The following is a 141,580-nucleotide window of genomic DNA, read 5'->3' as shown; positions in this document are numbered from 1 at the left end:
TTTGATGTGTATTTCTCAAGTGATTAGTGATGTTGAGCACCTTTCATGTGTTTGTTGGCAATCTGTATATCTTCTTTGGAGAAATGTCTATTTAGGTCTTCTGCCCATTTTTGGGTTGGGTTGTTTGTTTTTTTGATATTGAGCTGCGTGAGCTGCTTGTACATTTTGGAGATTAATCCTTTGTCCGTTGCTTCATTTGTAAATAGTTTCTCCTATTCTGAGGGTTGTCTTTTCATCTTGTTTATGGTTTCCTTTGCTGTGTAAAAGCTTTTAAGTTTTATTAGGTCCCATTTGTATGTTTTTGTTTTTATTTCCGTTTCTCTAGGAGGGGGGTCAAAAAGGATCTTGCTCTGATTTATGTCATAGAGTGTTCTGCCTATGTTTTCCTCTAAGAGTTTTATAGTGTTTGGCTTTAAGTCTTTAATCTATTTTGAGTTTGTTTTTGTGTACCGTGTTAGGGAGTGTTCTAATTTCATTCTTTCACATGTAGCTGTCCAGTTTTCCCAGCACCACTTATTGAAGAGGCTGTCTTTTAAGCATTGTATATTCTTGCCTCCTTTATCAAAGATAAGGTGACCAAATGTGCGTGGGTTTATCTCTGGGCTTTCTGTCCTTTTCCATTGACCTATATTTCTGTTTTTGTGCCAGTACCATACTGTCTTGATTACTGTAGCTATGTAGTATAGTCTGAAGTCCAGGAGCCTGATTCCTCCAGCTCTGTTTTTCTTTCACAAGATTGCTTTGGCTGTTCGGGCTCTTTTGTGCTTCCATACAAATTGTGCAATTTTTTGTTCTCATTCTGTGAATAATGCCATTGGTAGTTTGCTAGGGATTGCATTGAATCTGTAGATTGCTTTGGGTAGTATAGTCATTTTCACAATATTGATTCTTCCAATCCAAGAACATGGTATATCTCTCCATCTGTTTGTGTCATCCGTAATTTTTGTCATAAGGTCTTTTGTCTCCTTACGTAGGTTTATTCCTAGGTATTTTATTCTTTTTTGTTGCAGTGATAAATGAAAGGGTTTCCTTAATTTCTCTGTCAGATATTTCATCATTAGTTTATAGGAGTGCAAGAGATTTCTGTGCATTAATTTTGTATCCTGCTACTTTACCAAATTCATTGATTAGCTCTAGTAGTTTTCTGGTAGCATCTGTAGGATCTCTATCTGTAGTATCATGTCATCTGCAGACACTGACAGTTTTACTTCTTTTCCGATTTGGGTTCCATTTATTTCTTTTTCTTCTCTTGATTGTTGTGGCTAAAACTTCCAAAACTATGTTCAGTAATGGTGAGAGTGGACAACCTTGTCTTGTTCCTGATCTTAGAGGAAATGGTTTCAGTTTTTCACCATTGAGAACGATGTTGGCTGTGAGTGTGTCATATATGGCCCTTATTATGTTGAGGTAAGTTCCCTCTGTGCCTACTTTCTGGAGAGTTTTTATCATAAATGGGTGTTGAATTTTGTCAAAAGCTTTTACTGCATCTTTTTCTGATCATATGGTTTTTATCCTTCAATTTGTTAATATGGTGTATCCCACTGATTGATTTGCATATACTGAAGAATCCTTGCATTCCTGGGATAAACCCCACTTGATCATAGTGTATGATCCTTTTAATGTGCTGTTGGATTCTGTTTGCTGGTATTTTGTTGAGGACTTTTGCATCTATGTTCATCAGAGATTCTGGCCTGTAGTTTTCTTTTTTTGTGACATCTTTGTCTGGTTTTGGTATCAGGGTGATGGTGGCCTCATAGAATGAGTTTGGGAGTGTTCCTCCGTCTGCTGTATTTAGGAAGAGTTTGATAAGGATAGGTGTTAGCTCTTCTCTGAATGTTTGATAGAATTCACCTGTGAAGCCACCTGGTCCTGGGCTTTTCTTTGATGGAAGATTTTTAATCACAGTTTCAATTTCAGTGCTTGTGATTGGTCTGTTTTATATTTTCTGTTTCTTCCTGGTTCAGTCTCGGAAGGTTGTGCTTTTCTAAGAATTTGTCCATTCTTCCAGGTTGTCCAGTTTATTGGCATATAGTTACTTGCAGTAATCTCTCATGATCCTTTGTATTTCTGCAGTGACAGTTGTTATTTCTCCTTTTTCATTTCTAATTCTACTGATTTGAGCCTTCTCCCTTTTTTCTTGATGAGTCTGGCTAATGGTTTATCAATTTTGTTTATCTTCTCAAAAAATGAGCTTTTAGTTGTATTTATCTTTGCTATCGTTTCCTTCATTTCTTTTTTATTTATTTCTGATCTGATTTTTATGATTTCTTTCCTTCTGCTAACTTTGAGGATTTTTTTGTTCTTTTTTCTCTGATTGCTTTAGGTGTAAGGTTAGGTTGTTTATTTGAGATTTTACTTGTTTCTTGAGGTAGGATTGTATTGCTATAAACTTCCCTCTTAGAACTGCTTTTGCTGCATCCCATAGGTTTTGGGTCGTCGTGTTTTCATTGTCATTTGTTTGTGTTTGTTTTTTCTTTTCTTTTTGCGGTACGCGGGCCTCTCACTGTTGTGGCCTCTCCCGTCGCGGAGCACAGGATCCAGACGCGCAGGCTCAGTGGCCATGGCTCACGGGCCCAGCCGCTCCGCTGCATGCGGGATCCTCCCGGACCGGGACACAAACCCGCGTCCCCTGCGTCGGCAGGCGGACTCTCGACCACTGCGCCACCAGGGAAGCCCTGTTTCTGGGTATCTTTTGATTTTCTCTTTGATTTCTTCATTGATCTCTTGGTTATCTAGTAGCATATTGTTTAGCCTCCGTTTGTTTGTGTTTGTATATTTTACAGGCTTTTTCCTGTAATTGATATCTAGTCTCATAGCGTTGTGGTCGGAAAAGATGCTTGATACGATTTCAGTTTTCTTAAACTTAGGCTTGATTTGTGTCCGAAGATATGATCTGTCCTGGAGAATGTTCCATGAGCACTTGAGAAGAAAGTGTATTCTGTTGTTTTTGGATGGAGTGTCCTATAAATAGCAATTAAGTTCATCTTGTTTAATGTGTCATTTAAAGCTTGTGTTTCCTTATTTATTTTCATTTTGGATGGTCTGTCCATTGGTGAAAGTGGGGTGTTAAAGTCCCCTACTATGATTGTGTTACTGTCAGTTTCCCCTTTTATGGCTGTTAGCATTTGCCTTATGTAATGAGGTGCTCCTATGTTGGGTGCATAAAATTTACAATTGTTATATCTTCTTCTTGGATCGATCCCTTGATCATTATGTAGTGTCCTTCTTTGTCTCTTCTAATAGTCTTTGTTTTAAAGTCTCTTTTGTCTGATAAGAGGATTGCTACTCCAGCTTTCGTTTGATTTCCATCTGCATGGAATATCTTTTTCCATCCCCTCACTTTCAGTCTGTATGTGTCTCTAGGTCTGAAGTGGGTCTCTTGTAGACGGCTTATACACGGGTCTTGTTTTTGTATCCATTCAGCCAGTCTGTGTCTTTTGGTTGGAGCATTTAATCCATTTACATTTAAGGTAATTATTAATATGTATGTTCCTATTACCATTTTTTAAAATTGTTTTGGGTTTGTTATTGTAGGTCTTTTCCTTCTCTTATGTTTCTTGCCTAGAGAAGTTCCTTTAGCATTTGTTATAAAGCTGGTTTGGTGGTGCTGAATCCTCTTAGCTTTTACTTGTCTCCAAAGGTTTTAATTTCTCCGTCGAATCTGAATGAGATCCTTGCTGGGTATAGTAATCTTGGTTGTAGGTTTTTCCCTTTCATCCCTTTAAATGTGCCTTTCCACTCCCTTCTGGCTTTCAGACTTTCTGCTGAAAGATCAGCTGTTAACCTTATGAGGATTCCCTTGTATGTTATTTGTTGATTTTCCCTTACTGCTGTCAGTATTTTTCTTTGTATTTAATTTTTGATAGTTTGATTAATATGTGTCTTGGCGTGTTTCTCCTTGGATTTATCCTGTATGGGACTCTCTGCGCTTCCTGGACTTGATTGACTATTTCCTTTCCCATATTAGGGAAGTTTTGCGTTTAATGTTGTCCCAGAGGTCTCTGAGACTGTCCTCACTGAGACTGTCCTCAATTCGTTTCATTCTTTTTTTCTTTATTCTGCTCTTTGGTAGTTATTTCCACTATTTTATCTTCCAGGTCACTTATGCATTCTTCTGCCTCAGTTATTCTGCTATTGATTCCTTCTAGAGAATTTTTAATTTCATTTATTGTGGTGTTCATCATTTGTTTGCTCTTTAGTTCTTCTAGGTCCTTGTTAAACGTTTCTTGTATTTTCTCCAATCTATTTCCAATATTTTGTATCATCTTTACGCTCATTACTCTGAATTCTTTTTCAGGTAGACTGCCTATTTCCTCTTCATTTGTTTGGTCTGGTGGGTTTTTACTTTGCTCCTTCATCTGCTGTGTGTTTCTCTGTCTTCTCATTTTGCTTAAGTTACTGTGTTTTGGGTCTCCTTTTCACAGGCTGAAGGTTCGTAGTTCCTGTTGTTTTTGGTGTCTGCTCCCAGTGGGTAAGGTTGGTTCGGTGGGTTGTGTAGGCTTCCTCGTGGAGGGGACTGGTGCCTGTGTTCTGGTGGTTGAGGGTGGATCTTGTTTTCTGGTGGGCAGGACTGCATCCGGTGGTGTGTTTTGGGGTGTCTGTGACCTTATTATGATTTTAGGCAACCTCTCTGCTAATGGGTGGGGTTGTGTTCCTGTCTTGCTAGTTGTTTGGCATAGTGTGTCCAGCACTGGAGCTATCTGTTCATTGAGTGGAGCTGGGTCTTAGTGTTGAGATGGAGATCTCTGGGAGAGCTCTCGCCGGTGGATACTACTTGGGGCCTGGAGGTCTGGTGGTCCAGTGTCCGGAACCTGGCTCTCCCACCTCAGAGGCTCAGGCCTGACAGCTGGCCAGAGCACGAAGACCCTGTCGGCCACACGGCTTTTGGGAAGTCTGACGTCTTCTGCCAGCATTCAGTAATTTTGCACAAGTTGTTCCACATGTGGATGTATTTTTTGATATATTTGTGGAGAGGAAGGTGAGCTCCATGTCTTACTCCCCTGCCATCTTGAAGGTCCTCTCTCTTCACACCTGCTGTTGCTAGAGAGGGTCCCCATTTCCTCTGGAAAGGACATGAATCTGGCCATCTCACTTCACGCCTGGCCCATCCACCTTTTCCCCTTTGTGCTTATTAGTCTGATTCACTTGCTCATAGCGGGCCCCATGCAGAGGCCTTGCCACCGGCCCTTCAGACCAGAGTTCCTCGTGAAATGGCTGAGCCGACACTTCAGCTCAGGACGTGCGCTGAAGCTCCGCACAGGACACTCAGCTCAAGATGACTCACCTTTTAACACAGACTGTTGTACAAAATGTAGACTGGCCTCCAGCCTCTTTTTCTTAAGTTACGCTGGGTTGAGCCAGTCCTGGTCAGAAGGATTTTTGTGATGACCATCGCTGCACAGGGGCAGTGCTTACAGTACCAGGCACTCTTTTTGAGACTTCTACCCATACTGACCCTCTGAATTCTCAGAGCAAGCCTTTGAGGGAGGTTTTCTTATCATCGTCGTTTTTATAGATAGAAATTCTAAGGCACAAAGATGGTTATTTGCCTTCATCTAGTGCTGGGGACAGGGGTGGTTGGGTGGGTCCTGGGGTTTGAAGCAGACGCACCAGGTCCAGCGTTTGTGTCCTCAACCCCTGCATTATCCAGCCCCACTTAAAAATTGCTGTCCTGAAAGTTACCCATGGGAAATACATTTCCAGTGTTTTACTTCACGTCCAGTCCTCTCCATTCTGCTCTCCTCGGGTGCGTATCTGTGCTGCTGGGAATGAAGAGTAGTTAGTGAGAGCAGCCAGTCTTGAAGGGGTTTCTCAGAAATGCCATTTAAGCGAGTAAACGTAAAAGTGCAGGAGAAAGGTGACAGGACTGCTCTGTGTGCTTAATGCTTGTTTCTGGGATAGACATCTAGCCTGTGTTGCATGTGAGAGAGTGGGGGACACCTGGACTTGTGCAAAATATGGTGACGATTCCATGTAAAGTTGGGGGTGGACCTAGAACTCAAACTTCCGTTTAGTGTTTCTTTGGAGGAAAGCCCCGTTCCGTGAATACCAGCTTTAGCAAAATTTTCCAGTAATGATTTCAGACATGTCTGGAATTCACAGCTTTGGAGGAAAAGTCCCAGGACCAAACCTTGGAGCAGTCTGTCTGTTAGTTGCCATGGATTTTTGTTTGTTTTGTTTGCATTTTATTATCTTAATGAAGTGTAGTTGATTTACAATGTTGTATTAATTTCTGCTATACAGCAGTGATTCAGTTACACAAATAAATACATTCTTTCCCATGATGGTTTATCACAGGATATAGAATATAGTTCTCTGTGCTATACAGTAGGACCTTGTTGTTCATCTGTCCTGTATGTAATAATTTGCATCTGCTAATCCCAAACTCCCAATCCATCTGTCCCCCACTTCCCCTCGCGCTTGGCAGCCACATCTGTTCTCTATGTCTGTGACTCTGTTTCATAGATAAGGTTATTTGTGTCATATTATAGGTTCCACATATAAGTGATATCATATGGTATTTGTCTTTCTCTGACTTCACTTAGTGTGACAATCTCTAGGTCCATCCATGTTGCTGCAAATGGCATTATTTCATTCTTTTTTACGGCTGAGTAGTATTCCATTGTGTACATATACCACATCTTCTTTAGTCATTCATCTGTCGATGGACATTTAGGTTGCTTCTGTGTCTTGGCTATTGTAAATAGTGCTACAGCGAACATTGGGGTGCATGTGTCTTTTCGAATTATGGTTGTCTCCAGATATATGCCCAGGAGTGGGATTGCAGGATCATACGTTAACTTTATTTTTAGTTTTTTAAGGAACCTTCATACCGTTCTCCATAGTGGCTGCATCAATTTACATTCCCACCATCAGTGTAGGAGGGTTCTCTTTTCCCCACATCCTGTCCAACATTTATTATTGGTAGACCTCTTCAATGATGGCCATTCGGACCAGTGTGAGGTGATACCTCTTTGTAGTTTGGATTTGCATTTCTCTAATAATTAGTGATGTTGAGCATCTTTTCAGGTGCCTCTTGACCATCTGTATGTCTTCTTTGGAGAAATGTCTATTTATGTCTTGTACCCATTTTTTGATTGGTTTGTTTTTATGTTGAGTTGTATGAGCTGTTTGTATATTTGGAAATTGAGCCCTTGTTGGTCGCATAATTTGCAAATATTTTCTCCCAATCCATAGGTTGTCTTTTCGTTTTGTTTATGGTTTCCTTTGCTGTACAAAAGTTTGTAAGTTTCATTAGGTCCTACTTGTTTATTGTTTATTTTTGTGTGTGGTGTGAGGTGTTGCCATGTTTTATGTTGACTGAATGATGAAAAGTGCACACTTTCATTATCATTGTATAGCTTGTACCTTTGATCTTTAAAGCCAGCATTAGTTTATCAGGAGCCTGTGATCCTAGTTGATCTTAAGTCATGAATTCTTGATCTTGTCCTTAAGGTCTCACCAGAATCGTATTGTGACCACCTCTGGGCACACTCTGCCCTACCTCAGAGATCATAATAATAAGACGTGTTTATGGCTAAACACAATAGCAAGGAAAAGAATTCTGAGTTTGTAATTAAGCATTTGAGTCTAGTAATTTAGTTTGGTTGTCTATTAAATTTCTGTAACATGCTGAAGATGCCTTTTGAGTGTTAACACTGTCGGCGTCCTGTTTTCAAGATGCCCAGACAAGACGTGTATTTTCATCCATTCAGCAAATACTGATTGAGCCCCGTTTTGTGTGAATGACTGAGTGTGTGGTGGGGAACAGAACCTGGTCCCTACTCCCTTGGGGCAGGTGTCCTGACGGCAGAGGTCGGGTTCCGGCATTCCTGGTGTCCTCATGCCAGGTCCCTCTTTCTCACTGTCAGGCCACAGCCTCCCAACCAGGCCTGCAGTTCCAGCGCCAGCGCACCCTCCGTCCATGTTTCACATGTCCTTGGAGTCAGGCACACGGATTGCACCCCCTTGCTAGTGCAGAAGGGATTGCGAGGCCTCTGGCAGATCTTGCAGGAGCTGCAGAGCCTTAGCCCTGGTCTGGGTTGGGGGAATCAGGGTGTCACCACCGGGGCCCCACGTCCACATTGTCTGACTGCCTATCATATGCTAAGGTTTCAGCTCCCGAGGTGCAACTTTGTCTCCGTTTTTCTTGCAGCAGATCCCTTGCCTGGGCTCGAGGAGAAACCAGCCGGTGTTGGTGCTTTGGAGGGGGCGTTCCTCAAGCAGCTACCTCACCCCGCGCCCCCACTGCAGGCCGACTGTGCCAGGCGGAGCTCGCCCCAGGGAAGGGATTCGGATGGCCCAGAGCTCAGGCACGAGTCCTCGGAGCCTGGAGACAGTTGCCCAGTGAGCGCGGGCAGGGGCGCCTGGCTCTCGGGGAGCGGCTTCGCAGGCCCAGCCGCCCAGGGGTGCGCCCTAGCTGACCCGGGGGCACTGCCTGAAAACGGACTGAGGGTGGAAGCCTCCCCGTGTGGGTCCGAGGGCAAGGGCAGAGTGCCACCAGAGGCCATGCCACCCGCCGAGCCCACGTGCACCCCCCTGTATGCGCCTGGCCTGGAGTACCCCAGCTCCACCGCACGGTACCATGTCGGCCCAGGCCTGCAGGCTGTGGGCCCCGTGATGGGGGGCAAGCCCTCAGCCCCGCACCCTCAGCCTTTTCCCCCTCGGGCGTTTCCGTCCCACGACCCTCATTCTGGAGTCTTCCCCCGGTACCGCCCCCACCAGGGAATGAGGTACCCCTACCAGCCGCCACCTCAGCCTTCCTACCATCACTACCCGCGGACTCCTTATTACTCGTGTCCACAGGGCTTTTCAGACTGGCAGAGACACCTCCCTGCCCCGGGAAGCCCGAGCGGCCCCCCGCCGGCTCAGCCTGCCCCTGCCAGGCCCCTCTTCGTCGATAAGAGCGTTGGGGCCGGGCTGCAGGGCTGCGAGGCACTGAGCACTGCCTTAAGTTCCCCCGCGCGGGTGGACGCCGTGGTCGCCAAGACAGCTGATGGGCAGAATCCCGGCCCAGAGGAGAAGCAGGATGAGTCTATGGAGAGGCCAGAGAGTCCCAAAGAATTTTTAGATCTGGACAACCACAATGCAGCTACCAAGCGGCAGAGTTCACTGTCAGCCAGCGAGTATCTCTACGGAACGCCCCCTGCACCGCTGAGCTCGGGGGTGGGCTTCGGTTCGTCTGCTTGCCCCCCGCACGGGGTGATGCTGCACGCGGGGCCTCCTTACCCGCCGCAGCGGCCGGCCGGGCATTTCCAGCCCAGGGCTTACTCCTCCCCCACGGCTGCTCACCCACCTCACCGCCCAGTGGTGGCCCAGCCCAATGGCCTGTCCCCCGAGTGCCCCCTCTACCGCTATCCAGAAGAGGGCCTGGGCCACTTCCAGGCTGTGATGATGGAACAGATGGGCCCTGGAAGTGGGGTGAGGGTGCCTTTCCAGGAGATGTACAGACCGTCCGGGTAAGGCTGCACAGAGGGCTGTTTTCTCGGGAAAAAAAGAGTAGATGGTAGTTTTAACAAAGAAAAATGGCCTTGGTAATGAAGGTGGTGTGCGTGGTGTGGGCGCGGGAAGAGCGTGTGGGTTGTGGGTGCTGGGGACTTACTGGGAAGGTGCTAGCTTTGGAGTCCAGTTTTGTCTGTGGTGGTTTTTTCCCTCGTGAAAGTGAATTGGCATTTAAGTGACCATTCAGTTAGATTTTGGACACCTGATGGCCAGCGTTTGGGAGCTGTAGGCAGAGGCTCTCACCTGGGTGAAGGGGTCTCAGACCTGGGGTGGGCGGTCACAGGTGGTGTCCCAGGCTTACTCCTTGCCTCTCATTTCTTCCTTTAACACTGAATGAAAAAACTAGGTTTATCCAGAACTAGGGCAAGTTACATTACTGTCCCCATGAGAATTCTGATAGACCCACCCGGGTAATCTGTCATCCAGGAAGTTTTCAAGTCAAATGTCTTGAAAAAGCCTCACCATAAAACCAGCACCATCCACCTTAAGAACCCGAGTGTCCCAGGGCCAGCCTCAGAAGACCTTTCCGCATTTGCTTTATGCCTCCCTGAATACCTGTTATGTTTCTTGTCTTATCTTTGTCTCTGTCCTCCTGGAGCACAGCCCCAGGCCATTACCCCAGCAAAGGAAGTAGCGTCAGCTGGTCTGATGGAGGCCTTATTGGATTTCTTCAGTTGTCCGCAGAGTGTCCTTGTAGCTCTGCTTCTTTTTGATTTTTTTCCCCATTCAGGATTCATTCAAGGTTCATGGGTCTACGTTCGGTTGCTGTGCCTGTGTAGTCTCTTAATTTACAACGTTGGCTTTGCTTTCTTTGTTTTTCAAAGTCCGGAGGCCACTTCTGCTGTCAGAGTGCCCCAGACCCTGGATTCTTCTCGTTGTTTTCTCATGTTCAGAGTCACATTGCACACCTTTGTCAGGAGTCCTGCACAGGTGGTGTCAGGCATCTCTCACCCGCCACACTTGGAAGCACCTGTGTCAGTGTGCAGTGTTGATCTCCTGGGTAGTCAAGGCAGAGTCTGTGTGAGACTTTTCACAATTAAAGGTTTTTTCCTTTGCACTGAGTCTGTCTTCGCTCATTCTTAACCGTTCCTTACTTACGTCTCTAGACTGCAGATGCACCCGGCCCAGTCCCGGCCCTCGTTCCCAAAGACGCCGGCACCAGCAGCGCCACAGGAGGGGCTGCCACCACATAAGCCCCCAACACTTCCTCTCGATCAGGTCAGAATGATGAAATATCAGAGGTCTTCTCATTCTTCCAGGTGGCAGGAAGTAAGGACTTGAGTTTGTTGCTGTCGATGCAGGGACTGTCCCCAGAAAGGGCTTTGTGTCCTGTGGGCAGCCGGGGAGGGCCCGGCCCAAGCACTCCAGCTGACGGGGCCTCGGAAGCAGCTTCCCTCCCGTACTGGCGAGTCCCTTATTCCTGTTCTTACGGCACCAGCTGTTTGGGGATTATTTAAACTCCCTTTTCCCAGGCTGGCTGCCAGCATTTCTTGGATACGATCCCTTGTCTGTTTTACCCTCCCCACCTACTTCATCTGGGAGAGGCTGGTCCACAGTGCTGCGCGCCATGCCTTGAGCTGCCCGTGCCGGCTCTCTCTCCCCTGCCCCGACCCGGCCTCCCTGGAGGCAGGAGTCCTTGGCCGCTACAGGGCTGAGCTGTGAGTCGGGCGGTCCAGGATTCAGAGCCCTCACTCCAGCAGAACTGGCTGACAAAGCCAGATCAGGCTGTTTCCCCAGATGGAGAGGAGTGCTTGAGCTTAATTGTTTTTAACAGTTAACACGTTAATTTTGTTTAAATTGTCTTTATTTTGCTTCCCTCAGAGCTAGTCCAAGGAGGAAACAAGCCCCAGGGAAACAGAAAGCTGCATATGACGAGGGTGGAGAATGGGGAGGAGGGGGGCGCAGCCCCACCCACCTCTCCCGTCACTGGCATCACTTCGTGCGTCCCAGAGCCTGGACGCCCCTCCTCACCATCGCACCTGCTCGCAAGGTCCTGGGCGAGAGTGGAGACCAGATGGGCTGGACTCTGGTGGCTTTTCCAGACCCTGAGACTCTTGTTCAGGGAAGATCATCCTGACCTGGGGGGGCGGTGCTGGTGGGCTGTCATGGCAGCTGCACTCAGGTATACGTTTGGGGAAGGGACTACTCGTGTTGGATGTGTTTGGAGCTGGGTCCAGTTTACAGAGTTTTCATGTTGCCTTTAAGATGATTTCTGTCGTTGGTGGTGAATGTATTGTACATAAAGCCTGCAGGGCGGGTGGTGGGGATGGAGTCTGGCTGGTGGGCCTGCAGCCCTGCTGACCCTCCTCTGTTTACAGCCCTGACCCACTCACATTTGGGAGCTGGAGGAGAGAGCAGGCAAGGCTGCCCTGTTTCCTCTAACGGGCTCTTCCTGTCAGCCTGAGGGGCAGCCCCCTGGCTTGGCGCCCAGGTCCTGATCCAACACAGTGGCGCCCCTCCTGGTTGGCCAGCTGCCCCGCCAGGTAGTTGTGAACCAGTATCAGGAGCATTTGCTCGTTAGAAAGTGAGGTGACCTGTCCCCATCACAGGCCTGCCGGGACTGTGGTCTAGAAGACGCCACAAGCTTCCTGGCACGAATCCCAGTTTGTGGCAGTGACTACTCAGGTTTGTATATGTTTAGTATCAATAAAGAAGCTGCACAGTTTTTAATAGGAAAATGTATTCTATAGATTTACAGCTTGAATTTAGGAATATTTCAGTATATATAGTTTTTATTCATTTTATGTGAATCATAGTAAAATAAGTCATGGTGATTTAAAATAGCTATCAAGAGCAAGTTCTTGAAATCACTTGTTTGTCTGTGATAGAAAACTGTTTTACAGTATTAAGTTACTTTATTACAGTTTTAGAAGCCAACGACACTGGATTCTCCCTGTTTAGCATTCTTTGATTTTAGCTGAGATGCCACCAAAGTTAGGACTCATATGTTTTAAACTTTCGAATATCCCACAAAGGACAAAAGAAAAAAAAAACAACTAAGGACGATGCCCTCAAGTTAACAGGTTTCTGTAAAGAATAGTGTATTTTTCAAGCATGCCTTTGGGTTAGTAGAAAAGCTTCCATAAAACATTGGTTGGTTGATTTGCACTTGTTTCTTATAAATTCAGCTGTGTGAGAGGCCGGGAAAACCTTGCCTCCAGTCCTAGCGTCCTTGATGAAGCTGGAATAAACCTGCGCTTTCAGCAGGAAAAGAAACAAGTTGGAAACATCCCTGTTGTCCACGTGGAACCCAGGCACCAGCTCCAAACGCGTGGATGCTGACCTGCGGGGCGCACGAGGCTTGGGCAGGTTGAGCGCTGGGAATGCGGACGCCTCCCAGACACGCTGCACAGAAACACGAATTTTTCCTTACCAGACTAAAATGTGGCGTGCTTTTAGATGGAGTGAGTTTGGGGGCTGTGTTCTCATTGGATCCTGGTTCTTGTTAGAACGCTGTCACGGGCGTGATGTGGTTCGGGGTGGGGAGGTCAGCGTCGCCCCTTGGGAAGGATGGGGTAGGGTTGCGGGCAGGTCCAGGTTGGCCCCCGAGCTGTGAAGGACCGTGCCCAGGACACTGTGCTTCCCCGCGTGTCTGTGCGCCAGCTGGGAGGGGAGACCGCAGCTTTGTGTAGCTGGTCTAGGCCCAGAGCCTTCTCCCCGCTGGCCTTGAAGCTGCTTTGGATGCGAGGCTGTGGGCACCCCTACCTTGAGCCGAACCAGCCCAGGGCAGGACCAGGAGGGACCACAGCGATTCCACCCTCTCCTTCCGCCTGGGGGCCTCGGAGCCTTGGGTTGCTCTGCTCCCCCCGCCGCAGCCCCTCCCCCATCACCCGCTGCCCAAGGAGCTGTGGACAGGACAGGAGCCTCCCTTCTGGGTGAGTGGACACTGAGGGGGTGCGGAGGGAGTGGAGCCCCACGTGGTTACTGTGGTGAGCCGGCTGCGTCCCTTGGCCGGTAGGGCCGTCCCCGGCCGGGCCCTTGCGCTCCTCCCAGCTGGAACGTGGCTTGGGAGGAGGTCCCAGAGGGACCTTCCCCTGGGGCTACTGCCGCCTGTCAGGGGCCAGGAGGACTTCACGTCCACCGCTGACCTTGGTTAGAAACTGTCTTCCCAGGACCCAGGGAAATAAAAGATCCAGAGAGAAAAGCAGAGCCTTTTGGAAGGTGTCTGGCTTGGGGTTTTTTCCCCTCAGAGTCTGTCCATTTAAAATTAGCTCTTGGCTAAAATTTATTACAGTAAAAACATAAGAAGACTAAGTAAGGACAGACACACAGGATCCTGTTCATAACACTTTTCTCATGCCACCTTTTAAAAGTGAAACTAAAGCTGCTGCACCCTCTCCCTTGCAGGGGGTAGGGGTGGGGGACACACTGGCCTGTTATCAGCAGGACGCCCTACCTGGGGCCCCGGGTGCCTCTGAACAGGAAAACTTACATGTTGCTTGAAAGCCTTCGGCCCTCAGCCAGCCTGGCCCACGGAGCCTGGCAGCGTTCTCGTGACTGGGCGTACAGGTCTCTGTCGCGCGGGTTATCTGCTGGGTCATCACTTGTCTTAGTTTCTGCCGGGTCCGGGAGTGGGCTGCGTGCTGTCCAGGACAGCCAGCGTCACCTGGGCTGAGCTTTTTTCTCACTTTTTAAAGGAAGTTCCTATCTACCGCTACACACTGCTCTCAAGTCCTGGTTTGAAATTTCCCGTGAAACCCTAACCCAGTCGCCCCGAGGCAGGGACCGTCACAGAACGGCGGCATCCAGGGCGTTCAGAGTCCAGCGGAAGGACTGGGATGCCCACCTCAGAAATCGGGTCGTGTGGGAGTTGGGGCGTCGGGCCGCGGCTGCTGGGGTGCGGGGTCCCCAGCCAGGGGCTGAGCCCGTGACTGGACTCTGCTGGGACACGGGCCTCCCCTGCCCTGCGTCGTCTCGCTTGAGGCTGGCCGCTCTTCATCCCCACTGCTTTGCAGGCCCTTGCCGAGCAGTCTGTCCGCGGGCTGCCTGCCCACTGGTCTCTCCCTCATTCTGCCCTGGGGGCTGATGTAGAAACGCCTCAAACCAGCTAGCTGACCTGTGGTTTTGAAAAGGGTAGGTGGGTTCGGGAGTGAGTTACTGAACGCTGCCCCTCTCCCCAGCTGGGGCTCTTGCCTGGCTCCCCTGCTGCAGAAGCCCGTGGGCTTTCCTGGCCAGTACTGGAAAGGGGAATGCTATTTATTTTTATATTGTGTATATTTTGTCTGGTCTGCTGATTCCCTGTTTCACTGAGAGCCACACTTACCTCAATAGTTAGTTCTATACTGTGTGTTGGATAATTTTTTAAAAGAACGTTTTCAAAAGCTTTTTGATCCTTGGAGGTCTGTAGATTTATTTCCATATGAACTGGTTATTTTGTATAAAGTACATTCTTAAAATAGCAAGGTGATACGTGTGAGTTGTGTGTGTCCTGTGTCACTTTCATCATCGGGGCAAACTCCCATCAGGACAGAGGTTTGAATTAGGCCCCAGGGCCGTCACCTAAAAAGGCAGCCCCATCTCAGCCCACATGGTCCCCGCGGGCCACGCACGGGGCGGGGACGGGGTGGGGACGTGGGGACAGGGTGGGCCCCGCGCCGGTGACGGGGGCTCTGCAGAGAAGCTGAGCAGTAACGAAGCTGGCTGGTGGGTCCAGGCGGCGTCTGGGGATCACACACTCTTTCCCACCAGGCCTGTGGGCCCCACCTTCTGCACCCAGCCCGGGGCCACCCTCACCAGCCCAGGCGCTTGCACAAACAGCGCCTCACCCAAACCCAGACCACCCGGCCCGTGAGTGAAGTGTGCGCCTGCGCCGGGCTGGAGGCTTGGACACTGAGCGGTCCTCTCCTCCCTCCCAATTTAGTTTTCCTTCCCAGTTCCTGGGAGGGTGTTTGTTGTTGGGGGAGGGGGAGGAGAGATGAAGAGGAGCCGCCTATTATCAGTTAGCTGGAGCCTTAGGTTACAAACATTCCTGGCCTGTTTTATCCTTGTAAGTAATACCTTTCAGTAGAAATGCTACCACAGACAGTCCCAGTTTCCAGATCTGTTCCCCCTCAGGTTTATCACTTTCTGGGCCGTGACCTTCATGACCTTCAGTTGTTTGTTGTAACATTATCTCCATTGATATATTGGTATATATTTTTGAGACTTCAGCCCTTGTCCTTTTTAAGAACTGTGTTCACAGTGCAGTCAGTCCCCCATACAAAACACTTTTCCTATAAAACACTATGTCAATCACATTTTCTAGTTGAGTAGTTGCATTTCCATGTGTTTTTTGAAACCCCCCAAAAATGAACTTTAAAGTGGAAGTTGTTAGTAAACCCCGAACTTGATGTGATGCCAGTCGGAGTGTTTGACTTGCTTGACTCTCAGTCCCCTCAGCCTGGGCGGGGCTGGGGGCAGGTGGCCAGGACCCTGGCCTTGGCCCCCTTTGCATCCTGATGTGTGGACCTGTGTGTGCTCGTATGAATACGTGTGTGTAAAGTTTGATTTCTAACTTTTGGATTCCCAACTGGAACCCCTCCTACTATGACATGAATTCCTCACCAAATGAAGGCCAGAATGCTCTGACAGTTTTAGCCAGAGATTGACTTTTTAGTAGGAATTTAGCTCTTAGCTGAATGCCTTTAGGGTGTTTCCCAGATTTATCTCCTTGCGACCAAAACAAAGTGTCTTCCACTGGTCAACTCTGTTTCAAAACCTGGTCCATAAGATGGTGTTAATCTATCCCTGTTTACAGAATCATTGTTTGACATTTACACTTGTTAAGCCCCATGGGTACCATACCCGTGCTTACTTTAGATAGATGGGAGCGTGAAAAGAAAGCTGGTGGGGAAGATTTAGGGAAAAGGAAGGAAGCCAGCCATGAGTGATCAATGCGGGTTAGTCTCAAAATACTGACAGAACTTTCCTTTTTTTTTTTTTTTTTGCGGTACGTGGGCCTCTCACCGTTGCGGCCTCTCCCGCTGCGGAGCACAGGCTCTGGACGCGCAGGCTCAGCGGCCACGGCTCACGGGCCCAGCCGCTCCGCGGCATGTGGGATCCTCCCGGACCAGGGCACAAACCTGCGTCCCCTGCATTGGCAGGCAGACTCTCAACCACTGCGCCACCAGGGAAGCCCAGAACTTTCCATTTTGACATTTGGAAACATCCAGAGGTCTTGTTAGACAGTAATGGCTTTTGTCTCTAAACCTATTCCTGTCATTGGGAGGGAAGATGTCTTAATTTTATAAACAAGTGGCACCTCCAGGGTGAGATTAACCCAGGGTCAGGCCCTTGGAGGCGACCTTCACCCTGAAACTTTGTGGAGAGGACTTTGGGAGAAATGCCTCTGGGCCGAGTGTCCGGGCTGAGTGTCCGGGCTGCCGCAGCCCACCCTGTCCCCTCCCCCCAACTGCATCCTGGAGATCTGTTTCCTGGCCTCATGGTTTTCCTTTGGGTTTTTAAAAGGGGAACATATGTGCTCCTGTTTTTGTTCCCTTTCTGCTACCAGGGTTCACTCCTTTAGTTTCCTTAGGCAATTCTAGCAAAAATCTTGAGTGAAAGATGGACGGTGATATACTAGCCAAGGAGGCAGCTGGAAAGTCTCCCGATTTCGCTGTTGTGTTCTGAAGCCCCACCGCCTCTGCATCCCTGACGTGGGTACCAGTTCAGGTGCCTTTGAGATGTCTTCCGACTTGGAAAAGCACTGCCCGCTCCTAGCTGCTTGGGTCTGAACCTCATTCCGGACAGCAAGTGGCAGGATGGCGGAGCTGTTCTGGCCAGTTAAGGCTGGGTGTTATTTTTTAGAGCCTTGCAGTTGGTTCCTTGGAGCGTGTCCACAGCTTTTGCTTTGGGGAGGAATTGAGTCGGCAGGAGGAAGGCAAGGACGTGGCCCAGCCCCAGGAACTAAGATGAAAACAGGCTAACTCGCAGTCACCTTCTCAGTAAGTATTTATTAAATCCCTTCTGTGCGTCTGGTGCTCGCGTACTTACTAACAGGACAGGAGGAAAAATACGGCTTTGTCTGCAGACTTCACAGTAAAGGGAGAAAAGCAGGGCAGAAAGGCTGGACGAGAGCAACATATGAGCAGAACGCAGTGCTGAGTTGCCATGGTGGGTCGGGAGAGACGCCGGCGCAGGGCCAGACCCTGAGGGGCAGGGTCTCAGGCCCTCTGAGGCCTGTTCCGTTCTGTCTTCTCTGAGCCCTGTTCTGGCTTGAGTCCCTCTCTCCCCTTTCACCCCGGCTCTGCTCCCGGCCAGGCTGAACTGCAGTGAAGGTGACACAGTGCAGAAAACAGCCTCTGGAAGTGATCCCCAAGGCGCAGGGGTGGAGCTGGCCTTGGGAGGAGTCCTGTGTGTCCCTTGGCCCAGGGAGGGGGCTCCAGTGTGGCTCTGGGCTGCAGCACTGCCCGGGGCTTCGTTAGAAGTGCAGATTCCGGCTTCCTGTCCCTGACCTGAGAAATCACAGCGAGCTGGGCCTCAGCTAGCGCCTGTGGGCCTGAGGCAGGGTGCGGAGTGCGCGTGGCTTCAGGGCTGATGAGCCCTTTGCCGCCCCTGCATCCCCGGCCCCCCGCTCCTGACACCCACCCCTGTTCGCCTGTCTCTGCTTCGAGTCCCACCCTTGGACTGGTGGGTGCTTTGGGGTCTAAACCCAGCAGACCTGCTGTCCAGTCCTTTCTGCCGTCCATCCGTTTACTCCCCATGGCGTCTCCCGCCGCTGCTGTTGTGATTGATCCAACAAATTTTAGTGACCTTATGTTCGGCTTTGCAATGCCCTAGACCAGTGGTTGCCAATCTAGGCCACCCATTAGGGGTTTAAAAACCTGGACTTTAAAAAAATCAGATGCCTGGGCCCTCCCCACAGAGTTTTTCCCTGGTCTGGGGCGGAGCCTTGGCATCCTTGGCATTGGTTTTTCAGAGCTCTCCTGGTGACCTTTGTACCGTCAGCATTGCAAACCACTCCCCACAACTTGCAGCTTCGGTGCGCACAGGAATCCCGTGAGGGTTCATTAAGATCAGACCCTGGGCCCTGGGTTGCAGCGTCCCGAGGTCCATGGGGCCGGACTGTCCTCGCTCCACCCCCGCACCTCCCGCAAGTCCTCTGGCCGCACCCATCTCCTCCCCTGGGTCCCCTCCCCATAAGCGTTGCCCCAGTCTCCTGTCTTTACCTTCATCCCAACTCATCCCAGCTCTTCGCCTGGCATTTTTCTCCTGGCATCTGGCTCCTCCTTCCCTTCCTGGAGGTGGGGACTGAGCTGCTGCCTTGGCCACACCCACTTCACAGCCCTCCGCTCCTCCGTGGCCCCTGGCAGTGCATCGGCCCCTCCCGGAACGGCCCAGGCCTGTCCCACTGCCCCATCTCACCCCACTGCCACCCCTTCTCCTCTGGACGCCTCCTCCAGACGACCAGACTTTTTTACCTGTAACCTCAGTTGTCACTGCAGCCGACTGGCGCTTCCATCAATTCTGAGACGCTGATCCCCTTTCCAAATTCCTGTTGGACTTTGACACCCATGTGTCCTGCTGCTGTTTGGTAATTTTTCGTTTGCCAGTGTTTTAAATTCTTCAATTAGTAAACAATTTGCAATTTTATTTCCAGACTTTATTTCCTACACCTTGTATATTGTTTATAAAACCCTTTTTTAACCATTTTACTGTAATTCACATTAATGTGGACACCTTCCTCCGCTCCCCAGTGCCCCCCATTCACGTTTAAATGTAATTTAAGACCCTCATTACTCACCTCTTTGTTTTGCTCCTAATTGTAAAGTACGCCTAAATCTTACCGTTTTCACCACTGGTAAGTGTGTGCTGCATCTGCTTTGAGCATGCTCGCATCATCATGCAACCTCTGCACCATCCAGCCGAGAAGTTTATCCCAAACGGAGACTCTTCCCCATTAAACACTAAGCCCCCGCCCTTGGTAACCACGTTTACTCCTCTGTGTCTGTGATTTTGACTGATCCAGTTTCCTCGGATAAGTGGGATCATGCAGTATCTGTCCTTCTGTGACTGGCTTATTTCACTGAGCGCAGTGCCCTCACAGTGCATCTGTGTCATAGCAGGTGTCAGAAGCTCTGTCCTTTTCAGTCCGAGTGACACTCCATTGTGTGGATGGACGACATTGTGTTTATGCACCACCCGTCGATGGGTGTTTGGGTTGTTCCCCTTTCTGGCTACCGTGAATAATGCTGCAGTGAACATGGTGCACAGTTACATGTCCGAGACTCTGCTTTCAAATCTGGGTGCACACCCAGGGGTGAAATTGCTGGGTCATAAGGTAACTCAGGTTTTAACTTCGTGTGGGACTGCCATCCTGTTTCCCACGGATGCGGCACCACTTCACGTTCCCACCCACAGGGCGCCAGGCCCAGCCAGCAGCTCCAGCTCTGTCTGTAGCACCCTAGCTGGTGTGCGACGGTGTCTCTTCTGTGGCGATGCTTTAAGTTCATGCCAACAGCCAGGCTTTTCTCTCTGCTCCGTGTCCTCACCGCCGCAGCCCTCCTGATGCCCCTCCTGCTGGTTGGGGGTTCACACATGGCATCTGGCCGTGCTGCTGCTTCACAGAAAGCATTCGCATCCCTTCCCTCCCACTGCAGGTTCTCCTGCCTCTTCCTGGATTATCGTAATGTCCTTGGCCTGTGCCCTCTGGACCCAACTTCACACCCTGTGTCAGCATCCACTGCCACCAGGAAGGGGAGGGACAGTATCGTTAAGTGGACGCCTCGTATGTGCCAGGTGCTGTGCCAGGTTCTCTAGGTCGGAGTATGTCTCATAGTTGAGGAAACAGGCACAGAGAAGTTAAGTAACTTGCTTAAGGTCACACAGCTAGTGCGTGGTAAATGAGATCATGCAGCTCGTAAGCAGCCTGACTGCAAAGCCTACTCTGCCCCGCTGCCCTGCGTGGTCCTCAGCAAGGCTGTGACGTGGAGACGAAACGCGCTGAGTGAGATCACTTGGCTAAAGCGGGGGGTGCTGACTTGAGCAACAAGTCCCCTGTGTCCGGAGCCGCAGCCTGACCGCTCGGGAAGCTGGTCTTTAAGACCATCACATTCCTCCCTAAAGCTTTCCAGCCCCTGAGTTGGAAGAATCCTTAGGGCAGCACTGAGTTCCCAGCTCAGCTGTGATGTTCTTGAAAGTGCAGGGACCTTGCAAACCAGCCTGCAGCGCCCTCTTCCCCCTAAACGGACAGAAGGTATCCGTGCGGAGAGAGCACCGGAACAGGCCTGCAGGCCGGTGCTGTTCGTCCTCCTCCCTGAACTCCAGGCCTCTGGGGAGGTGGGGCTGCCCCCCCCCCCCGCCCCTGCCCCCTGCCCCCGAGTAATAGCCTCTGGGGCTTCGTTCAAGCTCGCCTGTTGGAGAAACAGGAGAGCAGATGGCTCGGGGTGAAGGGGCTGCTGTAGGCAAGTGGGGGCCTCGCAAAGCAGTCGTCCCACAGCGGGCGAGGATCTGGCCTCTGTCGAGGGGGTAGAGAGGCAGAAGCTCTGACTGAAGGTGGGTGACTGTCCGTGTCGAGCTTAGCGTGAGGAGGAGAGGAGCTGCTTCTGGCAGACGGGAGGCTGTGGCACGGCCTCGTCTCCTTTGTTGCACGGGCACCGTATGCACGTGGAAGTGCAGTGCCCTGGGGGCCTCCAGTAGGTGGTCAGGGCCTCGCATGCTTGGGGAGCCAAGGGCCGTGGGAGGGGGGCACAGGATGGGGCTCGGGGCACTCCCCAAGACCGAGCATCTGGATGGGATGCCAGCCGCGGACTGTGGCTGGAGCCCTGGGCTGGGCCTGTACCTGGGTGTCAGGTGGGCCCACAGAGGCCAAGGTTGGAGCGGCTGAAAGGGCCGATGCGGGGAGCAGAGGCCCAGAGGACCTCCGTCCCGTCGGGGACAGTGAGTGGGGGGCTCAAGGGTGGCACGGTGCGGGGGTGCCGTAAGGCGGACCCCCAGGCAGGGGCAGGGTCCTGTGAGCAGCAGGTTGGGTGCCGGGCGGAGGCTGGGAGCCGGCCTCTGGGCAGCATTTCTACCCATGAAGAGGGGTTTGTTTCCCCCCAGCCTACTGTGGACGAGTAATTTTGTGAGATACAGCAAAAATGGATTACTAGAAAAATAGAATTAAAAAAACAAAAGCGCACATCTTTATTGTTAGATTCTAAAACATGAAATTACTCAAGGTGCCATAAAGGTTTCTCAACACTGACCCAGTTTCTGTTTGAGTCCCCGCCCAGCATGTGCGTGGCCCTGTTTTTCAGAGGAAGCCTGAAGGCATAGACTGCTTGGCTTTGGGGACGGGAGGGAGAGGCCACTGGGGGCTGGGGGGTTGGGTGTTGAGTGGCGGGGAATGACCAGAAGGTGGGGAGGATGCTGACGGGGGAGCTGGGCAGCTCAGACAGGCGGTGTGCGGAGGGAGGGGTGTCCTAGGGCACTGGGTTCCAGCGACACAGGTCCCAGGAGGCTGGGGGGCCTTGCAAGTCAAAGGGGTGAAAGGTTCTCGTGAGGGAGGCGCCCGCACCCGGGCGGCCTTGTCCTTGCAGTGCACACTGAGCCCCTGGGTGCCTCAGGTCTGCTTTCTGGAAGAATTGACCTTGCCTGGGGCCAGGGAGGGGGGGGCTGCTTTTGTTCTCAGCTGAGTCCCCCGTGCACACGGCAGGCACCCAACAAGCTCTGGCAGAGCGGCAGGCACTCGGGCCTCGGTCGCCCTGGGCTGAGCATGTGTGGGACGTGACTCCAGGGCAGCCCTGGCTGCCGGTTTTCTTTCTGCTGACTGTTGACAATCCACTCACCACCCACAAACCTTGCCTTCACGGCTCGAGGGTGATGCCAGGCCATAGCGCCTGGCATGTGGCTGGGGACATGGGCCCGTCGTCTGGTGGAGGGGCACCTGCGGCTCCACTGGCCCTGGGATCTGGGTGCCCTTGGGTTTTCTGGCTTCTTCTAGGTACCTCTGTTCCAGTGGGCAGTGAACCACAATTTATAAACGAGTAATTTAGTTCCACAAACAGCAGGGGATACGGCTGCAAGATTCTCAATTATTTGAATGTCTGGATTCCGACAGAAAGGGTTTTCCGTGCAGCCCATTGTTTTCTTTAGCTGGAATTAAACACGTCCTCTGCACAGCTTAGCAAGTGTCTGGAAGGACAGCCAGGACAGTAATTTCCTGGCCTTAGGGCTCCTAAGGCTCCAGTCCTGGCGCCGGCCACCTCCTCTCCCCAACTCCAGGCCCGGGTCTGCGGTTGGCAGATGCTCGGTCCCTTTGCTGATGTCGGGGATGATTAAGGCTCTTGGGCCGGAGCACTGCAAACCAGTGCTAATAACCTCGTTTACTGAGGGATCCTGAGGGCAGGGATCGAGCATCCCCCCCACCAGTCTCCTCCAGCCCTGTTCCTCCCACAGACCCAGTTTCCCATGTTGCCAGCGCTCAGACCCGGTGCCTGCAGCCTCCCTGTCCCAGCTCCGACCCACGCACCCCGCCCACCTTCCCGTGCGGCCTGGATCCTCTCTGTCCGCCCTCACCTCTGACCTTCGCCATCTGCTCTCCACGCAGCGGCCGGTGGTCCCGTCACCTTGAGACTCAGCACTCTTCAGTGGACTCTTTCAGAAGAAAAGCCAAAGGCAAGAGGCCTCAGGAGGTCAGGCCTCGGCCCTGCCACCTCCGTGACTCGGTGTCCCTGCTCGCAGGGACGGCGCCTGCCCCACTGGATGCTCTTCCCGGACACCCGCAGCCCTCGCCCTTATGCCCTCTGGGGCCTCAGGTCGCCTTTTCCCCGTCCCGGAGTCTCCGCCTTCCCTGCTGCGTCTTTCTGGGCAGAGGCAGGTCACTGGCTGTCCCCCAGGATTTGCTTTGGCTACCGCCTGTCTCCTCCTTCACGTGTGGCTGCTGATAACCAGCGTTCTCACCCGGACCTGGGGCACCCAGCGCCTGGCACTCAGTCCATTTTTCCCGAGAGGGACAATATACACCAAGAGAGATGCTGATCTCTTTTCTTCCCTAAAACAAAATCGCTGGAGACGCTTGAGTCGTGTCGGCTGCCCGGGAACGAGGACGGGCCTTCCAGACGCCGGGACTCCCCTCCCAGCGCCAGCATCCTCACCCCCTTTCTTCTGACCTTTTGATCCCAAGGCCTAAGAGGTCCAGGAAGAGAGCGGACTGAGCACGTGGGCAGCTGGCACGGGTTCCCAGGCGACCGACCTCCCCCTGCACTGGAGCCACGGCCCTGGGAGCTTCCCGACGATCTCCGACCAGGATTTGAGGTGAACGGCTTCCCTTCCCGGTCCCAAGGGAGAGCATCTGTCCCCTGGGGCCCTGGACGCCATGGAACTGGTAATTGTTGGCCCTGCATCTTCTCAGGCTGCAAAACTTAAGTCACAGTCTGTCTGTTGCCTCAGTTTCTGGCTTGTTTATCAAGGTCCACTCCTGAGAAAAACGTCCTGTTATCCTCTCTCAGGTAATCTATCTCCAAGGATCTGCCTCTGCCTGAGACAGAGGGACTCTGTGCTAGGTTCCGAGGAGCCTTGTTTTCCATTTTTAGTCTCCCAAACTCAAGGACGAGGGACCTCACGATGTATATAGTGTGACTTTCTTTCCTTTTGGCCACAATCAGATCATCTCAAGCTCTAACCCTGGTTCTCTTCCTTTATCAGAAGCGTGTGTTCTTACTGTTGATTGTGGCTCTCATTTACCAAACACATAACCTCTTTATCCTCACAAACCCTGGAGTGAGGCCAGCCTCACCTGGGGGACTGGGGGTGAGAGATCAGAGGCAGGTGACTGCTTGAAGCAAACAGCACGGCCAGGATTCACACTCGGTCCTGACCTTAAGCTGGAAATAAAACTGCTTGAAAAATCATTTGAAACTTTTACACGTGGTTCCAGGGTGGGGACCGGCCAGAGAGCCCGGAGGCAGCCCTGAAGGAGCTGAACCCCCTGGGCGCGGAGCTGGCCTCCCTCCCAGAAGCCCCCGCCCGGCCTCCTGGCTCCCCGTGGGGCTGGGGGAGGTGCTTTCGCTCTGCAGGGTTGGTTGGGCTGAGGAGAGGGGCCTCTGAACACCTGTGGGGCAGGGGCCGAGGAGCCTCTCGTGCCTGTTCCCCACTCCATCCTGCCCTCCGTCCCCTGATCCCATCCTGGCTGTACGGCCAGCCTCCCCCACTGTGCCCACTCCCGACCCCGGGCCTAGTGTCACAGCAACGCTCATCAACGGAGGCGTGCCAGGGTTCCTGGGGGTGACCCTTGTGTTTCCCATCGACTTGGCCGAGGCTCGGCTACAGAACCAGCGTGGACAGGAAATCTACAAAGGAATGTATGTTGGGGGCCAGGGGTGCGTCAGGGTGCGGGGCCCAGCAGGCCTGGGCAGGGCGGGGCGGCTGCCTGCTCACCCTGACCTTGCTGGCCTCCGCCTCCACAGCAGTGGGCTGCTGGGGAAGACAGCTCGGGGGGAGGGCTTCCTGGGCGCGAACCAAAGCGGGCTCCTCAGGACCCGGGTTGGCACAAACTTGGGGGGCTTGACCTTCTGCGAGGGGAGCGGGAACACATTTGCACGTGGTGAGGCGCGGGGGCCCCGTCCTGGTACCACTGTGTGTGGCGGTGGAGGCCAGTGAGCCTCATCTTCTCTGCTCCCCCCACCCCAGAGCCGGGACAGCTGCAGAGGGAGGGGCTCCTCCCCGGCACCAGCCACTGCTGGTCCCGCCCCCGCAGTGTCCCCAGCCAGGGCCACACACCGTGGCTGTCGAGCCTTGCAAGATGGACACGAGGCTGGATTGAGAGGGGCTGATGCGCCAGTGGCCCCGAGCGTAAAGGCGAAGCCCTGGGACCCACACGGCTGCCAGCCCTGCCCCGCAGGACCTCGCGATCAGGCTGAATTTGGGGAACTGGTCACTTGTCGGGGGGTGGGTAGCACGAACAAGACGCAGGTGACTTGTGGGAAGTGCACGAAGGAGCCGTTGGGCACACGCAGTCCTAGCGGGGCGGCAGAAAAGAAAGGGCGTTTTTGGGAAATAGGCAGAGGAGCCCCCCGACTCCCAGGGGCCTCACTCATCCCGGAAGCTCACTGGCTGGGTCCCTATGGCTGCAGACGCCCCACCCTCGTAGTTTCCTTCCAGGAGCTGTGGTGAACCTGACCGCGGTCACCCCAGAGAAGGCCATCAAAGTGGCAGCCAGTGACTTCCGGCAGCAGCTCCTGGAGGACGGGTGCATCGCGCTCTTTTCTGGAAGGTGGCGGGAGCGGGTGGCAACCACGCGTTGGCTCACCTGTCAGCAAGTGTGTAAATGTGCATAGGTGGCTGAGCGCTGGTGTGGTTTGGCAGATGGAAAGTGATTTCTAACCTGGAAAGACAGGCCGTATAGGATCTGTATGCTCCGTAATCAACCAGCAGACGAATTTTTTTTTTTAATAAATTATTTATTTTTGGCTGCGTTGGGTCTTTGTTGTTGCACATGGGCTTTCTCTAGTTGCGGTGAGCAGGGGCTGCTCTTCGTCGCGGTGCGCGGGCTTCTCATTGCGGTGGCTTTGCAGACGAATTCTTTTTTCAGTTTTATTGAGGGCAACTGATGTTCAGCGCTGGGTACCTTTAAGGTGTTCAGCCTGACGACCTGACATCCATATACTGCAAAATGATGTTAGTTAACACCCATCCGCTCATGGAGTTAACAAAAATGTTTTTTTTTAAGAGTTCTTTTATTTTCTAAAATATTTATTTGCGCTGGGTCTTAGTTGTGGCTCGCCGGCTCCTTAGTTGTAGCTTGCACGTGGGCTCTAGTTCCCTGAGCAGGGCTCAAACCTGGGCCCCCTGCAGTGGCAGCGCGGAGTCTTAAGCACTGGACCGCCAGGGAAGTCCCCTTTTGTTTTTTACAAAGATGTGTTTCTTGTGATGAGAACTCCTGGGATCTGCTCTCTTAGCAAACCCTCACGTACACAGCCGTGTCGTTAACTCCAGTCACCATGCTGTGCATCATGTCCCTAGGACGCACTGACCTTGTAACTGCAGCTCTGCACCGTTTCACCCAGTTCACTCAGTCCCCATCTTCTGCCTCTGGGAACCGCAAATCCAAACTCTTCTTCTATGAGTTTGCATTTTTATAGATTCCACGCATGAGTGAGATCATATAGTAGTTGTCTCTTTCTGTGTGATTTATCTCACTTAGTGTAATGCCCTCAGGGTCCATCCAAGTTGTTGCACATGACAAGAATTCCTTCTTTTTTTTAAATGGCTGAGTAGTATTTCATTGTATGTAATAAATAAATAGATATACACCACGTCTTCTGTATTCATTCGTCCATCCATGGACACTTTGGTTGTTGTCACGTCTTGGCTACTGTAAATAATGCTGCTATGAACGCAGGGGTGCATAACTCTTTTTGAATTACTGTTTTTGTTTTCTTTGGGAAAATACCCAACTTAAACTCCCACCAGCAGTGCATGAGGGCTCCCTCTTCTCCATGTCCTCCCCAACTTTTGGTATTTGTTGTCTTTGGTGATGGCCAGTCTAATTGGTGTGAGGTGGCATAGCTTAGAGGTTTTGATTTGCATTTCCCTGATGATTAATTACACTGAGCATTTTTTCACGTATCTGTTGGCCATTTGAATATCTTCTTCAGAAAATGTCCATTCAGGTCCTTTGCCCATTTTTAAATTGGATTATTTGGGATTCTTTTTGCTATTGAGTTGTATGAGTTCTTTGTATGTTTTGGATATTAGCCCCTTATCAGGTATATTTTTGCAATTATTTTCCCCCCATTCAGTAGGCTACCTTTTCATTTTGTTGATGGTTTCCTTTGCTGTGAAGAAGCTTTTTAGTTTATTTTTGCTTTCCTTGCTTGTGCTTTAGGTGACCGATGTCAAGGAACTTCTCCCGCTGTTGGGAGTTTTATGATCTCAGGTCTCACATGTAAGTCCTTAATCCACTTTGATAGTTTTGTGAGTGGTATGAGATAGAGGTCTAGTTCCATTCTTTTCCATGTGAATATCCGGTTTTCCCAGCACCGTTCCTTGAAGAGGCTGCCATTTCTCCATCGAGTATCCCTGGCTTCCCTGGCAAACATTAGGTGACCGTCTATGCAGGAGTTTATTTTCCCAGCACCGTTCCTTGAAGAGGCTGTCACTTCTCCATCGAGTATCCCTGGCTTCCCTGGCAAACATTAGGTGACCGTCTATGCAGGAGTTCATTTCTGGGCTCTGGATTCTGGTCCATCTTTCTTTGTCTGTTTTTATGCTGATGAATTGAAACAGATCAACCGCAGACACTTTGTAGTTCTTTCTGTGCTTCCCGTTGCCCCAGCGACAGTTGTTGGGGGATCAGGAAGGAAGCAGTCCTGCAATGGGTTGTTTCATGGTCCTGGTCTCAGCCTCCCTGGCAGCCTGTTTTACATTTAGTCTCTTGTCATTAAGGAGACTGAGCTTGACTACTTACCCAGTGGGGTGAGTGGGAGCCAGCCCAGGGGGACTAAATACCTAGGGAGGGTAGACGGGCCAGGGTGGGGCAGCAGGGCTGGCCTGTGGCCGAGGGAGCCTGACGCCGGCCCACGGGGCGCAGCGGAATCTGAGGCTGGAGATGCTCGCCGGGTGTGGAGCTGGGCTGTGCCAGGCGGTGGTCACCTGTCCCCTGGAAATGCTCAAGATTCTGCTGCAGCGTGCTGGGCGCCTGGGTGAGGCCTCTCCCACCTTCGCGCAGGATCGATAAGGGGCTGTCAGAACAGATTTCCCCACGTTCGCACTCATCCGCCAGACTGTGACCCAGTCAGCGCTCCAGGTCAGTAGAAGTCTTTATTTTGTGGATTTCAACACCTCCAGCTGTAGGACAAACAGCAGGGATGAGACTCCGTTCAGGAGGGGGAGAGAATGTTTCCCTGTTACCTCTGTCCTGCTGCCTTAACATTTAGGCCCGATTTCCTAAAGATTTTAAGCAACGTCGGTGGCCTGCTCATGCACACTTCAGTGTTGCTATGGAAGCTGGCCTTCCGTGGGAAGGCAGTGAAAGGGAGAAGAGGGCCATTCCTATTCTTTAGCTTTTCTCTGGAAAAGGAGTTTGGCCCTTTCCTAAATCCGGGTCCTCTCAAAGACACAGTGGTCAGGTATCAAAGCATCTCTCAAGGACAGGGGTGTGTCCCATGAAAGGAGGCCAGCGGGGGGCACAGAGGGTGTCTCCCCAGGGCGAGGCGTGTCAGCCACGGGACTGACACAGCACCTGTGAGGCCTTGGGTGTGCGTCTCCCCTCCAACCAGCTGGCCACACATGCTGAGCTGGAATTTGGCCAGGTTTCCCGGCTGGATCAGACCAGCCTGAAGCAAACAACTGCAGAAAGAGTGAAGTCCAGACAACTGGAAGCCCCTGCTGTGTTTTGATCTGTAAAGGGTAAGGTTCTGTCACGTTTCGTTTTTCATCCTGGACGAGAAGTCTTAGTACTTCTCCAACACTCAAAAAGAAGTAAAACTCAGGATACGGATGGATGGGTAAATTATGCACGTCTGAGGCAGACAATGCGGAAAATAATGTTTACTGATTGACCACCTTCTTAAAGCTACTCGTTTGAGACCTGTGCCTAGATTTCTACCCTATGAAATACGGTAAAAGGGGCAGCAAGTACCTTCTTAGTATGCATTGTTGCTCTGCTGGATACCAGTCAAAATCGAGGCAAAAGAAGTAGCTTCCTTTTAGGGCTTAAAATCTAGGCCAAGTGTCTCAAACACTGAGAATTTAAAAAATTAATATTCACACAACTTCAGTGCATCTAATGCCGTGGTCATTAATGAGACTCGCCCACATTCAAAACGCTTGCATCAATAACCAATTTTCAGGGGGAAAACTCGGTTCTGTTTATTAGGTGCTTAACTCATCAGATCATGTGTTCTGAAATACTCCACTAAAAAGGGTTGACGTCTGAAGAATCTAATTCCATAAAATGGGACATGTTCGCCTAGTCTTGGAATTCTAGAGAAAGGAGGCACCCCTTAAGTCTGAAGGGCAGTTTTTGAACAAAGATAATTTGCTGGTCTACAAATCACGCAGAAGATATACGGGGACTCCTGTGTCCCAAAGTACAAGTCACGTGAAACTATGCAGATAAGTTTAGAGACGGTTGAGGAATGGAAGAAAGATCAAAAACACAGTTTTAACAGGAGGATAAGGAATCGGCGGAGGAGGGGGTCCTACCACAGTTTCCTATAAAAGCAAGCCGGGCAGGCAGTGGCCGTGCCCTTGGGAAGCAGCCTAAGCAGGAGGGACATCCTACTAGATAATACAGGCCCGAGAGCGAGCTCCCTGGAGCCGAGAACTGATGTCCTCACCTTAGGACAACCCTCAGCTCTAGGAAGGGCGGGGCCCGAGGGGCTGCCTTCCCTCCCCACAGCCCGCTGCCAGGGTTCCACTGCCAGCCCTGCCCCGCGGGGCCCCCTTTCCCCCCCGCAGGCGCCCGGCCGCAGCCCTCATCGCCAGGGAGCTGCTCCGCACCCAGGGCCTGGTGGGGCTCTACTGGGGGCTGGGAGCCGCCCTTCTCAGGTGAGGCCTCTCCCCAAGCCGGACACAGAAGGGCCCCAGGGAACAGGGAGAAGGAACCCAAGGCCAGAGGGACGGCTCCCCAAGGGGGCCTCTGTACTCTTCTAGGATGTTCAAACTCAGGACGGCAGAACCGGGCAGGGCTGCAGAGTCGGGCCTGGGAGACTGGTCTAGGCCCTTCTGCGGGGACCGGGCCCACATGACTGTCTGTCAGGTGCTCTGGGGCCCGGGAAGGAAGGGAACACCTGTGCGCGGACAGTCTTAAGGGGCTGGGAGGGCGCCTCTAGGTGAGGCTTTGGTAGAAAGGAGCAGATGCGCCTGAGGGACACAGAGAGGGTTCGTGGTTTCAACTGCTGATGGCTGTCAACCCGCAAATGCTCCAGGGGTTTGGAAAATGCTTCCTCTTTCCAGATTCCTGAGAACTTCACCCTCTCAAACCAAACCACAACCTGCAGGGAGCACCTTGTGTAATAAATCAGTGACATCCACGTACGTGTTATGTTTTAATAAATAAAGCATATTCACGGCTTAGATCTTAAATCACATTTATAGACATTTCTAGGCCCAAACAGGTTAACAGTGAAGCTGCTGCTGCTGGAAGAAATGAGGCCCCACATGCACTTGAAGCCCAAAGAGTGGAGACCTGACCCCAGAGCCCACCACTCCGCCCCCCCCGAGGCTGGACCCCAGGAGAGCAGGAGGCCTGGGGACACTCATGCACCCACCACCTGACCCCTCGCCTCTGTGCTGCAGAACAGCGGGAAGTTGTGTTACTTTGAGACAAGCTAGAGGAAGGTTTCCTGATCGTACTAAGTGAGACTCTCGCCCGTTGGTCCCCACCAGCCGGGGTGTTGTTAGCTACAGCAGGGCTTCCACCGACAGATGCAGGACAGGACAGGAGGACAGCAAGGAGGAAGCTACGCAGGCCATCTTGTCTCTTCAACTGTCAGAAACGTCCACGTCACGCAGTGGGTGGACGCCACCTCCCTCAGGCTTAGTCCAAAAACTTCCTGTTGGCATTTGCCCCAAACAAGGCTCCCCGCACTTCGGGCATCATCTGTGAAGAAAGAAGCTCCTGCGTGAGGCGGCGCCGTCCCCCGCGCCTCAACCCCGCCCCGAAGCCCAGTAGCTGGCCAAGCACCGCCCGAGTCCGACCAAGAGACTCAGCGATCGCAAACGTGGGCTTAAGGCCACTGCTTAAGGGGAGAGAGAACAAATGACGGGCACCATGGCCGTCTAAGGCTTCCGTCCCACTCCGGTATGGGGAGAAGAGTCGACGTTCTGGAGCATCTACACTCGTTCTTTCAACGGGTGCCGAGTGCACGCCGGGTGGAAAGCTGACAGCAGGTCTGTGCTGAGGCGCGCCGTGGCAACTGGAAAAGCCCAAGCACTCAACCTCAGGACGCAGCCACCAGCCACGTGCGGCCAGTGCAACTGAGGCGGCGAACCGCGCACCTTACCTAGCTTTAGTTAATTTAGCCACGTGTGGCTGGTGGGTAGCATGGCTCTGAGGTGTAAGTAACCAGAAGACGACGGTGAAGGTCGGGGCAGCAGACCACACCCCTGGAAGAGGCCCCGCACTCGGGACAACTCAAGTTTTCTGGCTGGTTTCCTGCAAACCCGGAAACACCTGAAGAGCCTGGCGCCCTGTGGCAATTCCTTTAAGAGCAGTTGCTTGACTTTCCGTCATTCCTGCTGCGGTTTGGGGTTCTGGGGCTTTGGGTCAGCATCTCCACATGCAGTAAAATAGATACATTAAAAGCCTAGGCACAGGGCTTCCCTGGTGGCGCAGTGGTGGAGAGCCCACCTGCCGATGCAGGGGACACGGGTTCGTGCCCCGGTCCCGGAAGATCCCACATGCCGCGGAGCGGCTGGGCCCGTGAGCCATGGCCGCTGAGCCTGTGCGTCCGGAGCCTGTGCTCCGCAACGGGAGAGGCCACAGCAGTGAGAGGCCCGCGTACCACAAAAAAAAAAAAAAAAAAAAAATCCTAGACACACAAAGCCCTCGTTGTGACCCCAAGGCCACCCTCATGTAAACATATCCTCCCAGCAAATGGCACTAAATGCCTGAATCCCCGCTCCTTTTAAGAAAATGTCAAAAAACGTAGAAAGAATCAACGAAGTCCAAATACGGCCGATTGACATGTTCTCCGCAGCACCTCCTCAAGGTAACGACAGGCCAACTAACTGATGAGATGTGTCCCCACACTCACCTGCTGGGCTATGAGGTCCAGCCGGCTTTCGAGGGTATTGGAGACCTTGATTTTGCGATCCCCGTTGTAGATCTCAACCCCGCCAGCTCTACAAAGAACACCGGAAACAACGTTCATAGATTTGAGGGAAACAGACACACGTTGTACAATTACCTTCTTCCCTTGGAGAATAGCTGTCTTGGTGTGTGGATGGTCTCAACACTCTTAGGGGCAATAAACATATGCAATAAGTTTGAAACTAATTCAGAAGCTTCTGAAGCTTCAAGGTAAAGAGGCTGGTAATAACTCATTACCAAGTGACTATGTGCCAATCTGATTTTACGTTACTCTAACAACCAGCCCTCCCCAACTGGACGAAAAGGGGGAAGACTGCGTCCCAGTTTGCAAATCAATACATACAGTCCTCATCTGAATGCTTCTTAAAGGCCAGTGCTGCAGGGACCAGGGGTGCTGACAGGCAATCCTCCTCAGTGCCTGTGTCTCAGATAAAAGGCTCCATCCCAGCAGGTGCCAAACCCAGTCCTCAGTGGTGCAGGGCCGATAGGTCACATCCTACTACAAGGAGCCTCAGGTATGAAATTCTTTTGCTGCATTACAATTCTGTTTTTTACAAAATATTTCTTGAAATAAGCAGGCTCTGAGGCAAAGGCTGGGAAAAATTTTGCAAATTTTCTCTAGAAAATTTCAAAGGGCTCTGACGTGAATATTATTTTCTTACTCCATCCTCCTCCCCCATTTCCTCTTTGTTTCTCTGAACAGCCCCTGTCCCCACGCGGGCAGCAGGGGAAGGGGGGTGTCTGCTGTGCACCAGGCACTCCTGAACGCCAAGTCCAGGCCCTTCCGTGTCTCCTATTCCCCAGGGACCTATAAACCAGGAAACAGGCTTAAGAGGTGGATAAAAGGACCGATTTACTGAATAAAACTCCAGTTTAAATCTGCAGAGTCCTTCACCTGCAATTCTGAATCTCAAAGGCTCTGAAAACAGAACCACCTAATTCAAGTGGCTCCAGAGCCTGAACTGGGCTCCAGTCACCTGTCAGCAAACGGCTGGTGTCCCTGCATAACTACTCCTCGGGTGTGAGCGCTCCTGCTTCCATTCAAACACGTAGGGCATGTACGGGATTGCTTCTCTAAGCACCCGAACACAAAGCACCAGGCACAGTGGTCCTGACTGGAACTGCTGAGTCCTGCATGGTCTCCACACGCTGACTACCCACCAGCAGAGTCACTGTACATCCTGAGCCCTGATGTCAGTGCTGCACAGACGTGACCCCACTTCAGCTTCCAAGAGCTCAGTGAGGCGGGTGCTGTTATCCCAGGTCAGAGATGAGGACGACTAAGTAACTAGTCCAACCCTACCTGGCCAACACCTGGCAGAGTGGAGAAGCAGACCTCGATCTGACAGTAATGCTCAATAATGCTTAGGCTCCCACAGGCCCTCAGCTTGAAAGCACTGTCACACACACACCCTATCTCTGATCCTCAGCTTATGAAGCAAGCAAGACTGATCCCTTTTACAGATGATGGGATTTCGGCTCGAGGTCCTGCAGCGAGCAACAGGCCAATCGGGACTCAGAACTAGGTCTTGCAATCCTAAATTCATGTGTCCCGAGGCCTCCGCAATGCTGGCCCATGGGGTGGACCGGCGGGCAGGCGCACAGGGAAAATGCCCCGGGCTCTCCCCGGCCAGGAGCTCCTACCACCCCTCCCAACCACGCCGAGTCTCCCCGCACTCAGCAGAAGCACCATGGTTGCTGGCGTTCCACACCAAGGGATCTGCCAGCCAGACATGGCTACTTCCTTGTCAGAGGGAGTGATCACCTTTCTCACTACCTAGGACCCACGTGGACCCACGTTCAAGTTCTGGGTACAGAATCCATGCTGCTTCTAGGCAAGCTGAGCCATAAGAAGCTGGTTAACGAGGGGGAGACCAACAGGCGCCAACACGAGGCAGCTCGAGGCACGCGTGGGATGGCCACACCGCCATCCTGCCCGGGGCGCCCAGAGGACACGCGCAAGGCCGGGCGGACGGCCGTTTGCGCGGCCAGAGCAGCTCAGGTGTTAAAAGCAGAAATGCTCCTTACATTTCCTCAGGCAGGTAGGCCTCCTGATCAATGTGGACATCAGCGTCTCTTTTGGTGGCGATTTTGTACACGGGGATTGCTTTTTGCACCGCAGCCTGGAAAAACACAAAAAAGAGAGGTTTTATCAGAAACTATGGAGCAGGTATCCATAAAACCAACAGTCTGTACAAACAAAGATATTCCTACATATTTTTCAAGTAAAAGAACAGACATGTTGCTGGTGGGAATGTAGAACGGTACAGCCGCTGTGGCAGATGGTATTGTAGTCCCTCGAAAATCAAACACAGAATCACCTCAGGATCCAGCAAGTCTACCTCTCGATACTTATCCAAGTGAAGTACAAGCACAGACCCAACAGATATTTGTACACCCGTGTTCACAGCAGCACTGCTCACAATACTCAAAAGGTAGAGACGACCCAGGTGTCTATTAACACATAAATGAATAAATAAAATGTGGTCTACAGATATAATTCAGCCTTAAAGAAAGAAATCCTGACACACGCTACAACGTGAATGAACCCTGAAGACATTACTGCCAAGTGAAATAAGCCCGTCACCCAAGCACAGATACTGTCTGAGCCCCAATGTATGTGTCAATCTGTTCAACTAGTAATCGTGTCAGAAAAAGACTAAAGTTCCTTCAAGAAAACATTCTCACGTGTCTCCTGGAGCCTACAGTGCTGTCCGAAGATGGGACTTCCACGCCACACTCAGTGCAGTGCAGCGTGAGGAACCCTCTTCCATCTGTCCTACACCTCCACTTCTCCCAGCTCACTGATTTTTAAAACTGCGGTAAAATGCACATGAAATTTACCATCGTGATCAGTTTTAAGTGTACAGTTCTGTGGCTTTAAGTACATTCGTTGTTGTGCAACTGTCCCCACCATCCCTCTCCAGAATGTTCCACCTTCTCAAGCTGAAACTCTGTCTCCGTTAAACACCGTCTCCACCTGCCCCTCCCCCCGCCTCTGTCTCTTTTATTTAGATGGTATTGCCTATCCTCTGCTCCAATCCAGTAGGTACTGTTTTCTCCAGAAAGGGAGGAGGGTACTAACTCAGATGGCAACTTGATTTGTTTAAGAAAATAAATAAGAGGCTCAGGTACACTTAAGTTAGTATCTATAACATGTTAAGACTCTTCTAGTCCCCATAGTTGAGCTGTCATTTATTACAGCATGCATTTCATCCCTAACATTTTGATCTTTAAAAAGAAAAAGGATTTCTTCAAGCTCTACCTTCACCAGAGGGAAATCCTGTTTCCTGCAACGAACGATCACTCGGGGCTCCAACAACTGGTACAAACCCTATTAACGCACAATCAGATACAATTAGTAAAAACTGCAAACTATAAAATAAAACAACAGTAAATAAAATGTCTTCATAACTCTTTCATCTAGTTTGGGAAAGCAGTCCTCTTGTTTAATTAAGTTCCCCCAAAGATGGCCTACATAGTATGAGAACATGGCAAGATCTTCATATCACAAACCAGATAAATATACCCAATGCTCTGGTGATGGGAACGAAATTCATACGGGAGTCTTACATCAACTAGGTTGAGGACAAGTATTGTACTTAACAGCTGAACAGCAAACAATTAAAATGTATACAGCCTGTGATCTGAACCTCAATATCTAAAGCAAGCATTTTAGTGGTAAAATTAAATCAGGAAAGTTTACAGCTGGAGGTTACAAAGGACAAGTGAGACAACATCAGTCTCATCCACCAGCCAGACACCACCATCCTCCCACACATCTCCCGACCAGACAAGGAAAAGAGCTAAAATGAGAACACAGGAGAAACAGCTGGCTTCTATCCCATCTTGTCGACTCTGCAGGGATGTGGCTCTCAGTGGTGCATCCGACCTACAAACTTACCTGGAGGACCAGTCCATCCAGCAGCACTTGGTACCTGGTCGTATCTTTTACCACTTTGCTGAGCCTCTGTTTGGCTTCATTTAGTAGGTCCTACAAAGAGTGGAAAAAGAAAAAGTTATCTACACACTTGGGTTGTCAGCTTGGAACCCACGTGGGGCTGGCCCAGCCCGCGTCCAATCACTTCTCACTTTACGGCCGTGTTTTCTCTCCACACGCGCTCTCTGAGGGGTACGATAAAGCAGGTGCTGCCCGAAGAACACAGATGCGAGCGAGAGCGCTCCGCGGCTCCCAGGGGACTCGCGCTCAGGCAGAAGCGCCCAGGTTACCGATCACGACTGAGCAACACAGAAAGAGCCACGTGACACAGCCGTGGAGAGCAAGCTACTGAGGCAGCTGGGCAAGATGCTTCCATTTTTTATTAGAAAAAGCAGCCTCTGCACAGAGAACAAAGTGTCATCAGTGTTTACCTGCGGGAGGCTGGACTATCAATGATTTCCATTTTCTTTATGTTAGTTTGTATTTTCCAGTGGTCTATAGTAAACGCTGGCTTCTATAACTAAAGCAGACATTGAAAGGGACTCCGGAGACAAATCTCACGTGGTTGAGAAGAGCGCGCTGGCATCTGCTCGTAAGTGGTAAGCACGCACAGGCTTACTGGTAAAAGAGGACCGAGGTCGTTTAAATGGCAGAGAGAGCGCCTCTCAATCCCACTGCTGGCCACCCAACGCCACTGAGAACAGTTCGTCCTAGTAAATCTTCCACATACATGTCTCCCTTATTGAATATGATCTCTGGAATGATTTGGGGGATTTAAAGAGGGAGAACATACATGCTCGCTCAGAAACCAATCAGAATTTGAGGAGTGAGGGTGGAGAGAAGGAAGTGGCCCTGTATTTGGTTCTGAGAGTCTCCCTTGGACCCGCACCCAGCCCGGAACCACTCCCGAGCAGTTGAAGCCTTTAGAATCTAGGACGCTACGGCACAAAGATTTGAAGCATTTATGATATAAGACATCTGGCTGAAAGAAACCTCAGCCCCTCCTCACCAAGAGACCCCTCAAGCACAGTTCTCTTTGTGCTGGAATTGACTGTCCACACTGGTCATGCCGGTAGGGGTGGACACGAACAGTACGGAGACAGGTTTAGTCTAAAAGAGTGAGCATCAAGTGGAGCTGTAACGAGTGATGCCAGCCACTTGTAAAAATAACCCACTGAGAAATCTGGAAATGGACAAATGAAGACTCTTAACACCACCCAGAACTCCAATCAAGGGAGTAGGAACTCGGAATAAACTGAACTCCAGCCAAGAAAGCTGGAACCTAATCGACATAAACTGCATTGTCCCTTGTCTAAATCATTCCTGTTCACTTAAGAGACATGCCCCACAGGTCAGGAAGGTAACTTAAGTAATACCCCAGTGACACTCTTTGATTCTAAACTCAGCTTTCTGGCTGTAGTCTGACTCCCCATGGGGAGGGGTGTAGGTTACTGCCGTTCACGTGTCAGCCTACAGATCAGTATTTTGAGAGTCTGGAAGGGCATTTTCATTATCTGTCCACCTGAACCTAACTGCCTCTAGGATCCTGAAAATATTAGATTCTGCTCCTGGAAAGCAAGAAACTAAAACCCGATTATGACGACATCAAAATCATGTCTCCTTGCTCGTGCCCGGTGTGAAGAGTCAGGGGGCGTCCTGCAGAGACATTTCTGTTTCGTCTCTTTAACCGCAGCACCAGAAATCTCTACTTCAGGACCAGCAAATCAGAATTTCTAAAGGTCGGTCTGTTCTTTACCTCCCTTAAATGACAACAACAACACCTTACACAGTGTGAGGTTTAGGAAGTGACGGTAAAGAGCTGTTACTTACCCCAGGCCTGTCCTGTGTGAGGCACTGCACGGTCACTTTTCCTATGTGGACCAACTTAATTCTAAAGAAGCTTCACGTATATGCTTTCCCCATTTTATAAAAGGAAGGTTCAAAAGGGTTAAAAAATTCACCCACCGGAACTTCCCTGGTGGTCCAGTGATAAAGAATAAGCCTTCCAATGCAGGGGACACGGGTTCGATCCCTGGTCTGGGAACTGAGATCCCACATGCCGCAGGGCAACTAAGCCCACGCTCTCTAGAGCCCATGCACCACAACTGGAGCGCCCACACGCTGCAACTAGAGAGCCCATGTGCTCCCCGGTCCGGGAGGATCCCACATGCCGCGGAGCGGCTGGGCCCGTGAGCCATGGCTGCTGAGCCTGCGCGTCCGGAGCCTGTGCTCCGCAGCGGGAGAGGCCACAGCAGTGAGAGGCCCGCGTACCGCAAAAAAAAAAAAGATCCGATGCAGCCAAATAAATAAATGAAGAAATACTAGGAAAAAAAATTCGCCCACCAAACAGCAGACAGTGGTGAAACAGAAACACACCTCACAGGGGTTCAAAAGCATGGGCTCTTACACCTGGAGAGCCTCAGGGCAGGCAGGGGAAAAGGGTAGACAGCAGAGAAAAGTAACTAAAGGACTATAGGCAACCGTGCACTTCTGGTAGCAGAACAGCTTGCCTGTTTGCTTTTCATTTTCATCCTGGTTCTGTATTTCCTCCTTCCTTCTATCTTCTGTCAACATCCTTTTCTAGCCAACTGCTTGACAAATCCCCTTCCTTTCATAGTTTCTTATTCTACGGATAAAGCTGGAGAAATAAACGTTTTAAAAGAGCCAAATCCACAGAAACATGCACATGTAGCCCTGTCCCCCATCATCTCACAGCCGGTTTCCTCACCCTCCGTGACGCTTCATTACTAGGGTTCACTAAACCGCAAATCACCTGATGGCAAGATGTTAGGCTGCAAAGGACTAAGGAAAGAAGCGCTTTAGAACAACTGAAATTATAGAAATGTTTATTTTAACAAATTTCTCATTATACATTAGCAAAACAAAAGCTCAGGCTGTGCTCTGAAACCGAGTTGCACGCTACAGAATAACTGGCTTTGCCATCTACCAAAACATGGACAGTTCAACAAAATGAGAAAAATAAAAGAAAAACAAGAAACCCCGACAGTTCACACGCCCGCTGCCTTCAGTCCCTCACCGCATGCTCGCCTGTCCAGCTTTCACCACCAGGCTTTGTCTCTACCAGCCCAACGACGCTGCTCTAGTACGAGTCAGAAGTGAAACCTCGATCCCCAACTCCAAAGACCACTGCGCTCTTCCCCCTTGGACTCGCTGAAGCATGAGACACTGTATTCGATTACCATTTTGTTCTTCAAGTTTTCTGTCCCTTTGGCTTCTCCTTCACGACTTCTCCTCCAACACGACTGCTTCCCCCCATGTTCCTTAGCAGTCTCTAATTTTCCTGCCGTAAGCTGAAGGCTTCTCAGTTTGCTCCCCTGGCCCTGTAGTTCCACATCCACAAGCTTGCGATCTCACCCATGCCACGCAGCTCCACATGGGACCTGTGTGCTCTCTGAGTGGAAGCCCCAGCCTCTCCTAAGTTCGCCTGGACTCCGAAGGCGATTCAAATGCCAAGATTCATCACCATTCCCCACCTGCTCCTCCCCCTGTATTTCTAACCCTCATCACCTATCCAAGTGCCTAGTGACCTGGTGAGAAAGCTTAGGTCTTTCTTGACGCCTCACAACCTGCAGTCACCGAGTCCCACAGACCACACCTTTCAGCATCTGTGGATGCCGTCGCTTCATGTCCTCTGCTGCCATGTGGTCTTGACCTGCAAGTCAAAGTTAAGCCATAACCTCATTTCCTCTCCCCAAGTCACCAGTTCTCTTTCTCCAAAACAAATCTAAGGCTAAAGCAGTAATTTCTCAGTGTGGTTCTCAGACCTCCTGCAACAAGATTACTCTTCCTGATGAGAATACAGAAAATCTCTGGCAATGGGGCCGGGAGTCTGAGTTTTAACAAGGCCCTCCAGGTGATCTCTGTGCCTATTAGAGTTAAGAGAGCTGGTCCAAGGATTTGTCCCACACTCTTCAGCAGGCGTTCAAGGCTCTTCCAACTGAGCCCTAGTGTCTCTCTCCAGCCTCAGTTCCTACACTCCCCGCTCTCCTGGACAATTCCATTTCCTGCCCGTGTTGTCAATTCCAGGCCTCTGTTTTTGTTTCAGGCTGCTCTCTCCATTCCGTCTCCAAGGTAATGACATTCTTTACAGTCACACTCAAAAGGCTGCCGTATAGATACAGTCTCTGGTCTAGTCCCAGTTAGACAGCAGACTCCTACAGCACTGAGCACCAATGAAGGACCAATACAGGCAAACCCTGCAGTCCAAACAGCTGACTGCCAAAGGAACCCAGCTAATTAGGAACCCAGCTAATTATGAAATGAAAATAGAAGAGTGAAAACTAAAAGATCAAGTTAGTATCGAAAGCAGAGAGACATTTAGTTGTGACAATTTTAGAAGCAGATCAACTCTGGCTACTCTGGGGTCTATTAAGTGTTATGGGAGTTACGTTAGTGAGTCACCTCTGTGTGTCCTCACACTCAACCTCCTGGCAGACACTTCCATCTGAAGGCTTCCTGGCCCCTCAAAGAATGTCCAATGTGATCTGGTGGTTCTTCTTAAAAGAGCCCGCCCTCCTGACTTCCTATCATGTTAATGGAGCCACCACCCTCCTAGGCAGCCGGGCCTGAAACTCAGGGTTTGGCGTCAGCCTTAGAAGAGGAGGTGAGGGGCTTCCCTGGTGGCGCAGTGCTTGAGAATCCACCTGTCGATGCAGGGTACACGGGTTCGAGCCCTGGTCCAGGAAGATCCCACATGCCGTGGAGCGGCTGGGCCCGTGCACCACAACAACTGAGCCTGCGCTCTAGAGCCCACGAGCCACAACTACTGAGCCCGCGCACCACAACTGCTGAAGCCCATGCGCCTAGAGCCAGTGCTCCACAACAAGAGAAGGCCCCGCTCGCCGCAACTAGAGAAAGCCCGAACGCAGCAACGAAGTCCCAACACAGCCAAAAGTAAATTAATTTTTTTTTAAAAAAGAAGAGGAGGTGGAGGAGTCAGTAGCCAACGTCCGGGGCTTCCTCCTATAAAACATGTCACCACTGACACCCAACTCAGTCCTTGTTGCCACCATGCCAGGCTCACCTGACAAGAACCAATATCTTACAATATTAGTTTCTCTAGTCATCTAAGAAGATGGTATGTCTTCTGCTTAGTCAAGTATTTTATTTTCAGTTTTATAGCTTTTCCATATAGTTCCTATTCACCAACATTTACTCCTAATTGCTTACTGTTGGCATGTAGTAAAACTATCAATTTCTGTATATTCTCTTTGTAGCCAGTCACCTTTTTGAACTAATTACTAGTTCTTAGTTATTTTCAGATGTTGTATTTTTTTTAATATACAGTCGTATCTTCAAAAAAATAACTGTTTCTTCCTTCCCAATATTTATATAACTTGTCTCTCCATTTTGTAAGAAATCTAGGGCCTCCACAATAACTATGAGTAATAGTGGAAACAGAGGCCTCCGCTTGGTTTCTAAATTTTTTTTTTTTGGCCGCACCACACAGCTTGTAGGATCTCAGTTCCCCGACCAGGGATCGAACGTATGTTTCTGCCCTCTCCTTTGGGTGACAATACTCCCCCAATGGTTTTCTGTCTAACCTCTTCTCTGTTAAATTTAGTCTACGTACTCATATCATTAACCCTATTTATGATAGGCCTCATAAAATAAAATGAAACCTTCAACAGCTTTCTACTGAAAGCAAGCAAAGCTCTTCACTTGCACTCATGGCCCCACAGTAACTCCATCCTACCTTTCTAGCCTTATTAGTCCCCATCGCCCTCAGATACTGTATGGTCCCCCCATCACGTGCTATATACCCAGGAGCTACATGCTCTGTTAGAGCAGCAGGTCCTTGAAGACTGGACACACATCTTATTCATTTCTGTATTTATTACAATACCTAGTGTAATGATTTGCTGACCAAATGTTTTCTCTCTAAAAATCATTCATCAGCTCCTTAATCTAACATTAACTAGTGAATTCTCTATAACAGACAAATGAATAAACATTTTATAATTCTATAACTAAAGGGGCTAATTACTCACTGTGATAAGGTCATCTCTCGCTCTGAGGACTTTGAGCCTCGCTTGATTCATCAAATTAGACATCTGACTGCAAAAGGCACAGAAAAGTAGTATCATTACAGCATAAAAAACAACCAACGTAGAGAAAGAAAGGTACAACCTCCTACATATGTGCAAACACTTCTCTTTGTACAGATCCCAAAGAGAACTCCCTGAAATACATGTAGCGGTTTTTATCCACTTATTTTCAAAGATAAGGAAATATTTATTGAATGCTTATGAAGTGGCAAGACTTTCTTATCAGTTATTTCAACTATATCTTTCAATAATCCTGTGAGCCTTCCGTTTTCCCAAATGAGGAAAGAGAAGTAACTTGACCAAGGTTAGTTAATCGGTGAATGGTCCATTTCAGACCGGAACCCGTAACTGCCTGGCTCCAAAGCACCTGCTTTACCCTCTCGTCCCGGTGATTTTCAAAGCTCACATTTTCTTCTGCTGCTCAATCTGCTTTTCCTTCTTCTCGTAGTATTCCATAATCTTCAGTCTTTGGGTCTGCACAAGACGACCTTTCTCAATGTTGAACTCTTCTTCTGCCTACCAAGGAGTGTATTATTATTACTTCATTATACAGGTCTTGACAGTTTCATTTTAAGCAGCTGACGCCCAGGGCAGTTGCTTATACTCACCTTGCTCTATGTCTAGTATATCCACCAACAAAGTTTCAGTGAACAGAATCAGAAGATTCTGTGTATGAAAAAAATTATGTATTTTAAATTTGATCCATCTGTTTAATAGAGGGCTAATGAAAACGACACAGAATTTGGAGTCAGAAGATATGAGTTACTGTCTAAAAAATTTGGTCAAGTAATCTAAGTGTCCTCCCTTATAAAATAAGAAAATAAAAATAGTATTCTTTCCTTTGTAGGTCAAAATCTAACAGTCCTTTTAAAATTGTAAACTACATAAATTTGAGTTATTAGTTTTATTAGTGTTAATTATTGAGCAGTCACTTTTTACAAAGGGTATCTTAGTATATCAGCCGTCTGTGATTTTTCAGGCAGTAAGAAATTATGACTTTGGAAGCTAGCTGAAGTTACTGATTCAGATGTTGAATGCTTGGCACAGACACTGGAACTTTCAAATTCTAAAATAAATGCCTAACAGCTTGTTTCTATACCTATCACACGAGATAAGACTACTTTAAATAGAAATGCATTTACCAACTGAAACAGAAGTTCTGTATTTGTCCCAGAGAGAAATAAGGAAACTAGTCATACGAGAAACTGCAGTGCTCCTAAGGCCATCAAAACAATATTAAACAAGCAACAAGGACATACTGTACAGCACAGAGAAATACAGCCATTATTTTGTAATAACTTTAAATGGAGTATAATCTATAAAAATACTGACTCACTATGCCGTACACCTGAAATTAATATAATATTGTTAACCAACTATACTTCAATAAAAAATGTATAAAACAATACCCTCTCAACTGTTTTACTTCAGTGACAGGCAAAAAAGTCTTTTCTTTCTTAGATGATAAATTACTCAAACAGTTCAAAGGTTTAGTTTTGGCCCTAGGATACCAGGCACACACAATTTTAAGGCTTTACCGTTAAGTAACAAATGTAACCACTGTAGAATAAAGTAAAAGGATAGTGAAAATAAAGTATTAGGTGATATATTCTGACCTACCATGATTATACCTAGAGAAAAGAACAATTTTATATACTGTACAGAAACACTGTGCAACTCGAAATATCTGTAAAATTTCTAGATGCTGACTGCCGCCTTCGTGATGGACAGGGGCTTTCATTTTATGCCTTACATACGCCAAACTGTGTATTTACCTTTTTTGCAGCAAGCACAAATAAAAAAGCAACATAACAATGAAAAAATACTACATCCTCCCCTGACCAGATATCAATTAGCCGCGGTTGCTCAATGTCTGAGTTTGGATTCCATGAGAAAATAAATCCATCCCTTACTTTTCTACTCCCTACCATAAAATTTCAGGACACTTATTGACAATCAGAATTTTGGGACTTCACTGGCGGTCCAGTGGTTAGGATTCCATGCTTCCACTGCAGGGGGACAGGCTCGATCCCTGGCCAGGGAACTAAGATCCCGCGTGCCACATGGCACAGGCAAAAAAATTAAAGAATGTTTAGAAAGGAAAATTTACTTTTAACGTTAAAGAAATTCTTACTGGTCCTATGCAATGAACGCTCTGTTAATCAATTTTAATAAGTACTAATTAGCAAAGCAAGACAGTACGAAACTTTGATAACTTCTTAAACCTAGGAAGTGGAATCTCACCTTTGCATCTATTTCTTCTGCTTTCTCATTGGCTTCTTGTTCAATAAAAGCCATCATGTGCTTAATCTATAAGGAGAAGGAAAGGTTACTTTAGAATATGACAAGAAAAAAATATCTATGTTTTCTGATTCTTCCAACAATCATTTATGGAATGCCTTTCTGTTCTCAGGTAACTTACAATCTGGAATTTACTCCAGCAAATGGACCAGATGCAATATTCAACAACACAGGTAAACAGGCCATTATCCTACTCTCAAGGAACTTGGAGTCTATGGGGAGGAAGGACTGAATACACGTCCTCCTCTACTTCCGGCCTCCTTCAGCCAGACCGTCCTTCCCCCTTCTCCATTTCTACTGGAGTGTACCAGACAGCCTCCTACTCTCAAGGCACTCCAGCCTGACTCCCCTCCCCGCAACCCAGTGAAATCACTTGTAAGATGACGGCCATCTCCTCGCCCTTATCTTACTGCATCTGCAGCGTCTCCTGGTACACTGACCACCACCCTTCTTGAGCATGTGCTTCCCTTTGCTCCCGCCACTTCCTTGCTCTCCTCCTCAGCCTCCTCTGAGGCCATACGCTTCTTCCTCCGCCTCCCAGACAGCTCCTTCAGGAGACCCTACCCACGGCAACTGAAATCCCACACGCTCCGTAAGGAACACTGACGGCTCTGCTCCCACGTCCCCCTTGACCTCTGCCTTGATGACCAGCACCAACACCAAGTAGTCCCCTCCCGTATCTCAGGCCCCAGGTCCAATCACCATGTCCTACGAGCTCTCTTTTCTAACACCTCTTTAATCTGTCCATCTGTCTCCACCTTCACAGCCACAATCTCATCTTTGCTATCATCATCTCCTGGCAGAATTACTGCAACAGCGTCCATATCTTCCCCGGGCCCTCAGTCTTGTTCCCTTGCTAACCAGCTCTACCTGACAACCAGGAAGATCCTTTACAAATGTCCCTCTCATCACGTACCACACCCCCCCTTAGGATAAAGTGCAGAGATTTTAGAAGGTCTGCCATGTGGTCACTGCTCATCTCTCCAGCATCACATGAAATGTAACCTCCACCACTGGCCACTCCTCAGACTCCTAGTTCCTGTCATCCTACATTTTTTAAAGTTAATTAATTAATTTTATTTTTGGCTGCGTTGGATCTTCGTTGCTGTGTGCGGGCTTTCTCTAGTTGTGGCGAGCAGGGGCTACTCTTCGTTGCAGTGTACGGGCTTCTCACTGCGGTGGCTCCTCTTGCTGCGGAGCACGGGCTCTAGGCGTGCAGGCTTCAGTAGTTGTGGCATGCGGGCTCAGTAGTTGTGGCTCACAGGCTCTAGAGCGCAGGCTCAGTAGTTGTGGCGCACGGGCTTAGTTGCTCTGCGGCATGTGGGATCTTCCCAGACCAGGGCTCAAACCCGTGTCCCCTGCGCTGGCAGGCGGATTCTTAACCATTGTGCCACCAGGGAGGTCCCCATGCTACTCTCATTTCAGGTTTTCAGTTCCTTGAGCTCGCCATTCTTTCCACTTTGGAGATTTCAAACATGCTGTTCCTTCCACTTGGAACACTCCCCCACCCCCAGCCCAGCTATCCTCTCGAGCCTCAGCTCGCTTAACTGTCACCTCCTTTGGAAAATCTCCTGAACCTCTCACTTATCTGCACCCAGGACACTCTGCACTTCTCCGCCTAAACACACAGTCCTAATTGCCTGCTTGCCTGTGCCTCTCCTCAACTAAATTATAAGGCTAGGAACTTGCTAAAGGGTTTTAGATCTCTGGCTACAATTGGAGAATGAAGTCCCCAAAATCTTCTGAATGGGGCTTGGGGTGACTGATCTAATTTATACTCATAAACAGAGTACTGTCTCTAGTGGCAGATGTAAAATATACCCAAATGAATATACAAGCAACAGAGCTAATCAAACTCACTGGTAGTTTCATTTCATAGGGGCTCTACCTGAAAGGAATAGTGAATTAAAAAGGAAAAAAAGCAGCTTAAAAAAATTTAATGTAGAGCCTCTAGGTTATTAACTCATTTCATGTATTGTCCTGCATAAAGGTAAATCCCACCGTAAACCCAGGACACGGGGTTAAGGGTTTACTTCCCCCACAGTAGGTGCTCAATAAACATTTGTGAGTGAGAATCTGTTGGGAGTTTTAAGCCTTCTGAGGTACCCCAACTACTTTTTAGAGTCTGTACAAAAGTGAGTTAAGATTTGTTTCACAAGAATGTGAATATACTTAACACTACTAAATCATTCACTTAAAAATGGTTAAAAAGGCCCTGAGAAAACCATAATTCAAAAAGACACATGTACCCCAATGTTCATTGCAGCACTGTTTACAATAGCCAGGATGTGGAAACAACCTAAATGTCCATCGACAGATGAATGGATAAAGAAGATGTGGTACATATATACAATGGAATAAAAAGGAACAAGATTGGGTCATCTGTAGAGACATGGATGGACCTAGAGTCTGTCATACAGAGTGAAGTAAGTCAGAAAGAGAAAAACAAATATCGCGTATTAACGCGTATGTGTGGAATCTAGACAGTACAGATGAACCCATTTGCAGGGCAGGAATAGAAACGGAGATGTAGAGAATGGACATGTGAACACAGCGAGGGAAGGCGGGGTGGGATGAATTGGGAGATTAGGTTTGACATACATACACCACCACGTGTAAGACATAGCTAGTGGGGACCTGCTATATAGCGCAGGGAGCTCAGCTTGGTGCTCTGTGGTGACCTAGATGGGGGTGGGTGGGAGGGAGGTCCAAGAGGGAGGGGATATGGGCATACGTATAGCTGATTCACTTCGTTGTGCAGCAGAAACTAACACAACGTTGTAAGGCAACTATACTCCAAAAAATGGTCAAAAAGGTAAACTTCACGTAATGTGTTTTACACAATTAAAAAAAGTGAGTTAAGAATACAACCTAGGGGGCTTCCCTGGTGGCGCAGTGGTTGAGAGTCCACCTGCCGATGCAGGGGACTCGGGTTCGTGCCCTGGTCCGGGAAGATCCCACAGGCCGCGGAGCGGAGCGGCTGGGCCCGTGCGCCATGGCCGCTGAGCCTGCGCGTCCGGAGCCTGTGCTCTGCGGCGGGAGAGGCCACCACGGTGAGAGGCCCGCGTACCGCAAAAAAAAAAAAAAAAAGAATACAACCTAGGGACTTCCCTGGTGGCGCAGTGGTTAAGAATCTGCTTGCCTGCCGATGCAGGGGACACGGCTTCGAGCCCATGATCCCACGTGCCGCGGAGCAACTAAGCCTGTGCACCACAACTACTGAGCCTGCGCTCTAGAGCCCGCGAGCCACACCACTGAAGCCTGTGTGCCTAGAGCCCGTGCTCTGCAACAAGAGAAGCCGCTGCAATGAGAAGCCCACGCACTGCAACGAAGAGTAGCCTCCGCTCGCTGCAACTAGAAAAAAGCCCGCGTGCAGCAATGAAGACCCAACGCAGCCAAAACATAAATATATTTTTTAAAAAAAAAAGGGAAAATAAAGAGCAGGTGCTTTAAAAGAAAAAAAAAGAATACAACCTCATGGCATCAAAGTCTTGAGGAAAACACACAGCACGGTTTTAGAAGGGAAGACTTATTTTTTGTCAAAATTCTTAGGAGCTCTCTACCAGTGAGGAGCCAAAATAATGACGACAATCAGAGCCCGTTTTATAGGTAATACAATAGTTATAAATTCTCAAGCCTTGAAAAATTGGGGTGCCTAACCCAAATCTACACTGTTAAGAAAAACCACAGTGAACTTGCTAAATGGATCAACCTCCACACATCTGTGCCTGTGTGTGTGTTTCTGTTTGTGCTGTGGAATGGAATCGTCACAAGCTCAGATCAAACTCACACTGCACTGTCTGGAACTTTAAAAGTAGTTTAAAGACAGTAATCAACTCAGGTAGCTTACAAATGCTACAAGACACTGGCCTCTAGAGGGGAACCCTCCTTCAAACCTGCATTACCTGCCTCTATCTCTCGGGCCGGACCCTCTGCAACCAGATCTGACGAGATCAGCACAGCCTAGAGCAAAACACACTCATTGTAGCCCAGGTCACAGAAACCCGTTTACAGTCAACAAGAACACATTCTGCCTTTAGGAGTTCCAACAAGAGAAAAGTCAACCCCTTCAGGACATTTAACTCCACCCTTAAGGCAGAAAAATCTGCCCTTAAAATATACTTTTCTTCTTCCTGCTAAAGCTACTGGGTTCTACACTTCTGGAGTCAAGATTCTTTTGAAAGTTTGATGAAATAAATAACCATACTCCCCAGACAAAAAAAGCAACATACACAAATACTTTAATACAGTGGGGAAGAAATCAGGAAACCCAGGATTTCTTTTTCTTTTTACATTTAAGTATTAGTATTTTATTTCCAGCACTCAAGTTCATCCTTAAGAAGATTTAGTCGATTCTAGGGGGCTCTTTTTAAATACATTACCTACTTGTGATGGAAAAACCAACAAGAACGAGCACTCCATTTTTGATGTATGTACACAATATATCTCCTATAGGAGACTGTTTGGCTTAGCACTCTTGGCAGCTCCAGTGCAATCTCACAGAGCATCCTAGGGTTTCACTGACCCACACCTAATGGTGCCTGAAAAACATCTATGTTTCCCCCTTGTCTCAGAATCCATGAAAGTCTGCAGATTCTCCCAGCTCTAAAAGCAGTGATGTTTACAGAAATCAGCACTTTGCTTTACTGAAGCAGACATCTTGACAGCAAAGAGAGTAACAAGATTTGACTTGACCCAAAGTGCATGAGGACTAAAGACAGTTTCACCATTCGGCTTTGCAATGTAGTTTCCAGAAATCAACTGTGATGAAAAGCAGGAAATAACTATATTAAGATTTTACTAACTCCTAAAGAGCAGGAAGTTGAAGGAAACCCAGATTTCTAGACGTCTACTCGGTGCTCGATACTCAGGCCTGGTCACTGCCGGGAATACGGGGAAAACAGGCACCGCCCTGATGGGGACCGCGCGTAGTGTGGAGGAGTACAGACGATACATTTGCTCGTTCTTACTATTTTACAGAAAGAAAACGTGGTTCTGGCCTAGTTTCACTGCTTTACCTTTGCCGTGTATTCTAACTGGGGAAGCCCTAGTTTTCAATACATCACAACAAGGCGGAAAACGAAGAAGAGGAGGATGAGAGCTAGTACTAGGGGTGTGACCGCTGGACTACGTGGAGCGCACTGCGTCCTTTTTCCTACAGTAAAACTCAGACGCAGCGCTGATTAATGTTCAAAACCCGCGCTGTTCTGTAAGCATGCGGTAAGATTTCCTACAGTGCCGCACAGACGCTATTTTTGTTACCCTCCGTGATCAGCCTAAGATCCCCTAAAAGGAAGAACCACCACGCTTCCGAGAGCATATCACCTAACGAATAAAGTGCAGAATCGTTTTAAAGGAACTGGAAACATCCAAGGAAAAAACACCGTACTGCTCATCTAAGAAGGCTCACAAGGCACTGAGTGAGCGTTAGTCAGGGTTTTCCGAGAACTTCTGCCAGAAAAAGACAAGTTCTCTAAACTGCGGCCTGAGTGCCCTTCCCCGAAGTCCGGGCCTGGGCGGTCAACGTCCGCCGCCCGCGAACTCCAAAGCGCCGAGCAACGCCGCGAGCCCAGGCTGGCCGCTCGCCCGCCAAGCCCGACGCGGCCTCGAACCGCACAGCCCCGAGGCGGGGTCCCGGGGACGGGGAGATCTGGCCAACGAGGCCGCCGCGGAGCTCCCCCAGGCCCGGGGCGGCATCCGCCCACCTCTCGGGGTCCAGCCCGGCGCTCACCTGCTTCTGCACGTCGGCATCGCTGAGGGCCATGGTGCAAGCGACGGGAGGCAGCGGGTGACCGGCCGAAGCTCAGAACCGACGCGAGCAGCGGGCGAACGGGAGACGAAAGCCAGACGCGCTTCCCACCTCTTCTGTTTCGTGAGCGCAGCTTCCGGTTCCTGCGCAGGTCGCCGGGCAGCCCAGCCAGTGGGGAGAGAGCGGCCCGGAAGTCACGCCCCTCCACGCCCCGCCTCGCCTCCTGTCGCTCACTCGTGACGTCTCGTGATCTCTTCCGGTCTTTTCCCCAGCAGCCCGCTCCGAAGCGCGAGGGAACGGCTGTTGTCGTGCCCCTGACTTTAACTGAGACTTGTAGCCCTTGCGTTTTTTTTTAAAAGTTTACTTTTGCCAACCAGAATTTGTTTTACTTTCCTGGCCCTAATGGAAGCAAATGCGTCAATATTTTACTTATTAACAGGTTTTATTTTTAGAGCAGCTTTACATTTACGTAGAATTGAGCTCAGGTTCCCATATTGTTAGCCTCCTCCCTTTCTGGGGTACATTTGTTATATTTCATTAACCGAGGCTAATGTGGTGACAAAAGCCCACAGTTGAACCAGTTTCCTTAGTTTCCCTCTGTTGCGGAAATTCGGCCTCTGTACACCAGTGCCGGATTATATCTTGGAGACGGAGTTTTGGGTAAAGTAGAAAACAATAGTTTTATTGCTTTGCCAGGCACAGGGGGCCACGGCAGGCTAATGCCTTCAAAATTGTGTCCCACCTGGAGGAGGTGGTGAGGAGTCTTACAGTGTTCCAGGAGCAGGGCATGATTAGCTCGTGGAGCTTCTTCTGATTGGTTGCTGGTGAGGTAATCGGGAATCAGCATCATCAACCTTCTAGTTCCAACCGGTCTGAGGCCTGTGTGCTGTGGGCAGCGAGCAGCTAACCTCTCCCACCTGGTGGGGGCTTCAGTGTCTGCAGAACAGCTGGAAGGACCCGGCTGAGAACATTAACTGTATAGCCCTGAGGGAGAGCTAAAGCTCCTTGACTGTGTAATGGCTAACGTATTATTATTTTGGCTTGCTTGACTGTTTGCCTTTCTGCATTTTCCCACTTGTCTGATTAAATGTATTCCTTGACTGAAGTTTTTCTGCAGACAAAGGGCAGGCGGAAGACATGGGTGAGGGTCTATTCTGGGAAGGCCTCACAGGGTCCTGCTTGGTGACACCCCTGATGCCCTTTTCCTGTTACAGGACCCCATCCCGGTTACCACCTTTCATTTAGTTGACGTGTCTCGTAAGTTCTTCTTGGGGGTGACGGTTGCTCAAACTTCCCTCTTTGTTGACCTTGACAGTTTGAGGGATACTGTTAGGTATATTATAGATGCACCTCTGGGGATCTTCACATAATTGGTCAGGGGTTGTGGGTTTTGGGGAGGAAGAGCACAGAGAGAAAGTGCCATTTTCATCACATCACATCAAGGGTTCATGCTGTCAGCCTGGTTTTTGACTGTTGCTGTTGACCGTGATCACTTGGCTGAAGCAGTGCTTGTCAGGTTTCTCCACTGTAAAGTTACTCTTTTTTTCCCCTTTCCATACTTTACTCTTTGGAAAGATGTACTATGTGCAGCCCACACTTAAGGAGTGAGGAGTTACGCTCCACGTTCTTTAGGGTGGACTACCTACAGAATTTATTTGTAATTCTGAATGAGCATGTGAATTTTTCAACATCATTACCAGGATCCACTTACAGAAAATTATTCAGAAAATTAAGGGAGAAATTCGAGCCCACGTTTTATAAAGACAAAATACTTTGAAAACTTATTTTTAGGATAGATTCCTAATAATAGAATTATGGGCCAAAGGGTACACACATTTTTATTACTAGCTTTTTATTTTGAAGAAATTTCAAATATAAGTTGTAAGAATAGTGCGATAAACTCCCATCACCTAGATTCACCAACTATTAATATTTTGCTATATTTGCTTTATCACTTTCATATGTATATATGTATATATGTGTATATATATATATAAAATTGCATGAGTCAATAAATAGTTCAGTGTGTGTTTCATAAGACTAAGGGTGTATATCAGTCAAATTCAGGAAATTTAGTAAGTCCATATTCAAATTTTGCCATATGTTCCATTAGTATTCCTTGTAGCAGTATTTTTTTTTCTGATCCAGGATCCAATCCAACATCACCTATTGTATTAATTACCTTGTCTTTCTAGTCTCCTTCAATACGGAATAGTTCCTCAGACTTGGTCTTTCCTGATACTGACGTTTCTAAAGAGTACGAGTCATTTGAACTGGCCAGTTGTAGAAAGTCCCTCAATTGGGTTTCATCTGATAGTTTCCTCATAATTACATTCAGGTGCTGCATTACAGAAGTACATGTGTGACATCGTGTCCTCAGTGCATTGCATGTCCTTTCAATGGGAATGGCACACCCATTTTTAAGGCTCTTAATACAAATGCCAAATTATTGTCCAGCTGTGCTAGTGGACACTGTTCTTTGTAGCGTATCACAAGTTGGTACACATATTTGAGAAAAGTGGTGGTGTTGGATAAGGGAAGGGTTCAGCCACAAAACAGTAAACCTAACAGGGCGACAGAAATCCATGCATTTGATCGCAATTTGATCGGTAGTCTAATCAACTGAACCAGATGGTAGGCTTGTTTCTCTCATCTAACTAGTTTTTCCACTAATGATTTCATTCTTCATCATCCCAGAAGACAGGCATATGCATGCCTCTAGCAAGCTAGGTCAGGATGAGGTGGTATTCACTCGTTTGGATTACAATCCTTCCTCCCGTTTATTTATTTTTGGCTGCACCGTACAGCATGCAGAATTTCCCCGACCAGGGATCAAACCCATGCCCCCTGCAGTGGAAGCGTGGACTCTTAACCACTGGACCGCCAGGGAAGTCCTCCTTCTGTTTATTTTTACAATGTTCTGCAAATATCTGAGGCTGAAGACTGGGAGCCTCAATCTAATACATGTCTAATCACTTATGAAAACAATGTCTGGAAGAGATGTGATACTATCCAGATCAATGTGCTTTTGCTTCTTTGGAAAACAGTGCTGATTTATCATTATTTTCAGACATTAAAAAATACAGCAAAGTACAAAGAATTCAAATGTCTATGTACCATGTACCACCACCCAGAGTTGACAATGAACATTTGTCACATCTGCCTTAGGACTTCATTTTTTAAATAAGAGTGTTACAGGCACACTTAACATCGCCTTTTGTGCTGCTTCACTCTCCCCCATGCCAGCACTCTTACTTTCTGCAGTATTCTGCTGACTCACCGAGGAACAGGCCAGGTGCTGTCTGGTAAGAACGTGGTAAGCTTCAGAGTGAAGCACAACTGAAAAAGTTATTATGAGCCCATGCAAAGATTAACTAGTTAGTAGTTTTCCAAATCCAATTTCCTCCTATACTAGCTTAGGTCTTGTGAAGAAGTTTTACTAAAACAGCTTTTCAGACAAATTCCAAAAATCCCACTCCCAGATAAGCCTATTGACTATGGCTTTACCAAAACTGCCGACCTAAATTCCTTTCAGGTTAGTCACTTAAGGTTTGCGTGCTCCTTGATTTACCTGCTCCCAAGCTAAGGCCTCAGTCTGTGGTTTATCTGGAAACTGAGTCACTAGAATAGATAAGGTAAGGCTTCAGTTTGTCTGCTGGGGAGTGCAGAAACTGGAGGTAGATGAAAATCATGTCTTTGAATGTTGAGGAATTAATTTTTAAAAGAAAAGACAAATGGTGGCAGAAAGCAGTGGAAGTCTAACTTACGTGCTTTGCACTTTTTAGCCTTTTCCAACCAGTTTTCTGCACAGCAGAAAGTAATTTAAAACCTAGCTGGTCTCTAATCACTCCCTAATTTGTAACCCCTGGTGGCTCCTGTGTGCTCTGGAGGAGCTGGCCCTGCCCATTGACCTCATCACTCCTCCCTTTCTCACCAGCTCCAGGCTTTACTGGTTTGTTCTCGAGCTTTTTGCCTGAGATCTTTTCCTGCACTTGCCCCTTGGGTTGTTCTTCTGTCTTTAGGTCTCAACTTAAAATATCCCCTCCTTGGAGAGAGGTTTGCATCAACACCCTGTCACCTTAATCTTCTACTCTTGTCCCTTGTTTGTTTACTTCAGGACATGCCACAATTTTAAACTACTTTGTTTTTTTTCGTTTCATTTCTATGTTCTTATCTGGTTTTCCAACGAAAACGTCAGCTTCACAACAGGGACGTCATGGTTTTTGCCGGCATCCAGCATACTGCCCGGTACATACATAGTAGGCATTCAATAACTGATGAATGAGAATGAGTGGAATCTAGAGTTTAGATTTTATTATCACATTAGGGTGCAGTGTAGGTCTCTGTGTCACTCATACGATCCGTCAGGAAAAAAAACAAACCCAAAACCCATGAACTGCTTGTGATTAAGTTTTGTAAAAGCATTATATATTTTACACCATCTGCTGAAGAGACTATCTCTTTCCTCATTGAATTGTCTCTGTTGAAAATCAGTGGACCATTCTGAACTTTCTATTCTGTTCCATTGGCCCATATGCTATCCTTGTGGTATGTATTCAAAAAATTAAGGGGGAAAAAGCAAACCCTAAAACTGAAAGCAATCTGAAATTTACTTAACCATATATCAAATTGGCAACCTAACTACACAGAATTATTCCGTATGACTTTGTCTTTGGAATTTACATACAATGAACTGCATAGACCTACAAAGTACAATTAGATGAGTTCTGACACCTGTGTGATCACCACAATAGACTAATTCCATCACCCTAGAGAGAAAGCTCTTTTCTAGTCAATCCCACATTCCCAGTCGACAGTGCTGATTTCTATAACCATTGATTAATTTTGCCTGTTCCTGAAATTCATATAAACCACACAGTAGGTACATTTTTATGTCTGGCTTCTTTGACTCAACGCTTTTGAGATTAATCCATATGGTCACATGTAACAACGGTCAGCTTCTCTTTTATTGCTAATTTCCGTTGTATAATTCAAAAAGTCAACTTTTTAAAAATTAAGACTAGAAGACTGTTAAAAGATTTAACAACCAAATGCAATGCATGATCCTGGTTTAAATCAAAAACTATATGGAATCTAAAAAAAAAAAAGGTTCTGATGAACCCAGGGGCAGGACGGGAACAAAGACGCAGACGTAGAGAATGGACTTGAGGACACGGGGAGGGGGAAGGGTAAGCTGGGACGACGTGAGAGAGTAACATTGACATATATACACTACCAAATGTAAAACAGATAGCTAGTGGGAAGCAGCTTCACAGCACTGGGAGATCAGCTCGGTGTTTTGTGACCACCTAGAGGGGAGGGGTAGGGAGGGTGGGAGGGGGGAGACAAGAGGGAGGGGATACGGGGATATATGTATACGTATAGCTGATTCACTTTGTTATACAGCACAAACTAACACACCATTGTGAAGCAATTATACTCCAATAAAGATGTTAAAAAAAACTATAAGAGCCATTACTTGGAGAATCGGGGAGATTTAATATGGCCTGGTTAATAGGTACTATTAGGGAACTATTGATAGTTTTCTTAGCTCACTTAAGTCTCTTCTTGACAAATCTGTCCGATTTCACTATGAACAGCACCACCCGAGTTTTCAGTCACTCGGGCCCAAAGCCTCGGAGCTCCAACCTTCTTTCGGATTCCGCCACCCACCCTCATTATCAGTTCAGGTTTTTATCACTTCTTTTTTCACGGCTGTATTGAGATATTCACCTTTTTGAAGTGTACAACGGAGTATAATTAAATGGCTTCAAGTGAGTGTATTCACAAAGCTGCGCAACCACCAGCACAATCACCCGGAGAACATCTTCGTCACCCCAGAAAGAACCCTTGACCCCCACTAGCAGGCACTGCCCATCGGCCTTTTGTCCTCAGGCAGCCTTCGGCTCCTCCGCCCGGCTATGTCAGGCGCCCGGACACAGTGGCTCCCCAAGGGCGCGGTGGAGACGCCGCCCCGCCTCCCAATGGCAGCTGCAGATGCGTTCCTTCCTCGCTGCGCTACGGCGCCCCCGCCCCCCCGCCCGCTCCGTACCCTCAAGGCCCAGCCCCCCACCCGGCGCTGCGGCGCCGCAGCTCCCGGGATTCCACGCTCGGTCAAGCCGGCTCGCCTGCAGCTCCTCCGGCGAGCGTCGCCAGCCTCCGCACCCACGACGGTTGGCCCGTCCGAGTCCGCCTCTCTCCCAGCGGTCCACGGCCGCCGCCGCCCGGAACCATAGAGCTGCTCCCCATGGAAGAGAGCAGGCCGGGAGAGAGCGGCTCTTCCGGCTCACACCTGCGCAAAGAGGCCTCCGGGACTCCGTGGTCCGGGCTTCCTCTTGGGAAGGCGGATCCGCCCTGGCGGCGCGCCCGGCTCCCCGCCCCGACGCCGGCGCTGACGGAAGCACGCCGGGTGACCTCACCCGCCAACATGGCGGCGGCGGTAGATTAGGACCGCGGGTCGGAGCTGCCGCCGCCTCCGCCACCGCCACCGCCACCGCCGCCGTGGGATCCTGTGCGGAGCCGCCGCCGCCGCCGCGTTTTCACCTCTTCGGGGACACGGGCCTGGACCAGGTGAGGGGAGCGGGGTCGCGGGCAGGCCGCGCCGGGCCCTTTCCCAGCTTCGCCCGAGGCGTCCCGAGGCCGACGCGGGAGAGGGGGGGCAGTGAGAGGCTGAGGGCGCGAGGCCGTTCCGCTGCCCCTCAGACGTGTCCGGGCGCGGGTCGGCGGGCGTGGGCCTCGGGCGAGGGGTGCGTGCGCGGGGCTCGCGGCCTGGGTCCCCGCCAGCCGGCCGCGCCGCGGTTTCTCCCCAAGGTTCCCGGTGCCCCTCCCGGCGGCTCCGACGCCGCTGTCATTGCTGTTGCTATTATTTCACGTGTTCGTTTTTGCCACCCTTAGAGGCGGCACGGTTCGCGCTAGGTCGTTTCTTCCTTTGGTCTTTCTCCCACCATCCCAGGCCGACCCCGAGTGTCTCTCCTTCGTGCCGGGACTTTCCGAGATGGGGCTTCCCCGCTGGGAGCCGGGGCCTCGGGCCCGCGGTCTTGGGCCCTGGCCGCCGCCCTGCGGATTCGGCTCGATGCCCGCACGAGCGCGCGGTAACCGCGCAGCCAGCGCCCGGTTTCTGTACAAGTTCTTAACGAAACTGACGGTCTTCCCTCTCCTCTGTTTCTTTGCGACGTGGGGCAAAACAAGCAAGTCCTCCAGCGAAACTGTCAGTGCGATTTCCCCGGGAGGTTTGGTGTAAACCAGAATGCTGGTCTCTGCCCTGACTTGTGTGACCTTGGATGAGTTGCCACACCCTTCTAGTACCTTCTTTTCTTCAGTCTCCCAGAAAATTAAGCAAGTGTTCGTGTAGGTGGTGAACTGCTTATACCTCACGTACATCGCGGGATAAATAAATGTACACTGTAAATTGAAAATCTTTAAACCACTATGGAATATTCTTCCTTTGATAATAGGCCGTTAGGGACTTTGAAAATTCTTTTACTCTGATTGGTCAAGTACCATTCTCAGTATTTTTTTTTTTTCCCAAAGGATGGATTTTCTTACGGAGGACCCGTACCCCGGTAATTGAGTTCGGTTGAGGGATACAGACGGTTGAGTCCAAGCCGTTTTGTAGAGAAAAGGTGCTCGTTAGCCCGTCAGTTAGTCAATATTTACTACGTATCTTGCTCAGCTTTTAGGACAAGTGATTTGCAACAATAAGTATTGTTTTAAGAACATGTTTCTCTTATAAAACATTTTAGACATACAAAACAGCAGTTTTAACCAATCACAGTACCACCATCCTGCTTTTTAATCATAGTTTTTTCAAACTTGATTTTGATGCATATCTTATTCCAAATAAGTGGTCACCAAGAGTTCTTTTTTTTTTTTTGGCCGCTCTGCGCAGCATGCGGGATCTTTGTTCCCGGACCAGGAATGGAACCCCCGCCCCCTGCCATGGAAGCACAGTCTTAACCACTGGACTGCCAGGGAATTCCCAAGAGTTCTTTTTTTTTAACCTATTTATTTATTTGTCTGTTTAAGGTGTGCCAAGTCTTAGTTGTGGCACGTGGACTTCTTAGTTGCAGCATGCATGCGGGATCTAGTTCCCCGACCAGGGATGGAACCCGGCGCCCTGCAATGGGAGCACAGAGTCTTAACCACTGCGACACCAGGGAAGTCCCCCAAGAGTTTTTTTTTTTTTTTAATTAATTTATGGCTGTGTTGGGTCTTCGTTGCTGCATGCGGGCTTTCTCTAGTTGCGGCGAGCAGGGGCTACTCTTTGTTGGGGTGCGCGGGCTTCTCATTGCAGTGGCTTCTCTTGCGGAGCACGGGCTCTAGGCACGCGGGCTCAGTAGTTGTGGCTCGTGGGCTCTAGAGTGCAGGCTCAGTAGTTGTGGCTCACAGGCTTAGTTGCTCTGCAGCATGTGGGATCTTCCTGGACCAGGGCTCGAACCCGTGTCCCCTGCATTGGCAGGCGATTCTTAAGCACTGCGCCACCAGGGAAGCCCAAGAGTTCTTAATCAATATATGTTAACAGGGTTGAAGGAAGGGGGCTTTTTTCAGAGTTGCTGATTTTTTTTTTTAGTAGTGTTTTATTGAGATACCATTAAGTTGTTCATATGTGTAGTCACAGAGTGTGCACCTATCACTGCAGTTTTCATTCCCGAAAGAAACCTTGTACTCATTAGCAGTCATTCTTTATTCCCACACTCCCCCACCTAGGCAGCCACTGTTTAACTTCTCTGTAGATCCCCCAGTTCTGGATATTTCATATGAACAGAATTTACTTCCCTGTTGTAGCAGGTATTGGCATTTCTTTCCTTTTTATGGCCACATAATATTGCATTGTGTGAATAGACTACATTTTTACAATTCATCAGTTTACGGGCAGTTACTTCCACTATTTGGCTGTTATACGTAATGCTGCTGTGACTATTCATGTGAACGTTTTTGCATGGACAATGTGTTTTCATTTCTCTGTGGCACATACATAGGAGTGGAGCAGAGAAATTGACTTTCATGTTTCCCTTTTATGCACGTTATCTACACATATATGGGAAGCCTGACCATGTGTTTGTGGGGAGAGTGAGAGTGAGGCATTCCTCTTTAAGTACATTATGTTGGAGTGCCAGCTGCTGAGTGAAACATTTTTGGATGGCCCTTAGCACAGGATTGAACTGGCGTCTTCAGTTAAGCACGTTCCAGTTGGAAAGGGACAGTGGACACTGAAATAGTTAGTGTCTGCTGAGTTTTCAAATGCTTAGTTGCATTTCTCAGTTGGGCCCAGTGAAATTTTTGCAGTTTCACAATTTTAATTAGGATTATGTAACTTTTCTTTTGCAGAAAGTCCTAGAATTGTATGATACCTAATAAAGTACAGATTGAAGAAATAAAGTCATTGGACTTCATGCTACTTTGTGGAGCTTAAAAATTCTTTGCTAAAACCACCAGTGGGTCTGGAGACGGGGATTGGGGAATCAGAAACTTTGTCCGTGCTTAAAACTCCAGAGTTTTCATTTGTGACTGAATTATCTGTGGATTTTCACTTTTCTCTTTGTAAACTGGGATTGTATATCTACTCAACTCCACATTATTGCAGTATTTAACAATCTTATTACAATTTTATTTTAGTGGGAGGAGATAGTCTAAATACAAAGCGTCCTGAAATAATTTAATTACATCATGTTAGATTGTAATATTTTTCTGCTGTGGTTCTATGGGGTTAAGAAATAGAATATAGGTATGATATTCTAAGTTAGTATTTCTGATGTGGGTGCTAGAAATTTTTTTTTTTTTTTTTTTTTTTTTTTTTTGCGGTATGCGGGCCTCTCACTGCCGTGGCCTCTCCCGTTGCAGAGCACAGGCTCCAGACGTGCAGGCTCAGCGGCCATGGCTCACGGGCCCAGCCGCTCCGCGGCATGTGGGATCCTCCCTGACCGGGGCATGAACCCGTGTCCCCTGCATCGGCAGGCGGACTCTCAACCACTGCGCCACCAGGGAAGCCCTAGAAATTTGTTTTTAATAGCCTCCAAGATGATTATGATCAGACAAGGTTGGGAAACAACTACAAAAAACTCATGTTGCTGCAAATTTGCTTTTCATAAGAATTTAAAGTAGAATTTAATAGTTGCTGTATAACTTCTGGTTACCATTCATAAAATGTGCCTAATTCCCACAGTACTATCTATTAACATCCTGGGATTTGCACTGGTACTCATAATAGAAATCTGGTTTTAAAAAAAGACGATTTATTGTAAGATTGTGGATATTACATTTGTTACTGAAGGATCATGGATATTTTGGAGATGCCACCAAATGTATGTATAAACACAGGATTAAGTTACCCAAAGCTTCCTCAGGCTGTCCATCTGGCTGACAGCTACCTGTAACTTGAGAGAAGAGCAAATTAAAGGTGTAAGGCAGAGAAAGAAACAGCTGGGCAACACAACTGTGTTCAGTAGGTTGTTAGAATTGTGTAAAAAGCAGGAGCTTTTATATTGAAGATCACTCTTGTATTTAATCACTTCTTGATACCAAGAACACTTATACCTAATTTGAATTCTATAGGGTTCTAGATAAAATTTAAAGAGTAAAAGTAGCTATGTCTTTTTCATCATTTAAAAGGAAGCTTGAGCTGTCTTAGGCATGAAATGTCCTCTGGTTGGTGAGTAAGTAGTGGGGTGGGCCTGAGCCTGGCCCCCTGCTTCCAGGAAAGCTCTGGGTGGTGGTCTCAGATCGTATTTACTTTTGCTTTAACCTGTCTTTTTCCTTTGTGCCCCCCTGTCCCGTTCTGAAAATTGACAAATTTGCTTCTTTTGGTATTGTGGGTGTCTGATATTTGGGAAATTGCCTTGTTTTTCTACCATTTTTTCCTGTTATCATTAGTGTTAGTGTTTCCACCTCTGTGTTCCTCTCACCCAGCACATTGCCTGGCTTGCAGGAGATGTGTATTGAATGAATACAGTTAAGGCTTAAGAGTTCGGAACGGAAGAGGATGTACTCAACCAAGTGGTTGCACTGTTAACTAGCTGTTACGATTTTGGGCAAATAAATTGTCTATTCTTGTTTCTCCATCAATAAAGTTGAGACTGTTACCTTTTCCTTCTGGTGTGGAGGATTACTGTGACAACACGTGGAAAAGTGCTTCAGAAATAGAGGTCTCGTGCAGAGGTGATTTATTTACGATACCTTACAGAAGTGCACGAGCTCTTTGTGCAGTATGCAGATTAGTCGCCACCGAGTATGCAGAGGGAGTGATGCCCTCTCTCCCCAGAATACCCTGCAGCAGTGCTGCAGAGTTCACACTTGGCATATTTTCAGTGCCTTTGAGAAATTGTAATTTAATACAAACGCACGAGACCTGTGATAGCATTTCTTTCTGTTTATTTATTTTTAATTGAAGTATAGTTGATGTACAATGTTGTATGTTACAGTTGTACAGCATAGTGATTCACACTTTTTAAAGGTTATAGTTCATTTATAGCTATTATAAAATACTGTCTATATTCCCTGTGTTGTAGGCACATAGTAGTGTTTCTGAGGTCTGCCTGCCCCATCACCTAAACACAGGCCTGAACGAGCTGCTTCGCTGCTATAAACTGGCAGCTCAGGTGAAGTTAGAGGAGTTGGAAGGATGTTTTACCCTGCGGGTCTGGTTTGTTTATGACTGGAACGTCAGAGACAAATTTGAAGCCTAAAGACCATGCACTAAACTTAAATGATGGAAGTATGTATGGTCAGCTTCTCCATTAGTGTGAGTCATTGAGAATGGTTGAGTGTCATGGAAGCAGTCACCAACTGTGTGGACGTATGAATAGTAACATGTGTACTAGAGCTGAGGACTTTATAGTGGAGAATTATGAAATCCATGATTAAAATGGCATTTATGGGGCTTCCCTGGTGGCTCAGTGGTTAACAATCCGCCTGCCAGTGCAGGGGACACGGGTTCGAGCCCTGGTCTGGGAAGATCCCACATGCCACGGAGCAGCTAAGCCCACGTGCCACAACTACTGAAGCCTGTGCTCCGCAACAAGAGAAGCCACTGCAATGAAGAGTAGCCCCCGCTCGCCGCAACTAGAGAAAGCCAGTGTGTAGCAATGAAGACCCAACACGGCCAAAAAAAATAAATAAATAAAATTTAAGGAAAAAAAGATGGTATTTATGGTTAGTAGATAGGGATTTGTAAGAAAATTTGAAGAGCACTAGGTTAAAAATCCAGTTTGGATACTTAGTAAACTGTGCTTTGTCTGTAGCATCTGGGTTGGTGTGTAACTAAAAGTATCTTAAGAGATACGGATTTTTGATAAATACAAGAAATTTTTTAAAAATTTTGTTTTATTGAAATATAGTTGATTTACATGTTATGTAAATTTCTTTTTCTTTTTTTTTTTTTTTTTTTTGGCTGCGAGGCTTGTGGGATCTTAATTCCCCAACCCAGGGATTGAACCTGGGCCACGGCAGTGAAAGCGCCGAGTCCTAACCACTGGACCGCCAAGGAATTCCCAATGTTGTGTTAATTTCTGCTGTACAGCAAAGTGATCGCTATACGTATATATATGTATATACACACACACATATACATTCTTTTTCATATTCTTTTCCATTATGGTTTATCACAGGAAATTGTATGTAGTTCCCTGTGGTCTACAGTAGGACCTTGTTGTTTATCCATCCTTGATATTATAGTGTGCATCTCCTAACCCCAAGCTCCCAATCCATCCCTCCCCCACCCCCCTCACCCTTGGCAACCACAAGTCTGTTTTCTATGTTTATGAGTCATAGATGGGTTCATTTGTGTCCTGTTTTTGATTCCACGTGTAAGTGATATACGGTATTTGTCTTTCTCTGTCTGACTTACTTCGCTTAGTATGATAACCTCTAGGTCCATCCATATTGCTGCAGATGGCATTATTGCCACCACATCTTCTTTATCCATTCATCTATCAGTGGACATTTAGGTTGTTTCCATGTCTTGGCTACTGTAAATAGTACGCAGCCAACATTGGGGTGCATGGATAAATACAGGAAATTTGATTATAACAAATTCTAGAACATCAATTTTTTAAAATATAAAACATATTTAAAATATATTTAAAATATAAAGCATTATTCAGAAGATGAGTACTTCTTTTTTCCTGTTACCAAAAAATTCTGAGACTTTGTTAAATTTTGTTACTGATTTGCTCTTTTCTCCTCTCTTTTGGAACTTAATCATTTATTCCTTGCTCTCTATTTATATCTCATTGGCTCCTCCACTGAATGTAAACGTGCTTAAGTCTCTTTCATTGTATATAAAACAAAACAAAATTAATGAACTCTCAGACCCTTTGTCTCTCTCCCCAGCCTCCATTCTCGTCTTCCCTTCAAACCATGAAAGAATAGACTAAAACCCATTTTCTCTACTGATTCACTTTCCATTCACTCTTTTTTTTCTTTTCTGCTCATTTCTTCTTTTTTATTTTTAATTAATTTATATTTTATTTTTTGGCTGCATTGGGTCTTCGTTGCTGCACACGGGCTTTCTCTAGTTGTGGCGAGCGAGGGCTACTCTTTGTTTCCGTGCGTGGGCTTCTCATTGAGGTGGCTTCTCTTGTTGTGGAGCACAGGCTCTAGGCGCTTGGGCTCAGTAGTTGTGGCACATGGGCTCAGTAGTTGTGGCTTGTGGGCTCTAGAACTCGGGCTCAGTAGTTGTGGTGCACGGGGGATCTTCCCAGACCAGGCTCGAACCCGTGTCCCCTGCATTGGCAGGTGGATTCTTAACCACTGCATCACCAGGGAAGTCCTCCATTGGCTCATCACGTCCCTGGCCTCTGCCGTTGCCCTGCCAGTCAGATTAGCCCATCCTGTCGGGGACATCATCTTGACGTTGCATTTTTTTTGGTGTGTTGTTTGTACTGCCTTCTTCCCGAAGCACCTCCCCCGACTCTGAGCACACCCTCCTGTCCCCTTTATGCCTTTCTGCCTGTCCACTGCAGACCTTAGCGGGCTCCTCTGCCAGCTTCTCATCTTTTTGGCTAGCCCTGAAATGGTAGTTTTGCCTTGAATTCTAATTGGGTTTCTTTTTCAGATTAAACCAGTGTTTCTCAACATGTTTTTTAAAAACCCTTTTTCCCTTTGATAAATAAAAATCTCTGGCTCGTCTTCTGGTGGTGCTCGGGGTTGGGGCGGGGGGTATGTGATTCTTCCCTCCCATCCTCTCACTGAGAGTCAGTGATACAAAGAAGATTGAAAGTTTACTCAGATTTATTTTCTATACCTTATAATCTGAAAACAGTAGGTAATGTTTGCTTTTCCAAGCATGAATATGCTTTTTCAAACCCAGCCACCCCTTCTCCCACCTCCTGGAAACTTTGGCGCTTCCTCCCCTTGGACGTCGCTGCTCTCCGTCCACTCTCCGTAGGTGATGCTGTAGACCCGCCTCTGCGCAGGCCACAGCTTTCTATCTCCAGTGCAGACCTCGTTCTGAGTTGAAGGCCTGTATGTCTAGCGTTTTGTTCATTTCCACCTTGCCGGCTGTGGGCATTCTACAGCTCAGTACGCCCCCAAGTGAACTTGTCATCGTCTCCCCCAAGCAGCTCTTGCTGTACTGTGTGACTTGGGCAGTAGGAGCAGCGCCACGTTCTGTACAGCTGCCTGGTGACTGCCGTTGAGTTGGTTCACAGATCTTCGAACTCTGCAAGTTTTCCCTGTGTCCCCTTCTCCTTCCCTGTGTTCCTGCTCTGGGTCGTGCCTTCATACGCTCCTGTTCAGGTTTTTCCAGTATTACCCTAACTTGTGTCCTTGCCTCCAGTCTCCGTTCTGGCTTCCACACTGCCTCCAGGATGATTTTTCTAGAATATAATCTGTTCATGTGCTTCTCTTGCTCAAAACCCTTCAGTGATTCCTACTGGTGTTCTACAGAGTTCCTAGCGTTTTTTTGCATCATGATCTAATCTGAGAGGCTACCGAAAGAAATTGAGTGTTTTTTTTCCCTCCAGAAAAAATGCTCATGCACACAGAATTTGCATACAGTTCTGGGGGTTCGTTAATGGACATGGTTAAAATAATTTTCCAGCTTACAGGATAAAACCCGAGCTGCCAAGCATCCTGTAGCATACGAGGCAGGCCACATGCTGACTACTGCTGAGCCCCATCCTCCTTGTATCATAGGACTTTGCCATGTCAAGTGGGTAATTTTTGTGTTGTTCCCTGCTGTTCCAGAACATTTCTGTGCCTTTTCCGGGTCTACTTGACATCTAAAGTTCACGTCGTCCCATTCCCCAGCTGGTTCAGTTGGTGACTAATCACTCACGTTCCAAGATCTGCTCAGATTTTACCTTATAAAGCCTTTCCTGATTTCCACTTTTTTAAAAAAAAATTATTTATTTTATTTATTTATTTTTGGCTGTGTTGGGTCTTTGTTGCTGTGTGCGGGCTTTCTCTAGTTGCAGCGAGCGGGGCCTATTCTTCGTTGCAATGTGCGGGCTTCTCATTGCAGTGGCTTCTCTTGTTGTGGAGCACGTGCTCTAGGTGTGCAGGCTTCAGTAGTTGCAGCACATGGGCTCAGTAGTTGTGGCTCGCAGACTCTAGAGCGCATGCTCAGTAGTTGTGGCGCACGGGCTTAGGTGCTCTGCAGCATGTGGGATCTTCCCAGACCAGGGCTCGAACCCGTGTCCCCTGCATTGGCAGGCAGATTCTTAACCACTGTGCCACGAGGGAAGCCCTCCACTTCTTTTTTCTTTCTCTCAAGAGAATTACCTGTTCCTTGTTTTGGGTTGCCTCTCCCACTCATGTATACTGACTCGTATCACAGAATTTTATTGTTCTTATGTGTTTCTATGCTTTTGTTTTCCTCTACTTGATAGAAAACTCCTGAGGGCAGGCGATTGATCTTAAGCCTTTGTGCCCAATGCACGGGTATTTCTTAAGATCTTAAAACAGTCTGTATCGTTGTTTTCAGTAGAAAACAATTATTTGGAAACTTCTTAATAAGACATTTTGGTTTGAAACAACTATTAAGGTACGTAGTAGGGGTCAAAAGATACAAACTTCTGATTGTGAAATAAATAAGTCCTGGGGATGTAATGTACAGTCTGGTGACTATAGTATATAATTCTGCCTTGCATATTTGAAAGTTGCTAAGAGAGTATGTCTTTTAAAAAGGGGGATACATGGTATGTAAAACAGCTGTTAAGTCCACATGGAGAAGTGAATTTTACTTGCATTGATTAGGGTACAAGTTAAAGTACCTATTGAAGAGATTCAGAATAAAGTGGCTTGAATAGGAGTCAGAGGCTAGTGGTCAAGGCGGGCAGGGCAGCTCTGCTCCACGGGGTCATTCAGGGACCCAGGTCCCTTCTGTCTTGTGCTGTCCCCTGGAGTGGTGTCCTTGTTTGCATGTCAGAGTGAGGTGTCTGCCATATGCACATTTCAAACCCAGAGAGGAGGAAAGAGGAAGTCTTCAAGGAGAGACCCCCACCACCACCACGTGGCACATGTAACTTCTGCTCTTCGTCCTCAGGCTCAGGCTAATATTGTAGCACACGAAGCTGTAAAGGAAACAGGGAAATGTTGTTTGCAGCTGTGTGGCCATGGACGTAGCTGAAATTTAGTAGGCTTTATTAGTAAAAGAAATAAGAGAACATATGCTGGCTCTGGGGGGAAGGTAAAGAGAGGGCAGAGCTAGTGTTTTTGCCACATAGGTGAAAATAGAGTAACTAGGGAGAGGTAGAAAGGGAAATTTGCTTTTTTTTTTTAAGGGAACTTTATTATTTTTATTTATTATTTTTGGCTGCGTTGGGTCTTTGTTGCTGTGTGGGCGCTCTCTAGTTGTGGCGAGCAGGGGCTACTCTTCGTTGCGGTGCGTGGGCTTCTCATTGCAGTGGCTTCTTGTTCAGGAGCACGGGCTCTAGGCGCGTGGCCTTCAGTAGTTGTGGCTCACGGGCTCTAGAGCGCAGGCTCAGTAGTTGTGGTGCACGGGCTTAGCTGTTCCGCAGCGTGTGGGATCTTCCCGGACCAGGGCTCGAACCCATGTCCCCTGCGTTGGCAGGCGGATTCTTAACTACTGCCTCATGAGGGGAGCCCAGAAATTTGCTTTTGATCTGATATCCGAATAAATAAATTCCTACTTGTCAATAAATTGAATTATGTTTTTTAAAGATTACTGAGGAAAAAAAGGCCAAGAAATATTTATTTTGGTATTTAGTTGAATAGTTGGAGTCAATGGGAAAATGTACTGGCATGTAATAAACTTTATTTTCTTTTTTATACGTTTATTTATTTTTACTTTATTTTTGGCTGTGTTGGGTCTTCGTTGCTATGCATGGGCTTTCTCTAGTTGCGGTGAGCAGGGGCTACTCTTCGTTGTGGTGACTTCTCTTGTTGCAGACCATGGGCTCTAGGCGTGCGGGCTTCAGGAGTTGTGGCACGTGGGCTCAGTAGTTGTGGCTCGCGAGCTCTAGAGCACAGGCTCAGTATTTGTGGCGCATGGGCTCAGTTGCTCCACGGCATGTGGGATCTTCCTGGACCAGGGCTCAAACCCATGTCTCTTGCATTGGCAGGTGGATGCTTAACTACTGTCTCTCCAGGGAAGCCCCTGTAATAAACTTCAAACTGAAAAAATACTTTTATGTTTTTAGGTTTTACACATCTGTAAGTAGACCTTTCCGGAGCTCTGCCAGCCGACCCCATGGCGTCCTCTACTACTGTGCCTCTAGGATTTCACTATGAAACAAAGTATGTTGTCCTCAGCTACTTGGGACTCCTCTCTCTGGAGAAGCTGCAGGAGCAACATCTTTCCTCACCCCAAGGTATTATCTTTGGCTTGTGGTGGTTGTATTAAGTAGTAATAATTACTTCATGTGTGCAAAATTATATGTATCTAAGTAACTTATAGCTCTGGTTATAAGATTGAATAATACTAATAGGCTCTTAAAGAATAAGAGCCACTCCATCCCTTCCCATCCCCTCATCCATTCCCACAAGCATGACTTTTCATGTTTTTTAAGAGCTCGATATTTTATTTTATTTATTTATTTTTTGGCCGTACCATGCGGCTTGCGGGATCTTAGTTCCCTGACCAGGGATTGAACCCATGGACCCTAAGTGGAAGCCTGGAGTCCTAACCACTGGACCGCCAGGGAATTCCCAAGAGCTCCATATTTTAAATGATTGCCATTGGTACAGGGAAAAATGTAAATAAACAGAAACCCATCTGCCTTTAGAGATTTCATACTTAGCAAGCCATAGATTAGAATTATATAATTATTTTTAAAGTTTATAACACAGTTAAGTTCCTCAAATTACCTTTTTTCAAGGCTATTAGGGTTTTTTTTTAATTGAAGTATAGTTGATTTACAATCTTGTGTTAGTTTCAGGTGTATGCAAAGTGATTCAATTATATATATGTACATATATATCTTTTTTTTTTCAGATTCTTTTACCTTATAGGTTATCACAAAATATGGAGTAGAGTTCCCTGTGCTATACAGTAGGTCCTTGTTGTTTATTTTATATATAGTAATAGGGATATTAGATGTAAACAGTTGATCAGACTTAGAGAGTTTTTAGCGCAGTTCTTTGTATCACGGAGTTGTATATGTCCTTCTTTAAATAATTTGCCAAACGAAGCTTAAAACAGTTACTAGAGGCTGAATTAATCTTCTTCGTTAAGATGCAACATCATCATCTTAAATATTCTTATCCATAGATTTTTACTACAGCCATGGAGGTAGTTCTTATTTATTTGCTGCTGTTTTAGCTCAAGAATGGGTAGTGTTGGTACTAGGACGACACGGAATTCATGTCTCCTCACAACTAGGGCACCTACCAGGCACCAGTGGGGGACCACGGACACCTAAGGGGACGAGAGGAACCCCCAGCGACTGGGGAGGACGTGGGCGTAGGGGGAGTGAAGGGGGAGGAGAAGTGGAGGCCGGATGGGACAGGAGCCCCTGAGGGGTGGCTGGGGGAGGGGAAGGGATCCCACGCCCGAAGGGGGAAATTGGGGAACCATTGGGAGGGCAGAGGATCAAAAGGGGGCATGGCCAGGTTTCCCCTGTCCACTTGGGCCCCTGGGAAGCTGGTGAGGTCCCCAGCCTGATCCTCTGCCCACCCAGGCCCCCTCCAGCCACGCGGGTCCTGAGGGAGTGGGAGGCAGGGAAGGGGGAGCAAAAGTAAAGTCCAGACCTCCAGGACCGGCACCCCTGAGGGGCGGCTGGGGGAGGGGAGGAGTTCCTACACCCAGCGGGACCCACCCACAGTTAGGGGTCCAGCAGCGACTGGGGAGACCCTGGGGGAGACGGTGGGGGAGGGGTGTGAAGGAATGGATGGGAACGGGGCCAGCACTTTCCCTGTCTACTCAGGCACTGGGGAGCCTGTTGGGCTCCAGGCCTAATCCTCTGCCCTCGGAGCCTCCCTCCTGCCATGCAGAGCCCAAGCCCCGCCCCTGCACCCCCAGCCAGGGCCCCACCTCTACACTCAGAGACCCCCCGAGACCCCCTCCAATGTGCTGGGCCTAAGCCCCACCCACACATGCTCACTCAGGGCCCTACCTCCAGACTCCAGAACCCCACACTCCAGAGGCCCTCCTTTCCACGTGCTGCCTCTCCCCTTCTGGGCAGGTCCTAAGCAGAGGCCCCGCCCCACACTGAAGGTCACCCTGCCTAGGCTCCGCCCCATGCTCACCCCCCCCCCCCCCACCTAAGTCCCACCCTACCCTAAACCCCAGCCCTGCCTAAGTTTCACGCCCCGCCTAAACTACCCCCCCAAGGCCAAGGTACTTTTTTTTTCTTTCTTTTTTCTGCTGTGGTTTTATTTTACCTTATTGCAGTTGTTTCAATTATAGTTTTATTTGTCCTAATACATTTTTTATCTTATTAATTTTATTTTGTTTTTTATTTTTTGATATTGTACTGCTCCTTTTTGTCTTTTTTTCTTTCTTTTTTTTTTTTTTTTTCTGTGCCATGCAGCTTGTAGGATCTTGGTTCCCAGGCCGGATATCAGGCCCAAGCTCCTGTGGTGGGAGCTCCAAGTCCAAACCTCTGGACTAACAGAGAACCTCAGACCCCAGGGAATATCAGTCGGAGTGAGGCCTCCTGGAGGTCCTCATCTCAGCACCAAGACCCAGCTCTATCCAACTGCCTGCAAACTCCAGTGCTGGATGTTTCAGGCCAAACAACCAGTAGGACAGGAATACAGCACCAATCATCAAAAAAAAAAAAAAAAAAAAGAAATGACAAAAAAATATGTTACAGACGAAGGAGCAAGGTTAAAAACCTACAAGACCAAATAAATGAAGATGAAATAGGCAACCTACCTGAAAAATAATTCAGAGTAATGATAGTAAAGATGATCCAAAATCTCAGAAACAGAATGCAGAAAATACAAGAAAAATTTAACAAGGATCTAGAAGAACTAAAGAGCAAACAAACAGTGATGAACAACACAATTACTGAAATTATAAATACTCTAGAAGGAATCAATAACACAATAACTGAGGCAGAAGAACGGATAAGTGAGCTGTAAGATAAAGTGGTGGAAATAACTGCCAGGGAGCAGAATAAAGAAAAAAGAATGAAAGGAATTGAAGGCAGTCTCAGAGACCTCAGGACAACATTAGACGCACCAACATTCGAATTATAGGGGTCCAGAAGAAGAGGAGGAGAAGAAAGCGCCTCAGAAAATATTTGAAGACATTATAGTTGAAAACTTCCCTAACGTGGGAAAGGACATAGTCAAGTCCAGGAAGCACAGAGAGTACCATACAGGATAAATCCAAAGAGAAACACACGGAGACACATATTAATCAAACTATCAAAAATTAAATACAAAGAAAAAATATTAAAAGCAGCAAGGGAAAAGCAACAAATAACATACAAGGGAATCCCCATAAGGTTAACAGGGGATCTTTCAGCAGAAACTCTGCAAGCCAGAAGGAAGTGGCAGGACATATTTAAAGTGATGAAAGGGAAAGACCTACAACCAAGATTACTCTACCCAGGAAGGATCTCATTCAGATTCAATGGAGAAATTAAAACCTTTACAGATAAGCAAAAGTTAAGAGAATTCAGCACCACCAAACCAGCTTTAAAACAAATGGGAAAGGAACTTCTCTAGGCAGGAAAAACAAGAGAAGGAAAAGACCTATAAAAACAAACCCAAAACAGTTAAGAAAATGGCAATAGGAACATAATATTGATAATTACCTTAAATGTAAATGGATTAAATGCTCCAACCAAAAGACATAGACTGGTGGAATGGATACGGAAACAAGACCCATATATAAGCTGTCTACAAGAGACCCACTTCAAACCTAGGGACACATACAGACTGAAAGTGAGGAGATGGAAAAAAAAAGATACTCCATGCACATGGAAATCAAAAGAAAGCTGGAGTAGTAATTCTCATGTCAGACAAAATAGACTTTAAAATAAAGACTATTACAAGAGACAAAGAAGGACACTACAAATGATCAAGGGATCGATCCAAGAAGAAGATTTAACAATTGTAAATACTTATGCACCCAACACAGGAGCACCTCAATACGTAAGGCAAATGCTAACAGCCATAAAGGGGGAAATGGACAGTAACACGATAATAGTAGGGGACTTTAACTCCCCACCTTCACCAATGGACAGATCATCCAAAATGAAAATAAATAAGGAGACACAAACTTTAAATGACACATTAAACAAGATGGACTTAATTGATATTTATAGGACATTCCATCCAAAAACAGCAGAATACACTTTCTTCTCAAGTGCTCATGGAACATTCTCCAGGATAGACCATGTCTTGGGTCACAGATCAAGCCTTGGTAAATTTAATAAAGCTGAAATCGTATCAAGATCTTTTCCAACCACAATGCTATGAGAGTAGATATCAGTTACAGGAAAAAAACTGTAAAAAATACAAACACATGGAGGCTAAACAATACACTACTAAATAACCAGGAGATCACTGAAGAAATCAAAGGGGAAATCAAAAAAATACCTAGAAACAAATGACAATGAAAACACAACTACCCAAAACCTATGGGATGCAGCAAAAGCAGTTCTAAGAGGGAAGTTTATAGCAATACAGTCCTACCTCAAGAAACAAGAAAAACCTCAAACAACCTAACCTTACACCTAAAGCAATTAGAGAAAGAAGAAGAAGAACAACAAAAAAGTTAGCAGAAGGAAAGACAGCATAAAAAGCAGATCATAAATAAATGAAAAAGAAATGAAGGAAACAGTAGCAAAGAGCAATAAAACTAAAAGCTCGTTCTTTGAGAAGATAAACAAAATTGATAAACCATTAGCCAGACTCATCAAGAAACAAAGGGAGAAGACTCAAGTCAACAGAATTAGAAATGAAAAAGGAGAAGTAACAACTGACACTGCAGAAATACAAAGGATCATGAGAGATTACTACAAGCTACTATATTCCAATAAAATGGGCAACCTGGCAGAAGTGGACAAATTCTTAGAAAAGCACAAACTTCGAGACTGAACCAGGAAGAAATAGAAAATATAAACAGACCAATCACAAGCACTGAAATTGCAACTGTGATTAAAAATCTTCCATCAAAGAAAAGCCCAGGGGCTTCCCTGGTGGCGCAGTGGTTGAGAGTCCGCCTGCCGATGCAGGGGACGTGGGTTTGTGCCCCGGTCCAGGAAGATCCCACATGCTGCGGAGCAGCTGGGCCCGTGAGCCATGGCTGCTGAGCCTGCGCGTCCGGAGCCTGTGCTCCGCAACGGGAGCGGCCCGCGTACCACAAAAAAAAAAGAGAAAAAAGAAAAAAAAAGAAAGAAAAACCCAGGACCAGATGGCTTCACAGGTGAATTCTATCAAACATTCAGAGAAGAGCTAACACCTATCCTTATCAAACTCTTCCTAAATATAACAGACGGAGGAACACTCCCAAACTCATTTTACAAGGCCACCATCACCCTGGTATCAAAACCAGACAAAGATGTCACAAAAAAAGAAAACTACAGGCCAGAATCTCTGATGAACATAGATGCAAAAGTACTCAACAAAATACTAGCAAACAGAATCCAATAGCACATTAAAAGGATCATACACCATGATCAAGTGGGGTTTATCCCAGGAATGCAAGGATTCTTCAGTATATGCAAATCAATCAGTGGGATACACCATATTAACAAATTGAAGGATAAAAACCATATGATCAGAAAAAGATGCAGAAAAAGCTTTTGACAAAATTCAACACCCAGTTATGATAAAAAACTCTCCAGAAAGTAGGCACAGAGGGAACCTACCTCAACATAATAAAGGCCATATATGACACACTTACAGCCAACATCGTTCTCAATGGTGAAAAACTGAAGCCATGTCCTCTTAAGATCAGGAACAAGACAAGGTTGCCAAGGTTGCCCACTCTCACCACTATTATTTAACATAGTTTTGGAACTTTTAGCCACAGAAATCAGAGAAGAAAAAGAAAAAGGAATCCAAATCGGAAAAGAACAAGTAAAACTGTCGCTGTCTGCAGATGACATGATACTGTACATAGAGAATCCTACAGATGCCACCAGAAAACTACTAGAGCTAATCAATGAATTTGGTAAAGTAGCAGGATACACAATTAATGCACAGAAATCTCTCGCATCCCTATACACTAATGATGAAATCTGAAAGAGAAATTAAGGAAACACTCCCATTTACCACTGCAACAAAAAGAATAAAATACCTAGGAATAAACCTACCTAAGGGGGCAAAAGACTTGTATGCAGAAAACCATAAGGCACTGTTAAAAGAAATTAAAGATGATACAAACAGTTGGAGAGACATACCATGTTCTTGGATTGGAATAATCAACGTTGTGGAAATGACTATAATGCCCAAAGCAGTCTACAGATTCAGTGCAATCCCTATCAAACTACCAATGGCATTTTTCACAGAACTAGAAAAAAAATTGCACAATTTGGAAACAGAAAATACTGAATAGCCAAAGCAATCTTGAGAAAGAAAAACGGAGCTGGAGGAATCAGGCTCCTGGACTTCAGACTATAGTACAAAGCTACAGTAATCAAGACAGTATGGTACTGGCACAAAAACAGAAATATAGATCAATAGAACAGGATAGAAAGCCCAGAGATAAACCCATGCGCATATGGTCACCTTATCTTTGATAAAGGAGGCAAGGATATACATTGGAGAAAAGACAGCCTCTTCAGTAAGTGGTGCTTGGAAAACTGGACAGCTGCATGTGAAACAGTGAAATTAGAACATTCCCTAACACCATACACAAAAATAAACTCAAAATGGATTAAAGACCTAAATGTAAGGCCAGACACTATAAAACTCTTTGAGGAAAACAGGCAGAACACTCTATGACATAAATCACAGCAAGATCCCTTTTGACCCACCTCCTAGAGAAAAGGAAATAAAAATAAACAAAGGGGACCTAATGAAACTTAAAGGCTTTGGCGCAGCAAAGGAAAGCATAAACAAGGCAAAAAGACAACCCTCAGAATGGGAGAAAATATTTGCAAACAAAGTAACAAAGGATTAATCTCCAGAATATACAAGGAGCTCATGCAGCTCGATATCAAAAAACCAAACAACCCAATCCAAAAATGGGCAGAAGACCTAAATAGACATTTCTCCAAAGAAGACATACAGATTGCCAACAAACACAGGAAAAGATGCTCAACACCACTAATCATTCGAGAAATGCAAATCAGAACTACAGTGAGGTATCACTTCACACCGGTCAGAATGACCATCATCAAAAAATCTACAAACAATAAATGCTGGAGAGGGTGTGAGAAAAGGGAACCCTCTTGCACTGTTGGTGGGAATGTAGTAAATCGATACAGCCACTAGGGAGAAGAGTATGGAGGTTCCTTAAAAAACTAAAAATAGAATTACCATATGATCCAGCAATCCCACTACTGGGCATATACCCTGAGAAAACCATAATTCAAAAAGACACATGCACCCCAATGTTCACTGCAGCACTGTTTACAATAGCCAGGACATGGAAGCAACCTAAATGCCCATCAACAGACGAATGGATAAGGTGTGGCACATATGTTCAATGGAATATTCCTCAGCCATAAAAGAAACGAAATTGAGTTATTTGTAGTGGGGTGGATAGACCTAGAGTATGTCATACAGAGTGAAGTAAGTCAGAAAGAGAAAAACAAATACCATATGCTAACACATATATGTGGAATCTAAAAAAAAAAACATGGGTTCTGATGAACCTAGGGGCAGGACAGAAATAAAGACATAGACGTAAAGAATGGACTTGAGGACATGGGGAGGGGGAAGGGTAAGCTGGGACGAAATGAGAGAGTAGCGCTGACTTATATACACTACCAAATGTAAAATGGATGGCTAGTTGGAAGCAGCCACATAGCACAGGGAGATCAGCTCGGTGCTTTGTGACCACCTAGAGGGGTGGAATAGGGAGGGTGGGAGGGAGACGCAAGAGGGAGGAGATATGGGGATATATGTATATGTATAGCTGATTCACTTTGTTATAAAGCAGAAACTAACACACCATTGTAAAGCAATTATACTCCAATAAAGATGTTAAAAAAAATAATAAAATTTTAAAAATAAAATTTGTAAAAAAGGGTAATGTTGAGATTGAGAAATGATGGGCTCCAGTACCCTTCTAGCAGGAGGGATGACCAAAGATGTCCTAAGAAAGTTCATTGAAATGCTGACATTGTAACTAGTGGGTGTGTTCTGTTTTTAAACTTCGAATCGTATTTTAAGTACCCCGAGGTAGGCTGCTGTTTAAACAAAATTACTTCAAAATGGCTTTAAAAACTCATAAAAGGACCTTCCCTGGTGGCGCAGTGGTTGCGAGTCCGCCTGCCGATGCAGGGGACGCGGGTTTGTGCCCCGGTCCGGGAGGATCCCACATGCCGCAGAGCGGCTGGGCCCGTGAGCCATGGCCGCTGGGCCTGGGCGTCTGGAGCCTGTGCTCCGCAACGGGAGAGGCCACAGCAGTGAGAGGCCCACGTACCGCAAAACAAACAAACTCATAAAAGAAAATGTGATATGAAATATTGATTATTTCAGCAAACTCACACAGCAGCTATTTTACTCTCTGTTGTCCTCTGATATTAATCAGTATGCACATGGCTTTCAAATAGTTGTAGTCAGTTATTTGCGATTTTTTTCACTGTTTTATCTTAAAACATGTTTGCGTGTTTGTGTATTTCATCTCCGTTGTTGCATGTTTGTGTCATCTTAAACATCAATAGCACTGCTGTGTACAGTTTTTGGTTTACCACAGAGCACCACCCCCTTTTTTAAATGTTTTAAAAATATTTATTTATTTATTTGGCTGCGCCGGGTGTTAGTTGTGGCACACATGATCTTCGTTGTGCGTGTGGGATCTTTTAGTTGCGGCTTGTGGGATCTAATTCACTGATCAGGGATTGAACCTGGACCCGTGCATTGGGAGCTCAGAGTCTTATCCACCGGGCCACCTAGGTGACTAACAGTGGTAGTAGGAATTTAATTGAAAAAGTCCAGGCAAAAGGGTATCCTAAATAAAGAGTTTATCATAAGAAATTCTAACTTAAAATGTTAATAAATGTACATAGCAATTTTGGTGTACAGCCAAGGCTTTTTTGTTTTTGAATATGGGTCTGTTGATTGGAAGTCCATGTCATCTTTCTACCATAAACCGTACCTCCATATCTATTACCTATAGTTTTAAATTTATGCTTATTTAAAGTGGAGCAAGAACATAGAGACACTTGTGAAGCAGTTTCTGTGAAGAGTCGTTCTAAACTTTTATGATTCCCCCCAATCTTTTAGTTGTTTCTGTCACACCCAATTTGATGTGGTATTTTTAAAGCCACTTCTCAAAACATTTAATTTAGCTTTCATAGAGATATCACGCCTCTTTGCATGTCATCTTTCAATGATATCTGTGATTTTAAATAAATTACAGAATTTCAGTGACCAGTATAATGGTTTTTTTTTTTGGCCGTGCTGTGCAGCTTGTGAGATTTTAGTTCCCCAATTAGGGATCGAACCCGTGCGCCCTACAGTGGAAGCACAGAGTCCTAAGCACTGGACCGCTAGGGAAGTCCCAGTATTCCCAGTATAACTTTCCTAAACAGGCTGGGCGAACGATAACTGATTCTTGGTAGGCACACGCCCTGTACACATGTGCTCAGCCCACAGTGGGTCTTGTAACTCAGCACATCACTTGTGGAGGGTAGTTAAGAGAGGTTCTATGTGTTGCTTTTTACTATTCCCCAGTTATTTACTTTTCTAAATTGTCTAGAGTCAAACTGCTGAATCAGAGTAATATTTTTATGAGGAGCTTGCCATTTAAAATAAATATGTGTCCTATAGGTTGTCATACCATGTAGCACATCTTTTTAGGTTTTTACATTGTTTTTTTTTTTTTTTTTTTTTGGCTGTGCCAGGTCTTAGTTGCGGCACGTGGGCTCTTTAGTTGCAGCATGCTGGCTTCTTAGTTGCGGCATGCATGCGGGATCTAGTTCCCCGACTAGGGGTTGAACCTGGGCCCCCCCCGCACTGGGAGTGCATAGTCTTACCCACTGGACCACCAGGGAAGTCCCTAAACATTGTCTTAAGAACTAACTGTAACTTCTGAGAATGCTGGATTCTGTTGTTTTAAGACTCAGGTGTTTAGACTCAGCATCCATCATAATAGACTTGCTGGGAGTCCAGCTGAGTAGCTGTGTTGATAGTGTTTACTCTGTAAATGGTTGGGTCCCCTGAGGCAGGGATTATGTCTTCAGTATTTCAGCTTGGGAGAAAGATTCTGGGAATTAATTTTATGAAACATATGTGGTTTTTATACTTCAACCTCCTAATTCCGTAGGTGCCCAGAGTAGACATCAGGACTCAGTGGATTAGAGCCAGACAGTTTAATACTCTAGCCCAGCAAACAGCAGGAGTGTTACTGTGGCGGCAGTGGCTCCCCTGCCCTCAAGGGCCATAGGGCAATGCCATGAACCCACGTGGTGGCCTTTCAAGCAGGAGTCGTGGTGCAGCTGAGGAGCCCAGTCCTGAGGCTCAGCACCTTCTGCAGCTGACAGTAAGCAGGCCAAGTGCCCTTTGCCGAGGAGGGAGCAGCCACGTGGTCGGTGGGGCTGCCTGACTGCCTTCACTGCCAGCTGTGGAGAGGGCTCGGTCAGAGGGCAGTCAGGCCGTACAGGGATGCCTGGGCTCACAGCAGGCTGCCGCTCCCAGCCATCCACCCCTCAGGTTACATGCAGTGAAATCCATTCACTTGTGTCACGTAACACCTGATTACGGTTATCATCCACAGAGCCCAAATGAGCGTAATGGAGAGAATAACTCTGCAGTGTTGATCCCAGCCGTCTACCTCAGGACCCCAGGTGCAGCCAAGCGAGTAAGTCCCGCAGGGACTAGCAGGACTTTTTTTCAGATAATCACTTATTTTTCTTCCTTAGCATGTGTGGATTGCTCCACCTAACCAGTACTAATAATCCAACTCAGCAGGAGGTATTGGTAGCCACACGTCCTCCTCCCTGTTCATCCAGGATGTAGGCCAAGACCAGTCTCTTGTACTCCACACAAGGGCATTTAGACTAACCTGCTGATCTCCTAGGGCTGCCGTCTCATGGGCTGTGGTAGCTAAAGATAAGGATAGGTTCCTGGTTGTTACCTGTGTGACATGAACTCCCACACCAGGGAACAGTGGACCCAGGAGTCAGTGTGTCCCTGGGTAAGACGGCCTTCTCAGTCCAAGGGGTTGCCATTGACTCTTAGGGACATTGTTCAGGGTAGGGTTGGCAAACAGCAGGCCTTGTGATTTTAGCTTTAGTTCATTAAGAAACATTTTCAAGTCTGCAGTGAAAGCTAGTTTCCAAAGCTACTCGTCATTTGATAATAGTGGTTGAGGGTGGTTCTTCTTCCTCAGAAAAACTTTGGTGTCACTTTTGAGCTCAAAAAATTGCAGTGAAATGCTACCACTCTTTAGATTGAACTGCTGTGTGATAGGGTATGTCAGGATATCCAGCTTAGACTTCTGACCAAAATTCATGAAGCTAATGATTAAGTCCATGGCAGCGAGCGAAGTTCACTGTTGAAACTCCTGGTCCATTTTACAGGATGGATTTAAGTATTTTCCAGAGCGCCTACTGAGGAATGCAGTGAATGAGCGTAGGCGTTAAATACCTTGCATTTGCAGTCCTTGTAAATTCGTCTTTTTCTGCTCCACACAGTTTTGCCACTATCAGGAACACAGCTTGGCGGGTTCCGCTCCGGGGTGTGGTGAATCCGCGTCTCCACGGCTTCTTTGCGGGCGTCCCGTGCGTGGTTGCTCTCTGCAGGCTGTGGCGGTTCTTGAGTCGGTTCCGGCGTGGCGCTGCCCCTAGAACAGGTGACCACTGAGCCTCAGGCATCTGTCGGGGCCGAGGAAGGCCCCTCAGAGTCATCGCCTTGTAGTTCAGTTAATTGTTGATGTTGTTCTCAGTGTCCTGAACTCACGGAGCAGCTGTTCTCTTCAAAAGACGAATAGTATTCAACTTTTGTTTTTTCTGGACACATTTCTTCAGCTGCTGCAGTCAAACACAATTTCCTTCCTTGGCTAGCAGTGGAGCCCCTTAGGAACTTTGGTTGTGGCCTCGTTTTCGTTGCTTATTTCACAAGGAAATTTGTGATGAGATGTTCCATTTAAAATTTTCTGATTTTTCTGATGGACTGTCCAGAGTTGGGAATCCCGTGATGAGCGCCTTCAGCCTGGCAACAGTGGCGCACGTCGTGCTCCTTCGCACAGTCAGGCCACCCAGGACTGTGCCGTCTCGTGTGGTGACAGGATGATCTGTGCTCCCCTGTGTCTGAGGAGCGCGATGTCCCAAGTCCAGCTCTGTTCTTGTGTTGGCATGTGCTCGTGCACAGGTGCAGTGAGGCTGGGGGTGCGACAGTGCCCTTGTGTCCCTGCCGTGTCCCTGCTGCGCGGGCTTTGTGGGCGGCTCGTCTCCACTGTCGCTGGAGCAGCGTGGGGAATGCACGGCTGGGTGAGCGTGGCTCAGTTACTCTTTATTTTCGGGCACGGAATTTCCTGTGATTTTTACATGTCACGAAGTACTAATCTTGCCTTTTTTTCAGGCATGTAAAGACGTAAAAACCATTCTTAGTTTGTGGGCTGTGTAAAAATGTGCAGGGCGCAGGTTTGGCTGATGGGCCCTAATTTGCTAACCCCCAATGACAGAGCAGAAGGAACATTGTTTTTCTCATTATTATTGAGGAGCTCAGTCTATTTATGCACAAAACTAAATGCTGTGTTTTTGTTTTTTTATTTTTGGCTGCGTTGGGTCTTCGTTGCTCTGCACGGGCTTTCTCTGGTTGAAGCAAGCGGGGGCTACTCTTGGTTGCGGTGCACAGGCGTCTCATTGCGGTGGCTTCTCTTGTTGCGGAGTGCGGGCTCTAGGCACGCGGGCATCAGTAGTTGTGACACGTGGGCTCAGTAGTTGTGGCACACAGGCTTAGTTGCTCCGTGGCATGTGGGATCTTCCTGGACCAGGGATCGAACCCGTGCCCCCTGCATTGGCAGGCGGGTTCTTAACCACTGCACCACCAGGGAAGTCCCTGTTCTTTTTTTATATTAAGCCCAAATCCGTTTCCTTTAATCATATTTCTTTTTTTACTAAAATAATTCTTTTTAATTGTATAAGTTATATATATGTATTTGAAAGTATTTAGAAATGTAAAAAAGTGAAAGAAAAAATCCTATAATCCAGTAACTGAAATGATGAAATATTAACATTTTCCCGTTTTTATAGATACATATAAACTTGAATTTATGGTGTACAAAACTGAGATCATGTACATGCCATTTTGTAACATTTAAAAAATTAACAATAGACTTGAATATCTGTCCACATCAATAAATAGATATCTACAGTCTCCTACTGTAGGGTATTTAGGTGGTTCACCGGTGTTTGCTGGTAGAAGGCAATCTGTCAGCCTGCAGATTTTCTTTCCAGTTCTAGCTTCATTTACGTTTCTAAAACCTTCCCCTGCTAGTTATAGCCTGATAGGTCTAGAAAAACACTATTTAATAGAACTTTATGCAGCGATGAAAATGTTCTGTATCTGCTCTTTTCAGTATTACAATCGCAAGTCACATGTGAATGCTTGAAATATGACTAGTGCAACTGAGAAACGGAATTTTTAATTTTTAAAAAAATATTTACTTATTGGCTGTGTTGGGTCTTCGTTGCTGCGTGTGGGCTTTCTCTAGTTGTAGAGAGTGGGGACTACTCTTCGATGCGGTGCACAGGCGTCTCATTGTGGTGGCTTCGCTTGTTGTGGAGCACGGGCTCTAGAGTGCAGGCTCAGTAGTTGTGGTGCACAGGCTTAGTTGCTCAGTGGCACGTGGGATCTTCCCAGACCAGGGCTTGAACCCGTGTCCCCTGCATTGGCAGGCGGATTCTTAACCACTGCGCCACCAGGGAAGCCCTAATTTTATTTAATTTTTATTTAAACTTAAAAAGCTGCATGTGGCTAGTGGCTGTAATATTATTAGACACACAGGTCTAGAACTCAGTTTTTTATCTTCCTCTCTAAGCTAGCCCCTGTTCTTACAGTGATTTGTTAAGGGTACCACCTGCTATCCAGGCTTGAAACACAGGGGTCATCCTTTAACTCTTATCTCTGCTTCCTTCCCTATTTGTCAACTGTTATCAGCTGGTTCAATTTTGTGATGATTCTCCCGTTATCCTTCAGGTCCTGCCTCAAAGTATTGCAAATGTCTACTGATTTTTCTCCTTCATTTCATGTTTTCTCCGTCATGTATTTTGCATGCTACAAGCAGACTGAGCTTCCTCACATTGCCTCTTACATGGAGAACCCATAGTTCCTCCCTTTTCCCTCAGGCTGTTCTACAAAAGAGACTTCCGCTGGTTTTCCTGATCCTATTACCTGTTGTGTCTCATGTCTGTCATTGCCTTGGACTGTAAACGAGCTATGCTTATTCCTATCTGTATTTTTCCCCTTGAGCTGAGCTGCTCTAGAATAGTAGACTTCTCTGGTAGTGGTTCCTGCTGCTTCCCCTGTCTGTTCTGGTCTCCTTCCCGGGCCCCTGGGAAACTGCATTTAGGCAGGGCCATACGACTAGTCCTAGCCAGTGAAATGTGAGTGCATGGGGTTTGTGGCACTTGTAGGCTGTGACATTTAAGAGCCAGTATGCCTCCTCCCCGTTCTTTTTCCCTTGCCTTGTGGATTTAAGGGGGATGTACGTTCCTAAGGGCATAGCTGTAGTAGGGCAGGACCACCATCAGGCAGGGTTGCTGAGTGGCTGCATGACACAGTTTCCTTGCCTCCAATTTCCCGGGTTAGATATGGAGCACAAGGGAGAGATGGACCTTTGGGTTAAGTTGCTGAAATTGCTGGCTTTATTTATCACTGTAGCATAGACTACCCTGTCCTAATTAACATATCTCCCATATTTACACATCAGGGTGACCAGCTGTCCAGTTTGCCCAGGAGTGAGTAAAACTGGGAATCCTGGGCAAACTGGGTGAGTTGGTCACCCTAATACATAAAGTACTTCCCCGTCTACCCAAATTCCACTTATTTATGATATTTCTTAACTGTAACAGACTTCATGCTCACAAAAAACCAGGCCTTTTCAACCCCTGTGGTTATTAAGTTTGTGAGGACCTTAAGCAATTACAGAAGCCTGTGTTGATCAGCTTTTTCCCCCCTGCTTGAGCATAGAATTGTTTTCTACCTGAACATTGTAGGATCTGAGGAGTTTACCTGCTTTGATGTTTTTGTTTTGTTTTTGAAATTTGGTTGTTATCCTTGTATTGTTTCCTTAAGCCTAAGTACAGAGTATTACGTCAATACATAAATACAAATGTGTATGCTAACTTCTTAGAAGGAAAAATTAGGTTCTACTTGCTGCCTTTGCTGCTTTGCTGTCCGATTTGTTATCTAAAATGTGATATAGAACTCCCTTCTATGCCATGCTGTTATAAATAGGGCCTGTTGTAGCATGCATTGGTGCAGTGTGGTTAGGGTTTGGTTTCAAATTCATGAAGCAATAGGTGTGAAAAGAAGAGGCTAAAGGATGTGACCCTATTCATGACTCAAGATTTCTGTCACGTTAAATGTCTTTCATTTTTTCCTAAGTGAGTCATGTGCTGGGTACGTACTTTTCCATAAATAGTTAACTCTGAACTTTTCCAGAAGTTGTCAGCTCTTCCAGACTGTGTTAGTTTGTTGAATATGTTCAAGATTATATATTCTGACTAGTGGAAGTCCTGTTGACTTGCATATATGATGCCAGATGGTAACTTGTTATGTTCAACTTTGCATCTTTTAATACAGAGCACCTTGATGTTGTAGTCATTAATAGGGATTTAGTAAGACATTTCTTAGGTTAGGAAAGAGAGTAAGTTCATGTCTGTTAATTAGTAATGTGACTGTCAAATACATGTCGTGATGCTGGCTTGTTATTCGTTCAGCCGTTAGGCACTAACCCCCTATTCTCCCCTCCTCTCCCTCCCTAGGCAAACACTGTTCTGCTTTCTGTCTCTGTGAATCTCATTTGAGCGGAATCGCACAATATTTGTTCTTTTGCGTCTGGCTTATTTTGCTTAGTATAATGTCTTTAAGGTTCATCCATGTTGTAGCCTGTTTCAGAATTTTACTCCTTCTTAATGCTGAATCATACTACATTGTATGCATAAGCACATTTTGTTTATCTGTTTGTCTACTGATGGATATTGGATTATTTCTACCTGTCGACTATTGTGAACAATGCTGTTATAAACATTTCTGTACAAATAATCTGTTTGAGTCTCTGCTTTCAATTCTTTTGGGCATATACACAGGTGTAGAATTGGTGGGTCATTCTATGCTTAATTTTTTTGAGGACGTGTCATCCTTTTTTCCCACAGTAGCTGCATCATTTTACATTCCAGTCAGCAATGCATGGGGGTTCCAGTTACTCCACACCCTCACCAGTGCTTGTTGCTTCCTGCTCTTTTTGTAACAGTCATCCTAACGGGTGTGAAGTGGTATCTCACTGTGGTTGCTCATTTCTTTTTATTGCTGAATAATATATCATTGTGTGGATGTACCATAGTTTTTTTATCCATTCTCCTATTGAAGAACATCTTGGTTACTTCCAAGTTTTGGCAATTATATATAAAGCTGTTATAAACATTCATGTGCAGGTTTTTATGTAGATATCAAGTTTTCAACTCATTTGGGCAATATCGAGGAACATGATTGCTAGATTATATGGTAAGAGTATGTTTAGCTTTGTAAGAAACTACCAAGCTGTCTTCTAAAGTGGCTGTACCATTCCCGCCAGCAGTGTATGAGGGTTCCAGTTTCTCTTCATCTTTGCCAAACTTCCTATTGTCCATGTTTTTTATTATAGCTATACTGGTGGTGTGCAGTGGCACCTCATTGTGGTTTTAATATGCATTTCCCTAGTAGATAATGATGTTGAACATCCTTTTTTTTTTTAAATAAATTTATTTGATTTATTTTTGGCTGCGTTGGTTCTTCATTGCTGTGTGCGGCTTTCTGTAGTTGCAGTGAGCGGGGGCTACTTTCGCTGCGGTGCACGGGCTTCTCATTGCGGTGGCTTCTCTTGTGGAGCACGGACTCTAGGGTGCATGGGCTTCAGTAGTTGTGGCTCGTGGGCTCTAGAGTTCAGGCTCAGTAGCTGTGGCGCATGGGCTTAGCTGCTCTGCGACATGTGGGATCTTCCCGGACCAGGGCTCGAACCTGTGTCCCCTGCATCAGCAGGCGGATTCTTAACCGTTGTGCCACCAGGGAAGCCCTGCAGTTGGAAGTTTTGATAGGGATTACATTGAATCTGTAGATCACTTTGGGGAGTATCACCATCTCAAATCAACTTTTCAAGACCGGTTCTCATAACCCGATCCCAATAGTGGTTCACAATTCATTATTTCCAGAGATGTGTACTGTTTAATTGTTTTACATTCTTTATATCAGGAACAGGAGATGTTTGATCCTGACTACTATGAACCCAGAGTTTGAGTGGGTGCTTATTGGATTTTCTTTGCATCCTTCTCTTTAGATCTGTCCTTCCTCAAATCTCTCCCCTCTAATCTGCAGGATAGCTGGGGATGTGGTAACACTGGAGCCTGAAAACTACTGTTATGATTGACTATTTTGGAATTTCGTTGTTTTTTTTTTTTTTCTTTTTCTTTTTTCTTTTTCTTTTTTAGCTGTGTTGGGTCTTCGTTGCTGTGCGTGAGCTTTCTCTAGTTGTGGCGAGCAGGGGCTACTCTTCGTTGCGGTGCACGGGCTTCTCATTGCGGTGGCTTCTCTTGTGGAGCATGGGCTCTGGGCACGTGGGCTTCAGCAGTTGCAGCACGCGGGCTCAGTAGTTGTGGCGCGCAGGCTTAGTTGCTCTGTGGTATGTGGGATCTTTCCAGACTAGGGCTCAAACCCGTGTCCCCTGCATTGGCAGGCAGACTCCCAATCACTGCACCACTGGGGAAGTCCAGAATTTGTTTCTTAAAAATCTGGTTTCTTACTCGTCCAGTATGGTATCATTTGGAGTATTTGTTTTTTCTATTGAATGAATAATTGAACTATGTTGTCTGTACTATTCAGTAGATGTTTGATTATAATCTGATTTGATTATAATTTGATTATAATTATTTGGTTATAATTATTTGGGTTGTCAAGAGCAGTATTTGTCAAGTCTAATTGCCTGAACACTTATTAAAACAAAGATTATGGAGCCCTGCCCCAGACCTACTGAACCAGATGCTCCGTACTGGGTCCTGGGAATCTGTATCTTTAATTATTACTTCATTATTATTTAATATTCTCGCAGTAATTTTAATGTGCCCCAGTTTGGGGAACCATAGATTTAGAAAGCATTTGCTCTGGAAGGTCTAGGCCACACATAGAGCTGTTCTAAGCTTGTTGGTCTGATACTCATTTTGAGCGCATTTCAGGGCTGGAGTATGATGATTGCTGACTCACCTGACCCTCCCTTTGACACGGAGGTGGGTGGGATTTAGTGTACTAAAGTCTGTTTATCTTTGAGATATTTTTCTGGGTTTATAGTGCAGGATTTATGCTGCATTGGTGCTACTGCATAGCTCTGTGCTTTTGAAAATCAGGGTGGGGTGGGGGCTGGTTGAGTGAAAAGCAGTGAATCTGTCTGTGTCATTGGTTATTAAAGAAATAGCCTTTTGTATCCTGACAGCAGTAGACTTTTCCTGGTTTAGGTTTTCCACATGGCTTATTATCCAGTACGACAACTTGCCGTGTGTAATTAGCGTCACATTAGTCTCATGAGAACAGGCGCGCCTGTAAGCAGCTGCCTTTCTTCAATCGGGCAGGACGAGGCACGCGGCCACCAAGACCTCCTGTCATTTCCTCTGCGGCCTCTGCTGCCTGGGGTTGGTGTTGGTGGTGCTGTGATGGGTGTGAGGGTGTGTATGTGTCTTAGGCGTGCAGATTTTCCTGAAAGGGGCAGATGGCAGATAAAACATTCATATATTCCTTATTTTTCATTCATTGTACTTCAAAAATTGTAATTGTATGTTTTTGAATTCAGTAATAATTTTACTTACCAGAATATCTACTTTCTAATCTTGTTTCTGTATAATTTATTTCAGCTTGGGCAAGTCATTTCTGAGAACTCTCATAAGCTTGGAGATGGTGGTTGAGGTCTTATTCTTTCCATTCCTCCTCCTCAGTGCTCTCCATCACAATCCATCACCATAAATAAATGTTCTCGTTACTGTCCTGTGTAGGTAGTTGTTCTGTATTCTTACTCTCTTACATAAAATGACTACTCATTTTCTTTATTTCTTTTAACTTTTGTCATTTGAGGTAGCCTCAGAATATACTGATAACTTTTAAAAATTCCTCTGAATCTCTTTATAACTTTTATTTTTTTGTCTTTTTCTTGTGTCCTTTCTTTCCAGCAGAGTTGTTGTGTTATACATTGTAATGCTTTGAGTCTTCATCGCAGTGACAGTGATAGCTGTTGCTCTCAAGTATTCGTGTACTTTTTTAGTCCTTACTTGACCCAAGTCTAGGACAAAGGGACTACCTCAAATATTTTGTAGTTTGTAATCAGGTCAGATTAATGATAACAAACTATAATATCATTGAATGGTATAAGACAGTATATATTTAAGTGTTAAAGTATGTGGCACAGATTAAATGATATACATGTTCAAACATCAGTGATACATAAGTAGTCAGTGAAGTTACTGTGTAAAAGTAGAGAGGCTTAAATTGTTCCTTACAGGGAATTCTCTGGCGGTCCAGTGGTTAGGACTCGGCACTTTCACTGCCGAGGGCCTGGGTTCAATCCCTGGGAGGGGAACTAAGATCCTGCAAGCCGCCTGGCAAAGCCAAAAAAAATTGGGACTTCCCTGGTGGTTCAGTGGTTGGGAATCCGCCTGCCAATGCAGGGTATATGGGTTTGAGCCCTGGTTCGGGAAGATCCCACGTGCCACAGAGCAACTAACCCCGTGCGCCACAACTACTGAGCCTGCGTTCTAGAGCCCGCGAGCCACAACAACCGAGCCCGCACGCCTAGAGCCCGTGCTCCGCAACAAAGAGAAGCCCCCACTTGCCGCAACTAGAGAAAGCCCCTGCGCAGTGACAGAGACCCAACCACAGCCATAAATAAATATATTAATTAATTAATTTTAAAAAATTGGTCCTTGCAGGGTGGACAGAATTAAATAATCAGGAAAAGGAAGAGCAGTCCAGGTTAGGTAAAAATGTCTTTTTTGTTAGTGAAGAAATTGGCAGTGAGTTCATACTGGGTGGGAAGAGGAATTAATTTTTAAAAATTTCTTACCATATATCATTTAATATGCCTTATAATTAATACATAATGGGAATAAATAAATAAATTCCAATCAAGTCAGAATAGGAAGACTCTACATTTCCATAGTGGGAATAATAGATCACAGGTATGTAGTCTATAGGGTCCTATACAGTAATCCTAGCATTGAGCAGTGAATTTGGTTCTGAGGCAAAGCCAAAAATAAGTGAAGGTATACAGTAGGTCCTCCTCCATGGGGAATATGGTCCAAGATTCTCAGGGGATGCCTGAAACGGTGCCGGTTAGCACCAAACCCTGTGTGTACTGGTGTTTTCCTATAATAATGGGCGGGTAGTGTACACAGTCTGGATATGCTGGGTATGTTTCAGGTCTCAGGTGGGATGGAGCGGGACCCCACCAGATTTCACGACACTAATCAGAATGGTGTGTAATATAAAAGTAATGAATTTTATTTCTAGAATTTACTATTCAGTATTTTCCAACCGTGGCTGATTGCGGGTAACTGAAACCACACAGGGGACTACTGCATTTAGTTCCCAGGATTTTTTTCCCATAACCAGAAGCTATACTATTTTCTTTAAAGGGGAATGTTATTCTTTAAGAGAATTGTTTTTTCACTTAGAGCTTTATTACATAAGGCACAGAGAAATGCAGTAGAAAATGTCAATATCAAATACTGTATTACATTTCAAGACACTTAATGTAATTGTGGATAAAAGCTAAGGAAATGGCACCAAAGTGCAGCTCAGTTATAACAAATAGGTAATATTATCTGGGGATTTTTCTGATGATCCAGCTTAATTTGAGTATAAAATCTAGAATGCAAGGAATGGAGGGACTACTTCTCTTGTCAGGAAGCCTTATAAAAAGGTTCATCCAGCAGGTTGTATTCCCTGGAAAGAGTCTGAAATATTCAGGAGCTCTGTGTTTCTGATTAAGGACAGGTCAGAAGCAAGCTGGCCGATGTTGAGTTTGAGATGTTTTTGCAGAACTTAAAAGGCTAAGCCAAGCTCTTCAGCATGGTGGTCACCCTGCTTCTGCTGTGGAAGTGCATGTGAAGGAGGATCAGGTAGGTAAGAGAAGGGTTTGTCTTAAAAGTACTGTGTTCACTGTAGCTCATGGCAGTGACTGATCAAAATTCTTCCATTGTTGAGCACGCCAGAGACTATTTGAGCCTGGAAAAAGTTTGAAGGCAAGTCTCTTTGAGGCAGTCACATCTGGAAATTTGGAAAACCAGGGACCTTCTGGTAGTCAGGACTGTAGCTTCCTGGTAAAGCTTCCTAGATGAATTTATTGTGAAATGTACCCTTATATTTAAAAGATTAACTTTCCTTCTGTGTTTTTTAATATAAATTAACGAAACTCTGTTGGACATGTGTACAGGAAAAATATATATTTTAGTTTTATTTTTTTTATATTTATTTATTGGTTGCATCGGGTCTTAGTTGCAGCATGCAGGCTCCTTGTTGTGGTGCGCGGGCTTCTCTCTAGTTGTGGTACGTGGACTCAGTAGTTGCAGCATGTGGGCTTAGTTGCCCTGCGGCATGTGGGATCTTAGTTCCCCGACCAGGGATCGAACCGGTGTCCCCTGCATTGCAAGACGATTGTTAACCACTGGACCACCAGGGAAGTTTCTGTATTTTAGTTTTAGATCATTTGATATTAAGCCATTCTCTCTTGCAGCTGTTGAAGAGTGAGAGTAACTGTTGGTGTTAAAACAGACACTTTATGTCACTTGGCATTATCTAAACTGTCAGAAGGTTGTTTCTGCTGGTCCAGACTGTTAGAGTACTGAAAGCAGATTCTGTATAAACATCATTGATTAGAAATCTATGATAAGCTGATTCTGTTCACAGGGACAAGGTTTGGGGAAGGATCACTGTGCAATGGTAACAACCCATTTTAGAGAGTCAAAAGGATTGGTGGGTGGGAGCCACTATCTTTTGAGCATTTTTGATGTGCTGGAGCTTAACTAATTTATCTCACTGCCCTTGACAGCTTCTCTTTGTGGTAGGTATTATTTTCCTGTTTACGTAAGAGGAGAGGCTCAGGAAGATTATTTTCGTTGCCTAAAGTCACGTGTAATGAGCTGGAATGCTTGGCCTCAAAGCTTACCTTCCCCTTTACTGAGATGCCTTCCAGGAAGCCAGATGGAGAGAGAGAATTTCAGTGAAAGAAATAAGATTGACCCCAAATAATTTCCCAGTCTGTGTTTGCCTTGTTTTAATAATGTTACGTATATTCTGGAAGTCACTTTACCTAGTGTAATGATATTAATCGGTGAAGTTGTAGAGCCGTCTAAACTACAGATTACTTTTAAAAGGAAAACCTGTTCTAATTATAAGCAGTACTTGAGATTTATTACAAGTTTGGAAGTGAAATAAGCCAGTTCCTGAAAGACAAATGTTGTATGATTCCACTTGCATAAAGTACTTAGAGTAGTCAGAATTGAGAGAGAAGTAGAATGGTGTTTGCCAAGGGCTGAAGAGAAGAGGTAATGGACAGTTACTGTGTAGTGGGTCTAGAGCTTCAGTTTTACAAAATGAAAAGAGTTCTGGAGATGGATGGTAGCACAACATTATGAATGTATTTAATACTACTGAACTGTACACTTAAAAATGGTTAAGATGGTAAATTTTGTTAGATGTATTTTACCACAGTAAAAAAAAAATTGGAAAAACAAAGCCTATATGTAAAGATAGATGTTTATGCTTTATGAGAATTTACAAAGATTACCTTATTCATAGGATACATTTTGTCTTCAAATTTTGCGTAAGATTGTGTGTTTTTTTTAAATTTATTTTTGACTGTGTCAGGTCTTAGTTGCAGTATGCGGGATCTTTCTTTGCAGTTCATGGGCTTCTCTGTAATTGTGGCACTTGGGCTTAGTTGCCTGGTGTCATGCGGGATCTTAGTTCCCTGACCAGGGATCAAACCCTTGTCCCCTTCATTGGAAGGCAGATTCTTTTTTTTTTTTTTTTTTTTTTTTTATTTTTGGCTGCATTGGGTCTTTGTTACTGCGTGTGGGCTTTCTCTAGTTGCAGCGAACAGGGGCTACTCTTCGTTGTGGTGCGCGGGCTTATCACTACCGTGGCTTCTCTTGTTGGGGAGCACGGGCTCTAGGCACACAGGCTTTAGTAGTTGTGGCACGTCGCGGGCTTAGTAGTTGTGGCGCACGGGCTTAGTGGCTCCGCGGCATGTGGGAACTTCCCAGACCACAGCTCAAACCTGTGTCCACTGCATTGGCAGGCGGACTCTCAACCACTGCGCCACCAGGGAAGCCCTGGGAGAGGTTTTTAATTACTGATTCAATTTTATTACTGGCAGTGGGTTTATTCATATTTTCTTTTTCTTCCTGATTCAGTCTTGGGAGATAGCATGCTTCAAGGAATTTATCCATTTCTTCTAGGTTGTCCATTTCATTGGTGTACAGTTGTTTATAGTAGTTTCTTATGATCCTTTGTGTTTCTGTGGTGTGGATTGTACCTTCTCCTCTTTCACTTTTTATTTTACGTGGGTCCTCTCTTTTTTTCTTCATGAGTCTGGCTAAAGGTTTATCAATTTTGTTTATCTTTTCAAATAACCAGCTCTTAGTTTCATTGATCTTTTCTGAGTTTAGCCTCTGTTTCATTTATTTCTGCTCTGATCTTTATGATTTCTTTTCTTCTAACTTTGCGCTTCATTTGTTCTTCTTTTTGTAGTTCTTTTAGGTGTAAGGTTAGGTTGGTTATTTGAGATTTTTCTTGTTTCCTGAGGTAGGCTTGTGTTGTTACAAGCTGCCCTCTTAGAACTGCTTTTGCTGCGTCCCATGGATTTGGGCTTCTTGTGTTTCTGTCTCCGTTTGTCCACAGGTATTTTTTAATTTCCGTTTTGATTTCTTCAGTGACCCACTGGTTGTTTAGTAGCATATTGTTTTAGGTAATGTTTTAAAATTTTTATGTATATAGTTTCAACTAAGATATATATATATATATAGGCAGAAATGTTAAATGAAATGTCATTAAATAAAATATATGTTAACCATGACACTGAGGGGATCCTTTCTGTTGCATTTCAACTAGAAATACCTAAGGAATTTTATATTTTCCACAAAAAAACCTTTTGAGGGTCTGAGTTTTATTTTAGTTAGTCTCAGCTCAGAAGGAAAGTGTTTTATGTAGCCTGAAGGAAAATTATTTTTGTCAACTTTGAAAGTTGAAATCTAATCAGATAATCTGTGCGATATAGAAATGTTTATTAACCTTTTATTTTTCGAATGCATTTTAAAGACCTACAGATGCTGTAAGTTTCTTGACCTAAATTAAATTAGTAAGCTCATCTTTGAATTCAGAATTTTTTGTTTGCAAAGGATGAAAGCATATTAAAGCCTAAAACCTCTGTTTATAAAACTTGGTAGTGATACAAACAACTGTGAAAGTACTGGGAATATATAAAATAAATATATTCTGAATGGGAGGAGTGAACTATCATAGTTGGATTCAGGGTTTCAGATGAAATGATGACACTCTGCCCCAAATATCTGGGGCAGGAAAAATGAGTAAATTGTTCAGCATCTGGTTTATTTTTCTCCTTTGGAGCCTTCCTCTTTGTTCTCCATTCTGTGCTACAGACCAGGACCTTACTTTTCCTTTTACTGCATGAGAATAGCTTGTGCCCCATACTTTTGGTATATTCATGGTTTTCTTAATTTGGAGGATATAAATCTTTTGATGATAATGGGCCTTCTCTCTTGAGCTGCAGTTTGCATGAAGATGTGAAGGTAAGGGGCCGTGAATGTCATTTTCAGGAGACATTATCACTGATCTAGACAGCCTTTTAGGTTTCCTTTCCTGTTATGTCAAAACTGTTTCTGAACTGTTTCCTTCCTAGCAGCCCAGCCAGATGATGAGGAAGACACAGGCTGCATCAGTGGCTCTGTACTCACACTGGCCTGAATTCCAGTCACAGCTCCTCCATAGTCATGGGACAACCTACCCAGGCCTCACCTTCCTCATCTTTACGTTATCTCCTAGCCCCTAGTCAAGATCATGAATTTTGATTTTGTATTTTCTGACTTAATGCTTAAAATCCTACCCAAATTCTAATGTTTTCTTTCCCCCTCTTTCACTAGTAACCTTTCTTATTGGTTTCAGGGGTTCAACAGGATATAGCTTCACAATCTCTGGATCAAGAAGTTTTATTAAAAGTTAAAACTGAAATTGAAGAAGAGCTAAAATCCCTGGACAAAGAAATTTGTGAAGGTCTCTTTATCCTTATTTTCCTGGTTAATTAGCGGGTTGTTTGGTGTGGTGTTTTTTTTTGTTTGTTTTTTTTTTTTACAGTGGCGTGTTCACAACATTACACAGCTTCATGGGTCTAGGATTATAGGGGTGAAACTAGAAAGTACCTCTTTCTTTCCTGGGGGAATCTGTTTATAAGTTTCTAAACTATACCCAACAGAGTAGATGGAACCTTTTCTGGTGTTAAGTAATGGACGAAACAGTCATGTTAAGGTACGACTTTCCGTTCAGTGTGATTGATATCTTTATATTAATAACACTAAAGGGAGAATAAGCATGCTGCTTTCATTTTTCATGTGCTATAGATGGTGGTGGCAGTGATAACATTTTTAACACCGCCAAAAGAAACACTCTATACGTTGACAGTAACTTCCCACTTCTAGTCCCAGCAGCCCCCTGTCTCCATCCCCAATCCATATGCTTTCTGTCTCCATGCATTTGCCTGTTATGGGTCTACACGTAAATGGAATCATACGCTGGGTGGTGTTTTGTGACTGGCTCTTTCACTTAGCATAGTATTTTCAGGGGTGATCCACGTGGTGGCACAGATCGGTACTTCCCATTGTATGTAGATGCAGCACGTCCATCAGCTGATGGCTGTTTAGGTGGATTCCACTTTTTGGCTATTACGTATAATGATGCTGTGAATATTCATGTACAAGTTTTTGTGTAGATGTGTATTGCCCAGTAATTTTTATTTTTGGGGTTTTTTGTTTTCTTTTTTTTTTGGCCATGCCACGTGGCTTGCTGGATCTTAGTTCCCGACCAGGGCTCAAACCCAGGCCCTCGGCAGTCAAAGTGCCGAGTCCTAACCACTGGACTGCCAAAGAATTCCCTGCCCAGTAATTTTTAACAAGAAAAAATAGAAATCATGTTTATAAATCAGCTCCCTGTTGAACATTAACAAAACCTAATGTTAATGTTCTCTTTCATTTTCCTTTACTGACATTTTTAAATGATTAATATTATAATTCTGTTTTAATCCTTGCCCATTTCTGATAACAGTACTGCATGGCAAAATGGGCAAAAGGCAGAAAAGAAAATGGCAACGAAGGCTTATATGCACTTCCTCATCGAACCTGTATTCCCCAAGACTTAGCATCAGAGTGGGCGTTCTCAGGCTTGCTCAGACCGTGCAGCATCTGTGAACTTTGTAGCCATGTATATCTTTCTTGAAGAAATACATATTTAACTCTAGTGAAATTTGCAGCCTTCTAGGAGCAAGCTTTGCATTAGTGCAATAAATGCTTTATGGAGGTTATTGATAACCCTTGGGAGTGGGTACAAGCCACCTGCTTTCCTGGAGGTCTATGCCCTGCACCCCATTTGTACCCTGGACCAGGGATGATCTGGCCTCTCCTTCCTGCAGTTAGAGCAGGGCTGTGTCTGTGTAACAGGGAGTGAGGAAGCAGAGGAGAAGCTGGCTGTGTGAGTGGGCAGCTTGTATACTTTTAAAACATATCCATGTGCATGATTGTGAGTTTGGAAGTTCACTCTAAAAGGGAATGAAAGTCATGAGGTCCTCTAAGGTGGAATAACATTAGAATCTAGTTTAAGAAGAGCCACATTTGTAAAGGTAAAAACAAATCTTAAGAGAGGGGTGATAGAGCTGGGAGTTGCTCTCATTTATCATTCTTTGACTGAACGGGTCTGCGGTAATATACCAAATTGGTTTGTGTATTTTGCCATGTCAGTTTAGCCTTTTTCTTCTCTTGAAACTAAGCTTTTTCATAAAAATCTTTCCTTAAAAAAAAGAAACCTCTAAATTGAAGGCCTTTTAAAGGAAACATTAATATCCCATAACGATTATCTGACATTTTTAACTGGCTTATAACTAACTATTAGCTAGTTCCCAGTAGTTGGCATCTTAACCCCCTGAGCTTTTACAGCACAGCTTCTGACATTGCTCATTAACTTGGGTTTTCCTTCTGTCATCTTCAGCCTTCGCCAGCACAGGCTTCGACCGCCACACTTCGCCCGTGTTCAGCCCCGCAAACCCCGACAGCTCCGTAGAGGACTGCTTGGCTCACCTCGGGGAGAAGGCGTCACAGGAGCTGAGGGCGCCTCTGCTCGGGGCCTTGCAGACGCTCCTCAGCCGGTGAGTCCCCACGGCCTCTGCGCTCTTAAGCCTCCGTTTTAGGTGAACAGTGTCACTTCTTTTCTCACTTACTTGTCTTCACTTTTTCTTTTTTCTTTTTTTTTTTTTTTTTTTCGGTACGCGGGCCTCTCACCGTTCTGGCCTCTCCCATTGCGGAGCACAGGCTCCAGACGCGCAGGCCCAGCGGCCACGGCTCACGGGCCCAGCCGCTCCGCGGCACGCGCGGGGCACGAACCCGTATCCCCTGCATCGGCAGGCAGACTCTCAACCACTGCGCCAGCAGGGAAGCCCCTACTTTTTCTTTTTCTGCTTTCCCAAATCATCTCTGTTTGCGTTTTGAGCAGTGATTTAACCGTTCCAGCATGAATTTGACCGTTTGTATTTACTTGTTGGGCTGTCAGGTTTCAACAAATGCTTTCACCGGTTGTAAACACAGGCTATTTCGCTTGTGCTGACCACTTTTTACCAGCACTCCCTCGTGACCAGCGTAAGTGGAATGACTGGGGTTTTATTCATTGTACTGTGGGATTGACATTGTGTCTATATTTGGGGTGTCCCGGATGTTGCTACACTTTCGGGTTGCACACCTACCTGTGGAACTGATGCCACATTCCTACTGTGGAAACTTCTTTCCGAGCTGTCGTGCTGGCTATTAAAGCCAAAGGCAAGAAGCTCATCATGAAAGTATATTAAGTAGAACCAAGTCGTTTATTGTAAACCTTAAAAATTTGTTTCCCTTAATTCTTTTATGAGAATCATTAACAGATTGGTGTGAATTTAAAAAAATGTTTTTTAATGAAGATTGATGACTAAAACAAGGTGAAGACTGTTCCTTCACTCAAGGGGCCAACATTCAGATGCCAAATTACTGTTGTAGTAAAGTAATCCCTTACTTCCACAAAGGCAAAGCTTATACGTTACCATTTGTTAGGAGAAAGCAATTTGGGTCTAAGGATGATTCAGTTTGTTTCCGCATATTTTGGTGACATGAGCAAATGTAAAAATCCCAGCTATACATAAGAAACAGTGAAATGAAAATCATATTTGGATTTTCTTAACTTTATACATAGAAAGTTTAAAAATAAACGTGGAGAGAAGATTCTGGGTGTGGGGAAGTAAAACTGAGACAGGAAATCTGGAGGCACAGCAGTGGCTTTCAGAGTGCTGTGAGGAGGCTTTCAGAGTGCTGTGAGGAGGTGAGGCCCACTCCACTCTGCTTAAGCCAGAGCAGCCATACTTGCGTGGAGTTTGTATATTTAGCTTTCATCTTAGATTTGAAGGAGCCTACTCTTTGGCCAATACAAACATAAAGAACTTGTAAAAGCGGTTGGGACTGGGAGTAAAGTAACTGAGAAGCATAAGGCAAAAAGTGGTCTCCAGCTTTGATGCAGACTATTTGTGTCAAGTCATTTCCCTCTGTCCTAGCTTCTCTGTTCATTTCCACTTTACTGGGATATTACGAGCTCTCCAAAGAACAGCATTATAGTTTTATATATGAACAATGTATGTGAAAAACAGTATGATAGTATATGTATTTGGAGTCCTTTTCATGATCTACAGGACAAATTGATCTTTTCACTGCAAAGTAAATTGTATTTTAAAAAATACAGTCTTGGATGAATATTTGTTTTGTCTTCCCCAAAAGCTTAACAACTTCAAAAAGTTATTAATATCCTGAAAATAACTGATGATGAACTAGAAGTATTATACAGGTTGATGGCAGTATTTTTAAGGTGGAAAATACTACTTATTCCCCCAAACAGTTTTGTTAAAGTAGGGAAACTAATCCTGAGCTCTTCATACAGCCAAGCACCAGCAATCTGACAAGTTTTTCCCCTGGAATTCCCTGGCAGTCCAGTGGTTAGGACTTCACCAGATTTTCACTGCCGAGGGCACAGGTTCGATCCCTGGTCGGGGGATCTAAGATTCTGTGAGCTGCACAGTGCAGCCAAAAGAAAAAAAGAAAAGAAGAGTTTTTCCCCCTCCCCTTTCTTCTTTGCTGAATTCAAGTAGCTCATTAGATAGGGCTGATTTTTTAACTACTTATTTTTCTACGTTTAAGATTTCCTTTGAGGGATTCCCTGGTGGCGCAGTGGTTGAGAGTCTGCCTGCCAATGCAAGGGACGCGGGTTCATGCCCCGGTCCGGGAAGATCCCACGTGCCGCGGAGCGGCTGGGCCCGTGAGCCATGGCCGCTGAGCCTGCACGTCCGGAGCCTGTGCTCCGCAGCGGGAGAGGCCGCAGCAGTGAGAGGCCCACGTACCGCAAAAAAAAAAAAAAGATTTCCTTTGAGTGTTTTAATCTGCTGGATCTTTTATGTGCATATATGTGTGTACGTATAATGTTTCAAATCATGTTTCATTCTGAAGGATGCTAAAGTACTTTAGCCTGATAGACTCCGCGTAAAGACTGGCGTGGTGCACAGCGCAGCAGGCAGTTCAGGAAAGGACATGAAGGGACTGATGCACGCAAGCAGAGCTGCAGGGAGCAACAGGCAGGTTAGACGGTAGCGTGTCTGCTTCAGGCCTGTGTTACAACCACCTAGTGTGTCTCCCCGGTCTTCAAACAGTTCTACGCTTACTTTAATGGCAGTGTGATAGCAGGAAGGTCGCACGTAACATCTTATTAAGACGGTCATCCCTCATATCTTAACTCCTTCAGTGTCACTGTGCTGTTACGTTATATTGACTTACAGAAAAGAACTATACCTGTGTCATCAGAACTGTTTTCTGAAACACCTAGAGCCACACGCTGTCCAGCAGATAAAATGCAGGTCACATGTATGTAATTAGAAATTTTCTAGCAGCCACATAAAGATATTAAATACAGATTTTAACTATATTTTATTTAACTCAATATGTTAAAAATATTATAGTTGGAACATGTATTTATTATAAAAATTATTGGTGAGATGTCGTAGGTTCTTTATTTTTAGCGAGTTTCTGCAGTTTGGTGTGTTCCTCAATAATAATGAGGATTATTGGACCTCATTACCCTGGTCCAGATGCTCCTTGGCTACATGGGGCATCAGTGTGTCATGGCCCATTTCAAAATCCTAGGAGCAGCGGCGTGTCCCTTGGAGCCAGCACTAACTGGGTGTGAATTCCTATTCCTCTGTTGCTGCTTGCAGCCCTGTGGATTTGGGACAGTCTCTTAGCTTTTCTGAGCTTCAGTTTCCTAGTATGCAATAGAATATAAAACACAAATGTATAAAAATATAAAACATAGCAATAGGCTACCGGTAAGTGTACCTGTTATCAATCTTAAATATTCATAGGCTGAAGAGATCACAGACCCGGGGCGGTCAGAGCAGAAAATGCCTTTGGAATGGATTTTAAAATCCTATAAAAGCAAGATGCCTCTCCTTTTTTACATATATGTTAATTCTTTGCCAACAAAAGGCGGTGGGGGGAGGGGGGAGGTAAATCCTTACTAATCTGTTGTCCAAGAGCCTTGGTGCCTTCATGTGTAAGTTGCTATGGAGTGTCTTTGTCGTTGGTGTGAATTTGCACATGGGCCCACGCTGAGAATGCAGCACTCACGCCCATCCCCTCAGTAAACGCGTGTCTGTGTGACAGGAATAATCAGAAGGAGAGCCTCGCCCCAGGGTTGGGTGTCACAAGACTCCAGGTTAAAAATAGAGCTCATTTATTGACCTTGCTTACTCCAACTTCTGTCCCCAGTTTGAAAAGTCTTCCAGTGACAGTGTCTCTTTAATTTTTAAATATTTTACATTGTTTGCCTTTAACTTGTTAAAAAAGTTTAACTTGTTCTTTCAGTTTTATTAATGAGATAATTTTTGTTATTTGTTATTACTTGATTATGTATTAATAACCCAAGTGTTTATATTTATCTCCAACATAGAAGCCTTGTTGGATAAGTTTCAAGCAATTGTAAAAAATTTGTTATTTTATATTTTTCTCTTTTTATGTTGTAAACTGCTTTCCCAAGCTGGTAGCATAAATCTCAGCCTGTAGAGAATGCTTAAGGAAAAATGCATACCAAATGTTAAAAGCCATGTCTCACAGAAAACTATATGTTGAAAAATCTGTGTTACTTTAGCAAAAAGTTCAACAGCAGAGTAGTGACTGTATGTTTATTTATCTGGAAATTTAGAATTTTCCTTCTTTGTGACACAGACTTTTAAAAAAATCTCTACAGGCCATTGACATATCAGGCATATCGGGAATGTACAGTGGAGACCACAGTTCATGCCAGCGGCTGGAATAAGGTATAAACCAAGTTATCTTTTCTCTTACAAGATTTTAGTGTGTTAGTGATAAAGTACAGGAGGGATTGATAGCATCGTACAAGAGAAAACTGTTAGAGCTTGTTGTTTAATGCATAAATCCAGGTGTGTTATGCAGTGTTTCTGATTAAGGCTGGCGCAGAACCACATGTTCCATAGTTGTGCCATCTGCCTTCCCATCTGTCCTGAATTTCCCATGATCTCTTCATTTCTCTGCCTTAGATGTGACATTTCTATCCAGGTGGTCATTTGTTCACAGGTGAGTATGTTTTGGGGACACAGCTTCTTGTGGTTCTTACAGGGGTACCATCTGAGCATTACAGCCATCCCTCAGAGATGGCAGAATGAATTTTATTAACTTTCGTTTTGTTGTTTAGTTAGCTAGTTAGTTAGGTCAGGTGATTAATCAGGAAAAAAAAAAAAGTTAAAGTACTTGCTTAAGACCCCTTGACTCGTACATTTTAGAACCAGCACTGGAGCTGAGATCTTTTGATTCCAGCCTCAGTGTTCTTCCACTGAACCATGCTGCTGATCCATTGTCTCAGGCTGTATTACCCACTTGTCACCTTGCTGGGGCGAGTCTCAGGGGGTGCGTTATGGGGTGGTCCAGCTCACTGAGGAGGAAGTCTGGCCCTTAGTGATGTGGTGCTAGGGATGAGAAAGTGCAGTACAGTTATTTTTATAAATAGCCACCTCTACTCAGAATTGTCACTACTGTGAGCCAGACTGTGTGACCTTATGTACCTAATTGATGTATGTTATTTTTACTCACCTTAATACAGGCTTTGGAGGCATTATAGCATAATCATTAGCATCATAGGCCTGTAATCGGACTTGTTTCAGTATCAGCTTTGCCACCGACTAGATGCATGTCTCTGGACAGGTAGATTAAGCACTCGAAGCCTTCATTTTCACATATGTGGAGTGGAGACGATGCCACTAACTTCAGAAGTTTTATTAGAGCTGAGTGACATAATGTGTGGTTCAGTGCTTATTTCAGTGCAGTGTCTGGACCCATAGTAAGCACTCTGTAAGCAGTGGCTATTATGTTAGATTTAACACATGGAACCTTGTTACCAAATAGTCACTATTATGGAGTTTTAGTATGTTACTTAGCTGTAAAAAATTTGTTAAAATAGCTGACTGTTTCATTCGCTTTCGTGGAATAAAACAAACAAACCTCTCGTTTTATAAATAACAATGAGCTTGGCTATGATATATTTCTTAGTATATCAAACAACAAATATTTAGATACCTAATATGACTCGCCTTCTCCCCCTATTTTATGTTCTTTTCCTGTCACCCTTGTCTAGGACTGTCACAATCAACTCTCGTATGTCTCCCGGCCTTCCCCCCCCCGCCCCCCATCCTATGCTTATCCTAAAAAATTGGCGTAAACCCCAGTCTTTACTCTCCCTCTTCACCCATCCTTTTTTCCCATTCCCTGCTTCATTTTAGTCCCTCATCTTGCCAAGGTTGTGGCTTGAATACCTCCTGTAAATGAAGCATGCCAATTAGAATATGACTTGCTCTGATGAATCTGGTATTACTCTCCTAAGTCCTTTAGGGCTAAAAAGAACCTGGCTTATTATGATAGGAAACTGAAATGCCTCTTTCCACCCCAGTCAAAATCAGATTGGCTTATTTAAGCAATTAGCCCATATTTTGCATTTTATGTTTTGCATGAATGTTTGCAAAATTCTGATATAGCATCATTATATGAATATGGCTATCTGGTAGGTACATAAGACTCAAATAAAAAAAATGTCCACAAGCATGTCAAGTTTCCAAACTGAATGTCAGTTCATCTGTATAGGGATTTTAAAAGCATCTTGGTATAATGCTCTTTAAATAGATCAAAAGAAGTGGAGGAATAAAGCCGTCACAAACCCATATTAATAGAATGATTTTTTTTAAGTACATGTATAAATGTAGGCTGTATAGTATGTATATGCCAAGAAAAATAATTGGAATGTGTGCCAAAACATTAAATAATAGTTATCTCAGAATTGTAGGTTATTCTTTAATTTTCTTTTATTTTTCCTCATGGGAATTGGTTTTCCTATGAACTTAACTGCTTATAGAAAAAGAGGAGAATGGCCATTAAAGGGAAAGGCTAGAGTGTTAGGGCACAGTGCTCACATGTAATAAACAGACTTTAGAGAGGAGTGAACTGTTTGCCTTGGTTAAGTTTTACTGGCATATTACATCACTCATCTTTTAAAATCTTTCATTATTAAAATGTCAGGCGTGCACAAAGCGGAGCGAATAATGTAACAAACCCGTGTCCGTCCCTCAGCCTCGGCGGCTTTCAGTATGTGTCTGGTCTTGTTTCATCTGTTCCCCACACTGTACCCCTAGATTACCTTGAAGCACACCTCATAAATACATTAGTATGTATTTCCAGGGATAATTATATCCCTTTTTTAACAACTGAGAATACCATGATTACCTCAGGTATTAACAGTCATTCTAATGTCAGCACATAGTCTATTTATTCAGTATTCAAATTTTCCCAGTTGTTTCACAAAGGTCTTTTCCTAAGCTGATGTGTTTGAATCGAGATCCAGACAAGGCTCATGCATTGTGTTTGGTTGATACGTCTCGTCTTTAAAGATTTTTTTGAAATATAATTCATATACCATAAAATTTACCCTTCTGAAATATACAGTTTAATGTTTTTAGTACAATCAGAGCTGTGCAGCCATCTCCACTGTCTAATTCCAGAACATTTTTATCTTCCCTGAAAGAAACCCCATACCTTAGAGTAGTCACTCCCCATTTTCTATTCCTTCCAGCCCCTGGCCATATGGCTTGACTCTGTCTCTATGAATTTGCTTGTTCTGGGCATTTCATGTACATATGATCACATAATATGTGACCTAAGTCTCTTAATTTGCAGACTTACTCTTCCTCTTGGGTTTTTTTTTTTTTTCTCTCTAATTACTTACAGATTATTTGTTCTGTTAAATTTTCTACCTCCTGGATTTTATTGACTGAATCACTGAGATGCCAGCTAACATGCACAGCTGACCCTTGAACAATGCGGGGGTTAGGGGCACTGACCCTCCCTCCAGCTGCAAGTGTTCATATAACTTAAAGTCGGCCCTCCTGTCCTCATACATGCATCCCTCCATACCTGCAGTTCTGCATCTGCGGATTCACCAAACTGCGGATGGGGTAGTACTGTAGTATTTACTGTTGGGAAAACTCAGTGTATCACTTATAGTTAGCCCTCAGTATCCGGCCCATGCTGTTCAAGGGCCGACTGTATCTCCTTTCCATTGGTAGGTTGCTCTAGAGGCCTGATCATATTCAGGTTTAATCTTTGTGGCAAGACCGTGTCAGTGGTGGTGGTCTCTCTTTCCTGTGGCATCACACGGAGTGACACATAATGTCTCGTCTCTTAAATTTTATTTTGAAGCAGATATTTCCAAGGCATTCAAACCTAATCAATGGGTTAGGTTCAGATATCAGGCGTACACATGATATAAAATGCGGAATCGATGGAGAAGATCCAGGAAAGGATAACTTAAACGATCAAAACAGTGGAGGAATTGCTATGTGAAGAACGGACTAAATTAGTAGATTTCAGCGTAAAAAGTATAGTGAATGAGAGGGAATATGGTTAAGGACTAAAGACAGTAGTGAAAGAGGATTACAGATTTATCTCTAGATTATTACATAGTAAAACGGGGGCAGCTACATTTGATACATGAAAGAGGTAAATTTGGAACAAATAAGAGTATTATTTTTATATAGCAAGTATGAAATATTTGCAACTCATTTTTTTAAGAGGTAATAGAGCTTAAACATGAATAACTTTAAAATATGCATGTTCGTAGATTATTATGGGAAATGAGAATGTTTTGAGGTATGGAACGTCCCAGGCCTTTGGAGCTGGTGTGATGTGAGTCTGTAGGGCTGGTTCACAAGCTCCTCTCCTGCTCCAGCTGGGACAGAATACTAGGCTTGATGAACAGCCGTGTTCATTTCTGTTTTCAAAAGTGTTACAGGTTTCTGATTGTAGAAAAAGCCTAACACAGTCTTCTTTATAGCTCTATACCCCTCCATTGGTGCTAAGAAGGGGTTTTTACTGCATTTTGGGCTGGAGTTCTTTTAGAATATCAAAAAGTGAAGATGTGTGTTTTTCGCATTTTTCTTTCAGACTTTGATAGAGATTCCTTCAGGGCTGCTTTTACTTAAAAAAAAAAAACCAAAGAATATTAGTAAGGATATAAACTCATTGTCTTTTCTGTTTGTCCTCTTCTGCAGAAATGTGTTGTAATCCCTCAGCTATGACCTTGGCGGGTCAGTGACAGGAAATTGGAATTGGTTTCATTTCCTTTCACGGTCCTTTCCAGTTGTGTGGAGACCTCTTGATGATTTAGACAGAAGAGACTGCCTGCAGACAGTTAATTGAAAGTACTTAGTTCTTTTCAGTATGCAGGGGTTTTATTTGGAAGGAAAGGGACTCTAGTTAGTCTCCGAAATAAATTTTTATGATTTTAAAATATTGAGCCATAAGGTTGTTAGGAGTGATAATAACACCTCTGGTTTTTGATGACTTGTATAAAATAGCTCATAATTTTGAAAGTTCTTGTTTTCAAATAGAATAAAAGGCCATGGTACAAAATGCACAAAGTACAGAAGACATACACTTGAAAATACTTTCCCACCCTTGTCACCACTTACCTAGTTTTCCTCTTTTTAGGCTACCACTATCACCAGTTTCTTAGGTATTTTTCAAAAATACTATAGGGTTATACAAACGTGTGTGTAGATGTTTTGTTCTGTTAACAATAATGTTAATAATAATGGTACCGTTCTTGTACATACTCTCCTTTATCTTTTTTCACTGAAAGTAAATCTTGGTAATTGGGCAGTGGACGATCTTATGCTTTTTAACAACTACTTGATATTTTACTGGATGACCAAAATTTGGTCCGTTGGGTTGTTTCCGGTCTTTTGCTATTATAAATAATGCTTCAGTGAATTTCCTGTACATATGTTGTTACACACGCACGCGCGCGTGCACACACACACACACAGGCCCGGTTGTTTTCATATATTATTTCTATCACTCCGTGGTATAAAACATACATGCATTATTCTCAAAAATTCCAGTAGGGGTCACTATTTTATTTCCTTTATTATAATAAAAATGGAGTTCCATTATGATACACTGGAGTGTATTTTCTAGTAGTTGAACATATAAAATGAACGGTAAGAATTTCAGTTTGTTTTTTACTCTCTCATCTTTGCCTTAAAGGTTTTGGTGCCTCTGATTTTGCTACGGCAAATGCTTTTGGAGTTGACAAGACGTGGTCAAGAACCTTTGAGTGCATTGCTGCAGTTCGGTGTGACTTTCCTGGAGGACCATGCTGCCGAGTACATCATTCAGCAAGGCGGCTGGGTATGCGCTTTCAAGCTTTTTTTGTTTTTTTTTTTTAATCATCTTAAAAGAAAAATAAAATTAAGCCCCTCATGGTTGTTTTTAAAAGCATAGGTTAAATATCATTAACATTATTGTTCAGTGTTATTTAATATTGTGATTGGATGGTGATCAATGGAAAGACTATTCTTGCAGTTTAAGTTAAATTAAGATTTTACTCCTAAATTCATATGTGTTTTTTTTTAATATTTATTTATTTATTAGGTTGCGCTGGGTCTTAGTTGCAGCAGGTGGGCTCCTTAGTTGCAGCTCGCCAGCTCCTTAGTTGCGGCACATGGGCTCCTTAGTTGTGTCATGGGGGCTCCTTAGTTGTGGCATGTGAACTCTTAGTTGCAGCATGCATGTGGGATCTAGTTCCCTGACTAGTGACTGAACGTGGGCCCCCTGCATTGGGAGTGCAGAGTCTTCACCACTGTGCCACCAGGGAAGTCCCCATGTATGGTATTTTTAAGTGGTTATAATTATGAAACATTTCATACTAGCAAAAAGTATATAAATAACTTCTATATACTTAGTATATAAAAGTATATAATAACATATACTGAGAAAAAATATATATAATAAGTATATAATAACTTTTATATACTTACACTTTAGAGGTGAGGAATAATAAATGAACACCTATCTATTTACTCTCCCAGTTGAAGAAAAGAACACAGCCAACACTTTTGAGTCTCCTTATATACCCCTCCTAGATATCCACATGTTCCTACCTACTTCACAAGGGCAACTTCTATTCTGAATTATAGTTTTAATATGTATATATCCCTAGACAGTATATTATTTTGTATGTTTGGAACTTTATGTAAATAGTATCATACGTATTCTTCTGTAACTTGCTGTTTTCATTCAGTGTTGTATTCTTTTTTTTTTGCGGTATGCGGGCCTCTCACTGTTGTTGCCTCTCCCGTTGCGGAGCACAGGCTCCGGACGCGCAGGCTCAGCGGCCATGGCTCACAGGCCCAGCCGCTCCGCGGCATGTGGGATCTTCCCGGACCGGGGCACGAACCCGTGTCCCCTGCATTGGCAGGCGGACTCTCAACCACTGCGCCACCAGGGAAGCCCCAGTGTTGTATTCTTAAGATTGACCTAGGTCATTGTTTGTCAACTTTTTCTTCATTATCACCCCCCTAAGGTTCCTTTTTAGACATTTTTATCCTTATCATCTCCTTCCTCCCCACGTGAAATTTTGAAAGCACAGATATAAGTCTGTTTATGTACTGGGGCCTTTTGGAGGGCCACAGGCCTTTGTAATATCTAAGGTTGCTCACATCTCCCCAGACCAGTTTTAACCCTCGACTTCATCCCCTTTGAGAACACATGATCCAAGTTGATGTGTTGATGGGCGTTTGGTTTCCATGTGTAAATATGTCACAATTTATCTGTAGTTTATTTATCTACAGGCTTGCCAGTAGACATTTCTTCCTTTTTGCTGTTGGAAAGAGTCTCATCCATATGTGCAGGAGTTTCTCTGGGTATATACTTGGGAGTAGAATTTCTGGTTCCAAGAGTATAGACATGTTCTAGTTTACAAGATGATGCCAAAGTGTTTTCCACAGTGGTTTCCAGCTTGCCCTCTGTCAACAGCATATAAGAGTTTTTCTTTTTAAATATGAGAACTTTAGTTGTTGTACCTCCTCCCCAACACTTAATATTGTCAGACTTATTAATTTTAAAAATTATTTATTAAAATAAGATTATTTAGGAATAATTTTAGGTTTACAAGAAAGTTACAAAGATAAAGCATCCCCACATGCCCTTCACCCAGTTTCCCCTAGTGTTAACATCGTGCATAACTATGGCTCCTTTGTCAAGTTGGCTTTTCCGCATTGACTTTATATCCAGCAGATTTGTCCAACTATCTTATTATTCTGATTATCTCTGGGCTCCTTTGGGTTTTCTACATAGAAAATCACACCATGTGTGAATAATGCCAATTTTTTTTTCTTGATGAGTCTGTCTTTTTAAAAAAGTGTACTGCACTGATCATCACCGTATTAACAGAATTGGTATTAGAATCCATCCTTGTCTTTTCTGATGTTAATGTGAGTTAAATTTCCTTTAATCGTTCCACCATTTAGTTGTATCAGTCCCGATGAGTGAGGTTGGCCTGTACTTTTTCCTGTTTGGTTTCAGTTTTAAGGGTGTGCTGGCTTCATAAAAGAATTTAGAGTTGGGAAGAATGGTTCCTCCTTTTCTGTACCCTGGAACAATTTGTATGAGACTCAGATCATCTGTGCCTTGCTTCCTATAACATTCCTTCAAAACCACCTGGTATTTTCTTTGAGGGAAGGTTTCTGTTTTTTCTTGTCAACTTTTGATAATCTTTCTAGAATATTATCCCTAAATTTTCAGATTTGTTGGCATAGAGCTATTCATATTTTCTTTTTTTGGAGGAAGGTACAGTGGATTTTAATTTTTTTAATTCTCTTACACTACTTACTTTTTTAAAAAGTTTTCTTTTGGAGAATTTTGTATATATATGAAAACAGACACGAGAGTATAATGAACCCCCATCACTTAGTCCTAGCAGTCATTAATTTACTGCCAGTTATGCTTTATTCACATCCTAATCACTTCCCCTCTTAATACAGTAGTATTTTGAAGCAAAATCCAGACATCCTATAATTTTATCTGTAAAGATTTCACTATGTGTCTCTGAAAAATAAAGGTTCTTTTTTTATTTTAAATCACAGTACCATTGTCACATCACAAAAAAAATTAAAAATAATTTCTTCATATCATCAAATATCCTGTTAGCATTCAAATTTCCAAATGTCTCAAAAATATCCTGTCTTTAAGTCTATGCAATGTGTGGGTCTGTAGTTCCTTTTTCATTTTATTTTACTTTATTTTTCACTGTGTTGGGTCTTCATTGCTGCGTGTGGGCTTTCTCTAGTTGTGGCGAGCAGGGGCTACTCTTCGTTGTGGTGCATGTACTTCTTATTGCGGTAGCTTCTCTTGTTGCGGAGCACGGGCTCTAGGCACGCAGGTTTCAATAGTTGTGGCTTGCGGGTTCAATAGTTGTGGCTTGCGGGCTCTAGAGCGTAGGCTAAGTAGTTGTGGTGCACGGGCTTAGTTGCTCCGCAGCATGTGGGATCTTCCTGGACCAGAGCTTGAACCCGTGTCCCCTGCATTGGCAGGTGGATGCTTAACCACTGCACCACCAGGGAAGTCCCGAGGCTTATTAATTTTATTTATTTTCTCAAAGAACCAGTTTTTGGCTTTGTTGATTTTCTCTATTGATTTCCTATTTTCAATTTCATTGATTTCTGCTCTACTTTTATTTTTATCTTTTCTTCTGCTTACTTTGGATTTAATTTACTCTGCTTTTTCTAGTTTCCTAAGGTGGAGGCTTAGATGATTGATTTTCGATCTTTCTTCTTTTCTAATATATGCATTCAATGCTGTAACTTTCCACTTAAGCACTGCTTTCACTGTCTCACACAAATTTTAATAAGTTGTATTTTAATTTACTTCAAAAGATTTTTTAAATTTCTCTTGAGATTTATTCTTCGACCCATGTGTTATTTAGAAATATATTGTTTAATCTCCAAGTACTTGAGGATTTTCTAGCTGTCTTTCTGTTATTGATTTCTAGTTGCATTCCATTGCGGTTTGAGAGCAGGCATAGTATAATTCTGTTCTTTTAAATTTGTTAAGGTATGTTTCATGTCCCAGAAGTTGGTCTGGGTGAATATTCCACGTAAGCTTGGGAAGCAGGTGTGTCCTGCTGTGGTTGGATGGAAGTAGTCTATAGACGTCTGTCGTACCCTGCTGGTTGTCTGCCTGCTGGAGCTGTCCATTTCTGGTGGAGGCTGTTGAAGTCTCCCGTTGTCTTGGTGGATTCATCTGTTTCTCTTGCAGCTCTTTGGTTAGGTGTGTACATATCAAAGACTATTACATCTTCTTGGAGGTTTAACCCCTCTACCATTATGTAACACCCCTCTTCATCCCTGATAAGTTTCCTTGCTCTGAAATCTGCTCTGTGTGAAATTAATGTAGCTACTCCCTCTCCCTCCCTTCCTTCCTTCCTTCCTTTAACATGCAGTATTTGTATTTTAGACATGCAGGGAAAGCTATTTGAGAATCTACTAATTTAAAGCAAGCAGCTGTATACAGATAACAAAAGAAACGACATCTTGTTACAGCTCGGCACACAGCATCCAAAGCAAATAGGCATGAGACTGTGAATATTTGTGTAGCATTAAAAACAGGTGAGTAACATGCTGCAGGGCTGGGAGAGGGAAAATGGAAACGTGAAGACCAGTGTTTCCAGTGCTCTCAGTGTGTAATGCTAAATTTCTCATTTGATGACCCATCTGGGTGCCTCAGATGTGATGTGCGGTGAGAATGGCAAGGAGGGAGACAACCAATCTGCATACCTGCCTAACATATTTTCACAGGTCTTCTTTCAGTGGTAAACCAGTTTGAGCATCTCTTGAATTTGTTGTTTAATGATAGCTTTCTTATCTCAGGCTTTAAACTCTCTGGATATAAACAGTGAAGTATTTGGTACTTTCCCCTTTATAATAAAATATGTTCCATGTTTCATTAAATATTTATTTATTTAGGCTGCACCGGGTCTTGCGGCATGTGGGATCTTGGTTGTGGCACGCAGACTTTTTAGTTGTGGCATGCATACAGGATCTAGTTCCCCAACCAGGGATCGAGCCTGGGCCGCCTGTATTGGGAGCACAGAGTCTTACCCAGTGGACCACCAGGGAGGTCCCCATGTTTCATTAAAAGTATACACAACAATGATCAAATTAAAGGTTTAAATACTTAGAAATATAAAACCATAGTTAACAAAGCATTAAGTATCTAAACGAAGACTTACTAGATTATAAAACAATAGCTAGTAAAATATTAGTATTTAAACAATATTAGAATTTTAACTATATAAATAAACCTCATTAATACTTTGAGAAGGTGGCTTACTATTGAGCAATAGATATTGGAGAAAAGCCTTTTCTGACATAGCTTTCTGATAGTTCAAGGGATTGTTCGGTATCGTTGTATAGCATAAATGTGATTCAGTAAGTGTGGCATTATAAATTTCTTAAAAGCTGTGAGTGTTTTACCTTGAATATTATATAATAGTACAGACTTTACTTTCTTCTATTATTTCCAAATACACTTTGATGTGATACATTAGAACACATTAGCTCATATAGACTGTAGTATAATCAACTAAATAGTTTCGTAGGGTCCCCAGCACTTTGAAGACCAAACCACACTGTATTGTGGCACTGAGGAGTCGACCTAACATTTCAGCTAAATTTTCTTTGGTAAACATTTTAACGATTGCTAGGTTTTCCTCTTACAGTATCAATCACAGATGGCTTATAAATGATATGTGTGTGTTTAATATGAAATACTACTCAAAACAGTCATAGGTCATACATTTTCAAGAAGAAATTAAACCAGTTGTGAGCAGGAAAGAGCTATATCAAGATCATATATAGAACGAAAATAAAACAGAAAAGAGGAATAAGAACAGGGAAAAAAATTACAGTTGTAAAGGTGTTGGTTCTGAAATGTTCTGTTTTTTTTTTTTTTTTAATTTTATTTATTTGGCTGCATTGGATCTTCGTTGCTGCATGCGGGCTTTCTCTAGTTGTGGCGCACAGGGGCTACTCTTCATTGCAGTGCGTGTGCTACTCATTGCGGTGGCTTCTCTTGTTGCAGAGCATGGGCTCTAGGCGCGCGGGCTTCAGTAGTTGTGGCTCGCGGGCTCTAGAGCGCAGGCTCAGTAGTTGTGGCGCACGGGCTTAGCTGTTCCGCAGCACGTGGGATCTTCCCGGAGCAGGGCTCGAACCCGTGTCCCCTGCATAGGCAGGCGGACTCCCAGCCACTGCGCCACCAGGGAAGCCCCAAAGTAATTCTTGATGTAATTAGATGAATATCTATCATATTTGTCATTGTTTTCTACTTGTTGCCCTTATTCTTTGTTCCAGTTTTTGTCCCCCACTCTTTTTCTGCCTTTTGTGGTTTTAATTGAGGATGTTATATGTTTGCATTTTCTCTCCTTTCTTGGCATGTCCATTACATTTCTCTTTTTACCTCTTTAAGTGGTTGCCCTACAGTTTGCCATATACATTTACAACGAATCCAAGTCCACCTTCAGGTAACACTGTACTGCTTCACGCGCACTGTGAGTGAGTGAGTACCTTGTAAGAGCATCCCTTGTATCATTGCTGTCATTCATGTCACTTGTATAAGCACACATAATCGAATACATTGTTGCTGTTATTACTTGGAGCAGCTGTTATCTGGAAGATCAATTAAGAATAAGAAAAATAAGTTTTTATTCTCCCTTCACCTACTTCTTCCTCAGTGGCCTCTCTTTCTCTGTGTAGATCTGCGTTTCTGACTTATATCATTATCCTTCTCTAAAGAACTTCTTTTAACATTTCTTACAAGGCATGTCTACTAGCAATTCCTTCAGTTTTTGCTTGTCTGAGAAAAATCTTTATTTCTCCTTTGTGTGTGTGTGTGTGGTGTGTTTGTGAATAGTTTACTTCATTGAGATATAATTCACAGCCACACAGTCACCCATATGAAGTGTAGAATTCAGTGGGTTTTTGTATATTCTTACTTGTACAACTTAATACATTTCTTTTTAAGATCACATGTCTTGCCTTAATTTTTATTTTTCTTTCTTTTTTTAGTATCTTTATTGGAGTATAATTGCTTTACAATGTTGTGTTAGTTTCTGCTGTATAACAAAGTGAATCGGCTATATGTATACATATATCCCCATATCCCCTCCCTCTGGAGCCTCCCTCCCACTCTCCCTATCCCACCCTTGTAGGCGGTCACAAAGCACCGAGCTGATCTCCCTGTGCTATGCGGCTGCTTCCCGCTAGCTGTTTTACGTTTGGTAGTGCATATATGTCCATGCCACTCTCTCACTTCGTCCCAGCTTACCCTTCCCCGTCAAGTCCGTTCTCTATGTCTGCGTCTTTATTCCTGCCCTGCCCCTAGGTTCATCAGTACCATTTGTTTAGATTCCATATATATGTGTTAGCATGCGGTATTTGTTTTTCTCTTTCTGACTTACTTCACTCTGTATGACAGACTCTAGGTCCATCCACCTCTTCGCAGATAACTCAATTTCGTTTCTTTTTATGGCTAATATTCCACTGTATATATGTGCCACATCTTCTTTTACCCATTCATCTGTCGATGGACACTTAGGTTGCTTCCATGTCCTGGCTGTTGTAAATAGAGCTGCAATGAACACTGTGGTACGTGACTGTTTTTGAATGATGGTTTTCTCAGGGTATATGCCCAGTAGTGGGATTGCTGGGTCATATGGTAGTTCTATTTTTAGTTTTTTAAGGAACCTCCATGCTGTTCTCCATAGTGGCTGTATCAATTTACATTCCCACCAACAGTGCAGGAGGGTTCCCTGTTCTCCACACCCTCTCCTTCATTTTTGAAGGATAACTTCTCAGGAACAGAATTCTAGGTCAGTAGGTTTTTTCTCTCAACGCTTTAAATATTCCCCTCCACTCTCTTCTTGCTTGCTTGGTTTCTGATGAGAAGCTAGATGTAATTCTTACCTTTGTTCCTCTCTAGGTAAGATACTTTTTCCTCTGACTTGTCAAGAATTTTTTGTTTGCCTCTGATTTCTGTAATTTGAGGATGACACGCTTGGGTGCAGCTCTTCGGACACTTACTGTACTTGGTGTTCTCTGAGCTTCCTGAATCTGTGGTTTGCTGTCTGACGTTAATTTAGGGACATTCTTAGTCATTATCGTTACAGATATTTTTCTCCTGTTCCTTTCTCTCTTCTCCTTCCGTGTTCCAGGTGTGTGTGTTACACCTTGCGTAGTTGTCCCACAGTCCTTGGATGCCCTGTTGTTTTCTTTCCCCCGTCTTTGTTGTCTTTGCCTTTCAGTTTGGGATGTTTCTATCGAGACATCTTCAAGCTAAGAGGTTCTTTCCTCTGCAGTGTGGAATCTAATAATAAGCCCATCAAAGGCATTCTTCATGGGAATTCCCTGGTGGTCCAGTGGTTAGGACCGGCGCTTTCACTGCCAGGGCCTGGGTTCAATCCCTGGTTGGGGAATTAAGGTCCTGCAAGCTGCTCGGCATGGCCAAAAAAAGGGGGGGGGGCATTCTTCATTTCTGTTCCAGTGTTGTTGTTTTTAAATCTCTAGCATTTTTTTCTTTTTGGTTCTTAGGATTTCCATCTCTGATGACATTGCCCATCTGTTCTTGTGTGCTGTCTACTTTATCCATTAGAGCCCTTAGCAAATTAATCATAGTTGTGTTAAATTCCTGATCGATAGTTCCAGCATCCCTACCATGTCTGGTTCTGATACTTGCTCCCTCTTTTCAAATGTGTGTGTGTTTTTCTTCTCCCTTTGGTTTGCCTTGTCATTTTTTCTGGATAGCCAGACAAGATGTCCTGGGTAAAAGGTAAATAGGCCTCAGTGACGTGGTGGCGAGGTGTGTGGCGGGCGCGTTGGAGTCCTGTGACTAGGCTCTGTGGGTGAGCCTGTGCCCCCCGTGAATTTGGCCAGAGTTTCTGTGTCTCTCTCCTCCTTTACATGGGGCAGGACTGAAAGGTTGAAGTGGGCTGCCGGCGAGTATTTCCCTTCCTCTTGGGCAGTTAGGCTGTGGTTAACTGGTTCCCCCTGAGGGCACAGCTTGTCAGGAAGATCAGGGCTCATTTTCCCCCTCGCCCAGGAGCAGGGAGCCAGGGGGGTAGAGGTGAATCTCAGAATTGCAGGGCCTCCCTGGGACTGGTCCCCTGGTGACCCCCAGCCCCGCCCATCCGTCTCCAGCCTCGGGACAGCGGGTTGCCTTGTGGCATCACCTCTCTTCTCTTACAGTCTTTGAGATTTCTGGTCATTCAGCTTTTTAACCCACTTCGGGGTGGAGTGGAGACGTCCAAGTCCTTCCACGGGGAAGCTGCAAGTCCCTCGGAAGGTTTTGCTTCTCAGTTTTGTGCACACTGAGCCCCCAGCGCTCCTCAGTTACAGTGTCGGTTTTCTACCCAGTAACCCTTAGCTGATTGTGGATGCTGTGCCCTCCGCTAGGCGCTGCCACCCAGAAGCTGAGTAAAATGGGCCCTCCTTGGGCTCAGGGCAGGGCGGGGTGGCATGTTCTGTGCTGTGAGGTGGCTGTGTTACGGGGCTCGGAGGACAGGAGGAGGCCGGGGTCGCTGGGGCGCAGTCAGGAGCACATGTCCGCTGGCGGCCAGCTTTCCAGAGAGAGAAGTGGAGAGTGACTGTCTGCTACTGCTGGTACTGGGACTGCAGGGTAGCGGGGGTGTGTGTGTGTGCACGCACGCTTGTTTGCTTGCCTTCTACCTTATTTTTTCCCTGGCCAGAGTGTGGGAGTTGAGATTGGAATCACAATTTGTTTGTGGCCCCAGCTCTGCCAAATATTAGCCCTGAGTTTTGGGGGGAATTCATTTAACTTCGCTGAGCCTCAGTTTCATCAATTACAGTATGGAAGAGCAGCTTCTGTAGCTCACAAAAATGATGGTGTGAAAAAGTGTTCTGTGAAAACATTACATTTTTACAAATGTCAGCTTTTCAGATGTGTCCCTAAGAGTGTGTGTTTTTCCGCTTCTCGAGTCTGAAGTTTCCTTCGAGTTTTGGTGGTGACTGTCTTTGCCGGGCAGCAGTCAGGCACAGCCAGGTATGAGCCGGGACAGCCCAGCTCCCACTGCTAGTAGGCCTGCGAGCCCGCAAGGGGCCACCGTGAGGCGGGCTTCTCCTGGGTTTTCTCCTGCGGCATGTGCTAACCTAAATACTTACTGTGAAACATTTAGATTACATGAAAGATTACTGGGGGAAATGTCATCTGTAATAATATTAAATAGTTTGAATAAAATTAATTTTGGGGGCTTCCCTGGTGGCGCAGTGGTTGGGAGTCCTCCTGCCGATGCAGGGGACGCGGGTTCGTGACCCGGTCCGGGAGGATCCCAGTTGCCGCGGAGCAGCTGGGCCCGTGAGCCGTGGCCGCTGAGCCTGTGCGTCCGGAGCCTGTGCTCCGCAACGGGAGAGGCCACAGCAGTGAGAGGCCCGCGTACCAAAAATAAATAAATAAATAAATAAATAAATTTTTGTCTATTTTTTCCGACTTGAAGCTTCTCATTTCTGTTTTAAGAACTGCAGACCTCAAAAAGTTTATGTTTGTTTTCATCAAGGACGTTTGAAGACTGTCTCTTGGGAACTTTTAGGTCAGAACTGGTTAGAACAGAGTGTGGGAGGTAGTTTGTGATCTAAAATCAGTTAAATGGGTTTTGCAACTGAAGTAGTTTCAGTGTAGTAAGGGTTTGGTTTAGTGTTTCATGAGATCTGTTTATTTTATGTGTGAGTGTGCGTGTGTACTGCACTGTGTTTAAAATGTATTCTTTGTGGTCTTGGTCATCACATTAGGTGGAAAGTTACTTCTCTGAGTCTCTCTCACAGTATTTTCTTTGGGGTTTTTTGTTGTTTTTGTTTTATTTTTATTTTTTTGGCTGCGCCTCAAGGCTTGTGGGTCTTCGTTCCCCGACCAGGGATCGAACCCGGGCCCTTGGTGGTGAAAGTGTGGAGTCTTGACCACTGGACCACCAGGGAATTCCCTCTCTTTTCTTATTTTAGGTTAATAGCGATCTAAGAGGCATTTGGTCGTTAGTACCCTGTTTGACTGAATGTAGAGAAGCAAGGTATCTGTGTTTGTCTTTTCCGGTGAATACTTGAGAGAGAGATCGTAATGATACGGGTTGGCTAGTACACGCCAGGGGACGTGGGTCTCTGAGTTACCAGGGAGTGGGGTCTTGGGAGTCGGCCCCGGTGTCCTCGGCTGGAACAGTTAAGTTCATTGGCCACTGTGACCCTGCGTGTGAAACACTGCTTGAAGTGGCAGAATAATTTGTAACTGGTGTGAACCAGAACAAAACTCGAAGCAAATGTGGTTAATACAGACATGGTGAAGCACTGCTGCACACTTTGAAATGGTTCTTTGAGTGATCTCCAAGCTGTTTTTACTTCGTTCCTACCACTAAAACCAAGGTTACGCTTACATTTTATCTTACGTTTATTCTACAAGAGTCCCTTTACCTCCGTATTTGTTTCTTCTCTACTTCCCTTTTTCTTTGAAGGGTTTCATGAACACATCTTTGTGTATTTGCTTGACGAAAACACCAAGAATAACCTTTTCCATTTGCTTCTTGCTGTAAACTGAGGAAAAAGCACCAGTGTGGAAGTCTGGGGTTGGGGGGAGCCTTGGGCTCGAGCGTTAGGGGAGCACAGTTGACGAAAGCGTGGGCCCTGCAGGTAAACGGCCTGGTTAGATCCAGTCCCAGCTTTGGACTTCAGGCCAATTACTTACCCATCTCAGTTGCTTTAGTTTCCTTATCTGTGAAAGTGAAATGAATTAATTTCAGTAAAATCTTCGAAAGGACACTGGCGTCCAGTTCTCACAGCAGCTGAGGGACCTTGGGCAAGTTACCTGATCTCACTGGGCTTCATGTGTTTAAACAAAACATAGTTTTCTGATTCTTTGTACATATTTATTTACTTACTGGCCGCGCCGTGCGGCTTGCAGGATCTAGTTCCCCAGCCAAGGATTGGCAGTGAGGGTGTGGAGTCCCAACCACCAGACCTCCAGGGAGTTCCCCCTTCATGCATATTTAAACTCTAGTTGGTCCCAATCCGTTTTATATTTTTGAGCCCTTGAAGTTACTCCTTTCTGTTTTTTGTATCAGTGGGACTAAAGAGATAGCTGTTTCCAGCAATACACATATTTTGTGCTAAAAATTATTTAAATTGTTGGAATGGATCTAAGGCTAGTTGTAGATGTTAGTCCCCTAATGTGCTAAGTTTTAGGTAAAGTATTACCCAAAACAGTGCTTTATCTTTTATTGAAAGCCTAGTCTTCATTAATGACAGTAATTGTCAAGGGAGAGGCCTCTATTTTTATATTTTTGCTTCAGATGACCAGGAGTGAAAGTCTCAATGGTCATCTATTCTTTCTTTAAAACTTCTTACATAAAAGCACAAAATTTTTGGTGAATCGTCATTAAAATAATCACGTCCCAAATACAGAAATAAGTCGTAAGGTAGAGAGTCCATGACAGCAAGGAAAGATGCAACTAAGTCTGACTGGCTTTGGGGCCATATCGTCCCCCAGAGTTGTCGCTTGACAACCGTGTTGATCCAGTATCTTGGTTGGATGAAGAAGTCTTCCAGATACGGGATGAAGAATGTTCCTGACTCTCAGCTTTGAGCTGTTAAAAATAAAGAGAACAGTAGTTTTACGCTAAATTCTGTTTTAGTTTGTTAACTTTTCCCTCATTTCTTCATGATGCAACTTGTGAAATTTCCATTTCACTTGTTTTGGCTTCGAGCCCTAAATAAAAAGTAGCAAAGGTCTCCTTTCTGAGGATTAAAATTTTTACCCGTTTTATTATGGTTCCTTTGTTTTGCTTTTGCTTTTTAAATCAGTTCTTGCTGTTGGAGGTTCTGTTTTTAGCCCTTGGTGGGAGTTCCCACTGGTGAGCACGTGGATCTCTCTGACCCTCAGGCCCTCGGCTGCAGATGTGAGTCTAAGGATAGGGGACACAAGGGACCATATTGCTTATGTCCAGACAACTCGAGTGTGACTGGATCACAGAGCAGAACTACTCTGCTTCGTATAAACGGCACCGTAACCACAAAGTAGAGTGGGAATTGGTTTGCTTGCATATGCTCCGCAGACTCCGTAGCATCTGTGGGCGTCATCCAGACTCTGGGTGACTTCCCGTCTGTCTCTGCCGTGAACCTCCTGGTCCCCGTGTGTCCCCTGCCTTAGGGCTGCCGGTGTCGCAGTGAAATGTGTGCCTCCTGTGTCGGTCTTCACGTCTAGATGGTGAATTTGTCAAGAACCAAAATTGAGTCGTGTTCTTCCTTGTGACCGGAGCCGACACAGCCCCCGCAGGGAGCCTGGAGTGCCCGTGGCCGTGTCGCTGCTGTGTGGCTCCCGCCGCCAGGAGGGCGGGAGGCCTGCGTCCCCCGCACCCTCCCCATCGTCGGGGCGGCTTCATCCATGACCGAGTGGCTGATGACCGTTCCCTTGCCGTTGAGTCAGGGCCGTGGCGCCTGCTGCCGGCACCTCCCTGGTCACGGCAGGCTGCTTCCCGTCCCCAGCTGACGTTTCTGGGCCTCTGCTGGGCGGTGGCTCTTCCCCGCTCCTCACACGTCCCTCCGCCAGGCTCCCGCACCTCCTCGGCTGCCAGCAAAGCACGTCCTTCCCTGTCTGGGCTCCTGACGGCACCAGCCCGGCCGAGCGATAGATCCCTAGGGCACAAGCTGCCTGCCTTTTTCTCCGCTGTGTTGCATTATTTATTGCATTAAATGTGTATAAATTGATAAGAATATAAATCAGCTTTTTGCTTTTTCAGCTTTGAAGAAACTGGTCAGAGGATCGTCTTGTTAAAAATTCTTCCCGTGTTGGTCTACAAGCAAACACGTTCAGTCCAAAAACTGTAGGTTTAAACAGTGCATTTATCCCTGGAAGTTCAATTTAGGAAAGGGGCTGCCTCCAGATTTACATTTATTTTAGGTCTGTTTCCCCTTCTTTGCACTGACCGCCCCCTCATCTCCTAGGGCGCTGTCTTTGCCCTGGAGCCAGAGGACGAGGAGCGCCCCGCGGGCGCCGCGGAGGACAGCAACGACATCTACATCCTGCCCAGTGGCGGCTCCACGCTCGCCAGCCCCCCGGAGTCTCCGACGACCGCGACGGCGTCCTGGCAGGCCGAGGGCTTCCCCGTGTCGCTGTCCAGCAGCCAGAGCTGGCGCACCGAGAGCCCACCGGTGTCCCTGGGTCCCGAGTCGTGGCAGCAGGTCACAGTGGACCCCGAAGAAGTCAAGAGCTTGGACAGCAACGGGGCTGGAGAGAAGAGTGAGAACAACTCCTCCAACTCTGACATCGTGCACGTGGAGAAGGAGGAGATTCCCGAGGGCGCGGAGGCGGCGGCCGTGGCGGCCCCTGCCCTGCTGGCGGCCGGGGAGCCTGGCCCCGAGGGGTCGGCCGGCCAGCCAGCCAGTCCCACGACATCTCTGTTCGTGGAACTCGCTGAAGAAGAGGCGGGAGCGGCCGCGTCCGGAGCTGCCGAACTGGAGCAGGAGGGGGTCCTGCCGCTAGAGCCTCCTGTGGAGCCCCCAGCAGCCCCGCCGGGTGGAGGGCAGGCGGCCCGCGGGTGGGGGGGGCTGGGTGCAGGGCCCTCCCCGGGCGGCCCCGAGGAGGCTGGCCCGCCGCCCGAGGGCAAGTCCCTCCTGCTCCTCGGGGGGGCAGCCGCCGCTGTTGCCATCCTGGCGGTGGCAGTTGGGGTGGCACTGGCTCTGAGAAGGAAGTAGATTTTTCGGAGAGAGAACACAAAAAGGTGTATGGTTTTAGTTGTGTCGACTGGACTGGAGCGGCCAGAAGCTAGCTGGACATCCCTTGGACACTCCGGGGTCAGGAGGACTTGGGTCCGCAGGGCAGGGGGCCGACCCACGTGTTAGGGCTTGAGCTGGAGGCTGCGCACAGTGGTCTGATTGGAGGTCCCAGGCCTGGGCGCCTGCTAGGTTCAGGGTCTTGTGTGTAAAGTGCCCCCCGCCTGGCGTCCACAGCCCCTGGGTAGCTCCCGGGCCTGGGGCCTGTGCCCTGTAGGGTGCGCAGCCTCCGCCCACCAGCCCTGTAGCGCCTTCCCCAGTGGTGACAGCCCCACCCCACGTGTCTCCCCGTGTTGCCAAACGTCCCCCGGGGATAACGTCATCCCGTGAGAGCCACAGTCTCAGAGCCAGAGGGTCCCCATGGGGGCGCCTGGGGGGCAGACCCCAGGCAGGAGGGCGTGGCTGTGGGCCCCTCGGCTGCTGGCGCGCTCCTGCCTGGAGTCTCTCAGCTCCTCTGTTCTTCCCGCCCTCAGTCCCGCAGCCCAGGTGCTCTGCTGGGTCTCAGCCGCCTCTCAGGTACTGCCCTGCCCGCCTCGCCCCAGGGTGCCCCGAGGCCCCGTGCAGAGGGCTCGCCCGATGCTTCCCGCAGTTCCCCTTGTAAAGATGCTGCCTTTAGTCTTTAAACGTACAAGACGGAAGAGACCTGGGGCCCCTGTCCGTGACCGCGGGGCAAGTTTGTCTCCGAGTCGGAAGCTGGAGGGTGGCTTAGCTGGCCTATCGAGGTTGCTCGCAGCCCTTTTGTCTGTGGGCACCCTTGAGCCGACGGGGACTCGCCAGCCGGCAGTGTCTCTCTTGCTGGGCATTGCTGTCCGTGACCTGGACTAGCGGGATTCCCAGGTTCTGGCCTCAGCCTCCTTCCCAGTCAGGCCGCTCCTTGGCGGTCTCTTGCCAGGTGATAAGGGTTTCCACACGTGGGCTTACAGACCTGGGAATCATAACCCTCATTCAGTACACGAAGTCTCCTAAATATCACTGAAGTAAAAAGCAGGGAAGAGAGGCTGCCCTTGAGGTTCTAGCTTGGCTTCAGAGTTGCATAACGGAGGCTTACACTGAGCTCCTCACGGCCCAAATGCCAGAGTGACAAACCGTAATGATCACCGTCAGCACGTGCCCGTGGAGACTCAGCGTAGCCTCATCCGCTGACCGCATCCCTCACGGGGGGACCGCGTCTCATCATGCCTGAGGTCAGTGTCACGGATGGGGACACACGTGCTTGAGACAGGTCATCTCAGATTTATCCTAGTAAACGTAACAGGTTACTTTTTAAATCCTGAAATTTGTAATAAAATTACTTTATCCTGATCACCAAAACTTGATGTTCTAAATGTGCTTTATTTGTTTTATTTTTTTTAATTAAATATTCTTCCTAAAGCGATACTGTTTAGAAGTTGGTCAGAAAGGTCTGGAATGTGTGTGTGTGTGTGTGTGTCTGTGTGTCTGTGCAGCTTTACCAGGCAGTGTATCGTGCGTTCTGAGTTTTTGTGTCTCGTTGGGGAGGGACGTTGATCAGGGTCTTGGTGTCCTTCACTGAGGAGCCAGAGGTGAGGGAAGTGGGGGTTTTCCTCGTGTGTTCCGACTGCAGCACTGGTGCTTCGTAGGGGAAGAGCGAACTGCTGAGTTGTCTTCATTCTCTTCCCTTTTATGATAGAATATTCTCTTTCCAGTGTTTACATGTGAACTCTGGATCCTCAAGCCCATTGGCTGAACGCACTGAAGCACTAACAGGAGCCGGTTCGTTTCTGAGCTGCTGGCGGGAGGGCGGCTGGCGGGAGGTCTGCGTTCTCCACGGCGGAGGGGTAAGGCGGGGCCACGCTTTACTCAGCAGTGACCCAGACAGCGTGGCCTTCAAGCACGGGGTTCCCGAGTGATAGGAGGACCTCAGCGTCCCCTCTGGTTGTGGACAGGAGGAGGGAGCGCCTAGTAAGGACTGTGGTGGTAGCGGCTCCCATGTTTTACTGTGACGTTAAAAACTGCTTCTCAGCTGCCCACCCCCTTTTTGGTGGGACTGGAACATCTGAGTCTAAGGTAGAGGGAGGATGATGGTGGGACGCAGGTGTGGAACTCAGACTCGTCACCCTCGTTTGAACTGCTGTGTTGGTAGGTCCTGCAGAACTCTTAACTGCTGTATTGAATGTAATGATTTCTGATCACTTGGCAAAAGCCACTGAAGGTTTCTTGAGAAAAATACCAGGATTAAAGAATGCTAGTTTATGTTCTCTGGAGTAAAGTGGTGACAACTCCGGGGCCTCAGAAACCAGTCAGTCCCAGTGTGCCTTACGGCCATCAGCACCGCCCCCAGAGAGCCTTCTAGATGAAAAGCCATCTGCTGACCATCTGGTTCCCAGAGGCCGATCCTCCGCTCGCCTGTTCTCTCTCTCCCTGGGTGTGAACCGCCCCTGTTCATTTCCCATAGAAATTCATTTCCTCAGGCTCTTGCTGATTCCTGCTAATATAAAAGCTGTGCCTGTTCCTTGCCTTTTCCCTGAAAGCTTGGCATGGGGACAAATGTCATACCCGTAGAATTTTTAAATTATTTTAAGAGATGTTTTATAGAAATGAAAGGTATTGTAGGTAAGGTTTTTTTCCCCTCTTCTCTTAATTTCTTATGTCTGTTTACACAAACTTTCCTTACCAAGAATTTGACGTGGTCATTTCATCAAGAGGGGCTGTCTGGTCACTTTGTAGAAACAGCTTCTAGCCTCTGGACCAGTTCCACGCGGGCAGTATCTCGTGTCAAGTCTCAGCAACACACCTGATGCCAGGAGAATGTGTCCTCTTCCCCAGAGGACCAGGATCTGTCCTTGATGGAGCCCCCCTGTTCTCCGCTCCCCGCAAGGGTCGGCTGTGAGCTGGGCTTGAGTTCAGGGAGCGTCTCTTTTCCTTTCCCTAAACAAGGGTGGTCATTATCGTCTCAGCAGAGGGGCTGAGCGGTCACAACACGCCAGGGGCTGTCGGAGGGCCTCCCTCATCACGCTTCCCCTTCGCACCCCCTTGGGGTCACTACTGTCCCAAGGCGTCTGGCATCTGTGCGGCAGGCGACAGTCAGAGCTGCTGACTCAGGTCTAGGGCTTCCCCGGCGTCTCCCATCCTTGTAACCTGCAGAGGTACCGGCAGGTACCCTGTACCGCGTGGGGCGGCCCGTGGCCCGGGGAGGCTGCGGTTGGGCAGGTGCTGAGCCAGCTCCGTGGGACTGCACGCAGGAGCCAAGGTTTCATCAGTCTGTCCCAGCTGCTCACCGCACGAGGGGCCTCTCCCAACATGGACCTGGCGCCTGGCAGTTCCAGAGCCGCCCCACTGGACTAGGGTCTCCTTGGCTTCCTTGGGTGGTGTGGGGGACAGGTGCCTGTCTGTGCCCCCCGGGGTGCAGGGGGCGCCCACTCGGACACAGGCACGTCTTGGGAGCTGACGCTGGGAGCGCGACCTAATCGGGAAGTCAGTTGCTGAAGTGTTGATCCGCATCTCCCCTTTCTTCGCACAAGACAATTATTCCACCGTCCCGTCTACACCGCAAGCGCTGCTGTAGCCCAGGGGGCTGTTCCCCAGGCGTCCGCAGGGCCGCCAATCCCGCCGCCCCTCATGGCCACACCGCACCCTCCCGCGAGCTATTTAGAGCAAGTGTTGGCCTCCTTCCCCAGGGAGAGCCAGGAGGTGGGCCCCTCCCTGCTACGTCTGGACGACGATTTCTGGTGAGAGAACTGTACTAACCGGCTGGGTTCTTGGTCGGCACCGAAGGAAGTGACAACTTACTGTTTTCCTAGACCTGCTGTTTTCTCCTTGCTGTCACGCTTATTCATTTCCTTCTTCAGGTTGAAAGTGCCTCTTTCTACCTGACTTGTTCCTTCGCTGCGGTCTGCGTATTATGGATTCTGATGCTATCATCCCTCCTAAGGCCTGTGGTGAAACGGTCACCGTGGTAACACCCTCTTCCTGTGTGAGGTCCCTCTGCTCGCCCGCACAGCTGGCTTGTGGGTTATTCCTGCTCCGCTTGCCTTCATCACTGGCCTTCTGTGCTCGCTGGGGGAATGCAGCAAAGCGCAGCTCTGTGAATGGCGCTGGGAGCAGACACCAGAGGATGTAATGAAATGAGCCTTGAAGACACTGATGTTCGCACAGCAACCCCCTGCCTCGACTCGGGAGGGCTGCCTCCAGACCATCAGGCTTGTCATCTTACGTACGTACCTATGTGGTTTGACTGCAGGTTCTGAAAACACGCTAGCAACACCCAAAGGCCCACTCGCACAGCTGGTGAACTTGCTGGAGAATAAAAGCGGCTCCGGGGCTGCAGCCCCGAGAAGCAGCCCAGCAGGAGCTGGTCTGAGTACACCGGATGGGTCTCTGGACTTTCAGTGATGCCGAGCACCTTTTGTTCTCTTAACCATCACTTAATTCAAATACTTAAAAAGCAGGATGAAACGTTCTCTTAATTAAAAACATCTCAATTCTGTCCACGAGGGTTGTGATGTAAAATGCACCAATTTCCAGCATGTACCCCAGTCCTGGTGGCCAGGATGTGCTCAAGGCTGGAATCTCTGTATGATGCTGGCTTGGGGAGAAGAGCGGTCATCTTGCTTTATGACCAAGAAAGTATATCTGACTTGGTCTGGAAAAATTGACACCAAAACATGTATAAACTGCATTAAAACGGTGGCTTACTGTATTAATGTACGCAAAACAGTGGCAGGTAAAGATGCTGTGACAAATTATTTATTTACCTACTTACTGCACCACACAGCACGCGGGATCTTAGTTCCCCAACCAAGGATCAAACCCGTGGCCCTGCAGTGGGAGCGTGGACTCTTAACCACTGGACCGCCCGGGAGGTCCCTGAAAAATTTAAAGTATTGTAAGAGATAGTCTGGGATTATTTGGTGCTTTAGAGCTCCTTTCTCTTCCATTAGTTTATAGAGTTGACTACTTGAGTTTAAATTGCTCCTGGGCCTGGAAGAAAGTATCTCCCTGCTGAGACACATTGTACTGGCTGATCCCTGTGTCTGTGTTCATGTGCGATTCACCCTGTTTCCACGGTGACATGAACCCTTTAAATCTAGAAGATTGTTTCCAGAGGCACAGCCACACCTACTTGCTTTTAGGACTTGCAGCATTCTGCAGGTGTCAGCCTGAGACCCAGCCCTGGGGTGCTGTGTTCGATGCTGAACCACGGAGTCATTTTTCTTTTCTGGTAAGTTTAAACTCAGGGAACAGGGAGGTGGTTTTGGTAACAACGTATTTATCAGTACTTAATTACTCGTGTTCGAATTGTCCTTCCCCAGAGCATCATGGCCACAGTAACAAGGGCGTTTCTGTTACTGGTGATGTGAGACCTGGACCCTACCCACCATTGAACTTGGACACAGACCAATCCTAGTAAACACTTAGCGCTCGGAACAGACCGGGCTGTGTTGCTTCTAATAGTAAGTACTCTGGTTTACTCTGGTGCTAAGTGATTGCGTTTTGTTATTGTATTCTTTTTTTTTCAAATTTTATTGGACTATAGTGTTTTGTTTTGTTTAAATTTATTTATTTTTGGCTGCATCGGGTCTTAGTTGCCCCGTGACATGTGGGATCTTAGTTCCCCGACCAGGGATCGAACCTGCATCCCCTGCACTGGAAGGCAGATTCTTAACCACTGGACCACCAGGGAAGTCCCTGTTATTACTTGTATACCGACTGTGTGTCTAGAAGAGGGAGCCACCACAAATGCTGTCTAACTGCTCTTTCACCTTGTATGCCTAGAGACCTGTTCTCTCCATAAGCAGCTTCATAGGTGCAGAGGAGCTGGGGGCACGGCTGACGATGAAAGTGTAAGACTCTTCACAGACATGCCCCACAGGACAGATGCAGTAGCTTCTCCCGTAGCTTAAAATTTTTATCAAAACCTTGACTTCTTGAAAAGAGAAAAGGGTGCGTTTAGTTACATGATTTTGGAAACTGGTTGACATAGGCCTTGAAATTACCTCCACGTCTTTTAAATGCCTGTGGTTCCTGACTCAAGTAAAAGGAATTCACAGTGAAAAAGTCAAACACAGAAGTCTGATTTTCCTGTTAAACGTTCGAGTCCAGAACCTCTTGTGCTGCTTGGTTTTTAAACAGGAAGACCGAGTGCGCCTGAGCCAGCGGGGCCAGGGTCACCCTGAGCCGGGATGGAGCCACGATGCTGCTGGCCAGAAACCGGTCACCCACAGTGGGCCAGTGGGGCGCCGTGGGGCTGGTATGGGCCACTGACTGATTCTGGACCGGGTGCCCTACATCAACGGCAAATTCAAGGAAGACGATTAATTAAACCCATCCCCTTGGACCCCTCCGGTATCTGGTGGTGCTGCCTTCTTCCATCTGCATCTGGAATGGCCCAGGCTCTTGGGATGAACCTCGAGGAAATACACGGTGAGAGATTTCCTGTCTTGGTGGAATTAGCTTTGGTATGTGAACACACACAGCATTAAACCGCTCTATGAAACCTAAAAAAAAAAAAAGACTGCACTTCCTTACTGTGAAGGTGTCCCTGTTTTGAGGGGAATTTATCACTTGTAAGAGGTCCATGCATTCCCTCTCCAATCCCTGGTCCCCTCACACTCGGCACTGCCCGTGGTAACACCACCACCACCAAGGGTGCGCTTTTTTTTTTTTTTTTTGCTGCACTGCACGGTATGCAGGATCTTGGTTTTCTGACCAGGGATCAAACCTGCACCCCTGCAGTGGAAGCACGGAGTCTTAACCACTGGACCGCCAGGAAAGTCCCAAGTGGGTTTTTTTAAAAAACAAAAAAACATTGTTCTTTTTCTTCTGCCTTTTATTTGTCAACCTGCTTTCATTTTGTTGTTCTTTTTTTCTTTTTTGGCTGCAGCTTGTGGGATCTTAGTTCCCCGACCAGGGATCAGACCTGGTCCCTGCAGTGGAAGCGCAGAGGAGTCCTAACCACTGGACCACCAGGGAACTCACGATCCGCTTCTAGATCTGATTTTCAGGGGGGGACCTTTCCAGCAGACATTAGGTAAAGGCACAGTGTGTGGATGGATGTAGATGATGTGAAACATTCACACACGTACATGAAGAAATTCCTAAATGGTCCCTGGCTTTAAAATGGTGAGAGATACACAGCTGCCATCTCGTGCCTGTCTTCTCTGAGCATGTTTAAGTGGCCGAGGCTCCATCTCTGTGGAGACAGCTACACTGCTGTCACCATCTCAAGTTGTAACCAGTCGCACTTTTGTTGAGTCGTCCCTTCAGTCCATCTCCTGGAGCAAGAAAGGACAACAGCCGGGATTAGCCAGCCTCCCTCTTGAGCCAGGACCCTAGACCTGAGCCTCTAGGGCCACAGTCAGCAGAAGTGCAGCTGGGGCTTTGCAAACAAACACAGCTTTCACCAAGTCACTTATGGTGCCAAGAGGCATCTCAGTGGGTGAGAGGACTGGACCAAGGTTCTGTTTCAGTCCCACAGTGTCTGGAAGCTGTTAACAGAGGCTTATCTCCTTCCAACAACAGCTCAGCTTGGTTTCGCAACGAGTTAGGGTTTGTGTTCTCCCTCCGGTTTTTACTTTTAAAAGCCCGTATAACCGAAGGCCACGCAGAGAGAATGCTTTTAAGGCTCATCGACTACATATTAAGAGGGTCAGACACCTGAGCAATGCTCCCGACACATAAACCCCCAAAATTTATAGATGAGATACATCCACTTTCCCTTCCAGGTGGTCTATGAAACGGAAGCACCAGACTTTCTAATATCCTGGGTGGAGGACAGATGTGTAGTTTTTACCCCCTTTTGACCGCTCACCCTCCTTGGTAAGCATGTTTTAATTTAAATTTTACTCATTTTTGTGACAAGGTGAGGCTGACAGCAGACTGGGGAAGCCCAGCGTGGGCCCCTCTGGCCCCCTCTCCTGCTCGCCCCCCAGCAGCTCTTACAAGCCTGTGAAGGGTGCACAGTCGGCCTCCGCTGCCCTGTGACAGCAGCTCCTCTCAGAAACAGCCGGACTCCCGGACGCAGAACCAAGCCTTTCCTCCTGAGCAGGAAGGGCCGTGACCACCTTCCCTGGGGTCTGTCCCCAGCAGGCAGCCCTGCAGCGAGGGTCCCAGAGCTCAGAGGGGGCCGGGGTGGGGAGAGGCGGACACCAAGGGGGGTTAAGAGCCCAGGAGCTGCCACCACTGGCTCTTACGTTTTGGACTAAGTTCCTCACGTAGGCGAGAAGGTTCTGGTTGATGAAGGTCACTGTGGTGTGAAAGACATCTTGGAGCACAGCTGGCGAGTGGTCAGCCACCTTTTTGGCCACGAGCAGGGTCAGCAGGAGCAGGGTCTTCTCGCGGTCCACATCCGCAGGGTAGAGCTGTGTGAGTTGTTGCAGCGCGGCCGCCAGGCACCGCCTCCTGTCCTGCACAGGTGGAAGCAGAGGCGTGGTTACCAGGCGTCCCGCGGGGAGGAGGGAAGTGCTGTAAACAGCTGAGGAGGCAAAGCCAAGGGCAGGCGAGGCACACCCCCCCCCCGCCCCCCACCCCGACCCGCGGTGGGTCCTCGTCTCCTGCTTGGAGGCACCTGAGATCAAGGTCAGTCACCGCCCAGGGGTCCAGCCTGGTACATGGGAGCGGGGAGGGGGATGGGGACCTCCTGCCAGGAGAGGCCTCATGCACCACCAGACGGGAATGGACCTTCCACACGCCAACACGTGGCAGCAAGAACGGCACGATCAGCCTGTGTCTGATCCATGCCGGCCAGCGAAGCTCAGAGGGAGGCTCCCTGACAGACGGGCCTTCCCAGAGGCAGGAGGCTCGACCCACCGGGCCCAGCCCGAGGGCGTTTCTAGGTCACGGGGCCCCGCCACCTCAGCGGTCAGAGGAGTGGAACATGTTGTTTCAGGAAGAGTCACATCCGTCTCGTTAATCTTTGGGGGGCTCTGTCCCCAAACTCGAGTCTGACTTCAGATTCAGGTTTTTCAGCTGTCAAGTGACTTTTCCGAGAGACAGTTCACCAGGCTGACTCTCTCTCCAGCAGTCACGAGCTGAGCCACCTCCCTGGACGCTGGTCTGTCTGCCAGGAGGCAGAGGACAAGCCCCGTGGGTTTTCTCACTCACCTCCTCCGACAGGCTCGTGTTACCGAACTGCGCGGCCAGGCCAGCCACCAGCCCCGGACAGATGCTGCACTCCATCCTGTCCCCAATCTGGGCGAGCTGCCTGGCGATGTCCCGGACCACTTCCTCCTGAGTCTCAGAGTCTAACGTGCAGAAAGGGGTGGGGGGTGGGGGGTCAGATGATGCCCCGCTCACACCCCGCTCCTGCTCCAGGAAAGGGGTGGGTCCTGCATCCACAGCCCAGTGAGGACGGTGTGAACACGGGACCAGGCGCAGGGGCCGGGCGGGAGAAGGACCTGTGATGCCGGGGTAGCCACAACCTGGGCTCGAAGCCCAGCATCCAACGGCTGTCGGCAGAGGAAGCGGTCAGGACAGAGGCTCCGCAGCCTCTCGTCCTGGACTCTGCCTCCTCCCCACCCCCCCACCCCTCCCCAGATGCCACGCTCTTCCTTCCTGGACACCATCTGAGCCCCTCCCCCAGAACAGAAGCTTCCATGGGCTCTGGGGTTCCCAGCTGTGGGCTGACTCCCAGGTACGCAGCTGGTGACCCAGGGCACTGAGTGACCAGCCCCCTTGCTGCTTCTCCCCACAGCACAGAAAGTGTACTCGCCCCACCTCCAGCCCCTCTCCGCCCATCACACAGGTGGAAGGCATGTGGCAGCCAGCCCCGCATTGAGAGAGTTGTTGGCATTGTTTTTCCAACAGTATTTGCTCACTCTGTGTCTCTGTGTCACGTTTTGGTAATTCTCGCAATATTTCAAACTTTTTCATTATTATATATTTGTATTGTGACCAGTGACGTCACTGCTTCAACACACTGCAGGCTCAGAGGCTGGTTAGCATGTAGCAATGAAGAAGTCCTTTTAATTAAGGCACGAACGCTGTTAAGACAGAGCCATTGCACACTGAACACACCTCCGTGTAGTGTACACGTAACGCCTACACGTGCTGGGAAACCAGAGGGTCCAAGTGCCACGCCTTGTGGTCTGGACCCCGACCAACAACCTCGCCTAGCTGCCTGCACACTCGTCCCTCGGGGTCTGGGTGGGCACCGGCCCAGGACCCCTGCGGGCACCAAACTCCAGGGGCCGGCGTCCCTCACGTGATCACCTCCACCTCATACAACGCCATCGCACAGCAAATTCAAGTTTTGCTCTGGGGAACTTTCTGGAACTTTTTTCCCCAAGTATTTCCAACCTGTGGTTGGTGGAATCTGCCGGCAGTGCCTGCACAGCCCTGCGCCCGTGGAGTTGCAGCCCTGACCTCACTGAGACGTGTCTGTGTGACCCCAACATGAGCCCTCCTCACCCCAAAACCTCCCACTACCTGCCCATCTCTGCTCGGGGACAGGTCACCACTCGCCTGCCGAGACCTCCGAGACCTGGGTCAACAGCCCGGCCACGCTCCACCCCTGTGGTCCCCTTCGCGGCCCGGCCCGTGCGCTTGTCCTGACCCGCCTCCCACGCAGCCCCCGACGGCCCCGCTCTCCCACCTCCTCCCGTCCAGCCGAGCGAACAAATCCACCGACAAGTGGCGGCCAGGCCTCCGTTCTGAGCGTTGTTTCCACACTTCCTCAGGCTCCTGACCACACACCGCTTCCTACCCGAGCGCCCACCTTGCCCTGTGCGTCCAGTGAGGCTCCACGGTCTGAGGGGGGCTTGGTGCAGACGGGGGCCACCAGGGCAGCAGACCTGAGAGCAGAGCTACTCCTGCCCCTTCCCAAAGGGGGCCTAAGGCAACCCTGGCTGGTGGGGACCCCCTGGTGTGCCACTGGCTACCTGAATTGAGACAGCTGGCGGCCCAGAGGCCACATCAGCCTCAAGAGGTCAGTGACCCCCACCACCAGGCGGCAGACTCCAGCCCAGGCCTCCCGGGAGGGTCGGGAACACATGGGAGCCTGCCCCCAAAGCACAGGCTGGTTCAGGAACCCAACAGAATTCCTCAGGGAGCTCCAGGATATGCTGTGCCTGGCCCACCTCCAGAGGGGCTCCCAGCCGTCAGCTCCCAGTGGCCTCCGTGGAGGCAGCACTGGTGGCCAAAGCTGAGGCCAGGAGGACAGGACGCACACCTGGAATCTGCCACACACGGAGGATGGCCCGGCCCAAGAAAAGAGCCCCAGGTCCCCGCTGCCCTGGTGACCGTGCAGATCGTCATGGCCATAACATACACAGGAGTAAAGCATGGGTGCTGCACAAATGCAAACAATCCTCAGGAGCCCGAGTGGGTTTCAACTGACTGGACTCGGCGAGGCCTGCCCCGCTGGACACAGGGTGGACCTGAGCCCGAAGGCCCCACAGCCCACATCTGGGCCGCGGAGGCTGGCCCGGCGCCTACCTGTCTCTGTCGCCCCCTCAACACGGAAGTGGCTGCACCAGTTGCCATCCGTCTGCAGCTCGTCGTCGTGGGCCGCGCGCACGGGCAGCTTGTGGCCCAGCATCTCCAGCTCCCGGCGGCAACGGGAGTGCGGGCAGCTCTGGAGGAAGCTGAACACCAGCAGGCTTGTGGTGCGCTCATCCTGGGGGCTGGCGCCATTGCTGACCTGAGAGGAGAGTCCTGTGGGAACATGGCCCCAGGCCGGGCAGCCGGGCCCGCGATGGCCTCCCTGGCCCGGGGCCTGGACTCCCTGCCAGTGGGCAGGGGCCAGTCGGCAGGGCCATGTACAGATGCTGAAAAGCTCCAATCCTGCAGAAGGTGACCCATCTGCCGGCGGCCAGCTGGTGCGCCCCGGGGAGGGCGGCCAGGCACGTATGTGTCTAGGTGCCATCCTGGCTCTGCACGCCTGTGCCGGGCCCTGCGTATCTTTCACCAGCCAGAGCCCACGCTCACTGGGAGTGCATCCAGCAGTTAGAAGCTCCTCCTCTTCCATCGCGTCCTTTGTGGGCCCAGGAGGGTGTTGTGCAAAAGCAGATTTTCAATACAGCCTGGGCAGTAGTGACCACAGGCAACACCTGCCTCTGGGCAGGCCTGGCTGACCTCAGGTAGATAAACCCCTGGCCAAGCCCACGAGCAGCACAGGGGAACCAGGAGGGCCACTGCACGTGGCAACAAGAAGGCAAGTGCAGAGCAGGACCAGGGGTGCTCAGGTCACCCCCAGACCTGGGATGAGAGGGCATCGTGAGAGGCTAGGACGCCGAGACCACCCAGATCAATACACACAAAACACACGGCCTGGGCTGGGAGAAGTCACGGGGAGAAAATGAAGGTGCAGGTAAAATTTACTTCTAAGTCCATAATGTTTTTCATTAGAAAATACTAGAAAAATATTGATAAGGAAAATCAGAAAACTTTGAGAGGACAGTTTTTAGAGGACAAATTGTTTTCAACGAAATGCATAAAATAAGGTGCTTATGTATTGCTATTCAGCCTTTACTTCTCCAGAATTACTCCTAAAAGGGGGAAAATGTATGTAAAAGCTCTACTCTACTGAATCTTTACAGTGAGGCCAGTGGCACAAGGCAGCTGAGAAACTCGGAAGAATGTGCTTCGTCTCTACCTCAGGAGACGTCCTGGTCAGGAGAGAAGAGGGGCTGAGGCAGGGCTGCGGTTGAACCGTGTCCCCCAGAGACAGGCCCAGGTGCTGGCCGCCAGGACCTGAGAGCAGGACCTTATTTGGAAATGGGGTCTTTGCAGATGTCACGTTAAGGCCAGGTCATCCTGGATCTGGGCCCTAATCCCATGACCCATGTCTTTACAAGAGAAAGGGGCAGGCTTACAGACACACACAGGGATGCCAGTGCAGACGGAGACTGGAGCTGGAGAGGCCAGAGCAGACTCCTCAGAGCCTCCAGAGGAACCAACCCTGCAACACCCTGATATCAGACTTGTGGCCTCCAGACACTTCAGGAAAATACCCAGCCGGTGGGGTTTCCCTGCTGCAGCCCCAGGGAACCAAACCAGACCGTCTTTTTCAAGAGGTTAGTAAACAGGGTCCAAAGTCTGGGTGTGCAGCAGTGGTTGCCACCAGCTACGCCAGGTCAGGTATCAAACCCAGATGCAGTGACCTCTGCCTTTCCCCCTGAAACACGAAGAACAGAAGTGGCCGGGCGAGAAGGAGAGCATCCGGTGTTAGAGGGCTCAGGCCCTGGAGCCAAGTGTTTAGTGCCATCCAGCTGGGAAGCGTGTGGACAGACTCCGTTCTGAGCATGTCAAGAACAGGCTGGCCTGGACTCCCACACAGGCAGCCGGTCCAGAAGACCAACAGCATTTAACACCAAGAACAAGCAGGGCTGGTGACAAGCCAAGGACGGACGAGTGACACAAGCTGAAATGGATGTCTCAGAAGGGGGAAGATGTGATAGTTGTTTATCCTTTTAGGTCACTGGAAAAAGTATGTCAAGAGAAATGATCAAGACTTAGGAAATCTTGCCAGACATAATACAGATTTCATCTATAGGAGGCAAAAATAACTTGTGCTATAAAATCAGTTCCTGTGCAGAGAAAACGATGGAAAGCTGTCCAATGTGTGTGATAAACTAGACTAATCCTGGTGTCCAAACCTGGAGAAAACAGCACCAAACAAACAGTAACAAAACAAACAAAAAAAATCAATCTCATTTTCTACATATCAAAAAAAAATCAAAGAATGCTACAGTATAGATGAACAGCGCCATACAAACAGTAAAAGAAAGACAAAAACCAAACCGAGCCATCATGCTCAGTGATATCAGCAGACACAAGAGGACACGCACTGCTCCATCCCTCTCATCTCCCTGAAGCATCAAATGCACAGAGAAAAGGGGGCGGCGGTGGCAGAGCGACGCGAGTGCTCTTAATGCCACTGTGCCGGACACTTAAAAAAGGTTAAAATGGGGACTTCCTTGGTGGCGCGGTGGTTAAGAATCCACCTGCCAATGCAGGGGACACGGGTTCAAGCCCTGGTCTGGGAATATCCCAAATGCCGTGGAGCAGCTAAGCCCGTGGGCCACAACTACTGAGCCTGCGCTCTAGAGCCCACGAGCCACAACTGCTGAGCCCGCGTGCTTCAGCTACTGAAGCCCGCGTGCCTAGAGCCCATGCGCCACAACAAGAGAAGCCCGCGCACTGCAATGAGAAGCCCATGCACCACAACGAAGACCCAGCACAGCCAATCAATCAATCAATCAATAAAAGGTTAAAATGGTAAATTTTACTGTAATTTTTAAAAAAACCTGGAAACAAAATCAAAGGGAAAAAAGAAAATCTATAGCAGGGTGAAATTTCTGACGGGGGAAGAGGAAGCTGCTGGATGTCTCACCATGAACCTGACTGTGGGGCACGCCTGTGTCTTGGTTTTCTCAGCTTGAAGGAAAGAAAGGGGAAAGCAAAGCCCTGGGAGTGTGTCTGCCCTTTCCCACTGAAGTCGTCAGGAGAAGCGGCACCTGGGCAGCGTCCGAAACCTCTTCTGCTCAAGTAGCTGACGTTTCTCCTGAGCTGCTAAGCTGGGAACCACACGGCTCCCAGGCCTGCAGAGGGTTGTTTGAGAAGCACACACCCAGCCCCCAGGCGCTGTCTGCTCAGAGATGCAGAAACCGGGCCAGGCTCGTGAACCACCTAGTAAGTCCTCAGGCCCGCGGCCGCCCCCATGGGGCTGGTGGGGACACGGAGGGCCCCGGGCTGGGCACCCGAAGATGCCACACTGCCTGGCAAAGGCAGGAAGGAGGTGAAGAAGAGCTTCTGCTGGGCCAGGCGCGACTTTCTCTTTTAAACTCGCTTAAAGCACAAGGCGCCATTTAAGCCCCATCCTGCTGAGGCAGGGGACTGGCCCACGCGACCCCGGCGACGCTATAGCTCTGAGCCTGTCCTGCACAGGAGCGGGCGGAAGCGGTGCGGGGACAAGGGGGTTTTCCGCCCTGTGCTCCCGAGAGCTGGGATCCGAGGCTCCGCCGCCCACACCCCCAGGACCACCGCCCATCTGACCTTCGAGTCCATGGCCCAGGCAGCGTCGTGGGCTCCAGCTCACAGGGGTGCGGGTCGGCAGCCTGGAAGAGGACACACACAGGGTGGGTGCAGGGCCCCTTGTAGGGCAGTTAACTGTCAAATTTGGAACTTCCATACGGTTCCTAAATACACAGGGGGTAAAAAGAGAACAACCAGCTCCTCTCCAGGGAGAAAGGGCAAGGCTTCCCCCACCACCACCTCGGGAGCGCGGGCGGGGCCCTTGGGGGCCTGCATCCCCAGGACCCAGGCCACCCACCGGGAGCGGATGAACCGACCCTGGGGCCGGGCAGGCTGCAAAGGACACAGATGAACGTGGAGGGACAGACAGGAAGCAGCAGGATGCTGGCCCGAGGGCCTCCACGGGCCTCTAGGGCAGGAGGCAGAGCTGCAGGACAATGTGCCACAGAGCAGGCCCCTGGGGGAAAGGCCGCAGAAGCCAACCCACGTCCACAGTCACAGCCTCGGCCTCCACCACGCCCTCTCAGGAACGAGCTTCCGAAAATCGGGGAGGCCGCCATCAAGGGGTAACTCACATAAAATCTGCCTTCCGCCTGGACCCGCCCTCCCCACTGTCCCCGCGGCCCTGATCCACTGTGCTCATTTCCCGCCTCAACAGATACTTCCACAAAATGTTTTAATGCCTTTACATAAGTGACCCTTGAACAACGCGGGGGTCAGTGGGCATAGAATATAGCTGTATCCGCGATCTGCATTCTCCAATTCAACCAACAACAGCCCGTGGAGCATTTACTAGTGGAAAACATCCCCACAGAAGGGGGGCCCATGCAGTTCAAACCTTTGTTGTTCGAAGGTCACCTGTGCATATATGTCTTTATAGCTCTCCCTCTATATGTAAGGATATAGAATGAGAGCAGAACACGGATGCTGACCCAGACGGGATGGATGCACAGGAGAAAGTGCCTCTGCAAGATGGCTGGGCCCCGGCGTTTTCCTCAGAAAGACAGTGGGTTTGGAGAAGGTGGATTTCCTTTTTTTCCTTCTGAAATGAACACTTACTAAAGATTTTATGTAACTGATTAATGGGGGAAACAAAGATGTTAAAACCACTCAGCACACAAGCACTCACGGCAGAGCACCTGTATTTCTACGGACAAATCACCTGCATCAGCTCCCGTGTTCTGCAGCTCACAGAGGCGTAAAATGGCTCAAAGACAAGAAAAGGGTGAGCTGGCCAGGATATCCAGGGTTTTTGCCCATTTCAAAGTCTTTCACAGATTTCCTGACAGTCTCCGGACTGGTAATGATCTCAAAGATTATTCTTTGACACACACAAACAGGGCGGGTCTCATAAGAATGTTAATTAACCAGCCATGCCTCCTAGGTTTCTTTTTCAAATTCAGATTAAACAACGACTAATGCCACAAGATCAGCTTCTGTGTGGAAATTCTCACCAGGAAGCTCAGGCTGGACTCTGCTACCCCGAGGGCGGGCAGGAGCGCCAGGCCAAGCAAGTTCACAGGCTCCACCTGTGGCCCCTCTAAATGTGTGCGGAGAAAAGGAAGCCCAGCCAGGGGAACAGGGGCCACGGATCCAGACACTTGCACGTGGCAGAGACTCAAATGCCGGCAGTGGGTGGGGAGCTTTGCAGAGGAGGCCGCGGGGGAAGCAGGGGGCCCGCTGGCCGTGGCTCCCTGTGCGATGGCGTCCTCTGTGTCGCCCCACGTTGGAGGCACAAACAGAAAGGAGAGAAGCTGTCGGGTATCAATCGAGTCCTGAAGTTATTTTTAGCTCCCTGGACTGTCCCAGAGAGCACTCTGACTTGACCTCCCAGGCTGGTGGTCACTGGGGCGGGGGCTGGGGGAAGGGGCCGGGCAGGCTGCTCTGCCATCGTCCACTCATATATTCAGTCCCAGCCTCTCTTACTCGGGTCCCCACTTATCTCAGATTCCCTGGCCTGCAGGAAGCAACCTTCCCACCACGGAGGGCGGGGACCCCAGGGCCAGACTGGCTTTCCTGGGGGGCTCTGTAGCCTTCACTCCCTACAGGCAGCTCAGTTCTGTGACAAGTGGCCTGTCACAGTCGATCACACAAGCATCATTCAGAAATAGGACGTTCTGAGGAAGGCTCTCAAGTTGTCCAATTATATTACATCCTGGTAAAAAGAACAAAGGACAGTAGGCAGTTTCTCACCAACTTATACACAGAATTACTGCTTGTTCTAGTAACTCTGCTTCCGGGTACGTGCACACCTATCCTCCTGGCTGCGTCACTCACAACAGCACAGGTGGTGACAACGCCACATCCACTGATGGGTGAGTGGGTGGACGCAGTGTGTCCATCCCGCGGTGAGTCTCGTTCAGCCTCAGAGAGGAGGTTATGGCACCTGCTGCACAGGGAAGAGCTTGAGGGCACTGAGCTGAGTGACACGAGCCAGACGCACAAGGGCAGCTGCTTCTCTGCTGGAAAGTGGACTGTTGGCCCGGGGCAGGGAGATGCGAGGGTCCTGGAGAGGACGGGGGTGGTGGCATCTCAGTGCGGGGGACATTCGGAAGTGGTTACAGTGGAAAAGTTTATGTATATTTAACCCACACACAACAAAGAAGGAGATGCTGGCACCTGCGACAATGTGGAGGAACCCTGAGGATGTTACACCGAACAAAACAAGCCAGACGCAGAAGGACACACACCGTCTTGCCCCACTTACATGAGAAGTTGTGCCTGTTTTCTAGAGAATTATTAATTCCTATTAACGCCACTGAGCTGTACACTTAAACTGATTGAAACGGTAAAATTTTAATCTATCTTACCACAATAAAGTTTGAAAGAAAACACCACCCCCAGAGTCGTCTTTTTGAACCTATGCAAATAGCGGTACCATCACACAAAATGAGGAAACTTAGCAAGAATTCTCTCAGGAAGAACTAGTTGTCATTTCCGTCTACCAGGTTTTTATGGGTTACAGACAGTTGAAGAAAGAGAAAGTTTCGTGTGTCTAGAAAACAGAAATGGAAACGTCAGCAATATTCCGAGCAAACCACCAGTTTCCCACCTTGGTCTGTGGGTCCCAGCAGCTGCGCCCACGCCGTCTGCACCCAGAAGAGCCTGGAAACCCTGACCTGCACCCGGGCGAAGCTCTAAGTTGTTGAAACCAGGAGAACACAAACGCCTGTTTGTGAAGTTTCACTAGTTCAAAGTACCTAATAGTACCAGTCCTTTCCACAAGTCTCTGATTCCGTCCTTCTTTGCTGAGGACACACACGCAAAGCCCCAACTCATCCCCAGAGGGCGCAGGTTGCCGGGGGTGATTCATGTGTTTCTCTAACTGACAACATCAGAAAGGAAGGGGTCAGATTCTCCTTTGGGGTACAGTACGTTAAAAAACGTGATCAGGGCTTCCCTGGTGGCGCAGTGGTTGAGAGTCCACCTGCCGATGCAGGGGACGCAGGTTCGTGCCCCGGTCCGGGAAGATCCCACATGCCGCGGAGCGGTTGGGCCCGTGAGCCACGGCCACTGAGCCTGCGCGTCTGGAGCCTGTGCTCCGCAACGGGAGAGGCCACAGCAGTGAGAGGCCCGCGTACCGCAAAAAAAAAAAACAGAACAAAAAAAGACCGTGATCAGTGTTTCCCCTGAGAATAAAGGCGTCCCCATATAGCACACAGCTTCTGAAACATTTAAATGAGTAACGGTTTCCTGTAAACATAACCAAAGCAGCCTCACAACAGTAACACTTCAGCCAAATCTGATTAATTGTATAATCGCTCTCTTTATAAGTATAAGGTAAACGGCCTGTGGGATTCTCCAGGGGCACTCTGGGAAGTCTCAATAATAGTTTTAGGTGTAAAAGATATCCTGAAAACATTTTTTTTTTCTAAATTCAGGGTCCAACCTTTGGAAGCTCTGTCAGAGTCCACTTGGGCACTTAAGATGGGGTCACGGATGCCTGAGAAACAGGACATGGTTATCAATGAACGAAACTAAGAAAACCTTAAGCTCCTCATAAGTGATCAACCTTTGTTCTTTGTGGGGCTGTTTTTCCCCTTAAAACATAAAGCATCAAAAATTATTGTTTTGGGGACTTCCCTGGCGCTCCAATGGTTAGGACGCCGTGCTTCCACTGCAGGGGGTGTGGGTTTGATCCCTGGTCGGGGAACTAACGTTCCACAAGCTCCGCGGTGGGGCCAAAAATAAACAATTAAAAACAAAACAAAACAAAAAAAACTCGTTTTGACAGTAAAGGAGGCAAGACCACCAAAACAAGGAAACTTTGCTAAAACTGTGAGATTTCACAGCTTCTTCTCAGACTCAGACATTTAAGAGATTTACAAAAACATGAAACAATGTTCTCACTAAAAACATTGTTTTGTAAAATACAGTATTTTAAAAAAATATTCGTTAAGCAACAGGCATTGATATTTTCAAACAAATCAACAATATTTGAAAATTTTCTCCAGTCTTACTTTCTCACACAGAAAATAGATAAAAACCACTTAATCAAAAGCTTTTCAGGGTCCTCAGTAATTTTTACTTTTGAGGGGGGGTGTGAAGACCCCCTTTCCTTGAAAATAAAAGCACATATACAACAGTTTTTCTCTGTCATCCATTTTAATTAAGACTCAACCCAAGTGACTGACCTTCCTTCACAGAAAACCAGGTGCCCGGGTGTCACACAACTCAGACGCCATCTCCAGCAGCACACGTGCCCTGGCCGTCCCCACAGTGCAGACACGCTGAGCGACACCAGCCAGAGGTGAAGCCTCTGCTGAGGACACTGAAAACACTCGAACTTACACCTGGGACCCAACGCTTCGGTATCCTGTCTTACTTAGAAATTACCTAAGTAGACAGTGATTGCCACCATTAACTCAATTTAATGTGCGTCCAAGCTGCACCCTGGAATACTGTTAAAGTAAAAACAATGTCAGAATTCTATTCAACTTAGTTGAAAACAAATTTACATTTCTCTTAACTTTAAACATCATGTAAGAGTAATATTAGCTGATTTGATAAGTAAACCTGTAGAAGTTCGGGGGGAAACCAATTACAGTAAAATGTATTGTATCAACGTTATATTGATATATTGATTATTACATGTAATCAATATTAAGTATAATACTGATAAATCAGAGAAAAGACACAGCTTTTTAAAACCCCAAATTATTAATTTATCCTCATTTGCCAAAGATTTATCTTAATTATGTGAACCTGCATTCTTTTTTGTGATACAGTTGATGTATAGGTTACAGGTGTACAACATAGTGATTCACAATTTTTAAAGGTTATACTCCATTTATAGTTATTATAAAATATTGGCTGTATTCCCTGTGGTGTACAATATTATCCTTGTAGCTTATTTATTTTATACATAGTAGTTTGTACCTCTTAATCCCCTCCCCATCTTGCTCCTCCCCCTTCCCTCTCCCACTGGTAGCTACTGGTTTGTTCTCTGTACCTGTGAGTCTGTTTGTAAACCTGTATTCTTAAAACGTTTCCGAGTTTGGACTTCCTTGGTGGCGCAGTGGTTAAGAATCCGCCTGCCAATGCAGGGGACACGGGTTCAAGCCCTGGTATGGGAAGATCCCACATGCCGCGGACCAACTAAGCCCATGCGCCACAACTACTGAGCCTGCGCTCTAGAGCCCGTGAGCCACGACTACTGAGCCCACGTGCCACAACTACTGAGCCCGTGTGCCACAACTACTGAGCCCGCGTGCCACAACTACTGAAGCTCGCGCTCCGCAACAAGAGAAGCCACCGCAATGAGAAGCCCGCGCACCATAACGAAGAGTAGCCCCCTCTCACCGCAACTAGAGAAAGTCCGCGCACAGCAACGAAGACCCAACGCAGCCAAAAATAAATAAATAAATAAAATTTGAGTTTCTTTCTGAGCATTTTAAATTTTTTTAAAGTCTAATGAGTTTAAATTATTAGAAACGAGATTTCCAGATTTTCTGGAAATTTTAGAAATATTTATATAAGCATTTATTTAGGTCCACAAGCCAATGAGAACAGAGTTCCTCCAATCTGAGACACTTTACAACCTAACTGCCTAATGATGAGAAAACGTTTTGCACATTTACACACCAAGAGGCCAAGGCCTTGCTGAATTACAGACCCACAGGGCACACGGCGTCGGTCCCACAACTTCAGGGCCAGGTCAAGAGTAAACACAGAAACACCAAGGCTCACGGGTCCGGATGTCAAGGAGTGGTTCTCCGTGGTGGCACAAAACAGGGAGGGTGGGAGGGAGGGAGACGCAAGAGGGAAGAGATATGGGAACATATGTATATGTATAACTGATTCACTTTGTTATGAAGCAGAAACTAACACACCATTGTAAAGCAATTATACTCCAATAAAGGTGTAAAAAAATAAATAAAATAAAAATTCTGAACTGAGCTCAAAAGAGACCAAGGACGCAAACCACCGTCTGACCACCCAGATTCTCTGTCCTCTCCCGCTCAACACAGAGTAGACCTCTGACACCTGCCCACAAGGACCACAGTCAGCAAAGGCACCAAAGGAGTAACTGGTGCACATGTGCAAACGCAAAACGCAGCAAAACACAGGACAGAGGGAGCCATTCCACTGGCCCTGAGACGTGGCCTCTGGGGGCTGAGACCCACCGGCACGCTTCCAGGGACGGCTCCAAAACTGCCAGCCAAAGAAAAGGGAGAAACCACGACTTTCATACAAATACAAAACAATAAAATGAACACATGTCCAAGATTTTAATTATTAGCTCATTAATTAATAAGGGAACCAGTAAGATAGATGATACAACCAGTTTCTAGATAACGTGGATTTCTAAGGCGCCCGCCAGGTCTGCTGAGGTCACGTAGACAGTCCTTCCCCCGAAGCGGGTGAAGAGGGTCAACGCAGAGCCACAGGAGGCCCAGGCCAGTGTCCACGTGGGCCCCTTCTGACGATTCGTGGCGGGTTGGGAGCTGCCACTCACCCAGAACACAGTGTGACCTCACTTCCAGCCCCTTGCCACCTGGATTCGCCAGGACAGAAGCTGGAGTGTGGACGCTGGTCTGTCTCTCTGGCTCCTCTGCACCGAGCTCTCCGTCCCTCAGGCCTCCCCAGACGCTGGGCACATCCT

The 141,580-nt window shown here is 46.9% G+C and overlaps 4 protein-coding genes across 12 annotated transcripts in view; 2 read left to right on the top strand and 2 right to left on the bottom strand.

Annotated features, from left to right (window-relative positions):
* LOC114885280 (cat eye syndrome critical region protein 2) overlaps positions 1 to 14,896 on the top strand; it is a 158,425-nt gene extending 143,529 nt beyond the window's left edge. The window contains exons 16-19 of one of the 2 annotated variants that reach the window (XR_003791063.1): positions 8,156 to 9,458; positions 10,608 to 10,719; positions 11,323 to 12,126; positions 12,630 to 14,896. Coding sequence is in view for 1 of the 2 variants with exons in the window: in XM_029204938.1 (XP_029060771.1) it covers positions 8,156 to 9,458; positions 10,608 to 10,719; positions 11,323 to 11,328 (1,421 nt within the window). In the remaining variant the exon portion in view is untranslated. Of the gene's footprint in view, positions 1 to 8,155; positions 9,459 to 10,607; positions 10,720 to 11,322 lie in introns of both variants that reach the window. The other variant, XM_029204938.1, reaches the window with a different exon arrangement.
* Positions 14,897 to 30,422: 15,526 nt separating this feature from the next.
* Positions 30,423 to 50,416, bottom strand: ATP6V1E1 (ATPase H+ transporting V1 subunit E1). Its single transcript, XM_029205906.1, has 9 exons — positions 50,259 to 50,416; positions 44,471 to 44,536; positions 42,633 to 42,742; positions 42,170 to 42,236; positions 36,123 to 36,212; positions 35,484 to 35,552; positions 34,247 to 34,341; positions 32,163 to 32,250; positions 30,423 to 31,006 (listed from the first exon to the last, which is right to left on the bottom strand). Exons 1-9 carry the CDS (start codon positions 50,289 to 50,291, stop codon positions 30,944 to 30,946), a joined length of 681 nt encoding a protein of 226 aa, XP_029061739.1. The 5' UTR covers positions 50,292 to 50,416; the 3' UTR covers positions 30,423 to 30,943.
* Positions 50,417 to 56,689: 6,273 nt separating this feature from the next.
* On the top strand, positions 56,690 to 122,049 carry BCL2L13 (BCL2 like 13). Of its 5 annotated transcripts, XR_003791090.1 has the most exons (8): positions 56,690 to 56,846; positions 67,877 to 68,047; positions 93,171 to 93,278; positions 95,259 to 95,415; positions 99,576 to 99,645; positions 104,936 to 105,079; positions 118,512 to 118,595; positions 118,717 to 118,863. XR_003791090.1 is itself a non-coding variant. In XM_029205236.1 (7 exons), the coding sequence occupies exons 2-7, from the start codon at positions 67,927 to 67,929 to the stop codon at positions 119,464 to 119,466; spliced, it is 1,350 nt and encodes a 449-aa protein (XP_029061069.1). In that variant the 5' UTR covers positions 56,690 to 56,846; positions 67,877 to 67,926; the 3' UTR covers positions 119,467 to 122,049. The 5 variants fall into 5 exon arrangements, 3 of the variants coding, with proteins under 3 accessions (XP_029061069.1, XP_029061071.1, XP_029061070.1); XM_029205236.1 differs by lacking the exon at positions 118,512 to 118,595 and having other exon boundaries at positions 118,717 to 122,049; XM_029205238.1 differs by having other exon boundaries at positions 118,512 to 118,994.
* A 4,267-nt stretch (positions 122,050 to 126,316) lies between these two features.
* The window catches only part of BID (BH3 interacting domain death agonist), a 28,005-nt gene continuing 12,741 nt past the window's right edge, over positions 126,317 to 141,580 (bottom strand). For 3 of the 4 annotated variants that reach the window (XM_029205088.1, XM_029205087.1, XM_029205089.1), the window contains exons 2-6: positions 134,497 to 134,558; positions 130,936 to 131,140; positions 128,605 to 128,744; positions 127,695 to 127,907; positions 126,317 to 126,776 (exon numbers count right to left, since the gene is read on the bottom strand). In XM_029205088.1, the coding sequence (XP_029060921.1) occupies positions 126,765 to 126,776; positions 127,695 to 127,907; positions 128,605 to 128,744; positions 130,936 to 131,140; positions 134,497 to 134,508 (582 nt within the window). In that variant the 5' untranslated portion in view covers positions 134,509 to 134,558 and the 3' untranslated portion in view covers positions 126,317 to 126,764. Of the gene's footprint in view, positions 126,777 to 127,694; positions 127,908 to 128,604; positions 128,745 to 130,935; positions 133,502 to 134,496; positions 134,559 to 141,580 lie in introns of those variants that run through there. The other variant, XM_029205086.1, reaches the window with a different exon arrangement.

This window comes from Monodon monoceros, unplaced genomic scaffold (genome assembly GCF_005190385.1).
Source record: "Monodon monoceros isolate NGI ecotype Baffin Bay Population unplaced genomic scaffold, NGI_Narwhal_1 Super_Scaffold_6, whole genome shotgun sequence".
In the NCBI taxonomy this organism is placed as follows: Eukaryota; Metazoa; Chordata; class Mammalia; order Artiodactyla; family Monodontidae; genus Monodon; species Monodon monoceros.
The sequence above is the reverse complement of the archived record's forward strand: the minus strand, read 5'-3'. Positions and strand labels throughout refer to the sequence as shown.

What these genes read in the sequence shown, in the direction of transcription:
- ATP6V1E1 (XM_029205906.1), bottom strand. Translation starts at nt 50,291, where the DNA reads ATGGCCCTCAGCGATGCCGACGTGCAGAAGCAG. An exon ending in TGGATGGACTGGTCCTCCAG is followed by an intron (nt 35,553 to 36,122) that starts GTAAGTTTGTAG and finishes GTGCGTTAATAG; the next exon opens with GGTTTGTACCAGTTGTTGGA. An exon ending in GCCTACCTGCCTGAGGAAAT is followed by an intron (nt 32,251 to 34,246) that starts GTAAGGAGCATT and finishes TGTTCTTTGTAG; the next exon opens with AGCTGGCGGGGTTGAGATCT.
- BCL2L13 (XM_029205236.1), top strand. Translation starts at nt 67,927, where the DNA reads ATGGCGTCCTCTACTACTGTGCCTCTAGGATTTCACTATGAAACAAAG. An exon ending in TTGCAGACGCTCCTCAGCCG is followed by an intron (nt 95,416 to 99,575) that starts GTGAGTCCCCAC and finishes AAATCTCTACAG; the next exon opens with GCCATTGACATATCAGGCAT. An exon ending in ATGCCAGCGGCTGGAATAAG is followed by an intron (nt 99,646 to 104,935) that starts GTATAAACCAAG and finishes TTTGCCTTAAAG; the next exon opens with GTTTTGGTGCCTCTGATTTT.